Source organism: Haematobia irritans, chromosome 2, assembly GCF_050003625.1.
Source record: "Haematobia irritans isolate KBUSLIRL chromosome 2, ASM5000362v1, whole genome shotgun sequence".
Lineage (NCBI taxonomy): Eukaryota > Metazoa > Arthropoda > Insecta > Diptera > Muscidae > Haematobia > Haematobia irritans.
This window is the reverse complement of record NC_134398.1, coordinates 79,139,742-79,283,920: the sequence shown is the minus strand read 5'-3', so window position 1 is coordinate 79,283,920 and position 144,179 is coordinate 79,139,742. Positions and strand designations below refer to the sequence as shown.

The following is a 144,179-nucleotide window of genomic DNA, read 5'->3' as shown; positions in this document are numbered from 1 at the left end:
ATATGGGAGATATTTAAATCAGAATCAATTTTAAGGAAACTTTGCAAAAGTTTATTTATGATTTATCGCTCGATATATATGTATTAGAAGTTTAGGAAAATTAGAGTCACTTTTACAACTTTTCGACTAAGCAGTGGCGATTTTACAAGGAAAATGTTGGTATTTTGACCATTTTTGTCGAAATCAGAAAAACATATATATGGGAGCTATATCTAAATCTGAACCGATTTCAATCAAATTTGGCACACATGACTATATTACTAATTGTACTCCTAGTGCAAAATTTCAACCAAATTGGGCCAAAACTCTGGCTTCTGGGGCCATATAAGTGCATATCGGGCGAAAGATATATATGGGAGCTATATATAAATCTGAATCGATTTCAACCAAATTTGGCACACATAGCTACAATGCTAAATCTACTCCCTGTGCAAAATTTCAACCAAATTGGGACAAAACTCTGGCTTTTAGGACCATATTAGCCCATATCGGGCGAAAGATATATATGGGAGCTATATCTAAATCTGAACCGATTTCACTCAAATTTTGCACACTTGACTATACTACCAATTGTACTCCTAGTGCAAAATTTCAACCAAATTCGGCCGAAAATGTGGCTTCTGGGGCCATATAAGTCAATATCGGGCGAAAGATATATATGGGAGCTAAATCTGAACCGATTTCAATCAAATTTTGCACACTTGACTATACGACTAAGTGTTATGTTTGTACAACATTTCAAGCAAATCGGTATAAAACTCTGGCTGCTGTTATATCGACTCAGGGACCCACCCTGAGCCTTATTGCCAAAGACACCATGTGTCTATCTCGTCTCCTTCTGGGTGTTACAAACATATGCACTAACTTATAATACCCTGTTCCACAGTGTGGCGCAGGGTATAAATATGGGAAACGTTTAAATCTGAAGCAATTTTAAGGAAACTTCGCAAAAGTTTATTTATGTATTATCGCTCGATATGTATGTATTAGAAGTTTAGGAAAACTAGAGTCATTTTTACAACTTTTCGACTAAGCAGTGGCGATTTTACAAGGAAAATGTTGGTATTTTGACCATTTTTGTCGAAATCAGAAAAACATATATATGGGAGCTATATCTAAATCTGAACCGATTTCAACCAAATTTGGCAGGCATAGCAACAATGCTTATTCTCCCTGTGCAAAATTTCAACTAAATCGGAGTTAAAAATTGGCCTCTGTGGTCATATGAGTGTAAATCGGGCGAAAGCTATATATGGGAGATATATCTAAATCTGAACCGATTTCAACCAAATTTGGCACGCATAGCTACAATGCTAATTCTACTCCCTGTACAAAATTTCAACTAAATCGGACCAAAAAATTGGCCTCTGTGGTCATATGAGTGTAAATCGGGCGAAAGCTATATATGGGAGCTATATCTAAATCTGAACCGGTATCAACCAAATTTGGCAAGCTTAGCTACAATGCTAATTCTACTCGCTGTGCAAAATTTCAACCAAATTGGGTAAAACTCTGGCTTCTGTGACCGTATTAGTCTATATCGGGCGACAGATATATATGGGAGCTATATCTAAATCTGAACCGATTTCAATAAAATTTGGCACACTTGACTATAGTACTAATTGTTCTTCTTGTGCAAAATTTTAAGTAAATTAGGGTAAAACTCTGGCTTCTGGGGCCATATAAGTCCATATCGGGCGAAATATATATATATGGGAGCTATATCTAAATCTGAACCGATTTCTTCCAAAATCAATAGGGATCTATTCTGAGCCAAAACACACACTTTTGCCAAATTTGAAGTCGATTGGACTAAAACTGCGACCTAGACTTTGATTACAAAAATGTGTTCACGGACAGACGGACATCGCTATATCGACTCAAGAGCCCACCCTGAGCATTTTTGCCAAAGACACCATGTGTCTATCTCGTCTCCTTCTGGGTGTTGCAAACATATGCACTAACTTATAATACCCTGTTCCACAGTGTGGAGCAGGGTATAAAAACATATTTGGACATGGTTGCCGCATCCATTTAATGCTTATCTAGAACATGTAATTGTCGCGAAAATCATGTATTTTGTCTTTGTAAAAATAGTGTTCGCAGAGAAAAATGTATGCTGGCAATAAGCCTTTAAATAGGGTAGGATAAATGTCGGGAAAATCATGACCAGCAATGAAATGATGAGCCATGTCTAGAACCATGGCCATAAAGACCATGTACATTTTTTTCGTGACCATTTAATTTTGTAACTTTTTTCATTCATTTTATAAAAACATTGATCAGGTTCACATGATTTTCATTTTGCGCATCAGTCGTGTGTTGATTGTTGTTTGGAATGGACGAAGAACATGGAATTATTGTGTTAATTTATTTATTCAGAAGTGGCACGTGGTTTTATGTGAACACAAAAGAGGGAAGTGTAATTGAAAAATGTACCTGTTTTGTTCTGCATTTTGCTATATGGTATAATTTATTTTTATTTGCAGTTACATGATGTGTGCGTTGGTACATTTGATGGGCATGACGTCAACATGGAATGATTACTTATTGTTGAAATTGTACCAAAATAGAGTGTGTAAAAATATGTGATGTTTGCTTGCACAACATTAGAAATACAAATAAACAATGAATTAGTTTATAAATAAATAAATAAAGTTAGTTTTGTGTTTTCTTTTTTCAAGTTGCGTCCTTTTTTCTACGACGAAAAAAGTTTTTTTTCATAAAGATAAAAAATAATTTAAGCTGTGACCATGTTCTTTTAACTGGAAGAAAAATATTTTTAACGAATACCATTGAGATCGTGACCATTGTGTTTTTTTGATTCAAACAATATTCTTTTTATAAATATACACTGAAAAACAGTGAACCCACCAGGAAGAAAACTTTTTGTTAATTGTAGAAAATTTTGATTTTTTTATAGAAAATTTTAAGTAAACAGTTTTACAAACGCTGGCATCACGCCGATATCCCAAAAGTAAGTAAATATTTTTCGACAAATACTTATTTGGCATAATGAATTTTATTCACTTCTTAAAGAGAATTTTGTAGTTTGAAGGAAAACCGTGGAGTTCAAAATTGCTAATGTCTTTAGTGACATACGAAGTTCATGATGGACGCATTTGTAGTAAAAGTTACGAATATATATATATATATATATATATATATATATATATATATATATATATATATATATATATATATATATATATATATATATATATATATATATATATATATATATATATATATATATATATATATATATATATATATATATATATATATATATATATATATATATATAACGACCTTTTGATTTTTTGATACCATTTTGGTAGTACTCCTTCGGTTTTGCCTCACAATAGGCCTCACTTTCGCCGATCACCAGATCTGGAGAATACGGTGGGTGGGGAAGCAATTCGAAGCCCAATTCATCAATTTTTGCCATCGTCCTCAATGACTTGTGGCACGGTGCGTTGTCTTGGTGGAATGGGCCTGTTTTGCCGATTTCGGCCTTAAAACGCTCCAATAACGTCATATAATAGTCACTGTTGATGGTTTTTCCCTTCTCAAGATAATCGATGGAGCCATGTTTCATCCATCGTCACATGTCGACGGAAAAACTCGGGTGTATTACGAGTTAACAGCTGCAAACACCGCTCAGAATCATCAACACGTTGTTGTTTTTGGTCAAATGTGAGCTCACGCGGCACCCACTTTGCACACAGAAAAAAAAGTGTCTCGTAAATTTAAGAAGATTTTTACAATAATTTATTACAAGAATTTTCCAGAATTTTAGTTCATTTTTCGTATCTTCAACGAAAATTAACTACTCGAAAGGAAATTTTACAAATTCTAAGTAGCAATCGTTTAGTTCATGGCCTACAAAATACGATGGAAATTTCCTTAAAAAATTTCTTAACTGGTAGTTAAAAATTCGTTTGTCATGCTATAAATCTACTTGTGAAATGTAAAGTATTTTCTAAATAATAAGTGCAATTTACTATAATATTTTTTTGTATGAGAAAATATTTTTTTACGAAAAATGAACTTGAAAGTGGATAGCAATTTCTTACTGACAATTCCTATAGTTAATAATTGTTGGTAAAAAATTACCCAATGAAATATTTTTAGTTCACATGTAATTAAATTTATAGACATTTTCGTCAAAAATGGTAGATAACATTTCATGAAAATTTTGCAAATTTTAAGTTAAACGTTTCATCGTTCATTAACTGGTGTGCCTTTACGAATATTATTCTTAGAGTAAATTGTCAGCAGATGCGATGAACTAATGCATAGTACAGAGATCTTTAACGGCATAGTGGGATGTGATTAATGTAAATATGATGTTACTTGAGTTTTGTTGTGTATACATGAGCGTGGGGTTGTTTTTATTTTTGTTCATTTAGTGATTTGTGTGTGTTTGTTATTCGTGGATGCTTTATTTGGCTGGATGAGGTGTTGTTTTCAATAAAGGCACATGTGTTTTTGTTGTTGTAGGAATGTTTTGGCTTTGCTTGGTTTTGTTTGGCATGCTTCAGTTGTATAGTTGGCGTTGGCGTGGGTTGTTGCATCTTTTTAGCTGGTATGCAACAAGGGAATATAAAGACATGGAATATTTTGAATTTTTGAGACATATATTGGTGTTTGTTTATTAAACCTTTTAAATGAAAGTTATTAATATTTTATCGGTAGTTTAGAAAAAAGTTATTAAGAATATTTAGTACAATATGTTGAAATTGAAAGTGTATTGAAATTTTCATAAATTGGTAATCTCAGCGTATAGTTTAGTCATAAATTGGTAAGTATATTTTTAATATGACTTTCTTTTAAAAAGAATATTTTTTATGTATATTATTATTTGTTAATTAATTTTTTTGGAAACCAGTTTGATGTTTTTCTTTGTTGTAAAAGCAATAATTTCAGAGCAACTCCAGATGGATTCAAACAAATTTAAAAAATAGAGAATTGGTAAGTTTTCTTTTAAAAATTGGCTTTCTTTCAACTAGAATATTTACGTTTTTATGACATTTTTATCATCAAAATTACAGGTTTTTAATACCTTATTTCAGTATTTCTTTAATCAAATTTTTTGGAAACCAATGTAATATTTTTAATGTAAAAAACAAATATTTAATTTCAGAATAACGCCTTAAAAATTTGGAAAAAATTTTAGTACTCCTTTGCTTGTAATTTAATAGTGAATTGGTAAGAATTCTTTAACTTTCTTTTAACCCTGTACAGTCATCCCTTTTTTTGTACATTAACGTCATCCTTCCTCATTTTGACTACGGCTCATTTCAAGACGCTATAATTTTCATCGCGGGCGAAAAAGTGAACCAAACTTGAATTTATTTTCTTATTCAATTTGGTTTTAAGTAGTATAAAACAAAAATTCATAAAACGGTCGACTTAGTATAACTTAAACTTACCATTTCCGAATAGACTAAAATGCATTTTAAATCGAAAATTAAATTACGTGTCGTCATTTTGACGAATGATGACTGTCTAATTTTTTTCATTAGATTTTTTGGAAACCTATTTAATAATTTTAATTAATGTAAAAAATAAATATTTAATTTCAGAGTAACCCAAATAAATTTGGACAACTTTTTATATTTCCCCCAGCGTACAATTAATAGAGAATTGGTAAGTTTTATATTCAAACTTTGTCTTTCTTTCAACTAGAATATTTATTTTATTATATCCTTCACATCGATAACAACACAGTTTTATGAGTTTATATAGAATACTTCATTATTTCTCTAATTGTTTCAGGTACAAATTTTATGAGATACGTTTTCCAAAGAAAAGTTGAATTCCTTACACCATTTGATAAAATGCCCCTAAATATGGTAAGTTACAAGCTAAAATGAAGAATTAAAAAATTATATTTCATTACATGGTGTTAATTTTTAACAATTTTCATTATTGCTTCCATTTTTTTCCAGCAAGATATGTGAAAAAATTACCTACGATGAATAAAAAAGGATAAGTCAAAATGTCCAAACAGCGAGTTTAAATGAACTACTCTCTGTTCCACGTGACCATAATTTTTATTCACAAAAAACATTGTAATAAGAACTTTCATCATAAGTTTTTATAATAAAGTACTTTTGCTTAAAGAAAGTTTAATTTTAATGTATTAACATTTTCATAATAGTAAAACGATTTGTTGTTACTTTAATTATTTAATTTCTCTGTACTGTGGAAGGATTGATTTAAAAATAGTTTAGTTGTCAACATTTTAAATAGACTGTTAACCAATTTTTATTATCGGGTTTCACACAAAATAAGCAAGTAATCCAAAATAATATTGACTTTTTAACTTGGTATGGGTATATAAATCTTATGGTGTTGTAAAAATGAACTAAAATACAATGTTATAGATGAACTAAAATATAAGAGAATTATAAACTAGACAAGTTGAAAAAAAATCTTAAGGGCTAAATCATGGTCAATATTACTACAGTTTAGTTCATTTTGCAATGGAAAAGGGTTCACTGTTTTTTCAGTGCACAGAGCTTCCGCATATCCAAATATTGATGAATGATATGACCAACACGTTCCTTTGATATCTTTAAGGTCTCTGCTATCTCGATCAACTACATTTTACGGCCATTAAAAATCATTTTGTGGATATTTTGATGTTTTCGTCGGTAACCACCTCTTTCGGGCGTCCACTGCGTTCACCGTCCTCCGTGCTCATTTCACCACGCTTGAATTTTGCATACCAATCAATTATTGTTGATTTCCCTGGGGCAGAGTCTGGAAACTCATTATCAAGCCAAGTGTTTGCTTCCACCGTATTTTTTCGCTTCAGAAACCAGCATTTTATCAAAACACGAAATTCCTTTTTTTCCATTTTTTCCCAATAACAAAAGTAGCTTCACGAAAGACGCTCTATCTCAAAAACTAATTGACTTACAGATGTCAAATTTTGACACGAATCATTTGAAGGTTGGTACTATACAAAAATAATATGCATTCATTATTAGCGACGCCATCTATGTGTCAGACCGGGGACTTATCAGCCAACCTGTTAATTTGATCGTCATTGGCCTTTATGCCCCATTTTTTGAATAATTCGACAAAATTACCGGCAATAAGCATAATCAACATAAGAAAAAGCAAAATATCGATGATTTTAAAGGTGGGGTATCACAAAAACGAATTTCGGAAGCGTACAATATGCAAAAACCAACTGCGTCTCGAGTTATAAACAGTGGATGCACAAAAACTGTACACTGGGGTAGAAGAAAACCTAAGACTACGCCAAAAGAAGATCATATGTTATAATCAAAAGAACTATGCAACAACTCAATCAAATATCATCCAAAGAACTCAAAAATTAAATTCAAATTGGGTATATTAACCATAACGATCAGATGTAGAGCATTAGATGTCGGAGTGCAATTATACCAAAATGTCAAAAATCACTTATTTCAAAGAAAACTAGGTTATCGCGCCTTCAATTTTTCACAAAAATACCTTAAATGGCCTCAGGAGCAGTAGATATGTTTTCCTACGACTCAAAATGTAACTTGCATGGATCGGATGGTACGAAGGCTGCAAGGAAAGCATGAATCCAAAAAATACAAAAAGTAACTTCAATCATGGTGGGGCCAATATTATGGTCTTGAGTCGAGGGTAGTATGCTGTCGGAAGTTTACAAAAAGAGTTTATCTAATGTCATATTGCCGAAAGCATTCCGGCTATGCCATCTGCATGGATATTCAGCGCGATTATGACCTTTTATCAAAAAACCTTTTTGAAAATTGACTATATATATATATATATATATATATATATATATATATATATATATATATATATATATATATATATATATATATATATATATATATATATATATATATATATATATATATATATATATATATATATATATATATATATATATATATATATATATATATATATATATATATATATATATATATATATATATATATATATATATATATATATATATATATATATATATATATTTGGACAAATTCAAGAAAATTTATTATACATAAATAAGTTTTTTCACTTGTTAAAGAAAATTTTGAAGGACAAAATTGGAGTTCAAAATTGCAACAATGTCTTTAGGAACATACGAAGTTCATGATGGACGCATTTGTAGTAAAATTTACAAATTTAAAGAAAAAATGAACTATTTTGTGAGAAATACGAAGTTCGTAAATCTTTATGCTTAATTTGTGTACAATGTTTTCCCATTTTTTAGTTAATTTATCTAACGAACGCAAAAAATTATTGGAGTAAAGGAAACTTTCTCCAAACATAATAATTCCATGAACTAAAACAAAGTTAAATTGACTTTAGTGAAATAGAGAGTTTAGTGAAATAGAGAGTTCAACTGTAGCGATAAAATAAAATCGATTAGAATACGCGACAGAGCAGAGCAACTTCGAATTTCGGAAAAACACACTCACGAAAATAATCCCGCTTACGAACATAAAATGCTTACTAGTTGAATTCATTTAGTTTAGTGACATCCTAGGTGGTAAGAGTTTTATAACGCACTCGATTTTACCCATACTCATGTTTTCAGTCAGGTTCTATAGGTAAATCACTCATAAAATTATTCGTGAGTCACGACATTTAAAAGATTTTCGTGCGTGGGTGCAAATTTTCTTTTCGTGAGCGTGCGTGAGCGTGAGTAATACCAAAAAAAATATCGTGCTTGAATATGACTTCTCCGTCGTGAGTGTGCGTGAGCGTGAGCAAAATATTACTCACGTGCACACCTCTAGTTTGGAGAAGGAACGATCCCCACTGCAGTTAGTTGGTTAGGTTAGGTGGCAGCCCGATATATCAGGCCCACTTAGACTATTCAGTTCATTGTGATACCACAGTGGTGAACTTCTCTCTTATCACTGAATGCTGCCCGATTCCATGTTAAGCTCAATGACAAGGGACCTCATTTTTTTAGCCGAGTCCGAACGGCGTTCCACATTGCAGTGAAACACTAAGAGAAGCTTTGAAACATTCAGAAATGTCACTAGCATTACTGAGGTGGGATAATCCACCGCTGAAAAACTTTTAGGTGTTCGGCCGAAGCAGGAATCGAACCCACGGCATTGTGGATGCAAGGCGGGCATGCTAACCATTGCACCACTGCAGTTAGTAACCATTATCCTTAAAAAGATACTCATTGCGATTTCTACTTTTTTAATTTGTCTTCAATGTTGTTTTCTTTCAAAAGTTGATATATTTTTAACATAGAATTAGTTCCCTCATTTTCACTGTCCACAATTTTAAATTTTCAAGATAAATGCAAAAATTTTTTTTCTAACTCTTTCTCATTAACATCTTCATAATAAAATTCAGCAATCTTGCAGGAACTAGGGGACCCCTATCTATCGCGGGGCCCTGGGCACGTGCCCAGAGTGCCCAGTGGGAAAGACGGTCCTGCTTCATATTAGAGAAATGCGTCTTGGAGGCTAACTAAAATCAGTTTTCTCAAATTTAGTACAATTTCTTATGAAACGACAAATCTGACTTCCTTCATTGTATAAAGCTAACCATATACACGGAAGAAAACTACTGTTTTTCATATGTTTGGGTGTAGAAACTATATGTTTGGAACTCAAAGCTTTTAACACATTATTTTTAAGTGCAACCATATAATGTTCATAAACTAGCATAACATATTTGCGACATACGATATGTTCATATGTTAGAACATATTATGTTTGGGATGTAACATTATATATATATATATATATATATATATATATATATATATATATATATATATATATATATATATATATATATATATATATATATATATATATATATATATATATATATATATATATATAATGTTACATCCCAAACATAATATGTTCTATACACACAAAAAAATTTCAGGAAAATTTTTCTAATTAAAATTTTAATTGAGTTTTAAAAAATATTTAATTAATTGATTCAAAAAATTTTTTAATTGAAACAAAAATCAATCACAAAAATAAAAGTATCAATTATTTTTTTAACTTTTTAAGTGACCTTCAATTAATTTTTTAATTGATACTATAATTTCTGTGATTGATGACATTTCAATTAAACATTAATTGGATCAATTAATTTCGTGATTGAATCAGAAAAATTTTTTTTGTGTGTATAGACCGATCTCCCGATTTTACTTCTTGGGCTTCTAGAATCCATAGTTTTTATCCAATTTACCTGAAATTGGAAGTCTAGAGATACTTTACGACCATAAAGAGGTGAGCCCAAAATGGTGAGTATCGGTCAAAAAAAAGTATATCGGATTTAGTTTTTATCGGTCCATTTGATAAGGCCTTCGAATAAACCGATTTCACTTCTTGAGGGTATAGAAGGCGCACTGATCATGAAAATTGCTTGAAACTGATTTTAAAATTTACAGATTTTACTTCTCGTAATTATTTAAATAATGGGGGTTGAAAATCTACAGATTATAGATTCAATCCAGGCGTTATTTCATCATTTTCTTGCATGCTTAAAAGAGATGTTAATGATTTCTCTAAAACTCAAACAAACATGGTTCTTATAAATCCAGAATCTGATATAGTCTTCATAAGTAAAATATTTAGATTAATCTTCGGGAATTGGTTGAAGTGCTCTGCTTGGGATAATATCTGTCATCAAACCCCCCTTGGGAGAATATCTGTCCTGAAATTTCAAAAGAAACTATAATATTTGATTCATGGTGGTTGGTATTAAACATTCGGCCCGGCCCGACTTACTGGTGTATATAATTGTTTATTGTTTAAACTGATATGACTGGTTTTCTTTTCTGAGAACAATCGTGATGAATCAATAAATATAATTTATGTAACTTTCATTAATTGACCAATCTGTGGGAATTGACCATAAAGAAATTAAGCAAATCCACATGATTTCAAAAACTATGATTCGAAATTTATTGAATTGAATGTTTTTGAAAATTCTGCTTTATCTTTGAATGAATTTTGCCTTTTTATCCGGACTTGACTTCGACCTAAATTAATTCAGTCCACAAAAACAATGTTAATATTGCAATCAAAAAAAAAATGTGAACCTTCTAAAAATTTCTTTCTTTCTTTTTTCTGTTTTTCAGTGTGGCATAGTGGAAAAAGTCAGAAATTCATCAGAAATTCTTCAAATATACATACGCGTAAATACATGTCCGATTTTTTAAAGAGTTCAGTGCAAATATTTGGCAGCATCATAAGAAATCACATTTAATCTTGCTGTCAAGTCACTCATAAGTAAATTGTCCCTTAGTGTTTCTGATTGTAGGGGTGTGGGAAATGCCTCTTCATAACTCCCATTGCAATTACAAGAGGACATTCTTAACATACCATTCAATAGAGCCCCATTCCACTTTCAATCCCTCCCCATGGCTGACTTCAACATAGTTATCAGTTGTACGGTTCGGTCTGATTCGAAAATGCGTATGTGCGCTGGGGCGTGGGATGATGTGTGTCCCTGTGTTCTCTTCCATGTATGAATATAATTAAGAACAATTATGAATCGTATTAAAATGCTTTCGGAGACCATAATGAACGTATCCCAACATGTTCCACAGAGATCATATGGAATGAAATATGCGTATGAAATTATGAGAGTTGTATCTCCCCCGCACACAAAGAATGCTGTTGATGCAGATCCAGACAGTGTAATCATGGAATATAATATCGAAGTCACCCTCCAAGTACCGCCAATGCTACCACAAAACCCACCACTACTTAGACAGTATCAACAGCACCCAGCCACATTCATCTTCCCTCCCAATGGTAGAGAGCTTGTGGCATCCCGCTTCAACCCATATATTACATGCTTTGGTATGTGGAAATACAAGTGTGTGCATACGCACACACACACTCACTCGTATATGAAAATCCATTATCGAAGGCAATTCAACTACAATTACAGCAAATTCCACTCAGACCCTGTAGACCCCAGTATGCCGACAAGAAGATTCACCCAATTGACAATTCCGACAACTCTATAATGAAAATGACAAATATCCCATTGCCGCTAGAGCCGACACCACCACATTAAATGAATTTCTTTCCTAATAGAATTCCCCATAACCACCTCGCAGATAGACCGACCAAAGACAATCATCCATTAACAATCCATAGAATAGTACATTGCATATGATGACAATGGCGATGATGAGCGCCAATAATGATGATGGTGGTAACTACTCCTTCCCCCACCGAACCACTCCCAAGGCACTATCAAACTAATGTAGGGAACGGTCGATGTAAGACTCCGAATGGCAAATGCCTTCCAGAAGGAAAATGAGCAACACTTGATTTACATTAATTTGAAGAAGCCGAGAACTGTGTTGCGATAACGCTTGGAGCGCTTTCAATTTCTTTTCGTTTAACGAATTGCCTTGATAAGATCGCTTGACGGTGAAGCTTCTTTGTCTATTACATTTGCCACCACAAGTCTACAGCCATCGGTCATTATTAGTAAATGCTAGATTCATTATTTGCAGAAAATATTTAATGGAAAAAGAACATCCATAGTGATTCTTCCTTTTATTACTCGGAATAAATTGCATAGCCGATTTCAAGGTTTCACTTTTTGTGTATAGAGGCCATTATGATTTACTCCGAATTTGGCACATATGTATGTATATTAAAAACCAAAATCTTTCAAAATCAATCTTTCAATTTTATATGTTACCTCCAAAGTATACAATTCTTAACATATATGATTAAAAATACTCAACAGAAACAGTGAATCCATCAGGAAGGGGAATTTTGGTTAATTTTAGAAAAATTAGGTAAGCTTAGAAGATTTTAATTAATCTGTATTACAAACGCAGACATCTTGCCGATTTCACAAATATAATCAAATCAATCAATCGATTTTTTTTATTCATTGAAAATTATCTTATTGCTATATAATATATATTTTCAGTTTGAGATTTATCTAGATGATATTACAAGGGATGTCTATACAATAGTAATTGATTTGTTAATTTATTTTGTAAAAATAAGTAAATATTTTTCGACAAATTCCACAAAAATTATTATTTATAATTTTTTTGGCTGTTTCATAGTTTGAAGGAAATAATTGGAGTTCAAAACTGCAAAAATGTCCTTAGTGCCATACGAAGTTGAAGATGGGCGCATTTTTAGAAATTCTGAATATTTTAGTAAATCTAAATTAAATTATTAAATTTAGTAAATCTTTATGCTTCCTCTGTGTATAATTTTTCCATTTTTTTTGGTTAAAAAACAAGAAAACATTCTCAAAATAATTCCATGAACTAAAATAGAATTAAATTGGCTTTAGTGTCATTATGGGGTTCACTTTTTTGGGGTTTAATGACTTTTAAAAACACTAAAAGCGTAATCAATAACGTAACCGCAAAAATTTCAATGCGAAAACCAAACATTTTACCTGTATGTTAAACAATTTAACAGAGACTAGCTATATGTATAGGTTTTTTATTTTCTGGCAATTTGCTCCAATTTTACCTAGGGCAGTTTATCTACTGTAATACAAATGGTGTGGAAGTGAACTCTCTCCACCGGGCCATGTGGTAGTTCTTATAGCCAAAAACGACACCAAACTTATTTATCGCCAAATAACACTTTAGTAAGGCAATTTGATCACATTTCAAGTAATAAAGTTTCAGAACAAACTCGTATAGTACCTACATGATGTCATTGTCAGATTGATTTGGGTAAAACCTTTTAGACTGCTAGCTTCTTGAAAGTAAGATTTTTAACATTAGGTTTAAATCGGTAGTGAAAGGGTCAAGATTTCCTCAATTTTTAATTCGAAACCTCAAAATGTTTCATATTTACGGTCATTAAGCCATTAGTTCTTGAGAAAAGTAACACTTGACCATATAACTACAAAACAAAAATCATTTGTTGTAGCAAAAAGCTGTTTTGGATAACTTTTCAAGAAGCAGGATATCGCTACATTGTTAGCAATAAAGAAAACATTTGCACTATCCGTTTACCTAACATTTTTGTAATCAGTTTGAGATGACACAATTGGAGTACCGATCTTTTTTTGTTGAAGAGTTTGGATAAAAATGCATTTACGTATCTGAAAAGAACGCGAACCTGACCCTTATCTCTTGTGGTGTTTTGCTCCACCTCGGTACCGTTTCCACATTAATTCAAGGTCAAAACCATAGCCTTTCTGCGTGTGTTCTTCAATCCGCGGTCATCTCGTCTTATCAAGGTCGATCTTTTGCCTCCTCAATATGATCAAGTATTATTTCGCATTGGCGTTCCAGTGCTGTTCGTCTGCCGTCATTTCTTCTATCGGGTTCAACACATTTATTTCAACACTTTTTCAACTCCAATAAACTGTTTAATTTGGAACATACTCTTTCTTGTGTATCCTTTTCATAATCAATAACATGAAACAAAAGATTTTCAAAAGCGCCTGTTATAATTCATTTACCTAAGGCTAAATTTTCATGGTCGCGTTTAATCTCACACAATGCATTTAAATTGCAATGCCACACAGTATACGCCGCAACAGACTAAGAGCACCATACCACCAGCCAATCAACCGACACAGATACTCCCTAAATTGGGTTAATGCGCTTGCTGCAATTAAGCACTGCCTATTGGGTGGTTGACGGCTCTCCTTCATCGACCGCGTCTGTGCCGTTCCGACACATAATAGAAAAATGGTATAACTTTTGTTTGGTTTTCATTTCGATTTCTTTGGTTTTTAGGTTGAGTGCTGTTATCTTTGTGGCAAATTGAGCCTTTGTTATTTATCACTTTTCCAAAGTGAAGAAAGTAATGGGGATGGAATAATATTGACCCTATTTGCTTCGCGTTCTAATGAAGTGGCCTAGAAATTAATTTAATACCATGAACTGGTTAGCACTTCTGACGGAAGCAATGATTTTCCATAGAAGTTAGATTGAATGATATGTGATCATAGGATTATGGGGCTCAATGTAACTATTGCATATATAAATGTTTTTTTTTTTATGGGAGATAGAGAAAAACTCTTAACGCTTAGGTTCTCATTAAAGGATTTCTCCTCCATGTCACGAAAATTTGGTATCAACACACTTAAGTATTCGAACATGATAAACCAGAGCTTTAATACTGTAAACATACATATTTTCAGTGATTTAATTACGAAATAGTCTCTTTCTACATTTTTTTTCAGTTTCGTAATCGGATCAATTAATGTTTTAATTTAAATTGATTCACAAAATTTATAAAAATCATTAAATTAAATGAGCAACTTGTTTATTTTTATATCGAAATAATTTAATATTTTAATTGATTCACAGAAAATTTAATTTATAGTTTACGAACTGAACCAATTAAAATAAAAAATAAGTGAGTAAAGAAGAGAAAATCTAAACCACCCCTATTGAATCATTAATCACATGAATTTGTGGAGTATTATTAAAATAACCCAGGCAAAACTGAGTATTCACTAGAGATTCCGGCAGAATTACAGGTAATCAAAAACTTACTTCTTGTAATATAACCGGAAATTTAAAAATAATAACTTACCTATGTTTTGTCTACATATCATTCCTTTAATTAATACCAGGTATTTTAAAATCCTAAGGCAAGAAACCAAATCTAAGGACACTGTAAGTATTTCTAATATTTACTATGTTTTTTTTATAGTTATATGACGTTTTCGACATTTTCAACTTTTTGACAGTTGAAAACTCAAAATATTGCTACTCGGACCATTTCTGCTCAAACCTGGTAACAGGAGTTTTTGCTGTGAACCGTTTTCCGTATTTAAGAAAATTAGGGGAACATCCCAGCAAAAAGTTGGAAGTACTTCTAAGAGCACAACTTTAAAAGCACTTCAAAAAATGTCCTACAAAGATATTCTTTATTTTAACTACTCAGGAAGTTCTTTTAATTCAATTTTTTATAACTCGTTATTTTCATATTTTAAAGGGTAAGTTTAACTTCTTTTGTTTCAAAAATGTTAGAAACAGAGAAAGGAGTAATAAAATGGTATAAATTATTTAAATTTTGTCGAAAAAAATGCTAAATCCATTCTAGAAAAATATCGAATTTGTGGAAATACTTGAGGTCAAATGTTTCAGGCAAGCGTTAGAATGCATTAAAAATCATACAAAATATAAACAACACCCAGAAAAAAGTGCCTTCGAAACTAAAGGAAAAATTTTTCATCAATATAGTTTATCCATTTTATTTCCATTAAGGTAAATTTTTGTGAGAAATAATAAAATTTACTCGTTTCAGTAAAAAAACCTAAACTGTAAGCAGTTAGGAATAGTTCATTAACTAGAATAAGGCATGGAATTTTACTCATACTATTTTCTTCGCTGGGTATAAGAATTTACTACTGAACAAGAAAATTTTATTAACCGATAACAAAGCATTCGTAAAAATAAACAAAAACCGAACTAAAACCAAGTTTCCTCAAAATTAGTAAAATTTCTTATAAAATGATAATTGCGACTTCCTTTATAATAGAAAGTTTTTCATACATACGAACAACACTTGACATAAAAAAATATTTTAGTTCATTCGTACTAAGAAGTATGCAATCCTTTCAAAACTTAAGGAAACACACTTGTTGGAATATAGGAAATTTTCCTATATTTCTATTGTCTACCTGTAATCGATACCTGTCATCGTAATCGATGTGTGTGCGCGTGGGTGTAATCGATATATTTGCGCGTGGGTTGTTTTTTTAGTTGGAATCGCGTTGTTGTGGTATACGGAGAGATTGTTAAAAAATAATATGGTAAAATAATATAATAAATAACAAATAAAATATATAAAATATTTATTATTTTAAATTAGTGAGAACAATTTTCGTTTTTGAAAATAAATCTATCAATGTTCGTGATGGCGTATAGAGAAAGAAAACACCAGCAGAATAACAACCCTTTCATTTGTCTTCATTTTGGAATCTTCAATTATCAGGTAATATTCAGTGACGCTAACCTTTTGTAACAAAAATGGTTTATGATTTTTTATATTTGTAGGTATTGAAATTATAAAAGGAGGACAAAATCGTTAGGCAGCAACTTATTAAAAGTGAAAAGTACAAGAAGAAGAAAAAGTGCGTTTTACAGTTGATAATATCACACGGAAATTGGAAATAGTGGAATAATAAACTAATATTTCAAAGAGATTCGATGCTGTTGATTCTTAATAAATATATTCAATATATTAATAAAACATGTCTTTTATTGAAGAAAAAATTGCCTATATAAATAAATAAAATTGTATTTAAAAACGAAGGTAAGCAGTTCTAATTATGAAGTAAAAGTTTTACCACAAATGTGTAAGATTTGTCCAAATGAATGAAAAATTTTCAATAAAATCATTCCATATATGAATTCAAATCAGTTAAATTTTTTCATTCTGTAGTATAGTGGTACATAAATATAGGAAAATGTTAACTAATATATGGAATGCATTATACCTAATTTCTACGAAAAGCACATCGTTCAAACAAATAAAAATGTCTTTGGCGCTATACGAAGTTCAACTTTCTTCACAATGAGTTCATTTTAACTTAAAGAAGGGGTCACTTTTTTCTGGGTGAACTATTTATTTTGTAAAATATCACAATTTTTTAAATTCACATCCCAAACACTTAATCCGGATCACACCTTAAGAAATGATGCAAACTCAGTGCAACTGCTGTAAAAATGTTGGACATCCGTCCTATGACAAGTCCATGTTAAATTCATCGCTTCAAATTCATCGCATCCAAAAAGCACATTTTCACTACTTTTTTGGTGACGCTTTTTTTGCTGGGATGTTAATTGGTGCTTTATTTAAATCACTAAATTTGGTGACACATATATATGGAAGCTACACAAATAAAAATCCATAGTTAAATTAATGTTAAATTTTACTTATTTTTATTGCAAAAAACTATTCACTAGTAGTAAAATTTTGTTATTTTTTTTTTCGAATATTTCCACAGCTTTTCCTACGATTCCCAGAATGAATGATTTACTTCTTTGCTTGTAGTTAATTTTTTCTTCTATGAGAGAATGTTATTTGGTGAACTGCAATTAAAAAGTACAACATGGTATTAAACTTTTCAGCTTTTAACAACGCTTTGTGGAAATATCAAAATGTGGAGTACAATTAGTTCAATTTTCGTCTGAGGTATATAACAGCTTACTTTTTCTCGGTATAGGTACATTTACATCAGAGTCGACTTAAGCGGCAAAATCAGAGTTACACTAATTACACTAAAAAACGCATGCCCGGTTCCAAAGATTTTGTCTTTACATTAAAAATGTTGGTACTGATTCCGAGCCAAAGAAGCGGAGAATACAAGTAAGGATACTTTTAAGACACATTTCTCTTTTAAATATGGGTTGTGAGTACTTGCTTCAAGGAAGCAAATTTTGATTTTAAGTTTTTTCAGATTTTTTGCTTTATATGATATCGAAGTCCTTTAAAAACGGGTTAACGACAACTTTATTTTCCAAATTCGGACTCGATTTCCAGTAGAAATTATGCTATGTTTGAAGTAAAAAACGTCTTTAAAATAAAGTGTTGAAAACCCTGTCCTATATTTGAAAGTTTTTTTGTTTTGTAGCCAAGATGCAAAAAGACAACAGATTTGAAGACAATTTCATTAATTTTAAAGCATTTTTCTGAATTATTACAGTCAAGTTGACCTTAGTCCAAAATTTTTGTACCTCCACCATAGGATGGGGGTATATTAACTTTGTCATTCCGTTTGTAACACATCGAAATATTGCTCTAAGACCCCATAAAGTATATATATTCTGGGTCGTGGTGAAATTCTGAGTCGATCTGAGCCTGTCCGTCCGTCCGTCTGTTGAAATCACGCTAACTTCCGAACGAAACAAGCTATCGACTTGAAACTTGGCACAAGTAGTTGTTATTGATGTAGGTCGATGGTATTGAAAATGGGCCATATCGGTCTACTTTTACGTATAGCCCCCATATAAACGGACCCCCAAATTTGGCTTGCGATTGCTCTAAGAGAAGCAAATTTCATCCGATCCGGCTGAAATTTGGTACATGGTGTTAGTATATGGTCTCTAACAACCACACAAAAATTGGTCCATATCGGTGCATAATTACATATAGTCCCCATATAAACCGATCCCCCGATTTGGCTTGCGGAGCCTCTAATAGAAGCAAATTTCATCCGATCCGGCTGAAATTTAGTACATGGTGTTGGTATATGGTCTCTAATAACCATGTAAAAATTGGTCGTCATCGGTCAATAATTATATATAGCCCCCATATAAACCGATCCCCAGATTTGACCTCCGGAACCTCTTAAAGGAGCAAAATTCATCCGATCCGGTCGAAATTTGCAACATGGTGTTAATATAAGGCCGCTAATATCCATGCCAAAATTGGTCTATATCGGTCTATAGTTATATATAGGCGATCCCCAATCACACAAAAATTGGTCCTTATCGGTTCATAATCATGGTTGCCACTCGAGCCAAAAATAATCTACCAAAATTTTATTTTTATAGAAAACATGGTCAAAATGTTATTTCTATAGAAAATTTTGTCAAAATTTTATTTCTATAGAAAATTTGGTCAAAATTTTATTTCTATTGAACATTTTGTCAAAATTTTATTTCTATCGAAAATTTTGTCAGAATTTTATTTCTATAGAAAATTTTATCCAAATTTTATTTCTATAGAAAATTTTTTACAAATTTTACTTATATAGAAAATGTTGTCAAAATTTTACTTATATAGAAAATGTTGTCAAAATTTTATTTCTATAGAAACTTTAAACTTAATTATATACGTATTTAATCGGACTTTTTTAGTTTAATATATACTACGTATGGACTACCTTGTAATTTAGAAGACGATGTTAGGAAGTTTTAAGATACCTTGCCATCGGCAAGTGTTACCGCAACCCAAGTAATTCGATTGTGGATGACAGTCTTCAGTAGAAGTTTCTACACAATCCATGGTGGAGGGTACATAAGCTTCGGCCTGGCCGAACTTACGGCCGTATATACTTGTTTTCTTTCATGTTATGATACCCATTTGTAAGTCAAGTCACTTAATTATAAGGACAATACGACTTCATTGAAAAGTTTATCGGCTTTTGGACAAGGAAAAAACCTTTATATTAGAGAAATGCGTCTTCTTTGCTAAGCAAAATTTGCATTCGTGTTTTAAAGACATGAAATCTTTGACCTCACGACAATATTTGTTTCAGTGTAATAGGTGATAGAAGTATGGTCTTATGTCTGATATTTTGCATTAATCGTTAATGTGGCTATATTCGTGTGATACGTATATACATATGTACAAGTAGGAGCTATAATTGATTTTCGCTCAATTAGTGTTGTTATATATTTATCTGGGAGCTAAATCTGAATTAGATCGGTTCGAATATATGAATTTCTAATTGTAATGTATCTAAATCTGGGCCGAATTCCTTGATTTTTTTAGGTATAGTTAGTGCTATTGAAAATTACGTTGTGCCAATATCGGTTAATAAATAAGGGCATTATGACCGAATTTGGGAAAATCTGGCGGTACAAATATATAACCCCTAATCTAAAGCGATTTCAATGAAATTTTACACACTTGAAGGGTACTATGAACAATGAATTTGTGTTCAACTTGAAAAAAAAAAATCGGGTAGTTAATAAAAAAATGACCCCATTTGTCGGAATTGGTCGATGTCCATATGTGAGGTCTATATCCAAATTTTATCCAATTTTTTCCTAAATAACATTCGTCCTTGTGCTAAAACAACACCATGTACGAAATTTAATCCAAATCGGGTAATAATTGCGAACGAAATCCTGCGAACAACAAATAGATGGTCAGACGGACGGATACCAACGGCAAGATTGACTCACGAGGTGATTCATATTTTATGGGGACGACGTGATGGACTGTCCTGGCTCATAAACAAATTTCAGCAGAAACTGATAGCGAAGTAACCCCACTATTTAATTATAAGTAAAAAATCTGTTAAGAGACTTTTTAACTTAAAGAACCAGTTGTCATACTAACTAAAAATGTTCAAAAAAGCTTAGAGGGATATTTTCGACCAAGAAAACCCAGAATAGTTTGAAGTTGCGAATGAGGGATGTAAAACTAGCAATTTTTTCAATAAATCAATATAACAATAATTTTGCACTCCTTGCATTCTTGCAGTCAAACCAAAGAAATAACAAATCGTGCTTGCAAACGATCTTGTTTTGTAAGAACTTGATGAAGCGGGTTCAACATCGTTTTCTCATTAAAAAAAAAAAACTACAATGAAACCAATAACAAGTGGACATCCACGGTTGCCTAAATTTATCCAATATAAAAACATTTGGTAATATATCTGTGGACTTATGACAAAACACCATAAGCCGAGATAGGACATAAGGTTTGTGTAATTGACCTTTTTTTACAAAAAAAACAAATAAAAATAAACGCATATTTAACTTCAGTTGTGTTGTTTCTTAATCAGAATATGATCAGGTTTCATTCCACAAAACAACAAAACAACAGAAGTCGGTAATTCCTAATTTTCACCGAATCAGGGCATGCGTATCACAGATCCAATTACACACGATTATTCGTCATCTTATTACCTTTCATTTAAGTACCAACAACGTTATAATCGGACATTTCTAACTCGAGATATATTGTGTTTAGTGAAAAAAGAGCGAAAATTTAAAAATAACGGGATATCTCAAAAACTGCTCCATAAAAAATTTTTAAATATTTTGTTTCGAATTCATCAGCTGAAAATAAGAAAAGTTGATTTTCATCAAGTGTACATTTTGAGTGTAAACTAGTGTAGTCAATCTCAAGGCTATACGCCGCACATACTATTCTGTATGGGTAAGAATGTGGACCAAATCATTTTGTTATTTTCGAAACATCGCGACTCACTTGAACTGTTACATATACATAAATTCTTTTTGTCGTTCCGAGCTAATACACGTATTCATATTACAAAGTAATGCATAGAGTATTAGCCCTGTAGGAAATTGAGGTGACTTTAAGTTAATAAATTGTTAGTCATAACTGAGTCACAGGTGACTCAAATCCTAACTCATTTCCCATGTAAAATCCTATTCAGTTTTAACACGTGTTGCCATTGGAACGAGTCAGTCCTCACTCAAACCTGCATAAGCTTCAGCTAACCAAAAGTTAGCTCAAAGTGAGTTAGCTTTAGGCTGATAATATATGAGCATACTATGAGTTAGCTCTTAACTGATTAGTTTATGGTGAGCTCTTTGTGGATAATAAAATATTTTGTTTTTGTTTTATTACTTTTGATTCATTTTATTTCGAATTAATTAAAAAATAATAACAATTCAGATTTTTTAAAATTATTTTACAATAAATCAAATATAACGTAAGTAAAAATTCGGATATTAGTTGAGTTCATCTTGTCTTGAGTTTGAGTGTTGTGTTAATTTTCTCGTTTAACTCAGAGGGAGTTGTACCTACTTTTGTAATGACGCACACTGAATGGAAGTGGCATTCGTCAGGGAGGTCCAAAACGCTTAAGTGTATTTCCCAATATCTTCGTCCTCAAACAGCCATTTAACACTTTTATTCGAAGTTTCCATTTATTCCTTCACTGATAATAATGGGTTCTAGTGGAAATAAGGAAAGTTTAATTATTAAATTGCGTTTGAATTATGCATTTCTATGCTACTTACCGCTAACCGTGACAAAAAATTACAAAAGTTCTCTGAAAATAGAAGCTAAATTGAAACAAATATAAAAAGCCAAATACAAATTGACAGTTATAGAAGCCAATACATATTTTTTGTTTGTTTATTTGAATTGTTTCCATGACTTTACTTCACTTAAATATGCATCAGCTTAGAGTGAGTAAAAACGTAACTCATTGCTGATCGAGAAAAAGTGAGTTTGGGAAAAATTCAACTGACCCAAGACTGCATAAATAATGAGTTAACTTAAAGTCGCCTCAAATTAGTTAGTAAAAAGTTAGTTTGATTTTGAGTGAGTTCGAGACATTCCTACAGGGAGGTATTGAACAGAGTGTTCCAGGAATACACATAAATGAGTACTCGAACATCAGAAAGTACTTGTGAATCTGTTGTACTACTATCAGAAAATTAAGATCATAACTCAAATTTATTTTCCAATTAACACATATCACTTTCCTGTCCTTTGTTTAGCAAAATGCAGTTGAACGGATTTTTAGTATGGTATTTAGTGGGTTGATTCCAACACCACCGAAAACTGAAAAAGCCAAATATGGGGATATGTTTATGTGGTGACTGTGTATAATTATTAACCATTATGGATTTTTGTTTAGTTAGGAAGGGCTTGATTCTAACATCACGGACTGAATCTGGACCGATATAAACCATTTTTTGTGTTTTAGTTTGGGGACTGATATTAAAATCATTTATATAAATATATTCCCGAAATCGACGAAACGTAGATACAATATTCACTTTCTTTTGTCAAAATGACGAAATAATACCACTCTCCCCCAATACCATTGTGATGCATATTTCTTATAGTCGTTAAGTAAATGCTACAGACCTGATCCATTGTGAGGAAATATGCAGACATATAGAACAATGCTGTATTAACATACTCTCATCATAATATTATTCGGCATGTCCATTGGCATAGACATAAATAAACCATTCAAAGTATATTTTGGGGTTTACAAAGGGAGGTGTCAACTAAATGTTTGCATGCAAATATGTGAATAAGGATGGAGGGTTTGATCGAAATCAACCGCCTCGTAAATTATTGGCTAAAACAACAAACGATGCCATCAAGTATCAGTTATTGTACGCTGTCCGCCTTCATGTCGAACAATGAGCAGTATGTGTACCTGGCTTTATTGTGGGCACTTTATTTGAACAGTTTTTCAAACAAATGACGACAATACCTGGAATAGAGACAATTCTTAAAAGAGTAGTGAAATGTTTACTTTGACACTCCAAGTTTCTCATGAAAAACATTCTTTACGTTACAACCAGAACTACAAATTCGTTTACAAAATTTCGTATGGAATGATAACTTGATTATACGGTTGTCGCAGATGGAACAAAAGCAAAATTCGCTGGTAGTAATAATTTAGCCTGAGTTCGTAGCGGATTTGCGGACACTCAATATATGTTAGAAACGTTTATGAAAGATTTATAATATCATAAAGCAGCACTGAGAGTTTTAACTGCCACTAAAAAAATTTTACACGCAAAAAAAAATCTTTCCTCTCAAACGAAATTTTAGACAAACAAATTTTGATTTGTTTGAGTTTGTTTGGAAGAAAAGTACATATTTTTTGAGATATACGTTCAAAAAAATCTTTCTGGCTAATTAAATCTTACCTCACATCTTTCTCACTTCCACCAGGTTTGTTTTGTTCCTAGCAACTTTTTCTGTAATACCAACAACATAGAGGAAATTATTTGATTTTATAAGTTTCTTTTAAATTCTACCTTTCGCCTGGACCGATAATCGAACCGCGGAACGTAGAGTTTGTAAGCCAACACACTATCCACTGGGATACGTAGCTGTTATTGCCATCAACAGACAATTATCGCTATAACCATCAACGCACAAACAACGCATACAATTAAGCGCCCACTGCCCGTTGTAAAGATTTTTTTAGCAGAAACATACCTTTTGTTACCCACTTTCTTAAAGACACAACTTTTGGAAACGGAAATAATGAATTTTACATAGATTCCACAAGATTTCGAAATGTTGTCTGGCATTTCATACTGCTATATTTAATTTTTACTAAGAAACTTCAAAATGTATCTTATTAACGATCCGAAAAGAACAGTGCAAGTTATAAACGAAATGTACTGTGTTTTTGGATCAAAAATTATTGCAAACATTTTTTTAGCAAAAAAAAAAAAAAAACGTTGGTGATAAAAGTTTGAACTTTTCTACGAAATTCAATAAACTCCAACAAAAGAACAACGTTTTCGATACACGTTTTCCAAATGTTTTTTCTTTCGTGTAGATGCTTGCACACAGAAAAAACTGTTTTATGGTAAATGTGAAGCACATACTTCTAGAGAAAATTTAACTAAAATATAAAAATCGATTCAGATTTAGATATAGCTGCCATATATAGTTATCACTGATCTGGTCGTAATTGACGTGTCTATCAACCGATCCTCTACAAATTTCGTACATTCGAATGTATTGTGAGTCTCGGATTTTAGCAAAATATGAGCGGCATCGGTTCAGATTTAGCTCCCATATATATTTCACCCGATTAAAATTAATAGGATCAAATTTAGTTCAAACAGCTCGTAAATATATACGCTTGATTTGGGAAATACGGTTGGAAATTTCATATTTTACAACCATTCTCAGTAGGACTACTCTAATTACTCAATTTATTTGATAGTCTACACACAGAGTTATTTAACATTCTATCGATTGTGTCGAATTTATTTCAAAAGGTCCAGATTTAGATAAGCGCCATATATTAACGTCAACCATGATTTCCCCAGACTTTCCACAGAATCGGTTAAGAGTTAGATAGGGCTCCGGCTAGTGTAAATATCGCTCGATGTGGCACAATCGACCAAATATGTATCGCCAGATAAATCGTAAATTCACTTTTGTGCAATTGCATAAAAATGGCTTTAGCTTTATATTTCTCATATTTTTTACTAATATTGCGTTTCATCCAAGACGTTACCCGATTTAAATTTTAAGTCTAGAAATTTTCTTGAAGTATAAAAAATTTTGTTCAAATCGGTTCATATTTTAATGTTTGTATATAGCTTCCAACAATAAAATATAAACAACAAAATTGGTATAAAAATAAATTTAAATAATTATTCAGTTTTCATAAATTCAAGTTACCATCACTCAATCATATTATTCAACCGTCGAACTGAACGGACGTGTTTTTTAATAGCGGATTATTTCATCATAATAAGTACTTATTACGAATTTCACGTGTGGTGGAAAATCAACCACCATGCAGCGAAATTCAAAGTCATCCACTGGGTTGCTATCTTCAGGGCTCAGTGGACGGGTATCGACTAAAGTTATGAATTTGGGCAGTGACCAACAGTCAGGCCCAATAAGTCGACCTGTAGACGGGTCGACAGGTGGCAAGTCGAACCTTTTTTAAGGTAACGACATCAAAAGGTCGTAATCCCTCACGAAAGATATTCCAAGAACGCAGAAATGCTTTGTTTATCCCAAAGAAATTAGGATCTGTCGACTCAAGCACGTTGTCGGCTAAACAACGCGATTCCTTAAAATGGGCTCAAGGAATTCTTGAAGCTGGAAAAAGGGAACGATCACCGGATGAACTGCCATCCTCTAAACGGGATCAAAGATCGTTTGACTCAGTTGCAAAAGACAGCCTTGTGATGGCTATCATTAATAAAGGAGCATTGGACGGTATGGTTCCAAAGCAAAAATGGGGGAAATTGAGAACGCGATGTCGTGTGTCTACTCAGAGGTGCGAAAAAAGTTTCTCGAACCAAGTCCACGACGGCAAGATGCTGGATGGTATCAAGGACGATATAAGTTAATAGCATTTGCGGACCAGAGGTCTATGGGATTGCTTTAAAGCTGCTTTGATGCTAATTGGAGATGTTTGGGAAGGAGCCGCTTTGTAGTTAGTCCATAAAAAAGACATACCGGCTAAACCTAGAGCACATGCATGGATACCTGCAAACCCTCCTGATCCTGAGTCGATACTAAACAGACTAAAGGAATGTAACCCAGATGTTCCAACCGCCGATTGGAAGGTTGGTCGTTTGGATGAGGTGGATGGACCAAGACGACATGCGGTGTTTATATTGAACATTGAGTCGCTGCCACAACTAGCCCAGACCTAAAGTCGTGCAAGTTATAACAAGTTATAACAAAGCAAAGTCCACCAGGGACTTTGCTTTATTAAAGAAGAATCTGAGAGGATACAAGCGAGAACTGAGAAAGGCTCAGCATAACTCTTGGAATGTTTATTGCAGCAGTATTGAGAATACGTCCGAGGCTTCCAGACTACGGAAGGTACTAGCATCCACTAACTCCGCTCCAGGTTTCATTAAAGCATCGGAGGGCATTGGACAACGACCAGTGAGGAGACGCTGGAGGTACTATTGGACACACATTTTCCTGGAAATCAGACCATGTTCTGGCGGTCAGGGCTGTGGAGTCGAGCCAATTTTGCTCGACTCCGACTCCGACTCCAGCATTTTTCATCAGCTCGACTCCGACTCCGGAGTCGACTCCGGGTAATATAACTAAATCTCATTTTAATACCACTAATTTGTAGTTCTATTGTGGGGGTACTGTAAGTAGATCGATATAAAGTATCATATTTATTTATGTGTGCAAAAAAAAAGGTCTTAATTTCACATTAGATGCCAATGGAACTCTATATTTCAAATTTAGGGCAATGTTTAATAAATAAAATAATGATATAAATACCCATCATAATATGAGAAGATACCAACAGTATATGTATTTGTGGACCAAAATTATTGATACTATCTCAAATCCTTTAAATTTGTTGCGAGCTATATAAAGGTTTATATTCCGATATGCATGAATTTGAATCTGAATCGATATAGACAAAATTGTATATACTTCTACAAAATCTATGTACTTAAAATTTAAATCTAACGTTATGGGACGTAACACAATTTTAACAAAAACTAAAAATGTAAGGAAAGTCTAAAGTCGGGCGGGCCAACTATAATATACTCTGCACAACTTTGTATTTAGATCTACATTTTGATAAAATCTCAAATCAGACTTCTACAAAACTCGGGCAATATTTGGGAAATATTTATAATTGTTTAGACAATTTCGCAAAAATGCTTTTATGATTCATTCATTGAAAAATTTTAAAATTTGAGTCATTTCTACAAGTTTTCGACTTAGCAATCAGTATCAGTGAGCATACAATTTTGGAAAAATTTTTGTCTAGTAAATAAAATTTTGACTAAATTTTCTACAGAAACAAAATTTTGACTAAATTTTCCATAGAAATAAAATTTTGGCAAAATTTTCTATAGAAATCAAATTTTGACCAAATATATAGAAATAAAATGTTGAATAACATTTTTATAGAAATATAATTTGGCAACATTTTTTATAGAAATAAAAGTTTGAAAAAATTATCAATAGAAATACAATTTAAAAAAAAAAAGTGTAGCGAACAAAATTTTGCAAAATTTTCTATAGAAATAAAATTTGCAAATTTGCAAAATATTCTATAGAAACAAAATTTTGACTAAATTTTCTATAGAAATAAAATTTTGACTAAATTTTATATAGAAACAAGTGAGGAAAGTCTAAAGTCGGGCGGGGCCGACTATCTTATACCCTGCACCACTTTGTAGATCTAAATTTTCGATACCATATCACATCCGTCAAATGTGTTGGGGGCTATATATAAAGGTTTGTCCCAAATACATACAATTAAATATCACTCGATCTGGACAGAATTTAATAGACTTCTAAAAAATCTGTAGACTCAAAATTTAAGTCGGCAAATGCACTAGGGGTGAACACAATGTTAGTAAAAAATAATATGGGAAACATTTAAATCTGAAGCAATTTTAAGGAAACTTCGCAAAAGTTTATTTATGATATATCACTCGATATATATGTATTAGAAGTTTAGGAAAATTAGAGTCATTTTTACAACTTTTCGACTAAGCAGTGGCGATTTTACAAGGAAAATGTTGGTATTTTGACCATTTTTGTCGAAATCAGAAAAACATATATATGGGAGCTATATCTAAATCTGAACCGACTTCAATCAAATTTGGTACACATGACTATATTACTAATTGTACTCCTAGTGCAAAATTTCAACCAAATTGGGCCAAAACTCTGGCTTCTAGGACCATATTAGTCCATATCGGGCGAAAGATATATATGGGAGCTATATCTAAATCTGTACCGATTTCAATCAAATTTTGCACACTTAAATATACGACAAAGTGTTATGTTTGTACAAAATTTCAAACAAATCGGTATAAAACTCTGGCTGCTGGGTCCATATTAGTGCATATCGGCCGAAAGATATATATGGGAGCTATATCAAAATATGAACCGATTTCTTCCAAAATCAATAGGGTTCTATTCTGACCAAATTAGAAACATGTGCCAAATTTGAAGGCGATTGGACTTAAATTGCGACCTAGACTTTGATCACAAAAATGTGTTCACAGACAGACGGACGGACAGACGGACAGACGGACATGGTTATATCGACTCAGGGACCCACCCTGAGCATTATTGCCAAAGACACCATGTGTCTATCTCGTCTCCTTCTGGGTGTTACAAACATATGCACTAACTTATAATACCCTGTTCCACAGTGTGGCGCAGGGTATAAAAAATATTTCTATAGTAATACAATTCTGAATAAATTTTTTATAGCAGTGAGTATCAGTAAGAAAAAAATTGAGAAAATTTGCAATAGAAATAAAAATTTTTCTTATAGAAATAAAATTTTGAAAAAAGTATCAATAACAGTACAATTTTAGAAAAATTTTTGTGTAGTAAATAAAATTCTGCAAAATATTCTACAGAAACAAAATTTTGACTAAATTTTCTATAGTAATACAATTTTGACCAAATTTTCTAATAAAAAAAATCTATTACTATAAAATTTTGGCAAAATTTTCTATAGAAATAAAATTTTGCAAAATATTCTATAGAAACAAAATTTTGGCTCAATTTTCTATAGAAATACAATTTTGACAAAATTTTCTATAGAAAAAAATATTTCTATAGTAATAAAATTTTGAATAAATTTTTTATAGATATAAAATTTTGACAAAATGTGCTATAGAAATAAAATTTTGACAGCATTTTCTATAAAAAACAACTTTGAAAAAATTTTCTGTCAATATTCCACATACGTATATGGCCTTAAAATAAAATTAAAAAAAAATAATTTCGATTGTTCGAAATATTTCAAATAAATTGATATGAGCATTAAAATGGATCGATCCAGCCCATCTGCTAGTCTAACATTCTAGGAAACATAAAAAGATAGCCGTAATTGGAAGTTGATTTTCATTTACAATCATGCTGTACATTGATCGAATGAATAGAGCAATGGAAACTAATTTGCGTAAAAACTTGCTTAGTTAAAAAAATGTGAAGTGTTTTAAAAAATTTGATTTAGCCGGAGTCGGAGTCGAGCAAAATTTTTACGACTCCGACTCCGACTCCAGCAAAACCTTCAGACTCCGACTCCAAGACTCCGACTCCGACTCCGACTCCACAGCCCTGCTGGCGGTGCCACAGTGGCTCAGCGGTCATTTCCTATCGGGGAAATTGTATCGGAATCTAGAATAAAATGGGTGTTAAATAGCATTGGGTCATTCAAATCCCCCGGACCTGATGGAATTACTCCGGAGGAGTTACAAGCAGTGACTGACAGAATTATCCCTTGGTTGACGGTGATATATAAAGGATGTATAAACAAATGTCGTTTTCACACCTAAAGCGGGAAAAGCCTCTCACTCGAGTGCGAAGGATTTCCGACCAATCAGCTTATCCTCTTTCCTACTTAAGACTATGGAGAGTATGATAGACATTTTTCTTAGAACTTGCGTCGATACAAGTTTTCTCTCGAAACGACAACATGCATACTTGAAGGGCAGGTCTACTGAGACTGCTTTGCATGAACTAGTCAGCTTTATTGAAAGCTCACTATCTGTCAATGAATACACAAGCGCGGCATTTCTAGACATCTAGGGGGCATTCAATAACGTCCATCCGAGCTCGATATTAAATGGACTGGCAACTCTGAATGTTGATCCAGGTATACTTAGGCTGCTAGACGAACTGCTAATGAGGAGACATATTTCAGCCACACTAGTACTAGCAAACATACAAAGGTATGTGAACAGAGGCACTCCCCAAGGAGGAGTTCTATCACATCTTCTTTGGAATGTTGCAGACGATGTGGCTCTAGCAGTCAGGGGAAAATTCCCATCCACAATCAGAGATGTTATACAAAGAGCCCTTGGATTACTGAGAAATGGGCGAAAGAGGATGGTCTTGGAGTAAATCCTGCCAAGACAGAATTAGTCATGTACTGCAAAGATCGAAAAACTCCCACGGTTAAGCCCATATCCTTAGGGGGTATTGAAATTCCCTTTGGTGAGTGTGCAAAATACCTTGGCGTTATTCTGGACAGGAAGCTGAACTTTAGGCTTAATTGAAGAAAGGGCGAGAAAAGCCACTCGTGCAAAAAGGTAATAGGAAAAAGTTGGGACTAAACCCGAAAATTGTGCATTGGCTACACACGGCAGTGGTTAGACCTATAATGCTATATGGCTTTGTAGTCTGGTGGCCGGCGCTTCAGCAACCGACAGGTTTAGAGAAAGTTCAGCGTATGGCGTGCTTGTGTATCTCAGGCGCATTCAGGAAAACAGGAACAGATTCCCTTAATGACATGCTGCATCTATTGCCTTTAGACATTTTGGCCAAACAGTCAGCTGCAACAACGGCTATGCGGTTGCGGAAGCTATCGCTGTGGTCGGAAAAAATGTACGGTCACAGTTCGGTCCTCAAAATAATGCCAGATGTGCCTAACGTAGTGAATTACACTCTGGCGAAACCACTTTTCGACAAAAAGTTTAAAACTCTAATTCCCAACAGTGAGGGGTGGTGTACACAGACCCCGGGAATAAAAGATATATAGATTTCTACACTGATGGCTCCAAATTGGATGGACAAGTGGGTTTCGGAGTATATTCTAAAGATGTGGAACTTCAAATAGCGAAGAGATTACCTAATCACTGTAGTGTTTTTCAGGCTGAAATATTAGCAATAAGAGAAGTGGCGAATTGGCTGAGAAGTAATGTTCAAAAAAATGTTGGCATTAATATATACTCAGACAGTCAACCTGCAATAAAATCCTTGGACTCTGTGTTCCTTAACTCGAAAACGGCCATCGACTGCCGCAAACCCCTCAACGAGATGACTGAGCAGTACAATATTCACCTAATATGGGTGCCTGGCCATAAGAACATATGGGGGAACTGTCAAGCAGATGAGTTAGCAAGGCTAGGAACTACCTTACATATTCCAGGGGAACTAGAATCTGTTGGTATGTCTCTGGCAACCTGCAAGCTCTTACTGCGTGAGAAGGCCGTCATGATGGCAAATGTACAATGGGAGAATTGCAAGGGTTGTAACGACACCAAGCAAATATGGCCCCATTTAAACTTGAACCGCACACTAGATATGCTAGTGGTCTCAAGACGTCAGATATCACTGCTGATATCTGCTATAACGGGTCGCTGCCTGATAGGCGAATTTGCAAAAACTATTGGTGTGAAGTATAATGACTACTGTAACATATGAGCTGTCATGATGCGGAGGAAAAGGAATCAATTAAACACCTCTTGTATGGGTGTCCTGCATTTTGTGTAAGGCGTAAGCAAATTTTAGGGACATATAGCTTTAGATTACTGGCGGACCTGGAAAACGTTAACTTAAGCAGTCTGTTAATGTTTTTGAAACAATCTGGTTGGTTCAACAAAAGAAAATAATAGAGAAGGTTCAGTGGTTAAAACTAGAAGTGCCCATATGTAATAGGTACTTTTAGTTAAATGTGGTATCGTAAGTGAGCCTGAAACTGCCACTTTAACCTAACCTACCATCATTCATTTATTGATTTCACCATCAAAACCCAAAAGGGCTATAGTCCGGGCAAAATAAAGTGCGCATATTTTACAAGAAAAGAAAACGCCACAAGATTATATATTTCATTCTACTTTTATTATTAAAGCTACACTCAAAAAAATAGTTTACTTGGATCCAAAGATTTTGACCTTCTCTTAAGGATTTTGGTATTGATTCCGAGGCAAAGATGCGGCTTCTTTAAAATAAAGACATGTTTGGTGACCTATCTGTAAATCAATAAAATTAAAATTAGGATTCAGATCTCATATATCGAATTTTCATTTTCTTTTCGCGGTATATTAATAGAGCCATTCACGTACAAACAAATGCCATTTTAAAAATCCCAATTATAGCGGATACCTCAAAGTGAAAATGTTTTCTTAATTCCAGTAAAACTTTAAACCAAAGATGCTAAATCCTCAAAATAAGTCTTAGCCTATATTTGAAGCTTTTTTATCTCAAATCTAAAGATTTAATATTTCTGTTAATTTAAGGACGATTTCTTTAACTCAAAAAGGCGTTTCTTTATTTTAAGGAAAATTTTCGTTAGTTCAAAGACATGCGACTTTAACGGAGCGAAGCAAATTTACGAAATTTGTGTCCTAAATTTATTGAAAAAAATTTTTGAAGTAAAGGTTATAAACTTTATTTTAATGTCATTATTTTAAAGAAAATTGTCCTTAATATTTTGTAAATTGCGCATCCTAAAATTTAGGTTGCATAATCTTTAATATCACACGGAGGAAAAAGTGTGTTTTTTATATGTTTGGATACAAAAATAAGATGTTTGGGACAAAAAAAAATTAACACAATATGTGTGGGTACAAGAATATTGTGTTTGAAAACTAGTATATTATGTTTGCAATCGATATGTTAATATGTTGTAACATAATATGTTTACGTGAATAAATTTTTTAATACAAAAAATGTTTGCACAGAAGCATATAATTCTTACAACGAACGTCCAAACACGATATTTTTGGGAAAGTTACACTAACAATAGAAATAATACTTACCGCGGAAAAATAAAATTTTACGACATTTAAAACATACATTTCATGTTTTCAGTAAAATTAAACTTAATACCCAGTTTTTCAACATACTCGAATTAGAAATTATTATTTCCAATTTAATGTTTGTGGTTGTCAACAATACCTTTTGTTTAATTGGCACAGAAAACTATTATTTCTCGTTTCGAAGATAATAAGCTACAATATTTTTATTATTAACATCGTCTTTTCATTTAACCTGGAAATTACGTACAAAATCTAGAAGTGATTGGAAAAATAATATGTGTGAATATAAACAAATATAGATTTACAAATTTGGAGTAAACGTACACACAAAAAAATTTTTTTCTGATCCAATCACGAAATTAATTGTTCCAATTAATTTTTTAATTGAAATGTCTTCAATCACAGAATTGATAGTATCAATTAAAAAATTAATTGACAGTCAATTAAAAAATTAATTGATCCAATTAAATATTTAATTGATACTATTAATTTGTGTGATTGATTTTTATTTCAATTAAAAAATTTGTTGAATCAATTAAATTTTTAATTGAATATTTTTTAAAACTCAATTAAGATTTTAATTGGAAAAATTTTCGTGAAATTTTTTTCTGTGTATGTATATTGTGATATAAGACTTCGCCAAAAATTTGATATACTTAAGTGAAAATATTATTTAATTTGAATATTAAAATGGGTATTCGGAGAGGATACTCATTCGGAACCAAAAGAAGAGACATTTAAAGAGAATAGCATGAGTTTTGTTTATCATTTTCGCATTATGGGCACATTTTTTTTTTTGTGTTTCGTCAAAACAAATTCAAACAAAGGCAATTAAAAAAAAACAAGTATATACGACCGTAAGTTCCGCCAGGCGGAAGCTTATGTACCCTCCACCATGGATTGCGTAGAAACTTCTACTGAAGACTGTCATCCACAATCGAATTACTTGGGTTGCGGTAACACTTACCGATGGCAAGGTATCTTAAAACTTCCTAACATCGTCTTCTAAATTACAAGGTAGTCCATACGTAGTATATATTAAACTAAAAAAGGCCGATTAAATACGTATATAATTAAGTTTAAAGTTTCTATAGAAATAAAATTGTAACAACATCTTCTATAGAAGTAAGATTTGGAAAAAAAATTTCTATAGAAATAAAATTTTGACAAAATTTTCTAAAGAAATAAAATGTTGACAAAATTTTCTATAGAAATAAAATTTTCTATAGAAATACAATTTTTACAAAATTTTCTATAGAAATAAAATTTTGACAAAATTTTCTATAGAAATAACATTTTGACATGTTTTCCATAAAAATAAAATTTTGGTAGATTATTTTTGGCTCGAGTGGCAACCATGAATATGAACCGATATGGACAATTTTTGTGTGATTGGGGATCGGCTATATATAACTATAGACCGATATGGACCAATTTTGGCATGGATGTAAGCGGCCTTATACTAACACCACGCTGCAAATTTCCACCGGATCGGATGGATTTTTCTCCTCCAAGAGTCTCCTGAGATCAAATGTGGGGAACGGTTTATATGGAGGATATATATAATTATGGACCGATATGGACCAATTCATGCGAGTTTGTTAGAGACGACATTCTTACACCATGTTCCAAATTTCAACCGGATCGGATGAATTTTGCTCCTCCAAGAGGCTCCGGAGGACAAATCTGGGGATCGATTTATATGGGGGCTATATATAATTATGGACCGATATGGACCAATTCTTGCGAGTTTGTTGGAGACCACATTCTAACACCACGTTCCAAATTTCAGCCGGATCGGATGAAATTTTCGTTTCTTAGAGGCTCCGCAAGCCAAATCGGGTGATCGGTTTATATGGGGGCTATATATAATCATGGACCGATGTGGACCAATTTCTGCATGGTCATTAGAGAACATATACCAATACCATGTACCAAATTTCAGCCTGATCGGATGAAATTTGCTTCTCTTAGAGGCTCCGCAAACCAAATTGGGGGGGATCGGTTTATATGGGGGCTATATATAATTATGGACCAATGTGGACTAATTTTTGCATGATTGTTAGAGACCATATACTAACACTATGTACCAAATTTCAGCCGGATCGGATGAAATTTGGTTCTCTAAGAGGCTCCGCAAGCCAAATCTGGGGATCGGTTTATATGGGGGCTATATGTAATTATGGACCGCTATGGACCAATTTTTGCATGGTTGTTAGAGATCATATACTAACACTATGTACCAAATTTCAGCCGGATCGGATGAAATTTGCTTCTCTTAGAGGCCTCGAAAGCCAAATTTGGGGGTCCGTTTATATGGGGGCTATACGTAAAAGTGGACCGATATGGCCCATTTGCAATACCATCCGACCTACATCAATAACAAATACTTGTGCCAAGTTTCAAGTCGATAGCTTGTTTCGTTCGGAAGATAGCGTGATTTCAACAGACGGACGGACGGACATGCTCAGATCGACTCAGAATTTCACTACGACCCAGAATGTATATACTTTATGGGGTCTTAGAGCAATATTTCGATGTGTTACAAACGGAATGACAAAGTTAATATACCCCTATTACAAAGGGATTTTCATAAAACTAACAAAAGGGCACTATACACTGAAAAAAGCATGCCCGGTTCCAATTACGGATACTTTTAAGACACAATTCTCTTTTAAATTTTGGTTTTTTGTACTTGACTCTACGAAGCAAATTTTAATTTTCCAGTAGAAATTACCCTATGTTTCAAGTAACAAATGTCTTTAAAATAAAGTGTTGAAAAACATGTCTTATTTTTGAAAGATTTTTTGCTTTGTAGTCAAGATGCAAAAATGCAACAAATTTCACACAATTTCATTACTTTTAAAGAATTTTTCCGGATTATTAAAGTCAAGTTGACCGTAGTCCAAAAATTTTTTCTTTCATGTTATGATACCCATTTTTAAGTCAAATCACTTAATTATAAGGACAACACGACTTCATTGATAAGTTTATCGACTTTTGAACAAGAAAAAACTTTATATTAGAGAAATGCGTCTTCTAAGCTATGCAACATTTGTATTCTTATTTTAAGGACATGAAATCTTTGGCCTCACGACAATATTTTTTTCAGTGTACTCTTTTTAGTGTTGAGACAGTAAAATGAAAACAGGGGGAAACAGTGAAAAATTAAACAGTAAGATCTATAAAAACAAAGTTTAGTTCCTATTTATTAATAATTACACGCAAAGAAAAAAAAAACGTTTGGAAAACGTGTACCGAAAACGTTTTTCTTTTGTTAGAGTTTTTTGAATTGCTTCGAAAATTTTAAACTTGTATCACCAAAAAAATTCGTTTGTTACAAAGTTTTTATTTTTTCAATAAAAAAAGTTATTTTTGAAACAACAACAGAGTCCATTTCGTTTATATCAAACACTGTTCTTTTCTGACTTTTGGTCTTTAATAAAACACATTTTACAGTTCAAAATTTAATATAGTACAATGTAATGTTGAACATTTTTTTCGGAATCTTCCGAACATATGTAGAATGTATGTAAAAAAAAAAAAAAAAAAAAAAACTTTGGTCGAAGCAGGGATCGAACCCACGACCCTTGGCGTGAGAGTCCGACGTAGCAACCACTGCTCCACGGTGCCAAACTAAATGTTTGTTTCTGTTAAATAAACTTTGTTTATTCGGTTCGTGGGCGCCGCAAGCTATGCTATATAAATATAACTTATATGGATATTTATCTATTGATGACCATAACAGGTACATAGCTCAGTGGTTAGTGTGTTGGCTTACAAAGTGCATGGTCCGCGGTTCGATTCTCCGTCCAGGCGAAAGGTAAAAAAATTTTAAAAATTTATAAAATCGTATAATTTCTTCTACATTGTTTGTATTACAGAAAAAGGTGCTAAGAACTAAAAATCTTCGTGGAAGTGAGAAAGATGTGAGGGAAAATGCAATTAGCCAGAAAAAAATTTTTTTTGAGTTAGTCTTTATGAAATTGTTTTTACATCCTGGAAAAGAATAAACGTTTATCACAAAAAGTATATACTTTTCTTCCAAATACACTTCCTTACAGCGAAAAGCAAATGAGAAACGAACTTTGTTTGTCTAAAATTTCGTTTGGGAGGAAAGAATTATTTTTTTGCGTGTAGTCCAAGAGGAATTGACGGATACTTTCGAAAATTAAAGCGGGCATTGAGTTCTAGTTTTGCCGCTAAAATTAACATATTTCTCATTTTGGCGGCAAAACTTGAATCGGTAAAACCAGAATAACATTGTAACTCTTTTCCGCAAATTGTATTATAACTTGGTGGGGAATGATCCAAAGCAACAATTGAATAAGTTTATTTTCTTTAAAATAAATAATTAAAGAGAAGTAAAAGGTAAAAAAGGTAAAAGTGAAATTAAGTACAAAATTATTCGTTAATAAAAATTCATATTTATTTGTATTTCTAAATTAATGGTGTTACATGCTAGCAAACAATTGTTCACATCTAAATAAATTTATGTGTTGGTTGTAAAATTATTGTTTATATAATGTGCTTTTGAATGGTTATCGTTAACTTTAGGATTCGATGGAAAAATATTTATATATGTATATACTCAATTTCACGTTCTTCTTTTGTAAGAGTTTTTGAATTTCTTCGTAAATTTCAAACTTGATACAAAAACTTTTTTTGTTACAAAAATTTTATTTTTGCTATAAAAAAATAATATTTGATTTGAACTAAGTTCATTTCGTTTATATCAAGCACTGTTCTATTATGTTCAACATTACATACTACTGTGTTAAATTTTTACTACGAAACTGTAAAGTGTAATTTCGTAGTAAACACTTAATATAGTAGTAACATATGTAATGTTGAACACCTTTTCGGGATCTTCCGAAAGTATGTGGAATATATGTAAAAAATAAAAATTTTTGTGTTCGGTCGAAGCAGGGATCGAACCCAGGACCCTTGACATGCAAAGCGGACGTACCAACCACTGGTCCACGTCGCCAACAAATGTATGTTTCTGTTAAACAATGTTATGTTTGCATCGGCTCGTGGGCGCCGCAAGATATGCTACTAATGTAACTTATAACGATAATTATCTATTGATGACCATAACAGCTACGTAGCCCAGTGGGTAGTGTGCTGGCTTACAAACTGTGTGGTCCGCTTTGTCCGTCCGGCAAAAGGTAAAATTAAAAAAAAAATATAAAATTGAATAATTTCTTCTACAATGTTTGTATTACAGAAAAAGGTGCTAAGAACTAAAAAACCCGTGGAAGTCAGAAAAATGCGAGGGAATATACAATTAGGCAGAACAAAAATTTTGAGCACAATCTTCTTTGGGAGAAAATTCTTCTAAGCATAATATATAATATTTTTGGTCTCAAAATTCTTCCAAACATATTATATGTTCACATAATAACATATAGTTTTTTGGAAGACAACATTATTGACTTTGGATGGAAAAATACAAAATGTTTGGAACTTAGACTACCCAAACATATTATATTGTTTAGACCAATATGCTTTCAAGCATATTATATATTGGAAGAAATCAAATATATAAATGTTTGGGCAATACCCAAAAATCTACATGCTTGAAGCAAAATGTGTTTGGGAGTATATGTTACAGAAGCAATTTTTTTGAGGGTGCACGTAAATATTTTTTCAGTGTACGTTTGTTTTCTTGGTGCGTTCACTTTGTTTTCAATTGTATAGGTAGCATCGTAAGATGTTTTCCATTATGATACCTTCAAGGAATTTGTTGTAATTTCCGACAAGGATATCATACTGAAGTTTTCGGAAATGATATCTCCCCCATCACATGGTCGCCCCAATTATCAGTTCAGAACACATGGGAAAAGATGAAATAAGTTCAACATTTTTCAACAATCTTGTGGCGTGTGCATATTGTCCAAAATTTTGTATAGCACAAGTGAGTATGTGTGTGTGCAGCATCTCCTTCACTCTATCGAACTATTGTAATTTTGAAAATTTGCAAAAAAAAAGTTACTTGTCATCGGATTCTAGTTATTCTGTAACTAAGAAAGGATTATGTCACCTTCCACCATTTACTGCCAATGTGTTTACTCAACACAAAGTATTAATGGAGCCTGTAGTGTAGAGGTGGTCCTTGTGATCAACGGAAATGAAGAGAAAGTGTTCCCACAGCTATGAACATTAGCCCTGTACGAAGGCAATACTTTCACAGTCAAGGTTATCAATAACTTCCTATTAATTATGATCCAATGATGAATTCACAGTTTTTTCTGCATTTCTCTTTTTTTTTTGCTATTTCATGCCATCAATTTCGTCCGATCCTGTGCCAATGTGTCAATGGACAGGAAGGGAAGTATGGTGGTTGCCGCTTCGCACACAAAGCACTCTGTACTGTGGAAGAACGGGATTACAATGCGCTTCCTCTTTAGCATCCTGCTAACTTCGGGAGGTAAAGTTTTCAATAATTTTTGGATGATACTTACTTTGGAAGGAACTTCCGTACATTTTGGTAAAGTGGCACGAACTGCAGGAGCATTTGCACAACTTCATACTCGTATGAGCCGAGGCGCACACCAGGCAGTGGACCACACGCTGTGCAGAATAGTAATGGTGGTGTTGTTGTTCCTACCATATTTTCATTTTTTCTATGGAATTGCGAAAATAATGACGGTGCAAATATTCCAAAGGCTCTTGGTGCATCCATTGAGTTGGTGCCACACATGGACTTTTTGTTATCCCAGCCACTTTCAATGTTGTAGATTTTTTTTTTGGTGCATCTGTGTTAGCATTGTGCCACAAATGTCGTACTTCGGTAACAACAACGGTGCCTCATTCAAGGGATTTTTTTTTTGGCTTACTGGAAGATTCGTTTTAATGGCAGCAATGCCAATAGTGTGTCCTGTAAGTATGGTTGTGTGTGTGTGTTTGTGCAAATGTCCTCGCACGATATGTTAGTAGTTTGTCATTAATCATGGTTTATAATGTATTTCCTATTTCTCCGAAATGAAATGTTTGGATTTCGACAACCGAAATGGTTCGCCAGACACATGCGGATGTTGCATAATGTCCTAATGATGGCATAGAGAGTAAAGCGGACATCATCGCCCCTGTAATACTGGTTGTGTGTTATACTGGTACTTGGTCTATCTTCTGTCTGCAGTCGATTTGTAAATTATGAAGTTCATTCATTCGCTGACAATAAAAGTGGAAAAGAATGAGAGTCTAATGAACGGTTGCTGGAAATTTAATACAATTGGGCGTGGCCGAAAATCACAACAGCTTACCGAGTCATCAGTGAGATGATTGAGGGGTCAACGTAAATGTCAATATCCTTCAGTTGTATTAAAGCTATCCTGCACTCCCATCATATGTGCAACATGCACTATAAATCACATTGGTCCACTACGTACCATAAGGATATGTATATTCAAACATGAAATTGTTATGGGAACCACAGTGGTGCAATGGTTAGCATGCCCGCTTTGCATACAAATGGGCATGGGTTCAATCTCAGTTTCGACCAAACTCGGCTATAAAAAGGATGTTCCTTGTCATTGAGCTATAGGATGGTTTTTTAAGAGCTATAGTACAATAAATATTTCAAAACAAAAACATAAAATGCAGAAAAATACATGAAATTTTTATTTGAATCGAAATGTTTGAGTATTATTTCATGTAAATATCGACCACGACCTGCGCCTCAAATGATCCATCCGCTTAGTCTAATTTTGGCAAACTCTTTACAACATTTCGACCGCTATCTCAAGAATAAATACTCCAATGTCGTCTTCCAAAGCGTGATTTGAAAGTATTGTCTGTATCGACAAAAGTTTATATGTCTATACAGACAAGAACTAGTCTAAAGGCGTTAAATCGGACGATCTAGGCAGCCAGTTGACCGGTCCTGATTTTGAATAAAACACAAACTATTTAGGAAATTATTGTAATTTTATTTTATTATGATATATTGGTCTTACTCAGTTATGTATGGAACAAAATATCGGCCAAATGGGCGCCGCGACCTCGGTGGCACACCTTCATAATGGAGGTTCTAATGTTAATGTACTGAATTATCTCATCCTTTAGCTCTCGAATTGTTGCTGGCTTATCGGCGTACACCTTTTCTTTCAAATAACCCCGAAAAAAAGTCCAACGGTGTCAAATCACATGATATTGGCGGCCAATTGACATCGCCATTACGTGAGATAACACGGCCATTGAAGCAAGTGGCACCGTCCTGCTGAAGCCACATATCGTCCACATCCATATCTTCCAATTCGGGCCATAAAAAGTTCGTTATCATCTCACGATAGCGAACACCATTCACAGTAACTGCCTGACCGGCCTCATTTTGGAAAAAAATACGGCCCGATGATGCCGCCAGCCCATAAACCGCACAAAACAGCCACTCTTTGTGGGTGCATTGGCTTTTCGACAATCACTCTTGGATTCTCATTCGCCCAAATGCGGCAATTCTGTTTATTGACGAATCCACTGAGGTGAAAATGTGACTCATCACTGAAGATGATTTTCTTCGAAAATTGATCATTTCTTGGAACCATTCTGCCCATTCACGACGTTTGGAATGGTCAAAAGGCTTTAGTTCTTGAGCCAATTGTAAGCGTGTAAATGCAAGTCTTTATGCATAAAGTTCATCAACGACGAGCGTGAGAGGTGCAATTGTTGGGCACGACGACGAGTTGAGATGGACGGCTCTTCAGCCACACTATCGCGAACAGCAGTAATATTTTCTGCAGTATGAGCAGTACGAGCACGTACTGGTGTTCTCACATTTTCTACAGACCCGGTTTGCTCGAATTTTTCCACGATTTTTGCGATTGTACGCACATTTGGACGATCAAATTGACCAAAAAAATCACGAAGTGCACGATATGCATTTTGATTTGAACGCCAATTTTCATAATAAGTCTGGATAACTTTAACACGTTGTTGGATTGCGTATCTCTTCATGGTTCAAATTGAGCAAGTCTGAAATAGAGAAATGTCAAATAAAATTCGGAAAAAAAACTTGGCGTTTAGGTGTGGTTCACATTCAACATCGGCCCTTACAATTTAACCACCCTTTACAATGTACACTGAACTTTCCTCTCAATGTTGTGTGGAAGCACTCACCGTTCACTGTTACGTTACGATTCGCATAATCTTTAATGAATTACGGTTCAATTATGCCACTAGCCAATTAACCACACCAAACGATAACTTTTCGGGAGGCATTGGTAGCTTTTGGCAATGCTACTAGCTGATGTTCTTTCCAAAATCACAGATTCTGCTTAGTTACGTATCCGTTGAGCCAAAACAGAGCATGATCGCGATGATCTTTCTTAACAGAGCACGCATTTTTATAGTAAAATTCAATAATTTCCAAGCGTTGTTCGTTTGTAAAACGATTCATGGTTAAATTATAGACCAAATTGAAGATGTTTGACAGTGAAACAAAACACGAAACGTTTATCAACTGTTTAAATCAACGTTGCCAAAAAGAAAAAAACTAAAAAATAACCTTTTAAAGCATAGAATAGGGCAGCACTCATTGATAAAAGCATAGCGTAAATGAAATATAAAAGTGGTTCGAAATCAAATGTGGCAGTCTGAGCTAGGGATGCCAGACGTGCTCTTTTAAAGAGCACATGTGCTCTTTTTTTCAAAATGTGCTCTTAAAACAAAATAGGCCAAAAGAGCACGCAAAAGTGCTCTATTTTTAGTTAAGTACTCTTTTTGTGCTCTTCGTATGCATCACAACAAATATTACTTCAACGCGATTCAATAAATGGTAAAAGTAAACTGAACATACGTGTCACACTACGAGATTTTCCTATGCCGTTATTTTCCAATTAAATAGTTTTTTACTTTATAAATAAGAGTTGAAGAAGAGCACGCCGATGTTGCTTCTTCACTTTGTACTCTGTTCTGAATGCAAACAAACTTCTTTCAATAACATTTTTCACAAAAACACCAAACAAATGACTTACAAAGTATTGTAAGAAAATTAGCTTGAGTTGAAATGTGTATTTTATGTGTATGTTATGAACATTAAATGTTTTTATTTTATTTGAAAAAGTGTGCTCTATTTTTTTTCGTATGTGCTCTTTTTATAAACTGAATGTGCTCTTTTTGCCTCTTGAAAATCTGGCATCCCTAGTCTGGGCTGAGTACATTTCACCATTTACTATCATGTATCGAATTTTCCCTCACACTAACTGATCCCATTTCATTATTAGAAGTTGTTATGACAGTAACATAGTTGCAAATTTATTGTAATACGCCTTTGATCCTACACGGATGAATAAGACCGTTTTTATACCCTTCACCACTACTGTGGTACAGGGTATAATAAGTTTGTGCATTTGGATGTAACGCCAAGAAATAGTGGTCATAGACCCATCTTTTAGTATACCGATCGGCTTAGAATTAAATTCTGAGTCGATTTAGCGATGTCCGTCTGTCTGTCCGTCCGTCCGTCTGTCTGTATATGTAATTTTGTGCACAAAGTACAGCTCGCAATTTAAGTCTGATCTTACTCAAATTTGGCATAGAGCCGTTTCTTGGGACAGAGACAATCGCTATTGGTTTTGGAAAAAATCGGTTCAGATTTAGATATAGCTGCCATATATATTTATCTCCGATTTGGTCATAGTTAGCGTGTGTATTAACCGATTTTCTTGAAATACCGTACATCCAAATATCTTATGAATTTCGAAAATCTTGCAAAATATCAACCAAATCGGTACAGATTTAGATATAGCTCCCATATATATCTTTCGTCCGATTTAGACTCATATGACCACAGAGGCCAAAGTTTACTACCGATTTTCGTGAAATTTTGCACAGAGGGTAGAATTGACATTCTACCAATGCTTGGTAAATTTGATTGAAATCGGTTCAAATTTAGATATAGCTCCAATATATATCTTTCGTCCGATTTGAACTTATATGGCCACAAAAGCCAGAGTTTTGCCGTGATTTGCTTCAAATTTTGCACAAGGGATACGTTTAATAGTATCGTTAAGTGTGTCAAATCGGTTCAGATTTAGATATAGCTCGCATATTTATATTTCGCCCGAGTTGAGATGGTAACACAAATTTTGTCCTACATAGGGGTGAAGGGTATAATATAGTCGGCCCCGCCCGACTTTAGACTTTGCTTACTTGTTTAGATATATTTCGGTGTAAAAGTTATATGTTTTAAACTAAAATTTTTAGCATATTATAGTTACGTTTAAGCATATAACGTTCATAAACTAGTATAGCATGTTTGGGACCTTACATTTACCTAAAAATAATGTCACTGGATGCCAACATAAATTTATTTAGAAGTTTGTACATCGTGAAATATGACATTCATCATCATAGACTACTCTTATATTAAGCAGATCTTTACCAGACTATAGACGTCTCTTGACAATTCACCACGATTTTGTTTATTTGCAGTGCGCAGTCATTCCACTCAATTGCGCAGTCAAGTGAGTGAGTCAATTTGCATTACAAAAAAGGTGTGGATGTATAGAATTTTATATGCTTTTACAATACGAGGGCAGTTCGGAAACTTCTTAGCCTAGCACAAAAGCGTGGTATAAACAGAAGTGTTTTGGAAACAGAAATTGATGCCAAAGTGCATGATATGGTATTAACTGATCGACGAATAAATGTGCGTGAAATTGCTAATATCATGGGCATCTCAAATGATCGAGTCCATTTAATTTTGCATGAAGAACTACAAACGAAACAGCTTTCTGCAAGATGGGTTCCGCATTTGTTAACAGTCGATCAAAAACGCATAAGAATGAACATTTCTCAAGCTTGTTTGGATCGTTTTAAGCGAAATAAAATGGATTTTAAGCGTCGTGGTGCAATGGTTAGCATGCCCGCCTTGCATACACAAGGTCGTGGGTTCGATTCCTGCTACGACCGAACACCAAAAAGTTTTTCAGCGGTGGATTATCCCACCTCAGTAATGCTGGTGACATTTCTCAGGGTTTCAAAGCTTCTCTAAGTGGTTTCATTGCAATGTGGAACGCCGTTCGGACTCGGCTATAAAAAGGAGGTCCCTTGTCATTGAGCTTAACATGGAATCGGGCAGAACTCAGTGATAAGAGAGAAGTTCACCACTGTGGTATCACAATGGACTGAATAGTCTAAGTGAGCCTGATACATCGGGCTGCCACATAACCTAACCTAACCTAAGCGTCGTTTCATAACTGTTGATGAGGCATGGATCCATCCACTCCAGAGACAAAAGAACAATCCAAACAATGAACTGAAGCTGGAGGAAGTGCCCCAAAGAAGGCACAAACAATTCAATCGGCTGGTAAGGTTATGGCAACGGTTTTTGGGACTTCAAATGTATTTTATTGACTGACTATCTGCAAAAGGGTAAAACAATAAATTCAGAGTACTATTACAACCTTTTGGATCAATTAAATGTACAAATTCGAGAAAAACGTTCTGGCTTACAACACAAAAAAATAATTTTTCATCAAGACAACGCACCAGCGCACAAGAGTGTTTTAACAATGGCTAAAATCAACGAATTAAAGTACGAGTTGCTTGACCACCCACCTTATTCTCCTGATTTAGCCCCCAGTGACTTTTACTTGTTCCCAAATCTAAAAAAATTCCTTGCTGGCAAGCGTTTTACCTCAAATGAAGATCGAATTACAGTTGTAAACCACTATTTTGAAGACCTTGAGGAAAACTATTTTAATCAAGGGATAGAATTGCTAGAAAGCATTGGACTAAGTGCATTGAAGTTCCAGGAGATTATATTGAAAAATAAAAATATTTTTGAAAAGCTAATTATTCTCTTTCATTGATAGGCTAAGTGCACTCACGGTAACGTGAACAAGCTTTTTCCTACACTAACTACTCCGTAACGCTGAAAAATATTAATTTTGACGTTAAAGGCAAATTCACAACGCCAAGTACAATTTCAAATACACCTACGGGATTTGTTAGTGATCTAGTTTGGCTTTTTTAATGAATTTTATTTATTAATTAAAATTGCGTTATAATTCCATACCCACTGACATTTTTCCGATCTCTTTTTTTTTTAATTTTTTCATGAAATTAAATTAAGTTTTTAATATTACTTATAAAAAAGACTATCACGCTAGAACGTGTAAAACTATCGAATATCGCTATGTTTTGTTCTTAAATTCTCTGAAGTTCGCTAACGTTAACTCTCTTGGTTTTAATTAGTTCACGTTATCGCGAGTGTATTCTATTTGGTGAGAGAACAAGAGAACAAAGGCAAGAAAACAAAATAAAGCCAAATTAACAAATCACTCATTTGCAGACGAAAAAGTGTCATCTACGGGGTGCAGACAAACCACAGCGCTGTGAATTCACATAAGACGTTTATACCTTTTCTTGACTTATGGTTCAACTGAAAAATTGTCTGGTGTTCAAACCTTAATTTGGTCGTCTGACGTCTCCTTTTGCAGAAAACGGTTCTGTAAAATAAATATACGTGCAGAAGTAGTTTCTCTTTTCTGTCGGGCGAAACTAATGGTACTTCAGTTTTTACCTTTTAATGTTGTTTATCAACCTCTACTCTATGACCATCATTGCAGGTTTCGTCACTAGATCCCAATTCGTTGTACCGTTATTTGAAAATTGTAATAAAAGTTGGAAAATCAATAGCAAATAGTTATATGTATGTATGTGCATTTTACAATATTTACTTTTTGCTAAAGAGTTCACAGTCTCATTACAATTTCATTGTGAATAATAAACATAGATATTTGGATGTAAGGGAAAATAATTCCGTATATGAAAATTCGTTTCAGCGCCACCTATATGTGAAAAAATGGGTTATATACGAATAATTTTTTTTTGCGATATAAACCTTCGTAGAAATTGGCATAAATTGGCCAAATGGGAAGAGATAGAAATGGCAAATTTTAACCAAAGATAAACTGAAACGATAGCTTTCGATTGGAATTAAAACCTTTTGCTAGAAATCTTCCGAATAGGAGTAATGTTGCATATACGAAACAGAGAGACAAGTGACCACTGTGGCCAAATAGAAAAAGATGGGGTTCCAGATTTATATGTGAAAGATAGATCTTTTAGTGCTCTATCGGATGGTAATAACGGATATTGCGAAATGTGTGGGAGTCTCAATATATGGCTTGGAAAAAAGTGGACGCACTTCACCTCAAGAGAAAAATGACCACTGTGGCCAAATGGAAAAAGATGGGGTTCCAGATTTATATGTGAAGATAGATCTTTTAGTGCTCTATCCGATGGTAAAAACGTATATTGCGAAATGTGTTTGGGAGTCTCAATATATGGTTTGGAAAAAAGTGGACGCACTTCACCTCAAGAGAAAAGTGACCACTGTGGCCAAATGGAAAAAGATGGGGTTCCAGATTTATATGTGAAAGATAGATCTTTTAGTGCTCTATCCGATGGTGAAAACGGATACAGCTAAATGTGTTTGGGAGTCTCAATATATGGCTTGGAAAAAAGTGGACGCACTTCACCTCAAGAGAAAAGTGACCACTGTGGCCAAATGGAAAAAGATGGGGTTCCAGATTTATATGTGAAAGATAGATCTTTTAGTGCTCTATCCGATGGTAAAAACGGATATAGCTAAATGTGTTTGGGAGTCTCAATATATGGCTTGGAAAAATGTGGACGCAATGCTATATTGAGACTCCTAAACACATTTAGCTGTATCCGTTTTTACCATCGGATAGAGCACTGATAACCATTATAAAGATCTTAACAAAATACGAAACTTTTGCTTTTGAAGTATTTACTTATATTCATAAACAAAAAAGTTACAGAGATTTTAAAAAGTCAATAGGTCACCGTACACACCACCAAATAGTTTTTGCTGTGTTGTCATGATGTCCGATCGAAACCACATGCACATCGTTATTCACATTTACGAAATTAATTTATAAGGCATTTAGAACACAATACCTGTTATTTGTAAATTTCTAACGGTACCTTTGTATACATACTCGTTGTTTGCACTACGGCATTTTCTGCGTTATGCAAAGTGCATGTGTTTTACTAGAACAATTTGAGAGCCTACTGTTCTAAAATTCTATCAATCACTTTCGCTACATGATTTTTTAAGTCTGTCCATATTTTTATAATGGTTATCAGAAATGGGCATCATAGGGGTATACGAAGCGAAATAAAAAAATTAAAAATTTGACGTCGGAGTCAAAAATGACCAATGCACGAAATATAGCCCCTGATCAACCACGAAAAACGATATGCGTTTCTTTCGATCGGACTTCAAATGACGACACAGCACAATAAATTGTATTTCGGGGGGTCGTAGGGTGCACGAAAAAAAAGTGTTGGTGTTCTGAAATTGTCTTCGAATATGCTACAAAACTGGGGGTGACCGCATCAACTTTTTTTTTTCCTTTAGGCAGTGACCCTATCTAGTGGACATTTAGATGAAGAACGCCGAAAAATGTGCGATAAATCGACATGGCAATACGGCAATTTTTAGAAAATGTAAGCGTTTTATTTATAAAATTGTGAACGGGCAAAGAATTAAAACGTGTGTAGAAATAAGATGCGTTTTTCTTAAGTAAAAGTCACAATATATGATAAGTCGTCCAAATACATGATCAACATTTGACAAAATTAAAACGAAAATTGCCCAATTCTGACTAAAGTTTTATTAAATTGTTTAACCCTGGACAGTCATCCTTCGTCAAAATGACGACGCATAATTTCAATTTCGATCTAAAATGTATTTTAGTCGATTGGGAAATGGAAAAATTAAGCTATACTAATTAAACTATTTTATGAATTTTTGTTGTATACTAATTAAAAACATATTGAATAAGAAAATATTCTCAAATTTGGTTCTCATTTTTGCTCACAATGCAAATTATAGCGTCTTGAAATATGCCGTAGTCAAAATGACGAAGGATGACGTTAGTGTACAAAAAATAAGGATGACTTTCCAGGGTTAATGTATCAATAAATATTATTTCCTACTGCATGTATTATATAAAAATGTATTATATAAAAATTGGTTAATGAGTTAACTCAGTATTAAAACCCTTTTAAATAAAAATTAATTCAAAGATCTTAACAAAAAAATAATGCATACTAATGACTAAACTTAAATGCAATAATTCGTTAGGTTAATTAACGTTCGTTTTCATTGATACAACGTCAGCCTTTCATCCATACAATGAATAATTTTCATTCATACAACGCTGACTGTTAATGCAAAATTTCGTTAATGCGACGTAGGGATTCAACGTATTAATGATACTTTTTCTACCAGTGTAGTTGCATCGATCTGTTTAGGAGAGTCATCAAAATTCCTGAAATCTTTATATTTTCATGTAAAATTTTTGATTTATGGTAGTGGGTATTTACTTTTCGGTGAGAATGTTTGTGGTTTACGCCGATGCAAAAATGACAAAAGGTAGTCAAACAATATTGTACATATTTACACACCAAGAAAATTTCATTAAAATTGAGCCAACGAGAAATTTTCATTGATATAACGAAACATTTTCATTAATACAATGAAAACATTTGTTAATGGTACGAAACATTACGTTGATTAACACAAAATTCGTTATAATATCGAAAATTTTCATTGTATTAACGAATTTGTTTGTTTCGAATTTACTTGGTTTTAATCAGGGCTGTGGAGTCGGAGTCTGAAGATTTTGCTGGAGTCGTAAATATTTTTCTCGACGAAACAAAATTTGAAAAGCACTTCCTATCTTTGTAACTAAAGAAATATTTCAGCAAATTAGATTCCATTAGGGGTTTTAATCGAACAACGAAAAACGAAGTACTGGATTTCAGGCCATTCAAAGTGTATTTATATGGGTGACATTTCACGGTGATATAAAAAGTAGGTTTTACTAGAATATGGGCAGAATTGACCAATTGTATTGTCCATTTTTAACATATTAAAATATCGATTTTTGACCCTATATGTACTCTTGATAAAGGTACAATTTTAAGGCAATATAGCAGTAGAACCTAACGTTCTGAATTTTTAGCAGACTTCGATAATGGGTCATACCGGACAATTTTGTGATATAGTAGCTACATTTGGGAGCCACCGTGGTGCAATAGTTAGCATGCCCGCCTTGCATACACAGGGCCGTGGGTTCAAATCCAGTTTCGACCAAACACCAACAAATTTCCCATCTCAGCAATGCTGGTTATATTTCTGAATGTTTCAAAGCTTCTGTAAGTGGTTTCACTGCAATGTGGAACGCCGGTCGGACTCGGCTATAAAAAGGAGGTCCCTTGTCATTGAGCTTAACGTAGAATCGGGCAGCACTCAGTGATAAGAGAGAAGTTCATCACTGTGGTATCACAATGGACTGAATAGCGTAAGTGAGCCTGAAATATCGGGCTGCCACCATACATAACGGAACCTACATATAAACCCATCATCCGATTTGTTTTAAGGAATTTCCCAGTCTATATAAATCGATGTTTCACAAGTTTACTTTTATAGAAACAATATTCGTAACTGTCCAGATATTCCTGTCATCTGTTGTGGTTATTTAAAATTCCGGCCGTCCAAATTTTTGGCAGTTTATGTTTGTTTTCTATATCAGACACATTGCATTTTTTAACATCTAAACTTTCTATCTGATTAGCCCGACAGTTTGATTTATGTGGATTTTTCTTTTTTATAGCATTTTCACTTCAAATGAAACCTTTTTTAAATCAAATGAATCCTTTTCCAAATCAAGTGAAACCTTTTTCAAACTTAATGAAACCTTTTTCAAATCGAATGAAACTTTTTTCAAATCAAATGAAACTCTAAAATCAAATGAATTCTTTCTACTGTGTGAATTTATAATTAGCCCAAAAAAAAATTATCGAATAAAAAAACACTCACCACTGCCAAAACTATTTTACGACTAGGTTTTATTTTAGAAATGCACGCCTTCTTAAATATAAACTCTTGTTTAAGTGAATAGACGTAAATGTTACTTATAAATTTATTAGGATTTTTGATTAAATTAAAATCACTATCACTAATCGTTGTCTAATATAGAGGAAATTTCATCCAATAGAAAATTTTTTCGCACGAAATTAAATAAATTTTTTAAGGTAAGTTACAAAATAAGGCTTTGGTGACATTACGAGTCAAAATATTGTTCATTTGACAGAAATACATATCATATAAGCACACATATAAGAAAATCAGATATGATATTAGTTTGCCATTTCGTTAGGGAGGAAGTAAATATGTTTTCTTTTTGTGTTCGTAAGTTTTCATTTTATATTGTTTAAAGTATACAATTTGTTTCCTTCTTGACGATCCATTTGTACACAATAATTATACCCCAATCATCAATGATCTAAAGTACGAATTCGAATTAAAATATGGGTCAAAATTTCTTTAAATATTACAAAAGATTCATATGATTTGAAAAAAGTTTCATTTGAAATGAAAATGGTTTCATTTTATTTGTAAAAGGTTTCATTTGATTTGAAAAAGGATTCATTTGATTTGAAAAAGGTTTCATTTGAAATGTAAAAGGTTTCATTTGAAGTGAAAATGCTATATTTAAATTTATTTTTTATAAAATGCTTATATAGTTACCAGGATTTTACTTCTTAAACTTCTGGAAGCATAATTATTTTTTGAAATTGTTTGTTTTTATAAATACATATTCTGGAGATTGTTTTGATGTGGTCTCTATATAGCCTTGTGTCGTATTTTAATTTATTGGCCTGACATTGAAATGTAGAGTTCTTTACATCCCTAAAATGCTACTGTCGTCAAGTCGTATCAAACTTTAAAATTAGAGTTCTTTTGGACATATAAACACCCAGTAAAAAAATTTGGAAGTTCTTCCAAAGGCACAATTTTAAAAGCACTTCCAGAAGATGCACTCCCAATTATGTTCTTTATTTTAACTACCCAGGAAGTTCTTTTAATTCAATTTTTTATAACTTGGTTTTTCATACTTTTAATGGATAATTTTAATTTTTTTTTTGTTTCAAATAGGTTAAAAACAGAGTAAGAATTCATAAAATGGTACAAATAATTTAAATTTTGTCGAAAAAAAATGCTAAATCCAATTTGAAAAAATTGTGCATGTTTCAAAATATTTAAGGTCAAACGTTTCCGACAAGCGTTAGAATCCATTAAAAATTAAAAAAAAAATATATATATAAAAATAACTTATTTGACAAAATATCACAGAATTTTTTAATTTACATCCACAACATTGAATTCGGATCACACCTAAAGAAGTGATGCGAATTCAGTGCAACGGCTGTTGTAATGGAGGTCTTCCTTCCTATGACAAGCCCATGTTCAATTCATCGCTTCTGCGTCAATTTTGCACCACTTCCGGATGCAAAAAGAACATTTTCATTACTTTTTTGGCGACGCTTTTTTTGCTGGGCACATATGGCAAAATAGAATAATTATATCGGTCTATTTTTGGAACACTACACTTTAAAATTGCAACTGGAATACTGTTAAAATGAGATTTAGGTAAACCAACTGGAGTTGAGACTAATAATAAATGCTGGAGTCGGGGTCGGTTTCCCTGGTTTTAATGACACATTTCATTAATATAACGAAGCATTTTTTATCAGTGTAGAAATTTTAAGTGATCCGTATTAGTATGTTATGCTTGGGGAGAATTATGGCATTAAAGGCCTGAGTGCGTGTAACTTAAAGCTGGAAACATTCTAGATACCTGTCTTTCACGGTATTTCACTGGTTTGTTTACTGTATAGGTGACTATCGTATATTAGAATTTCCCATGTATCGTTAAGGATGGGTTTTTTTGCGACAGGTACATACCCGGGATAATATTTTGTCATAAGTCACCAGTTGTTTATACATCATCTAGGAAAACTGTCACACACAATTTATGATGAATCCATTGCTTTAGTTAAGCCTACTGTCGTTTGTCAAATCTAATGATTGATCTTTTTATGGTAGGATTTACGATAAAGATCATTTGGAAATAATACTAATCAGGTAGTTGAAGAGAAAATAGATAGATTGAGTGTTAGTGACACAAATCTGATCTGTAAATCATACCGAGGATGATCATTAGTGGTTGGGTCTATACAAGAAATATATGAAATTGCTAAGACAGATAAATAATATCATTGTGATTTATCATTTTCAAACATTTGTTTATGCAAAGAAACTGGTATGCATCAAATCCTTGATGACTACTCCAAGATCAGTTCAACTGACACTGACACGCTATTTGAATTTATAAGATTTAAACACAAATACGTCGAAATTGAAAACAAAACCAAGGGATGGTTCAACGCTGGGTCTATTACACAATTTTAGGCCGACAGCGAGTTATCGGTTAACATCCAAATTTAGGCAAATTAAGGACTCTAAGGTTTTCTTCTTCAAGAAGATCGGTGCTTACATGAAAAAACAGCATATTTTCGAACTTGATCCGATGTTTACAAAAGCAAGCGTGTATCAAATTTCTGCATTATTGAAAATAGCAGTGTGAATATATACCTCCATGGTCAACAGTTATTTCGATACATTAGTGTATATAATATAGTCGGTATTTGTAGTGCTTCTGTGTATATGAAAAACTTTTATCTTTGAAGCGGAGGTAGGCTAGTAAAAAATATTTGTTGCGATTATTCCAAGAAGTATGATACGAATCTTGGCGTAACAGCCCAATTGAAGTTATTCTAACCACAAAGTAGTATAAAAATTTATTTTAAGTAATTTGTTCGAATAATTTCAGTAATATCAGTTAATAAAAATCGTAATCCGTAGCGGAAGAAAACTTCCAGACCATAAAAAACAGACATAGTAACTCAATGTGAATCCACCAGGAAGGAAAATTTAGGTTAATTTCAGATAATTGAAACTAAACTTTATTACAAACGCCGGTATCACAAAAATAAATAAATGTTAATTGTTTAATTTTGTATGACCTTTTTATTTTTTTTATTCTTAGGTCTGCTCTTAAATGGGCGTTGAAGGTCTCTGAATATGCAACTAAAAGATTTTATTTCATATTTACATACGACGTTTCGTTAGTGATGTCCAACCTCTTTTGGGATGAAATATGTTGTTTTATTTTTGATTAGTTTTAAATTGTAAAAATCGACGGCACAGGAATACCACGACATTAAAGAAATATTTAAAATAATTTAATTGAAAGAAGAAAATTGAACGTATACTAAAACTTTCAACAAATGCAAGAAAATTTGTTAGACTAAAATTGTTTCACTTATTAAAGTTTAAAGGAAACAAGTACATACGGTCGTAAGTTCGACCAGACCAAATCGTGTATACCCTCCACCATGGATTGCGTAGAAACTTCTACTAGAGGCTGTAATCCACAATCGAATTACTTGGGTTATGGTAACACTTGCCAATGGCAATGTATTTTAAAACTTCTTCACGTCATCTTCTAAATTGTAAGTTAGTCCATATATATGAAATACCTAGGTTTTGATAGGTTTATATACACACAAAAAATATTTTTTCTTCAATCACGAAATTAATGGATCCAATTAATTTTTAATTGAAATGTCTTCAATCACAGGAATGATATTATCAATTAAAAATTAATTAAAAGTCGATTGAATATCAATTGATACAATTTAAAAATGTAATTATACTTTTAAATTTTGTTTCAATTTAAAAATTTGTCGAATCAATTAAATTTTTAATTGAATAGTTTTTAAAACTCAATTAAGACTTTAATAGGAAAAAATATCGTGAAATTTTTTTCTAAGTAGAGGAGTCTATATGTAATTTCCAACCTATATGAACAAATTTTTGGGCGATAATTAGGAGCCAAAAGTGAAATATCGGTTGATTACTTCTGCCCAACTTCTAGCCAGTAGTTACGATTAAGTGGTCAATGATATCTAAAGTTCAAGTTCAAATAGAGATCATAAGCCTTTTGCATAAATCTATTACCAATTTTTCGTTTTACAACTTTCCAAAGGTTATTTTAAAACTTTTACATTAGGCAATTGAGGAGGCCAGTAAAGCACCCGCAATTTTCCATTGGAAATCCATTGTTTTACTGTTTTGGTGGAGGGAGCCATACGTAGTTCAAGATGGACGTTTTTGTGGTAAAATTTACAAATTTAAAGATATTCTGAACTATTTTATGTGAAATATGAACATAGTCAATTTTTATGCTACATTTGCGCATAATTTCACCACCATTTTTAGGTTATATATAATTAACGTTCAAAAAAATAATTATAGTCAACAAAACTTTCTCATGTTGGATACATTTTAACTAAAATTAAAAGAAATACACTGGAGTTCAATCGGCTTTAATGCCCTGGACAGGGCTGCCACAGTTGGTAAATTTGTAAGATGTTCCCCTCTAACTAGATGTATTTCAATCACAAGGTTGTCCAATGGATACTCTTAAACCGGTGAAATGCCAATTGAATTAGTGAACATATACATATGTCGCCGAGTGTTTCAGATAGAAAAAGGAGACCTCGCCATGTGTATGGTGAAGATAACAATATATTCAGTTTCGTCTGAAAGTCTAACGACTTTCCTACTTGTATGAGTCTGAAAAAAATCCATTTTATATATTTTTGGAACATCGACTGGAAGTTGTCGCTTCTTAGTACTCACTCAGTTGAATAAAATCAAAATAAATATGAAGTTTGTGTAACACATTTGTTATGGCATATCGGTTATGATACATATAATTTTCAAAATTTCCTGTAGGGTCAAAATAGTATTGAATGTATTCATATAATTATATAAAGTATTAAAGCCGATATGTCTTATATTATTTTATTTATTATTATTATTTTTTTTTTTTTGGGAAATTTGAAAAATGTTGTTTTGCCGAATGTAAAATACTCGACTTATGTTGATCTATCGTAGTTCATATCAAACGGTGTAGAAATCATAGAAAGGCGCTAACTATACCAAAATATGTGCCCCCAAAAATTACTTACACCCTATAAAATGGAATTTTTCATATCTCTGTATTATCTGCATTATCAAAAGTTCACAGATTTGTAATCCTTTTCATTTAAAAACGATATGTCCTCATTCTAAATGTGTTATATTATTAACATAGTCTGTTAAAATTGTAAATAAACCAAAAATAAGCCAACCGATGTGGAACACATGTAGGGGAAATAGATCTCAAGTGATTGGTACTTGCTATACAGGGGAAACTGTTATAAACTTGCATAGACAGTAAACACAAAGCGAATTCACCTCAAAAATATACAGCAAATTTCCCCTCATGCCAACAACCATATGTAAACAAATGCTCTCCTTCAATTGCTCTCTCTCTCTCGCACTCTGTCTCTTTACCAAACACAGAGATTAAAATTCATAAAAATTTCCCATAATGACCATCTGGTGTCGCTAGCTGATGTTAGGTAGTCCAACTTGGCATCACTCTTTTCGCCGGCGATATGTCAGAATGTCAGAATAACCAAATGGGCTTGTCAGTTTGTTGACAGTACGCGGAGAACAACAACCTACAACGAAACGAAGCTAAACTATCGAGAAGATTTTTTGTCGGCTATTTAAGGGATATTTGTGTTTGCGTTTGCGTCGTATTTACTACAGCATCAAATGTTAATTTGCAAAGTGAATTCTCCACGGATAATTGAAGAAAAAGTGATTGATTTTCTTGTATTTAACAATTTTTGTGATTAATTTAATGAATTTTTGTTTACATTTTACCGTCGGTTTAAGTGTATCTGCTGCTGTGGCGAAAGCCAAACATAAAAGATAAAGCAACTTGTGAACAAGTAGAAGAAGCATAACCAGAAACAAAACAAAAGAGCAAATCTTGGTTGAACAACAACCAAAAAGGGAGAGTGTGAGAGCGCATGTAACAACAAAAGATAAAAGTCGAATAGGCCAAATAGATAGAAAAGAAAAATATCAAATATGTTGTATTTGTGTATTGTTTAATCTCTTCCCCCCATTTGTGATTTTTGTGTTCAAATGTTTTCCCAATAAATAATATTGTATTAAAAAATTAAAATTGAAAGGATTAACTTCTACTCCTTACGGTATTTGTTGTGTTCTTTTTTGCGAAACAAATAAACGTCATAAAATGGCGTGTTTACATTCACCATCTCCGACAATACCAAATGCCTTATCGCGGACGACATGCGGGGGGCTGTCGATTGTCTTGTTGCTGCTATTCTCTGCATTCAGTGGCTGCTGGGGCCATTTGAATTTGTATCTGAATCCACAGGAAGTGATGCGTCTATTAGGTAAGTTCTGTCACATAATGTTGTGGAATTTTTGTTTGAATTCAATTTCTTCGAAAATATCAAAATTTAATTTTTACTGCTTTCCATTCATAAGAATTAGCAGATAAATATCATTGCCAAGTATTTTCTTTATTTGAATCCGTCCGTCTGCATGCAAGTAAATAAAAACAACAGACTATTCGGAGAAATGTTTGTTGAAACTCTTTCTTCGGTTTTTGTTAACCCTCTCCCCATTACTGTGTCTTGGTGAATGGCACCACTATCTATGTATGGCATAGTGTGGCTGTTGAGCATATCTCCTTTAGCTATGTTGTGAGAGTAAATACTTGTCAAACTTCGGATGTTTGTGTTGTTATTTTCAATACGGCTGCTGTCGCTGGGCCTTTCCTTAAGTCAATATTTATATGTCGATTATATTCACAAAAAAAAACTGTGTTCTTCCTCGTAGATATTCCGACATCTGATGGGTGCACAATTGGAATATTTTCACGTAACCCTGCTAAAGTTACAAAACAAAAGAGGGAACACATTCTCCCGACATAAGTAGGGAAAACATTAACATTATATCGATACAGAGCCAACTAAACTAAGAACAACATCAGTAATTTGGTGTTATTGTTGATTTTCTCAGGAATGTGGAAATATTCACTGACATCAAATTATTTTCCATCGATTCATGGAGATAAGTAATTTTCTTATACAAATAATTTTTGTTCCTTCAAAATAATTTCTATGTAGTGCCGGAAAAAATATAAAATGAGCTCAATTTATTTATTATTATTTTTTTTTTGTTTGTTAAATTTCTAAGAACTATATACCATATTTCAAAATATGTAAGTAAAGTGCAAGCATTTCTTTTTTTTTTTTGGTACAATGAAACCCCGTAAAGTAGCATATTCTGAGAACCGACATGGTACAAGAACTTATAAGGTAGCATCACTAGCTTAAACATAACAACAACAGTAGCTCAGAGCAATAGCAAACAACAACAAGCTATTACAACAAGTAAGGTAAAGGAACACAACTAATAAGTTACGGCATTTTATTGACCTGACTTAGGGCTACCTTAATTTTGCTTGTACCATACCGACACACATCAAAAATAGGCAATTATCGTGATAAATGTCGTGAGTGCGCACTTCTGAGATATTGACCGTTTATTATGGTGTTGCGGAAATTTCAAAATGTTGTCCAAAATGGATGAGAATTCCCACATCATTATCAGTTCTCCTGATATCCCCAAAGAAAAAATCATATAATTGTTTTATGTACATATAGAAATTTAATTCTATAAAAAATAAAAACAATCTCATATTATCAAGATCTTCAATAAGTGAGAACTTTAACAGGTGAAATTGAATGTGATTTGCAATGAAAATTGCCGACTTTTTTTTCAGAAAATGTATACTAAGTTACACTTTACCTTTAAGTTGTTTATAAACATTTATTTAATCAAAGGGAATTCTTCAATAACAGAAATGATAGTTTCAAGCAACTATATATATTACAATATCTACACCCTCAAAAAAAAAAAAAAATCGCTTCTGTAACATATTTTCCAAACATATTTTGCAGGAAGTATATTATTATTGGATTCTGCCAAAACATTAATATTTTTGTTTTATGTGAACATATTATATGTTTGGAAGCATTTTGAACCCACAAATATTATATGCTTGGAAGAATTTTCCCCAAAGACGATTATGCTCATTCCCTCACATAATTTTCACTTCCACGAAATTTTTTAGTTCTTGGCACCTTTTTCTGTAATACAAATAATGTTGAAGAAATTATTCAATTTTATATATATTTTTTTAATTTTACCTTGCGCCTGGACGGAGAATCGAACCGAGGACCATACAGTTTGTAAGCCAACACACTATACACTGGGCTACGTGGCTGTTATAGTCACCAGTAGACAATTATCGTTATAAGTTACATGTATATAGTATATATTGCAGCGCCCACGAGCCCATGCAAACATAACATTATTTACCAGAAACATACATTTGTTGGCCACGTGGAGCAATGGTTAGCATATCTGCCTTGCATTCAAAGGGTCGTGGGTTCAATCCCTGCTCCGACCGAACACCATTTTTTTTTAATTTACACATTTATATTTATACTATATTAAATTTCTATAATGAAACTTCTAAATGTGGATTATTAAAGATTTACAGTTAGAAACAGTGCTTGATATAAACGAAATGGATTGAGCATTTCGATAAAATATTATTTTTTTTATTGCAAAAATAACAATTTTGTAACACAAAACTGTGGTATAAAAGTTTGAAATTTTGGAAGGAATTCAAAAACTCTAACAAAAGAAGTACGTGGAGTCGAGTATAAACATACATAAATAATTTTATAATATACTCATAAACTTATTTAGACGTAAACAGTGTTTTACTAGCATTTAACACCATTTTAAATTCATTTAAAACTTTTCGCCTTTTGTACTTAATTTAATTTTTACCTTTAAGGCCGGCATTAAGTTAGCATTATTGTTTTAAAATGATAATGTTTTGCCTTTTACATTTTTTTAATAATTCATTTTAAAGAAAATAAACTTTTTCAATTGTTTTAGCTGCAAAAAACGAACTTAATGCCCGCTTTTATATTTGAAGGTGTCCGTCAACTCCTCTTGGACTACTTATTAATAAAGAGAACTAAACTTTGCTTTTATACATTTTACAGTTTAATTTTTTACTATTTCCTCCTTTTTTCATTTTACTGTCCCAACTCTAACAAGACTATAGTGCCCTTTCGTTATTTTTATGAAGATCCCTTTGTAATTTTTGTATATTTTCCACCGTTTTTTTAATTTCCTTTGCCTGAATATTTTGACTTATTCCTCGTACGTTCCGATTTCTTTTAGCGAACCAAGAAAAAATTATGCTCATAATGCCAAAATGATAAACAAAACACATAACCACACATACATAAAATGCTGCTCTCAAGGCGAAAACACATGCTGTTTTTTTTTCAAATGTATATTCTCTTGGTTCCGAATGTCTATTCTCTTTACTCCAAATACTCATTCTAATATTCAGATTAAATAATATTTAGACTTGAGCATTTAAAATGTTTGGCCTTATCTTAAAACAGTTTTCCGGAACAACATACAAGCGGTTTTACAGAAATTGCTCTCTTTTTCATTTTCTCGCTGTGTTAATTTGATATCTTTCGTCAACCCTCCCGGTTTTTATCTCTATTTCTTTCTCTATACTCTCTCTCTCTCTCTCTCTGTCGCTCTCTGAATAAAATATCACAACATATATATGTTTACTCGAAATTTGTAAATTTATATATGTTTACATTCACACATATTATTTTCATGAAACATTCATGCCCCAAACATAATATATTCTAACATATTAACATATGTGTCCCAAACATTTAGTGTTAGTTTAGGAACATTACATGTTTGCACTTAAATATATTGTGTTTAAAAATTGTGCCCGAAACACATTTTGTTTATATCGGAACATATGAAAAACATATTTTTCTAACAGTGTATTGTTATTAGTGATTGCTTTTTTTTATTCAAAGATTAGATGATTCGGCGATATTTTTGGGAAGAAGTACATATGTCCCTGGCAAATATTAAGGTATATATGTACTTAGGCATTTAAACATACACAGCAAAACCTCTTATTACCAAATAATCTTAGAGGTAACTTAGTTTAAGTTTTATATCTAATTCAGCATTGCCAGAATTGTTTCACCAAAAACTGCTAGATTTGCCCAAAAAAATAGCTAAAAAAAGCTAAAAAATAGCTAGAAAAAAGCTAAATTTTTTGGTATCAAAAGTCACATTTTTGATTGAAATTTAACAAACTTAAAGGCTTTATTTCACTTACAATGCATATTATTTTCATTTTAATTCCACTTCTGTGAGACTGTAACAATATCTAAGGCATTTTGCTCTGTTTGCGTATTCGATACATTTTGATTACTATCACAAATTTTTTACTGGAAGTCCTTCGCTTTGTGGGAGCTACCTTCCCAACACCTCTATTTTATTTACTTGTTATTTTAAAATATTAAATGATCTAAGCATGCTTTGGATTTGGTAAAAAAATGATTTGTCATTTTTTTACATAAAATTTTAGTTTGGTTTTGAAATTGTGAAAAATTCGAAATACATTACTTTTATTTAAATTGTAGAAAATACCTATAGTTTACATTTCCTAGTAAACACATTTTCCTTTTCTTCATGAGCTATCAAAGTTCTTTAAAAACGTGCTAACGCCAACTTAAATTTCCAAATTCAGACTCGACTTCAAGTAGAAATTATTGTATATATACGTTTTTAAAATAAAGTGTTGAAAAACATCTTCTCTTTTTGAACGCTATTTTGGTTTGTGGTTAAGATGCAAAAACTCCTCACATTTAAAGACTATTTCATTAATTCTTTCTTCTTTCATGAAAACATACCATTTTTTAGTTGAATCACTTAATTATAAGGACAAAACGACTTTATCGTCTTTTGGACAAGGAAAACAGTTTATATAAAAGAAATTCACAAATGCTATTATAACCAAAATTCGCGTTCGTATTTTTTCAGTGCACAAAGCTATTCACATCTACTATTTTAATTTAGTAATATCGTAATAACTTTAGAATATTATAATAACATAAAAAGGATAAGCGAGTCAAATGATAATATTCCCAATAATTTACTGACAGTTTATCTAACAAATTTGTATGGTAATAGTAGATTTAAAGTTTACGATAACTTTTATGTATATAATGAAAAAACTTTACAAGGTGTATTTGCTACAAAAATGCCCGCATAATGGCTGGACTCATTATTAATGTTTCAACTGAGCTTTGAAATATGTGGAAACCCTTATACTTGCATCAAGGCTTAGATAAAAACGCCGATTTATCCATATTTCAATAGAAACATGTCGAAAATAAAAAAAGCCAAAAATAGCTAAAAGGGTCATGAAAAAAAGCCAGAAAAAAAGCTAAAAGCTAAATGCATTTTTTCCCGACGACTTAGCTTCGTAAATTGTTTGATATGACCAAGCAAGCCTACATCTATCTTTCACCTTGGATTACAGTTTGCTCCATAAGAAAATTTTCTCATCGATATGAACACGATCTCTGGTTTGAAACAAAATTTTAATGGATGGTGCAGTTGGGATAGTTTTGCCCCTACTCCCCACATACGCTTCTTATAGTAAATCACCTATTATTAGACCCCAAAGGGATAAAATTTCCTTCCATATGACTGTATTGTCTCATACTAGTCAACCAATCTCATTTATAATTCTTCTACTGCACTTTGTTCATTGTGCATTAATATGCATTAAGGCCTTACCCAAAGACCAACAACCAAACAAATGCCACCAGTCGTAATGACACACTTAGCGAAAACAAATTTCTAATGAGTTGTTCGATTTCGATTCTAGTGCCCTCTCCAAAACAATGCAAACAAATAATCAGAATATACTCTTAGGAAATAGGAAATTTGTATCCACTTGAAAACTTGAGACTATGTGGCTTTTATCATGCGTTGTTTTTTTCTTTCGATTCTATTCCAATCATTGTTGATAAACAAAACAAAATTTATGAAAATTATTAAATTGTATCTTTTTTTGAGCTGGAATTTGTTTGTTTTATGTATGCCCCACGTACAGTGGTTTGTCGTCAGACTTCGAGTGTATGTAGACCCTCGACGGATATAAGTGAATATGTGTAATTTATGACTTGTAAATAATTAAATAAATATTGGTTTTTGTTTGTTCTTTTAATTTCCATAAATACACCAAAGAAAAAGATCATGGTCGATTTGACTCTTATAAATTGGATAAGCTATGCTGGTCGAGTCCATAACACGGACGGACAAGACAAAGGAATAGGCTTAACTCTACATGAGGTCGACTTAGGTAGATGAATGGTTAATCGAAATGGAATATTCAAAGGAAATTTTGACTGCCTAATAAATAATTAAAGAGAGTAGTCAATACTGAGTACTCTGTTTAATACAGCAAAGCCCATTTCTGTAACATTTTCAATGCCTTCAAATTCGAATGTATTTTTTTGTGTTCTTTTCATGTTGTTCATGTCGTCTTGGGTCAAATCTTACAACACTTAACGATGGTTTGATGTATTACTTGTACTTTTGCCATCTTCCCTTGGGGGGCTTTTGCGCCCATGTTCTCGGCCAAATTGATTGTAGCTCATATTGCTATTGGTAGAATTGGTTGAAAAATATCAGCCCAACTAATTTATTATCGTTAGCTTTAGTCAAAGTTGAGTTAACTCCTGTCTTCGTATTTCTAAAAGGTTTTTCGCTTTTCGTGTTTCTATTGAGGGGGGTGGGGTTCGAAGAACACAGGCTTGGTTTCCCGAACTGAGATTTCATTTTTATTTGGGAAAATTTTTAAATTTAATTGGTTTCATGATTTTGCCTTGGAGACTTGTAAATGTTCCCAATTGCGGTATTGTGGCGTAATTTGTGTGGTGAAATGTTGTATAACATTCGATCATCAATCACTTGGAGTATTTCTCCCAAAAAATGTTTTGAAATTTATTACCATCATGATTGAATGGCTGGGACTCCTCTGATTGTCTGACTGATTACATGGATCATAGTTTAGTCTCGTCTAACTTGATATTCTGAGGGTTTTACAATGTGAGTGCTCGTTAAAGTTTCATCAAATGTTGTGAAAGTTTGGTAAACATCAGTTCAGTGAAAATTGAATTTGAATTTTGGCATTTATTGGTAAAATTCACACAATCTAATGGGCAATGAATCATCATCCTTCATTGTCAATTATAGTAATACGCAATCTTTGGAAATTAATTGGTTAATCAATGACTTGGTTTAATAAAATTTCCTTTATTTAGGAGTACACTGAAAGAAAACTGTGTTGGAAGATATCAATTCATCCATTCATCTGCATCAATTGATCCAATCAAAAACTTAATTGATTTAAAGATTTATTTCTGATTGAATTTTGTTTTGATTAGAAAAGTGAGAAAATTAATTAGACCTCGGGAGCCACCGTGGTGCAATGATTAGCATCGACCGAACATTAAAAAAGTTGTTCAGTGGTAGTTTATTTTACATAGAATCGGACCGAACTCATTGATGAGAAAGAAGTTCACAAATTATGGTGTCACAATGGTCTGAAAACTATAAGTGAGTCATAAATATCGGGCTGCCACTAAACCTAACTTTATTATTAATATTTTAATTGAAAATAGGGTTGATATTTTTTTCTGTGTTTAGAATAAGGCATACAGTGTTTCCAATGTTGTTTAGTCATAATATTATTTCTGTTATATATCTTAATTTTGTCGTGAAATAATTATTTATAAGAAAAAAGATGTTGGTCAAAACAATTCGTTTCGTTCGCCATCCTTAGTTTTTCTTTATAATCTCTCAATCTCTCTTTCTGAACACATATATAATTATAGGAAATTTCTAAATTAATATATGTTTGCATTCACACATATTATCCCTTGTGTATGTGATAACACCGGATGCGATACCAGCGTGATAAGGTCCCGTGGGACCTATAATAAAAAACGAATGGTAGAGAGGTTATCCCTAATTGCATATATAGATATTCGTTAGTAAATATAGAGTTTTTTTTTTTAATTTTTAATAGAATACAGATAATGTTTAAATTTTTTATTAGTATTCTAGAGGCCCTGATGTTTGTCAAAGGCGTGGTACCTATAAGTATCCTTATACGTACCAAGCAACAATATATTGTTTTAGAAGTTGAATGTTCTGAACAAACTCGATTTTTGAAGGAAAAACAAAGCGATTTTTGTAGTGACGTTCGTTTTGTTCGCAGTATTATGTGCAGTGGTTGCTTCAAACTTGGTCAAAATTGAGGAACATTTTGCCAAATTCCAGGAGCCTATGGGTCTGGAATATGTATAGAAATATAAAAACTTAGATCGACCATGATTTCTATGAAGTTCAAATAACTTTTTTTCCACTTGTAGTTTCGCTATAGTGGATATATCCTCGGAACACATAAAATTATGTACTATGAAGCAATGAAACCAATGGAAACTTCAAAAATGACAAGTTCTTCTAAATAACGGAATTTTCTGAAAGGATGTTATTGTTATTAATTGTTCCAAATATAAAAATTGCATTATCTTTATGCAACTTTTTAAACTGCGCTAAAACCACCGATGCAATTAGTGGTAGGTCCCAATGGACCTCATCACGCAGAATCGCACTAAACTTTTTAAAATACCTATAATAACCGATTTAATGATTCAATCACATAAAAATTTACAGTTTTCAACTTAAAACCCTTTTATACAAGAAGTCATAAACCATCACGCTGCAAATCATGCAAAAGATAAAGTTATGTAGGAATAAAAATCAAAAAAGTCCAGCGGGACCACATCACGCACAGAAGGGTTATATTTAAAAAAATATTATACCCCAAACATAATATATTGTAATATATTAACATATATGTTCCACACATATTATTCTAGTTTATGAACATTATATGCTTGCACTTAAAAATAATGTGTTCGTTCGGGATTTTTAGTTCGTTAAAACGTAGTAAAGAATAACGATCGTATATTTAATCACGTGAAATTTGATGTTTACACAATTGACTCCTGCTCACTTTCGATACCATTTGTAATTCTTAGTTGAAAACTAAAAATATACCAACCTGACTATTCAAACGATTTTTTTTACATTTGACTGTATAAATCTATCCAATATTAGCCAATCAAATTAATCTTTTCTCTACGAAACTTTTACAACAATCAGACTTTTTCCTAAAACAGTTTTCATAAAAATTACGTTTGCAAGAGGTCTTGTTTTTTATGACTTCGATTAAGGGATTTTAAAGAGGCTTTCTCTTCTACCAGAGATTTTTCAGCGGAATTTTTACTAAACCTGGTCTCTTTCTTTATGTTCTATCGATGAAATTGTCATTAAAATGCCGATTGAAACGTCTCTCACTGAATTCTTGTTAATATAATTGGTTCCCTTTCGAGTCTTATAGTTTAACAATTAAAGACCCGTGACACACACACACATTCAATACGAAAAGGCAATGGGCTGCCGTCTATGCTCTTTATCAAATTACCTAATTTAAAATTACAGAAAATGTTTGAAATATTCTAGGAAATTAAAATATCATAAAATTTTATTGTGAAGCCATCCCAAACGAGAGAGAGAAAGAACAAAAAACTGTTTCAAAGTGAAATCAAATGAATTCTATTCAAGCGGGTATTTCACATTGAAATCGAAACTATCTCCACAATGTGTGTCAATGCCGGGGGATGTACCTTCTGGTCTACATCGTAAATATTTTCAATAATTGTGAGGAGGATATTTTATGTAAATATCTTTGAAAAATTCTGAATAAGTTTCCCTTGTGGAGTGCAACATTTTCGACTTTGAAATAATTAACATTCATTTAAATATGTGGCAAATAAACCGAAAAACAAACTAAACGCATAATTAGTCGCATTCGGCTGATGGCAAGAATCGACTCGGTCGTTGCCAATGGAGATGATGCACAACAGAATAGGAGGACCCTTCTGTTAAGTTCTTCACTGATTCCAAATGCGGGGAGGTGGAGAGATGTCATCAATTTAATTACGAGTTCATGATGATGGTTGTTGACGATTTCAATGGTATCGATGCAAGCTAATTCTGTAAGGGAAATTGGAACCTCCAGTTTTATAAGGGAGCATTAATTTGAAACAAGCCAAAATAGGTAGGCAGAGTGCTTATATTTTCTGATATAACCTCATTCATGCGATGAAATCGAGCTAGGCCATCAAGTGTGAGTCGAATATGTATCACATTTCAGTCATAAATATATGAAATATAATTCTGGTTGCTATATGGCATCTCTTTCACGACATGATCCTTTGACACAATTCATTGACTATTTATGGCTTTTAGTTTCTCAGCGCTGGCCCCCTCCCAATGTATTAGACATTTCGAATCTCCGTCTCACAATCACAACACGAATGTGGGAGATAGAATGGCTGCACCATTAATGGGAGTTGATGGTGCGTTGGCCATGGGGCGAATTTTTAATTTTGGTGTTTTCCTATATTTTTATGGTTCTTTACACACATTAAAACGCTTAACCCTTTGTTGGCCGCCGACACCGTCGCCTTCGCCGTCTCCGTCTTGATGATGCTTTACAACCACTTTGAATTGTTATGGGGTACACATTTGTGAGTGGGTATTGTCTTTTATGAAATTTATGTTCTGCAAAGCTTCATTTAATGTTGGTTGTGTCTCTTAAGTTTTCGTTGTCCATGTGACTTTTGTTGATCACTGGACGTTTGCTGATTATTGTTGATTTTATTTCTCATGCATCGTCTGTGACGCTGGCAGCGGCTATCACTTCTTCTTTTAATTTACGACTTGGTGAACTACTCCTCGGCTTTCCTTTTATTTCTCGTAAGTTCTCCGCCCGCTTGTTTTTATTGCTTTTCTCCGTTCTTGGCTTCTAGCGAACCTGCTGGGTTCCAAGTCACACATGTTTGTATATAACTTAAGGAAGACTGAATGTCTGTGAGCTTATCATTCTAATTGATAATGAAATTAAAATCGATCCTATACGAATTACTGGAGCTCTATTAAATTTCATCCGATAAGACTAAACAACTAAGTTAGAAATTCTTAAATAGGCTTGAAAAGTAATTAAAGTCTTCCGACACGCTTGTATCATTAGATTATAACTAATGTGGATATTTTGAGTACACATATTATATTAAACATTTTATTATTGTTTTTTTTTTTTTTTGTTATTATTGTTATGCTGCATAAAGCTGAGTACCAGAGAAAACCAGCTTATTTTCACGGTTACTTTTTTTAATCAATTAATTTCGAAATTTTAAATTGTTCGCAATCAATACATTGGACCTTTTCCATCCATAATTTGAAGAGACTTGATAAAAATGTTATCGTCTTTATATATATTTTTGCACTTTTAATTTAGTGTTTTGATGAAAAACTCGAACATAGTACGCACATTAACACAGAGAACCCTATACACAAAATAAATATAATTCACTCTAAAATGATATATCTGTTTTTTATATAAAGTATATTTGAATTATTGGGTAGACGTGGCAATAATTGTCTCTAACATTCTAGAGTACGATAATCTATTTAGCATTTTTTGATGGAGTTCGCTGTTCGCTGCTCGGATTGATGTAAATTGCATCCTGTCAAAAGATCGAATCTATCAAAAGTTATGTTTAATAATGTAGGTAGCCTGTGACTAAAGTTTTAAGGAAAACTTTAGACACAAGCTAAAGCTTTTTGACTAACGCAAAAAGCTTTGTACGATCTAAAGTGGTCTAAGTCAGTTTTAGCCATATTCTATTATCACTATTTTGAATTCGTACATACTAAAACAAATCTACAATAAATATGATTTTAGGACTGAAAAAAGTGAATTTATATCTTATGTTATACGGTTCTTGAGAACTTCCAAATGTTGAACTTGTTTCCTGTAAAATTCACTTTTTAGACTTAGCGTACTTTGGAATAGAGACATCGATATGACGCACTAAAGTGAAGTACAGTGTAGGTTGTATTACAAGAAAGTTGAATGTAAAACATCTGCATATATAACTGCAACTACACAGAAAACCTTTTCACCAAAACTATCTAGAACTGCAACTATATAATATGACTAAACTTATAATAAATATTTGTGGTTGCTGATACCGAGAATTAGAAAGCTGGATAACCACAATTCACACTTAACAGTTTTTTAGGAGATATTTGTGTTCACCATAAAAGAAAAATCGACCATTGACCCAATTCACGAATTTTATAAACCAACATTTAATTGGTCGCATCAGTTTCTACAGGAAAAAAAACAATGTATGTCCCGGTTTATGGTAGGGCATTGTCTAAGCACACTGCTACCAAAACGTAAAAAAAATTGCAAAAAAAAAACTACAATGAAGTTGGTCATAAATATTAATTGTGATTTGTGTGCACTTCGGGACATTTAAGTTTTTTTTTTGCTCATTTTTGTCCGTTTTTAAATTAATCTTTTTTATTTTTTGTCTCAGAATGTTGCACTAAATCATATCAATTTTGTCCAATTTATTGCTGCAAAAAACAAATGTTCAGAATTTCAATGAATCACTTTGTTGGCATTTTGGTTTGTTTACCCTTAAACGAATTTTTTAACATTATTAAATATTGCAAATGAATATTGATGACACCAATTGATTTCCATAAAAATGAAATTGAAATTTATGTAAATCGGCATTTGGATGTGTATTTTTAATGTTTGACAGAGAACATATTCTTTTATTTGGTGGATTTATAAGCTTTTTTGATTTGTAAATCCAAATTGAATTATGGCTAATTCACTTTCAGTTACGGATAGATTGTAAATAAATATCAATTTGTTTTGTTGTTTTATTTAAATAAATCTTATTGAATGCAGTAAATGTATACCAAAGGCAACATAATTTGACATAGTTTTTTTTTTTGAATTTTTATGGATAACTAATATAAGCCTATACAGACTAGAATACCAGGATAGTAAAATATTTAAAGAGATTAGCTTTTGCGATTTTCAACTTGAATATTTACAACAGGGTATGATAGTGCGACATTATTTTATATTTGTATTAGAGTAGAAAATACACCACACCTTAGAAACATCGTTCGATCATTGCTTCGAGTGATTGTAAAAAAGATGATATAGCAGAAACTCCTAAAACTATTTTTTATAATGTATCAAGTTTATTTTCCATAACCATAACAGCTTATGGTACGTGGAAAATAAACTTGATGGAATACATAATTGAAACTATTTCGTCTCATTCTATCTTGATATTGTAATTATCTATGAAGATATTCCATCCCATATACAAAAGAAAAAACCGTGAACTCACCAATTGTATTGCAAATGTTGATATCGAAAAATTATAGACAATGTTTTAGACATAATTATTATTATTTCTTCTTTTCAGTTGTTAAAAGAAATTTCGTAGTTTGAAGGAAAAAATTGGACTTCCAACTTGCAATTCAAAGTTTAAGATGTGCGCATATGTAACGTAGAATATATACAAATTTTTAGAAATTTTGTGGCAAATACGAAATTATGAAATCTATGTGCTTCATTTGTGTATAACTTTTTCCCCATTTTTTAGTCCATTCAGTTACACACACAAAAAATTACTAATATCAAGGAAACTTTCTTAAAACCTAATAATTGTATGAACTAAAATAGAATTAAATTGGTAAACCTACTTTTTTTAGAGTGTATGAAGCAAGATTATTTTTCGTTATAGTCCTTTAGGTCGAAACAATTATAAATTTATTTTTATTATTTTCTTATCTCTTTGCTACTTTCTAAGATTTCATATAAAAGATTATTTCCTTGTGGGAAGCGTGTTTTTTTTTTTTGTTTGAAAAAATATATATTATAAAGAATTCAGTATTTTCACAATAAATCGTGTCCTATTTCCTGAAGATTTGTATCTTTACTTTGTGAAGTTTTTGAAAGTACAAATTATTTTATTTAATATCTAACCTTAAAACCATTCGCATTTAACCGACGACGTCAATCTTCAGATAGGAGTATCCTAATTTTAGTGAAGACATTCCAAACAATAAAATTTTAAAAAATATAATTTAATTAAAAGACATTTATTTCAAATAAACATTTGTATGTATGTATCTCTCACGCAAGGCCATATTTCGTAATCCGGGTGAACATCTGTTTGTCAATCAGTGTCCTAGAAAATCATGGTATTTTGCTAGAAATTTGTAAAGTAGGTTAACCTTGGCTTTTAATTCATACATTTAATTTTATTCACTTTACGAATAATTCCACAAAAAAAAAACTCGATTAATTGATAACGTCACTTTTGGCCAATGCTGTATTTGTGGTGTACTTTGTAATCCTGATTAAATCGCTTCATTGCAAAAGTTCATTCATCTCTTTCGAGAACGAACGTTGGAATGTTCTATGCTGTTGAGAACGTGTAATAAGTACGGCTTATTAGTTTTGTAATAATTCCATTGATTGTTTTCACCCCGTCCTTGGTCTTTCGCCTCTTTGTCCGGACCATTGTCTTCTTCAGTTCTATAATCAATATTGACATAACAAATGACAATAGCAATAAAAACAAGAACTAGAACAGAATAATGACAATCAGTTTTGGTTGATTGTTGTTGGTTGGTTGGTTGGTGTTGTCTTTATTTGGTTTTACAACAATGTGCCATAGCAATGCGATAACCCTTCATTTGAATTCGAAAAACAAACAAATGTCGATAGAGATGGATGGTGATTATTATGATTCGTCTGCTATTGCTGCTGCCAAAGAAGAAGAAGTTGCAAAAGAAATTGAATTGAAATCTAATAAAACCAAGTATAAAAATTGAAATATGGCAGTATGTAAGGACTAGTTGTTGATATCTCATCATATTCACAGATTTGAATGTAGAACAATCGAAAATAATACATGCAACAATACTATGTAGAGAGGGTTGAGGTAACGACCAAAGATTCCAATTGTATGTAACGAAAATACAATAGCCTTGTTCGAAATACAACAAAGTTTTAAACGTGAACATATATTTAGTAGTCAAATTGTAAAGTCTCCATCTTGTTTAGACACAATATAGCAATGTTGGAAAAATTTTCGTTATTTTAATAAAATATGTATTAAAATTGAGCCAACGAAATAAGTCAATAAAATAAAGAAATGTTTCATTGTTATAATGAGTTTTTTTTCTTAAGGAACGAAACTATCAAAAAGACAAGAATTCTACCAAACGGCAAAAGTCTACTATTTTTGAATATAATAAAATCCATCCAACTGTGATAAACACAGTTAAAATATGTGACACTATCTTGATATTCATCCACTATTGATGTCTATTCTGAATTTGTCAAGAAAAGAAGAAGAACTGGAAGAAATCCATATCAGATGTCTTTTTGAACGAATGGAGGACAATATGGAGAAACAATTTTAACTTAGTCAGGACAATCGTCTTTATAATGGGGAAATTTGCACGAGTAAATTTTTGGTCTAAGGAAAACTTGGCTGTAATAATTCTGAAAAATTAGTGAAACAGTCCTTAAGTTAATTGACTTTTTCTACCTTGACTGTATAGCTAAAAAGCGTTCAAAAATACACGCAAAAAATAATTCTTTCCTCCCAAACGAAAATTGAGATAAACAAAGTTCGTTTCTACTTTGCTTTTTGAGATAAACAAAGTTCGTTTCTACTTTGCTTTTCGCTGTAAGGAAGTTTATTTGGAAGAAGAGTATATACCTTTTGTGATAAACGTTTATTCTTTTCCAGGTTGTAAAAGCAATTTCATAAAGACTAACTCAAAAAACAATCTTTTCTTGCTAATTGCATTTTCCCTCACATCTTTCACACTTCCACGAGGTTTTTTAGTTTTTAGCACATTTTTCTGTAATGCAAACAATGTAGAAGAAATTATTTGAGTTTATAATTTTTTTTTTTTTCCTGGACGGAGAATCGAACCGCCGACCATGCAATTTGTAAGCCAGCACATTATCCACTGAGCTACGTAGCTGTTATTATCATCAATAGCTAATTATCCATATACTTTATATTAATATAGCATAGCTTGCGGCGCCCACGAGCCGATTAAACAAACTTTATTTAACAGAAACAAACATTTAGTTGGGCACCGTGGAGCAGTGGTTGCTACGTCCGCCTTGCATGCCAAGGGTCGTGGGTTCGAGACCTGCTTCTACCGAACTCCATATTTTTTTTTTGTTTTACATACGTATATTTCCAGATATGCTCGAAAGATTCCCAAAGGATGTTCGGAAAAGAACAGTGCTTGATCAGAGATGGTCTGTATCAAACTTTTTTAGGTTTGCGACTGTCGGAAAGTTGTAAACGTCACATACACGTCGTAAATGTAAATAAAAGTAACAAAAGTCGTAAACTCAAAATACTTTAGTCGCGTTAGCTAGGCAGCGAATTCGATGATATGCAAGAAGATTGTATGTGCGAAGAAGTTTCAATTCTTAGGAATGTTCACAATTTTCGGTTTCAGTCCCCACATTTTCCCTATTGGCTTTTACACGAGTACAGGGTAACCGTGGATTTTCTCGTCCTTACTTAGCTTTAAGTTCAGTCTCCTGTCCAATATAACCCCAAGGTATTTTGCACACTCACCAACGGAAATTACGATACCACCTAAGAAAATAGGCTTGACCGTGGGAAAACTTTCACAAATTTCTGCAGAAACTCACAGCGAATGCTGTCAAACTAAATTAAAAATTGTTCAGGATTTCTTCTATTCAAAATTAAGTTTTTTACAGTAGGTTTACGACTTTTGCGACATACGTATTATACCGTCGCAAATGTATGTCGCAAAAGTCACAGTTTGTGACAGGCCAACCCTGTGCTTGATATAAACGAAATGGACTGTGGACTGTAATTTTTTTTATTGAAAAAATAAAAATTGTGTAACAAACCAAACAAATTTTTTTGATGATAAAAGTTTCAAATGCTCGAAGAAATTCAAAAAACTCTAACAAAAGAAAAACGTTTTCGGTAACATACACGTTTTGCAAACGTTTTTTTTTTTTTCTTTGCGTGTAGGAGACTTTTTGGATATCATTTTTACGATTAAAGACTCTTTCGAATTGAATTTCGAATTTTAAGTTGCGGTTAACACGTTTATGAAGGACTTTGCTATAACATGACGAAGACAGACAGAAAAACGAATAAATTAAGGTTTCTGACCTAGTATCTTTTGCGCCTAAATTAATCCTAAATTTAAAAGGGTTTCATCGTCTTCGAATCAATACAAAAATAATTTAAGAAAATACATTTTTTTTTTTAATATTTGTAACTGAGTAAGCTTTTTTAGTGTATATCTCATTTTTGATTTATACACACGCGCACAAACGAAAATTACATCCTAACTAACTAATGAACTAACCTATGGTAACAGGATCATAGAGGCCTTGTCATGACCTGAGAAACCATGCGAGAAAAGGGAAAAAGGATGTTTGATGTGTAAGTCAGCTCTAACTATTTTATTGTTTTTGTTTGTTGTTGCTCTTTCCCATAGATATCAAAAATTTATTTGATTTTGGCCCCCAGCAGCAAGTTATCACGAATCATTATTCCTAGTCAGAAATGCACAATAATATTCATCTTTTGTTTAGGATAATCATTCCAATGTCTTTGTGAAAGGAAATATTGCTGGTGGTGCGGGATTTCATTATTCTTATGAGTATTATATGCTTGTATGTGTGTGTGTATTTCTTTGAGGCTCCTTTGAACATTTATTATCTCCTACAAACGTCACGTATTATATCGGTATTTACGCAACACTGATTTCGTTATTGAACTGTGCCTTTGGCTGGTTATTGAGCTGCTGCTGCTGGTGGTGCCTGGCCTGTTGTTCACAACTCTGTTGGAGTTTTGTTGCACGACATCTTAGCGCTTTCAATGTGTGTTCGCTTATGTTTTATGCCTTCGACAAGATTCTTATCAGTTTACTATTATGTTTTTTAGTGTTCCTCTCTGCAGCCTTTGCTGCAGATTCAGATTTAAGTTGATTTTCTTAAGAAATTCAAAGTGGTCTTATCTTACTATTTTGTTTACCAGTTGTCTTGTTTACTCCCAAATGCCTCTGTCACCGATACCAGCGTCGCCAATCTGTGAACGTTGTCATATTATCCAGTTTTACATGAACATCTGAGATAAGAGTTAAAACAAAGTCCAGAAAACAATAAATTGGGTGTAGAAGTATGTAGGTAAAAAAACAGCAGTAAGTATGCTTGAATGACAAAGAGCAAATGGTAGACTAAGTGCCTTCAGGATCTTATTAAGTCAATGTGTAAGTAAGTACCTTCACCTATTTACATTCATCAGATAAACCACCACCCACTAATATGTTCATTGACCCCACACTGAAATAAATATTGACCTAATATTGAAGATTATGCAACTTAAATTTTAGGAATCGAAATTTACCCAAAGTTAAGGACAAATTTCTTTAAAATAATGAAATTTGCTTCACCAATTTTTTTCATTAAATTTAGGACACAAATCTTGAAATTTTCCGTCTCTCTGCTGAAGTTGTAGATCGTTGAAGTAAGGCAAATTTTCCTTAAAATAAAGAAAAACATTTTTAATTTAAAGAAATCGTCTTTAACTCAACTGACATATTGCACCTTTATATTTAAGATAAAGTCGCTTCAAATATTGGCTAAGACTTATTTTAAGGATTTGCATCTTTGGTTTAAAGTTTTTTTTAACATTAAGAAAACTGTTTTTACTTTGAAGTACCTGTCATAATTTGGATTTTAAATTGGAATTTGTTTGTACATAAATACCTTTATTAATATATCGCAAAAGAGGATAAAAATTCGATGAATGAGATCTGTATCTAATTTTAATTTTATTTATCCTAGATTTAAAGCCAGGGAGGTCCGTCAAAGATGTCTTTATTTTAAAGAGGCCGCATCTTTGGCTCGGAATCAATACCAAAATCCTTAAGGGAAGGTCAAAATCTTTGGATCCAAGTAAACTTTTTTTTAGTGCAGAACATGACGCATCATATAATGCATACTATGCATCTAAGCATGTCAGATCAGAAACTACTGTGGGTGGCCCTTATGAGATGACATCGTAGGAATTTTAAAAAGAGCAACTGCCAAAATTATTGCATTAGTACCTATTATATTCATATAACAGTAATTTGTTTTGTTATTTCTATATTGGGAAAATAGTTGTGTTACTGACAGCCATAATCAATTTATATTTGTAACAGGCCAGGTTCATGTTAATTTATTTATTTAAATTGCATTAACAGAAAGCATTCATGGTAAATAATCAGTTCAGTGTTAAATAGTCATGATAGAGATCGTATACAATAACACAAGATTTAACTCTCATGCTCTCATTAACTCCATTTGTTTGAATTGAATATGATACAAACAATAACGGTTTGCCTCTTGCTCTCACATACTCACTGTCTAGATTACAATCCTTAATATCGAGACAAGTATGATGGTAGGAATTGTGAAATAATAAAGACGCCGTAAAACCTAAGCGCAGTTTTATTTCAGAAGGAAAAAATGAACGGATAACTAAAAAAATAGTCTTTAAGGCTCAGGAAGATTTTGGACTAGTTCAGCAAGCGGTTGTCAGGACGAACACTCAGCCCAGACGTCTTTTTCATGTCTAGAATTAAAATATAAACTTATATGAACACGAACATAGAAAAACTTTATGGGGGATTTTCCCCTTACATGAAACATTTTGGATTTTGAATTATTCAGTTGTCACAACTTATGTTTTGTGCATTGCAACCTCTATAAGAAATTTTTTATTTATCTCCCCCACTACAAAAGAGCAGACCAATGCAAATCCATTCAGACGTAATTTATTCATTCCTACCATGATTACCAATGATTGAAAATCAATACTAAAACTTTGTGGTTGCCCAGCATTAATGTTAAGCATCATTTATTGCGGAATGTAGTCCAAGGCATGTCTCTCCTTAATATTTCTCTTGTTGTGATGCAAACATTGCCCCTCGGTGCTGATGGAGTATGTGGCAAATCATGCATGCATTACTTCTTAAAACATGTTTTTTTTAACAAATTACTCTCGTACCTCCTGTATTACTAAAGCAAATCTTGTATGCTAGTTGAGGTTGTGGCCAACGCCTGGGTTATTGCAAAGCAAATAAGAAAATTACTTCTCGCATTAGTTGAGTGTTTGGATAAGAATTTATTCCGTTTATGGCACTGTATGAGTCAGTGCTATCAGGACGAGCAACCAATCATAGTCGAAATGGACGGACAATTACTTATTGGTTTGCTGGTTGGCGCTCGTACATTGACTTGGCATTGCTGCAGGGCACTGCTGTGGTTGCCACAAAGTCCGTCCGTCCAGATGAATGCCAGCATTCCCTAATGCCATACATCATCGTAACAACATTTTCCATAATTTGTTGTTGTGGTTGTTGTTTTTCTTTTCTCCAAAAAATGAGCAAAAGATTATTATTAAAATAAATTCCTACAGGCAAGGAAAACACAAATAATACGATTTTGTATTTTTGAATGGGTGCGGGTCGCTTGGGGTGCCCAAGAATGATGGGGCCAACAAAAAAAGCATAAACACTTAAGTACTTTCGTTAAATATACAACTGTCTCGCTTGGTTTTATCGTTTGCTGCTCAAGGAGATAGCAGAACTACTTTTACTCACTTCATCTGCTTGGAGAGTAATAGAAGCAGCAATGCGCTTTGTCCCATGTGGTACATAACGCATATTTTTGGGCTGCGTGGAGAAGGGGACGAGTGTGGGAACTTAAGAAAAACCAATTTGTTTTTAATGCCACACACAAATTTCCTTAAATCTTTCTTAGCTCCAGCAGAAGTAATTGAGAAATTAAGGACTTGCACTAATCCTGAAATGTTTTTATCTTTCAATTTTCTAACAAGCCATACGGCAAGACTTCCTTGATTTTGGGTGTTTCTATGTGCATCTGTTTGTCTTCTTTGACTAACAAATACTGTTGTGTTGTCCACCAGTCTAAGCATTGACTTTCTATTTCCGTCGAATGTCCTCGTCCTAGCCTTTGCTTGACTTGGTTGAATTCTCATAACAAGTGAGTTTCTGTACTGTGTCTGGATTTGTGTCGTCTCGTTGCCACATTGGCATGGACGCATGTATGGACGAACTATCGTGGATGTGGCACCATGAATACGCATTTATTGCTTTTCTCAATTTATTTTTATAATGAAATCTGAACATCTGAAGAATTTGTTTAACTGGAAATTGCACTTCTCCTTTACAACTTGATTCACAACTCATGTGGCCTGGGTTAGCCATTCGGGGTGCGTTTGCCGAGAAATTAAAGAGATGAGTGACAAACGATCTGTCAAAACATGCGCACGCAATATATCCCTCTTGCTAAGCGATAAGGAGGATTGACTTGGGCTGAAAAAAAGAGTTTAACCATAATGTACTCAAAGAAAAATTTTCTTTCCGGAACATGAATCTTATGAAAAAATATGGCATGATCTTCAAATAAATACAACAAATTTGTCAATTCTCATTTTCGATGATTCTAGCGAGGTATAGGATAATTGAACTTAAATTCAAAGCCGGTCTAGATAAGAGGAAAACCGAGAATCACCTTTGACCTTAAGAGGGGATCTTATACTCCAATACGAGGGAAACAAATTGCTTTGAAGTTCGAATGCGAACGAATACATATTCCAATAAAAGGGTAACCAAAGAAATAACGCGAGAGGTTAGGTTTCAAATGAACACGGGATTTTATTAGACGATAGGGAGAGTTGTGTATAGAGAAAGGGGAAGTAGAAACATAGCTCGCAGGCCACTTGATCAAAAAGAATACATAGTCAGAAAGAAAAAGAGTTACTACACACTCTGATTCAATCACCAAATTAATTGATCCAATTAATATTTTAATTGAAATGTCTTCAATCACGAAAAAGATAGTATCAATCACAGTTTTAATTGGGCATAGAAAAAATTCTTGATTAAAAAATTAATTGATTTTTTCAGCAAAATTCAATTAACTTTTTAATTGATTCAATTAAAAATTTAATTGATGTTGATTGCAAAACGCAATTAATTTATTGATTAAAAAAGGTAACTATTTTTAATTACTTAGTTAGATTGGCTTAGAGTTTTTATTTGGATTAACAAATGATTGTTTGAAATACATTTTTAATTAAAAAAGTAAAAAAAAATCAGCACTTTTTTTAACTGAATTAGTCTTCCGAATTTGATTAAAAAGTTAATTGTATCAATTAATTTTTTAATTAAACATTTTAAAAATTTCAATCATTGACTTAATTAACTTAATGTTTCTATCATGATTAAAAAGTTAATTGTATAAATTAATTTATTAATTGAAAAAATTTTCAACTTCAATTAACTTTTTAATTGGAAATATTTTGGTGATATTTTTTTTCTGTGTACTTAGATTATTTTTTCCTTTAGCCTATTACATTATTTTCTTTTAGTGGATTACATCTTAACGGATATTGGAAACTTAATAACGAATTAGTAAATACATTTAATTCTTCATCATTTAATTTAACTTAGTTCTTGTACTGATTATGAGATAAAAGAAATGGGTGAAATACATTGCAAACTTTTCGAGCGTACACACAAATTCCTGTAAAATGCGAACCAACGAAGTTTTCCTTTGTCATAATTAAATATTTCCATTGCAACAACAAATGTTCATTAATGGTAGGAAATGTTTCATTATTTCATAGAAAAATAATTACAATAAGGTGGAAAAGTTTTGTTCTACTCATAAAGGTTAGGTTAAAGTGGCAGCCCGAGTAAGTTTCAGACTCACTTAGACTATTCAGTCCATTGTGATAAACGAACAATTTCATTATCATAATCAAGAAATTTTCAACATATCACGATTCACATAATTCAAAAAGTGATGAAGAGATTCGGCACAAAAAGCATTATAAAAAGTATCCGATTATATAATTCATATAATAAAACGGAATCTTTTGATCGGTACGAGTGTTGGGTTTGAGGACTGTATAACCAAAAATCATTAGAATGAGCAAAATGAGTGGTAATTCAGTGAAGAAAGCTTTTTCGATTCAGCTCCAAACAAGACAAGACGGGTTTCCTAGCCATGGAAGGTGCATAATTTGTAAATCAACTCACTACACGAGCAACTTGGAATGTTATTAGGATTAACAAAACATTGCCACAAACAAGAAGCTTTCGATTTTCACAAACTCTTGATAAAAGCAATACAAAATTTGGGAACTCTACGCGCTAATTGTTCCATAGAATTTGCTGCGAATATTATTTTAAATTTTCTATGAATGATCTCAATGTTAGTGTCTTCCCCTCTAATGCAAAACATCTTAAAATTTCTCAGCTAGACATCAGTGCTAATTTTTCTGTTTCTTTCTTTTTTTCTAGGTAAGAATAACTGTCAATGCTCTTGAACCTCTCTCCAACTGTCAACACATTTTGTAAGTAACTCTTGGATTACAATTTGCATTCTTGTGAATATGAATGACGTGCGGGATCTCAAACCCATTTTGAATAATTTTCATTTGATGTGGACTTGAAGCTAAATTTGTTATGCAAATTCCAACGTCAACGGGTCTACTCTTGTATTTATTGTACAGCATCGGCCATAGTTGCTTTAAATGCATCTTTCTTGCATACAAGGCAAATTTTGTGAAATTTCTGTTTTCGCTAGAAATCCAGTAGTAGAGAAGGGCAAAAGAAATGTAACGATATTAGGCTATGTGACGGCCATCCGCCATCTAAGTATGAAGCTGGCATTGCTATTCGTCTTCACTGATCAACTTTTCTGCATAATTCTGTATTCATTCATTTTGTCGATTTGTATTTCCATTTTCTATGAATGGGGTTTGGAATTGTTGTGATAGGAAAAAACAAAAGATTTTATAGAATTCATTACTAGTGTTTGTTTGGTTGAATTTACAATTCTTTCTTTCTAAACATGTTCTGCCTTTAGAAAACCACAAGGAGGTGCTTTGATTTCCAAAAGGGTCACATGGAAATCTATTCAAATTCAAATGAATGTAAATTTCATGTATAAGTGGAAATATCTGATTTTGTACATCTTTCTCCGCTTGTGCAATGCTGCCTATTAATTGATCCCACCTATCTATTGTGGATAGCTGAAGAATATTTGAACTATTTAATGTCAGTTCAGATATGACCAAACCCATTTCTGAATCAAAATCAAAAGCGCATATGTAGTTCGCGCCGAGAACCTAACCTGAGAGGTTTTATTATTTATTGAATTTTAAAATTTTCTTAATCTCTCTTCATGCTGAATTGAATTTGCCAAAAACAATGAGTGCTATATTTGAAAAATGTTAATTAAAATAATTATTTGTGTCAACAAACAAATACATTGCACAAATGGCTACATCCCAATTCGTATGTGGGAAATCTATGGATATTCATTCACTGGCAGTCAGTTTAAACCACACACATTCAAATTTTCCTGATGATAAAGATGCGAATGAAGTTTTTTTCTATTTTAGTCCACTGATGAGTGACTGACAGCGAACGTAGTGCTTGAATGTTGCATTCGTTTGTCTATTGGATATATGCAACCGTCAATCAGTTCATATCCTCTGCTATGTTATTAGGAATGCAGATGTGAGAATGGATTTCGTGGAATGTACTATGTAGTTTGTAGCTTGAAATTTGGCACAAAGACTTCTCTTTGCTGTAGGTTGACGTGTATTAGATTAGGCAGACGTACAGCGAATAGCAAAACCGAGTGCATGTTTTCACTTTTTATGCTCTTTATTACATAGAAAATGTCTAGTTAGGCCCACAAAGATTGGACCCTTGATAATTAGGTTAGGTTATGGAGGTTGACACCAATCCGAACTAGCGGGTTTGTGTCCACTTAGACCATAGTTGGTCCATTGTGATTCCTCTAAACTTCTTTTTCCTTCTCCTCCACGTGTCCGTCATCTTCTGGCCGGAATGAGTGCATTGTATGATAGTGTATCCTTGGAAGCGCCTAGCTCCTCCACCCCGAAGACTTGATGAAGACGAGGATATTCCTCAGGCTGCATTCTCGCAAGTCGGTCAAAGTCTGAAAGAAATAAGAGCCGCGTATCTTGTTTCTTCTGAAAGATAGTGCTGGACACTGGCACAGGAAGTGAAAAGAGTCCTCCGTAGCATCGGGGTCCAGACACCACCTACAAATATCATCACTTGCTAGGCCTATCCTTACCATATGTTTCCCCAAGGTGTTGTGTCCCGTTATGATGCCTATCATAGACCTTACATCCTCCCTCTGTAATGACATCAGGACCTCAGAGTTCCTAGTATTACAAATTTTGAAAAAGCTGGCAGGGTCTTACTTAAGTTTTGAAACCGTCAGAAGTTGGATTTGGCACAACTTTGGCAAAGTCAAGAGTGGATTTTCCAAAAATCATCACATCCCTGCTAATGTTGAAACATAGGAATGTATGTTTTCCCGAATTTCGAAACGGTGTAAAGAAAATTGTATATGAATTGTTTGTAGCTTGCAACTCTTCACAAAAATCTGTGATTCAAGTGGGTGTGTTTTTTTAGTTTTCTGTAATGACATCCCTACAAATGTTGATGCTTTTCTTGTACTTGTGTATGGATTGTATGACAAGAGCCGTTGTGTTATTGCATTTGAAAAGCCATCATCAACTAGTCAACAATTTTGTGGCAACACAACATTGCAACAGGCAGTCCAGGCGCATGGGCAGGCAAGTACCACACAAATAACAGGCTGCAGGCGGCGGCATCATGTTTAGTTTGCTTACAATGCTTGTTTTGTATGTTAATGTCGCCTAATCAATCTCTTTTCTCCCGTTCAGTTCCCCGGACGGATATACATATATATATGCCTGACAACAACGGCTAGCCAAATCACATTATTCGAAATTCATAGATATTCAAGTTGGTATAAATTTATTCACCATCGTACAAAAGGCCAAGAGAAGAAAATAAAGCTAGATCCACCAGCGAAAACTATTCCTACTCAAAAAACTTTGTCATTGTCAGCCATCCTCCAGCCATTAGCATTTTAGGCTATTTTTACATGGAAGCAAGTTATTTTCAACAATTTCTTTACAGTGTTACATGGAGAGGGATCCACGTAAACAACGGATTTGTAGCTATCCCATATCTCTATCCATCTATCTCTCTCTCTCTCTCTCTGCCTCTTCAATTGCACTGGGAGAGTTGTACATAAGCGATTTTAAATTTTAGGCAGATTTTCTAGCAAATATTTAAAATTACCAATTGGTGGGTATACCTATGGTATGGTGTTGTCATGTGAAACGGACGATATGACATTGCGTTTGATTATTGGGGAAGCTTGTTAAAAATATTTCACATTGTATTTTCCTACCGTTGAATGTCTGTCTGTCTGTCTGTCTCTCTGCCAACTCCTCTTCACTGTGTACTTATGACGATCATCAGCATTAGCATCAGCAACATCATCCTGCAACAGTCAACACAATACTTATCCCCCTACCAAAAGAAACAAAAACAAAAATTGCTTGGCCTTAGGGTTGCAATAGCATACAAGGCTCCATCGTGTATGCCATTCTGTATGCCGGATATGTATGTTGTTGCTGGCTTGTTTAGTTAGTCCGTCCATCCGTCGCTATTCATTCTCGTGGCAAACTGACTTTGGCCTGTCTTTATATCTGTTAGCAGAAAAGTCGTGAATACATCTTTCTGTATGACTGAGGAAATTTGGCATTAGTTCAAGAATTGTTGGCGGAGTTGTTGCTTCAACACACATGCTCAGGCAGTGCTGGTTCGTACTCCTCCACATCAACTGTGGGTGCTGAATATTGTTATTGGCTACATGTCGTCAACAACTTTCGTACAACAGCAATGGACAACGTCGTCATTATCATCATCATCATCGTTTTCATTGTCATCGTCATCAGTATCCGCATGATTGCCGTCATCGACATCTCCTCATCCTCATTCACTTCTTGCACACGCTCCCGGGGCTTTCTAAAAATCCGAATGCATGGAAGTCATGTTCATGAGTTTTTCCTTTTTTTTCTTCATTTGCTTCCTAGCCAAAGTTCCCAGTTTGTTGCTGCATCCAAATCTTATTTTCAAAATCTTTAGACCATATATTCATTCGTCGTTTCTTTAGCTCTGTGCGTGCTGGGATCTTAACCTTTGGCTGGTCAATTGAAATGCTTTGACACCAATCTTCAGAGATAGCAGTAAACATATTCTGTTGCCTCAAGGAATCATATTGAGAGCTCAATTTTTTCGAAATCTGTTTTAGAAAACGTCACAAACAACTATGATGGGGAAATTTTCTATAAATAAATGTGATGGGAGATGTTGAATTCCTTTGTACAGCCATGTCTAAAGAGCCACGTTAATGTACACCGACAATAAAATATGTTGGATCAATCATTTTTTGCTATTAATTTGGTTTAATGGTTGCATAGAATTTTTCGAGCAAATAAACCCTTCTTTGTGACAAGCGATGCAATGGTTTTCTCCAATACTTTTTTACTTATAAAAAGGATTTATAACGTCAAAAAAGTTTCGTTTATCTAAAATTTTGTTCCTTAGAAATGAAAGCTCTTCTTTCAGTGATCGTTTATATCCACACTCAAAAAAAGTGAACTCTCTAATTTACTAAAGCCAATTTAATTTTATTTCATGGAATTATTATGTTTAGAGAAAGTTTCCTTTGCTCTAATAATTTTTTGCGTACGTTAGTTAAATGAACTAAATTCGTATTTCTCACAAAATAGTTCATTATTTCTTTAAATTTGTAAATTTTACTACAAATACGTCCATAATGAACTTTGTATGCCACTAAAGACATTCTAATAATAAATTTTCTTGAAATCGTCGAAAAATATTTACTTATTTTTGTGATATCGGCATGATGTCAGCGTTTGTAATACTTTTCAGTTAAAATTTTCTAAAAATTAACCAAAAGTTTTCTTCCTGGTGGCTTCACTGTTTTTTCAGTGCATTAGGAGGAAATATAACCTTTATCAGAGGGAATTGTCCTTGGTGTTGTTCGCAAGTGTGGTCATTAATTATTAGTACCGATGAAGATTTTAAAATCCGAAGATGTACACCCAAAGAAACAAAACTCTCCTACAAACGAAATTTTCATTTTTTCTAAAATAATTCCTGTAAGAGCAACTAAATAAGACTTTGTATTAAACGACGCAACTATTTTCTCTACACCCCTAGAAAAAAACATTAATGACCACGTCGGTCATTTCGAAACGATCCATTCATAAAAGTGAGTCAACACACATGTGTTGTCAAACTGAGAATAGGCGGGGTCAATCTAAAATGACACCATACGTTGTCAAAACAACAACCAGCGTTCATGATCTGAAAACGTAATGGTTACGAATTTATAAACAAAATTAAAAAAAAAAAAATACGCTACCATGACTCGAACCTGTGTTGCATGTACCATACTCGTTAACAGTCGTCTTAGCACTTTGCACCAACGGCGGAGTTGCCATAATGGCCAAAGAAAAACGAATGCCGTTCATGAAATCGTGAACGCCCGTGGACAAAATCGTGAACATTCCGTTTTGATTTTTTGTGAACGTTTCCGTTTCATTTTAACAACATCCGTTCACGATTGTGGAATGCAATTTTTTCTCTTAGTGTAGTCTTCTTTATTTGCTTTTAAAGAAATGTTGTTTCCTCTCCCTCCGTCTGGCTCTCTCTCTCTGAGATAGCTATTTCTAATGGAATAACAAATATGTTTAAAAGAATTTAAATATTTCCACATCCGTAAATATTGGCATTTGTGAAAATTTTATTTTCCAAAAATAATATATTTTAATATTTTACTAATGTGACATACATTTTTATAGTGAAGTGTGCCGGCTATACATTTTGTGGCTAAAACTTTACTCTCTTGCACATCAGTATAAAGGACCACCTAAGAATGTTTTGTTTTTTATTTCCTCCCAGTAAAAACCTAGTCAGAATTAAATTCATCCAAGGCTCCATTGTGGTCATATGTTGCATCCAACCACATGAAGGTTAAAGACTGTTTTTCCGAAATGGACATACCTACACATTTACAGGTTTTGGTTTGGCATTCACATATGGCATGGATGTGGCTGGGAAGGCACAATTGACTCTCTGACTGACTGACTAGATGTGTGTTTGGCTATACAAACAGGCAAAATTAAAATCTTATCAAGTCGTGAAAATCTTATAATGTTCTTAGAGACGACGTTGTTTACATTTTCGTATTGGTTTTGTGTAAATAAATATCATCGTTAGTTCTGGGTGTTTATCTTGTTGTGGTCCCGGTCTCATCTTCATTTAATGTTGCTTATAATTCCTGGTATCCACCAAAATGATGTCTGGTCAAAATGGGACGAGTTGCACACAAAAAAAACACTAAAATTACTTGAAATTAAAAAAAGACGACTGTAGATAGTTCATTGATAAAAATTGAACTTTGCTGAAAGGATGGAAAGTGAGATAAGATCATACCAAGGGGTGAACACAAATAACCCTATAATCCTTTATTAAATTTTTTAGTGGGCTCTTGTGTGTATCTCCCCCATGGAGTAGCTTATTATGAGAGTTTTCAAAAGAGGCATTATCAAATGAAGCATTTCCGCTTTCTTGACAAATTGTGATTTCTTCAAACTTAACATTGAATGCTGAATAGCCACTTTCTTACTATTTTTGGGAATTATATTCGAAAAAAAGAAGATCATTCAATTGGAGATCATTCCATTTTAGATGAGCTACAATAAAGTTGTATATTTCTTCCTAGTTGAGTGCCATTGCGGTGTTGCGCCGTCTTTTGAAATCACACTAATCTTCAAACTAAAAAGACATATGCTTTGAGATAGACTTGGAATAAAAATTTCGTATTGCCCATTTTGCATGAAATAAAAATCGAAGTCTTTTATACCTATAAATTTAAATTCTGATTTATAGCAAATGCTACTTTAATCACAAACTGTTTTCTAGGAGCATTTTTGAAATATCTGTATGCCGATTTTTGGAAAACACTCCTATCTGGTTTGACTTTGGTGACGATTTTTTTTTTGGATTTCTGTCAAATATTTGCCCAGTGTGAAACAAAAACTGTATCAATCAATAGTTTTTGTTGTAAAACGTTGTCAAAAAATTCTGCGGATTTTTTTAGAGAACTTTTAATTTAATTTGGAGATTTTTGGGGGATAAAGGCGCCCATAAAATACTGGCAACAATAATGTGAACATAAATTGGACAAAGTAAATTAATTCGAAATTAAATTAAGATTTAAATAAATTTAATTTTTTGTTGATAATAAATGGATTTTTTAAATTAAATTTAGAATATATAAAATTTAGACAAATTCCGTTCCAAATTATAAGGAATGGAAATAATGGTAAATTGATGAAGAAAATTCGGAAGGTGGGTGTCATACAAAAATATTAGCTATGTCGACCCATAGCGGAAGAAGATTATGATGACGGAAATGGGGTTTATAATATCAATAAGAGTAAGGACAATCAAAATCTTTGTCAATTCATTGTTTAATGTAACACCTCTAAATTTCATTTTTCGTGAACTTTCAGAAAGAACTTTCAAAAAACATAATTAATAGATAGGTCCATATCGGACTGTACCGAAACATACACAGAATAAAATTTCCGTAGTTAAACTAACGCTAAATTTAACGTATTTTTATTGGAAAAAAATTATTTGCTTGTAGTTAAATTTTATTATTTTTATCGAAATTTTCCACAGCTCAATGAGATCTTACTTTTTTTTTAAGTATGTCTCAAAAACTTTATGAAATAAACGTGAGTATAAAGTTCAATGACCGTACACATAAGTTCAATTTGAACTAAAACAAGTGAAAATTTTCGTACGATTCCCAAAAATAGTAAGAATGAACTACTGTATGGTTAAAATGGTCATAATTTGGCGCCAATGATTTTCTTCTTTACCTTTAGTTAATTTTTTCTTCTATGAGATGATGTAATTTCGTGAACTGCAGTTAAAAAGTACAACAGGGCATTCAAATTTCCTGGTTTTAACAACGCTTTATGGAAATCTCAAAATGTGGAGTAAAATTTAGATCAATTTTCGTGCGTGGTGGTTCATTCTCCCTATAAAACAGTTCACTTTTTTTCGGTGTACCATATTCATCAATTTTTTTTGTAGACCTTAAATACCACGTTGGATGTAAAATGTCCGCCTCAGCACCATTTAAAAAAGAAAATTTTGAAATCTTTCCAAAAGATTTCACCATAAAATAATGCGAAATTTATTCTATCACCTTGTTCCAATTTTATATCTTATTAACGTTTTGTTTTAAGTTAAGATTTACCTTCGCTAATGGAATGGATACAGATTTCCATTGAATAAATGTATGTTTTTCAAACCTAAAATATAAAACAACTTTCAGTAATTTTTTTCCACGAGTATATTAATTTTTGCCATGTAGTTTATAACACACAATTTCTGTTGTTGTTTTTACTGTCATTTATATGTCAAAATAGGAATGCAAATCAATTTAAATGATTAAAAAGTTTAATTTTTTCCCACCGCGTCGTCATTGGCTAAATATACGTCAAATTTAATTGTATCTGTCCATCCGTTAGCAATGTCCAATTCAATTAAACTGCATCTCTGTCGCTCTCTCTCTCCCCGTGTTTCTCTGCGGGCTAATATTAAATTGACTATTCGCTTTATATTCAATACCTTGGGCTTCGCTGCAATGACCATCCCCAAACAGTTGTTAATTGCTATTTTATTTCATTTTAAATTAGATATAATGTAATTAATTATATGAAAATGGCAAGCGGACACATAGAATGACATTCTGAGGGGGAAACAAATGAAAACTTCTGGCCATTTCTGGTGCACGGGCACACAATCAGTGTAACCGAGAAATAATAAATTTATTATTTGCATAATTTATGACAAAAATAATTAAAATGAATACAGCAACCAACTTCAATTGGCAAAGAGACAAAAAAATGAAGAATAATAAAAACAAGTTCAAAACTTGAATAAGGCGAACCACCAACTCCGAACTATTTAAAGTATCATACATCGATTTAGAGCAAACAGGGTCACATAATTCGTTGCTTCATACATATATCCAAGATACATGAATAACATAGTGACTCACTTAGTGTCAATATGTAATGCCTGTGTTAATAAAAACTTGTACTTGTTTAAATTTAAGTATATTTTCGACTAAATAGATAACTACCGCTAGGGAGCCACCATGTTGCAATGGTTAGCATGTCCGCATTGCATACACCGGGTCGTTGGTTCAAACCCAGTTTTTTTTTTTAATGCTGGCGACATTCCTGAGAGTTTGAAAGACTCTCTAAGTGGTTTCTCCGTAATGTGAAACGCGGTTCGGATTCGCCTATAAAAAAGGTCCCTTGTCATTGAGCTTAAAACAAAATCGGGCAGCACTCAGTGAAAAGAGAGAAGTTCACCACTGTGGTATCACAATGGACTGAAGAGTCTAAGTGAGTCTGAAATATCGGGCTGCCACTTTACCTAACCTAATCCACTAACACTTCCAACTCCAAATTTGGTTAAAATCCATATAGCTTCACTTCGAAGTAAATACCTCACGCTGATTAGTTTTTGGATATTTTCTAATAATGAAGTCTTTCCTGAACAGAAGCAGAATCCCAGATTTGGAAAAGTAAAATTAATTTAAGATGTTTACTTTTACCTCAGCTAAATGTATCACGTCGCCTTGCAACAAACTGAAAGGGTATTTATATTGCATTGAGTTACTTTCTTATATTTGGGAGTTGTTTTCAAGTTTCCCCTCTGAGTGGGAGGGTATGAGTGTGCTTTAACGAAAAAATATAGTAGGCCTAACCTTTAGCAAAATGCATCTCCAGAAAAAACGATGCAAGGTGCGCGTGTTTAAAATACAGACAAGAGAACGTCATTGTTTCTTGCACCATTTCTGTAATTGAATAGCTTGGGCTGCTGTTCAAGATGTTCATAAAGAGACAAAAAGCACTCGAGTTACCAAAGGCAAAAGCTCCTGCAGTTTCCAGCACAGTGGATCAGAGTCCAAATTTGATGCATTAGGAATAACGAATGTTTTTTCAATGCAGCAACGGTGTTGCACTGAGAAATCGATATCACGGCAGGATCTCAACTACAGAGGTGATAAGAATTATTTCTACTTGAAGATGAGGCAACAAAATTGCCAGTTAGATTTAAAACATCATCGAAAGATGTTCGATCTAATTGTTAATGTTCCCACTTCCCATGAAGTTCTTTTGGAGAAATACTAGAAACTGCACTATTTTGCGAAAAATCCTAAAAAGAACAAGAATAAAAATTTCACTTAAGGTGGCATTTGAATCTATTTCGCTTTTTCACTTCCATAGATGTTCTCTTGAGAAGATTTTACAAATTAGGGAAATTATCACAATAATCATTTAAAAAGTAAATAAAATATCTGCCGCTGGGGAGATTCGATTACGCGTTCTAAAAGTAGTCAGGATGTCCTGCCTTGATATTATGTTAGCTTCTTTTGAGATAACTTTTTGATGGAAGATATTCGATGGCGTGGCAGAGTGCGCCTTTTTGTTATGGTGCCAACGTACCCAGATTCAACTCATAGAGGGAAAAGTTCTTCAAGTTAGAAAGAATCCGAAATGGTAATAAAGGAAAACTTAGGAAAAAATAAAACTTGTAATATTTTCAGATTGTTTAGTACTTCTGGGAGCCACAGATGGTTAGAAAGGATCATGGGTTCGGTAATCATGTAGGTAAGCCTATTTAAAAATTAATAACCACTTATTAATTGGCATCGCTCCGGATTACATTTACATACGCATGTCCTAGGAGGAAAGTAATTCTCCCCATGAAATAAATAGTGCTTTTAAAGCATATAATCACTTGATGTGTAATTACTTATTCGTTGATATACCAAAGTTCCCAAAATATTGACATATCTAGCCGATTACAATGGATCAAAATATGGCGAGTAATGCTGTAATATGAACACTACTTGGATAGAAAGGAATATTGTAGAAAGAAACAAAAATGTAACAAATCATCATAACCAGATTACACGCAAATTAATTTCACACTTAAAACAAAAATAAAAGTAGGTTTTTAAGGGGAGTTTGATTCGTGTTTTACGTTATAATAAACCTAATAGACCACATTAGGTTCGAAATCTACTAAAAGTGGATTCTAAATCCCTTTTGATAAGGCAAATGGCAGTTGAAATATAATTAAAGTCGATTTTGAAAGTGAAGGACAAACAAATATTATGAAATATTTGTGAAGAATATTTCTTAATGGAAAAATCTTCAGAATTACCGTTACATTGCATATTCTGTTTGAGTTTTTTTTTTTTTAATAAATGCTCAATTATGTGAATAATTATACCTTATGGTATCATCATTTATTCTATTTTATTACGTCATTAACAGCCAAATGCATTACATCTTTAGAATAACAATTCGAAAATTACCAAAAAGTATTTACTATTGTCATTACAAGTTAGTCATTATCACTCACCGCAATGTAATGCAATGTGTAATGACAGCTTTATTCCTAGTAATGCAAATTGTAATGAGATGTGGTTACCTAGGTTTTGCTGGGCGCTTCTAAAGTGGTTTAATTCTAAAGAGAAACGTCGATCGTAATCGGCTATAGAAAAAAGGCCCATTGTCATTGAGCTAAACATAAAATCGGACAGCACTCGTTATTTTAGACTCCCTTAGACTATTAAGTGAGTTCTTGAATCAGTTATTAATTTTGGTAACTGACTGTTATGAACGTTTCTTTTGTCTGGAAGTACAAAGTCCTCGCGAATTGTGTTTATTCGGAAATTCTATAAAAAGTCATAATGGATGTGTACATCAATAATGTGACTGCACATGTTTCTTACGTTTTTTTTTTTTTTAGTTTTATATCAGACGAACAAATTATCTTCTATTGTGCTGGAGTTCCATGGTATAGTTTTTTTTTGCGCTATTTACATTTTAATCTACAATTGGATATAAAAATTGTGGCTACTAGGCATTTCATCTCGATAGCATTACATGTATCTACTGTACAATTCATAGCGTTTACATCTAGGGAAATTCTCTTAAGAAAACGTGAAATAAAATAAACGTGCCAATATTGTGAAAAAAAAAGAAAAAACGGAAACCAACCAGCACTTAGCAGCATGGACATTTGCAAAGATTTCGTCTATTTATGTCTCTTCGCACTCTTGGTACCTTCCATCCTGCTCGAGAATACCGGTTGATAGGCAGTGGCAGCAATAGCAGCAGCATCATCATCATCTCAAGTGTCTCGAGTCATCTTTCTCCATTCATCTTTGTTGTTTTTTATTTCGTTCGCCACGTTGGCTTGTATTTTATTTAACAAGTCTTGTAATAAATTAACAAGCGTTTGCAAATTTTTGACATATGTATTTGCATCACAGAACTCCATGGGTACACTGCTTCAGTACTACTAAGAAGGAGGTGGTGGTGGTAGCGGCAGCATCACAGAAGAAGTTGCTGGAAATTTGCATGTGCATATCATTTTTATGCCAAGTCAGCATGATCCAAGCGAGCCACACCGCTGGAGATTAAAAAAAACCAAAGCGGGTAAGAAGCCATGGCCAAACATCGCCCAAAGCCAACAGGCAACCAAGACAATCAGCAACATTCAAGTGAGGCCTGTGGGTCGTCATCTTTTGTGGCAGCACCCCACAATCCTTGCATTCAGCAAAACAAGAATGTTTGCGACGCTTATTTTCTGCTTGTACGCCTCGTCATCATCTCGTTGACTTGTCTGACTGGCGGCATCCTGCCTCCTTGCCAGTTCCAAATTTGCATATTCTCCCATATACCTCTATAGGAGCGTAATATTTCATGAAAATCACTTAGTTGCATATGTACATAATGCAGAGTTCCTCTTATTCCCATGAGGCCTCTGAGGTGATGTAGCTGGCGCTTTTTTCCATAGCCACTTCAATGCTCACTCTGCGACGATGGCAATGCTGAGGAATATACAAAAATGCGATGTATGTTTTAGCTTAAAATGTTGCAAACTACAAATGCTTTCACAGTTGCCTTGGTTTCGGTAGTAGTCAGTTGTAAGTTCCAGATGCACTTAGATTTCCGTAGAACAATTTTCCATGTAAAGTGAAAGAGAGTTTTATTTCTTTGACAAATGTCTTCCGAGTTTATATTGCGGATTTTTTTCTTAAACCACCTCCTAGAAGTGAATTGGGCCATATCCTTTTTTTTGTTTCATCGAATTGGATTTCGTAAATGTATTGGGTGAATTTATGTAGTAGAGTTACCACAAACGTAGCATAAGTGGGAAAATATTTATGAGGGCAATATACAAAATTAAGAAAGAAAATACTTAACCATAAATTCCATCCAAGTTCAGTAGGCTAAGTAACTATTTGAAACTATTTAACTAGAATATAGTCTTTGACTAAAGAAAAAGATTGAAATCAATGTTCAATGGAGCACATAGTTTCGTATCTGACGACATGTATTTTAATACACTCATTCACAAAAAGTTTACTTGGATTCAAAGATTTTGACCTTCACTTAAGGATTTTGGTATTGATTCTGAGCCAAAGATGGGGCTTCTTTAAAATGAAGACATTTTTTAGAGACCCATATAGCTTTAAATATAGGATCAATAAAAATTTACATTTTGGATACTATCTCATTTATTTCATTCTCTAATTGCGATATATTAACCCTCCAATGTCCCACTTTTTCTGCTTTTCCAGCTGATAAAATAGTTCAGGGCTACGAAACAAATGCAAGAAAACAATGAAACTCAATGCGGTAAAATCCAGTATACACTGAAAGAAATATTGTCGTGAGGTCAAAGATTTAATGTCTTTAAAATACGAATTTAAATTTAGCTTAGCATAGAAGACGCATTTCTCCAATATAAAGTTTTTTCCTTGTCCAAACGTCGATAAATTGTTCAATGAAGTCGTATTGTCCTTATAATTAAGTAATTTCACTTAAAAATGGGTATCATAACGTGAAAGAAAGTTTGAGCTGAGGTCAACTTGACTTTAATAATTCAGAAAAATTCTTTAAATTTAGTGAAATTGTCTTTAAATTTGTTGTCTTTTTGCATCTTGATTACAAAGCAAAAACTCGTTCAAACATAGGAGTTAATTTTGGCAACTATTGTGAACTACTTCTCCACGTCTATTTTATATAACAAATTTCTATTTTATATAACAATTTGATCGTCGACATTTTCGCTATATCAATTAACGTTAGTCGACCAACACCAATCGTTTATATTACGATTGTTTTTTCTTTTAGTTTGAATCTTCATATTTAAAGTATTGTGCTAGGTTAAAGTTTATAAAAAATTAAAGTCGGGCTGTTTTCTTGAATATTTTTTTTTTGTATAAACGCAGCAGTTTTGGTTCAGACTAAATACAAAAATATTCAAAAATTTGGGTTGATGACTACTTCTTATCGAATGCATAGTAGTATAACGTAACTCACGATGGTGTTTGGCTTATGGAATTCTTCTACAAAAAATTTCAGAATTGAATTTTCGCAATTTTCTCCAAATCTATCTAAAGTTTTGTAAGTTATTTCAATTTTCATTGTAAGCTCTGTTGGCAACTCTACATCCTCATAGCATTCACTGCAAAGGACGCGCTGCTGCTGCTGCTGTTGTTGCAACTGTCATGTGAGCTGTTTGCTCGTTGGTGTTGCCACCGCTGTCATGTTGTTACACATCAGCCATCGCGCCTAAATGTCACTTTTCATGACAGTAATCGCAAACATGCCACAAACGTCAAACGTGTATGTGAATGCAAAATGTTTAACCTTTAGTGTTCCAAAGAGTTTTTCTCCATGCTCCGTATAAATGGGGGGAATTATTTTTAAATATCACAATTTCCTCCTTAAAATGAAGTAACTTGAGAAGCGCGAATTCCTTGTGCAATCTTTTAAAGCAAATGATTTAAGTCATTTGTTTATGTAATCTACTACTAATAACTAATTTTCCACTGGTCCATACGAGTTTCAGAGGGGGTCCCTCTCTCGCCCTCCTCTCTGTCAGAGTAACCTACTTAAAGCCCAGTTATTTTACGGCTTTCTTTGGAAATAAGAAGCAGAAACATTATTTGTCATTTTCATGCGAAAATCACATGTATCACAAATACCCCCTGCCGAGAGCATTCTGTTTGATAATCGTGGGACATGAAGCTCTTGCCTCAGAAAGGATACAGACATCAGTGGTTGGTTGGTATAATGCTCGCGGCCCACAAAATTTCTAGCACAGAAACAAAAGCTTATTTCCATTCCAGGCTGAGAAGTAAGAATGAATTCGATATTTATATTTTATTGTTTTTTTTTTTTTTGCGAAAATTTCATAAAAAAGATAAACAAAACTATGACCATAACATGGCAGCAATGGATATAAAATTCGCTATTACAGATTTATTTACGGTGGATCGTTCATGGAAGACAACACATTCGTTTTGTTCTTCACTCCGGTCGAATAGATTGGCCGACCCTCGTCCATTCCTTCATGCGTGCGTACTTGTTTGCTTTGATTTCTTATAAAAATCTAAAGGAAGCAGCAGCCAACGCATCTCCGTTGGTGGTAGGGCAACCAAAATTGTATCCAAAATGATTTGCAACACCGCTTTATGTTTATTTTATAAAGTACAAAAAAGTCGTAGTCTGTATTTCGTGTGTGGATGGTGTGCTTTCCGTTTTCATTTTTGGCTGCTCCATCATCTTCATCATCACCACCATCAACATCGACAGCGACAAGTTAACAAGACAAAAAGTCAAGTTGTTTGAATATGCAATGGTGCCCTGGCCCCAATGGCGAGATACCCGAGTCGCAGCATATGTATGTAAGGGGAAAATGGATTTAAACGCTTTAGTTTTGTTTTTTATTTTTGAAATGGCGAAGATGTTTAAGCTTCCCTCAAAAATTTATTACAATAAAATTTAACTCTCACAGTGGTAATCCGCCATGTTTCATGAAGACCAAGCGTGATTTGGGGAGAAAAAATACTATGATTGAAAAAAAGACAAGAATTTACTTTTAATAGATATTTATTTGTCTTCTCTTAATTTTGCCTTCAAATAAGAGATTTCTTCGAGAGGGCAGTGAAGGATGTCTTGTCTCAAGGGTTTGAAAATGTTACTTTCATTAGAAGCTTCTAAGATTCAAATGTAGTGCTTTTGAACAAACGGATCCAACAAAATATTGTTTGGGCCATAGGCCCCATCAGATCAAATAGAGGCATGAAAATCATTCCCCAACGAATAAAGACACATTTATCGGATCGACAAATTTTCATATTCAGCGTGCGTCTGTGGACCTCTCTACCATCGAACTTGCAAACAATTACCAATGCTAACACATACAATATAAAATTAAATAATTTCCCCAGTAAATAAAACATTCTATATACATTATTTTTAATTATTTTGTGACAAAATTATAATCTGCATCACAACTTGTAACTAGCACTGTCACTTATAAGATATAAATCTTGTTGCGCTGTTCTTTTTTTGTTTGTTTTTCAAATAAATAAATAGAAATAGAAAAGAGGTAAAAAAGCTTCAAATATAGGCTAGAACCTATTTTAAGGATTTTGCATCATTGGTTTATTTTTTTTTTTTTTTAAATAAAGAAATCAGTTTTTGCCTTAAAGTATTTTAAGGATTTTGCATCTTTGGCTTATTTTTTTAAATAAAGAAATCAGTTTTTGCCTTAAAGTATCTGCTATAATGTGACTTTTATTTATACATGAATATCTTTGTTAATAAATCGCAAAAACAGAGTGAAACTTTTAAAAATGGGATCTGTGTCCCAATTTGAATTTTATAGAGACTAGATTTTAAACTAGATAGCTTCATAAAATATGTTCTTATTTTAAAGAAGCTGTGTTTTTTGTTCTCCCGCCAGCAGGCATTCTTAACATATGATTGGTATACTCATCAACACAGAAATATCGCTATAGTCTCATCAGCTTACAAGTAACGCCGAAACACTGTGTCACTTAATCTGGAACAATACCAAAGTTTAACGTAACATATCCTCTCCTCCTTAGCATTTGCCATGATGTGTGATGGCTGAGGGTAATGCAACACCATCATGATTCACAGGCCCATCCCAGTCCATTTTCTTGGTTCGTTACATCGCAAGGATAGCAGATCGCACAAAATCAGCAAAAACCAACAAAAGAACAAAAAAAAAAACCAACCAAAAAATAAGAAGAGAAAAAATAATGGAACAACTTAAATGGCAGCAAGAACAAAACGGCAAACCTGCAAAAAAAGTCACGAAAATATGGTGTTAAATGGAAAATTATAAATGATTTAAGGAAGTATTTTTCTCTATATCATGACAACTGAACCTAGTGAAATACATTTTGCACACAAGAGCATGATAAGAGTATGTTTTCTTCATTTTTTGCTCTTGCTAAAAAGATTTGCCTTTGGGATTTGTGTTTTTATTACCGCATTTTGATGGGCGGAAAGATTTAACGTTCATTCATTCATTTTCGCCTTTTTCATATTGCCACTCAACCTTTTTCTGGGGCTATGTCTGCTAATATTCGAAAAATATGAGCAGCACATAATTAAGCCACGAAAAACACCTGTTGATTTGTTAAATGACTCTTAAGCACGATAACGAAGAAAGCAGCATGGTCGAATGGAAATTCCCAAAACCTGGCCAAAACATTTACACGAAATCGTCTGGGGAATTTTGTGGGTGTAGCCAGCACCTACTCCACATGATGTTCAACATTGAAATGCCACGCTTAAGAAATCAATAAATTTTACTTCAATTGAGACCGAGCTGATATTAATTAAAATACATTTTCCTCTGTTTGAACATTGTGGAATTTCGATTAAATTTAATGAGCTTAATATCTGCTCAGAGACATTTATTTGATATTTTGGAAGTGATGTCGTAGGGTATCAAATACCCACACCAGCTAAGCGAATTCCGTTACAAAACGGGCTATTGAACAAATTTACATTTGCATGTATAGGGTAACCCACTATCCACGTGGAAGTTTAAGATTACTGCACTGGAAAAACTGTGAACCCACCAGGAATGAAATTTTTAGCTAATTTTTGAAAAAAAATGAATTAATTTTAGAAAATTTTAACTAAACTGTATTAGAAACGCAGATGTCAGGCCGATTTCACAAAAATTAGTAAATAATGTTCGACACATTCAAGAAATTCATTTTTTTTCACTGGCTAAAGAAAATTTCTAAGTTTGAAGAAAAAAATTGGAGTTCAAAATTGCAAAAATGTCTTTAGTACCATACGAAGTTCATAATGGGCTAATTATTGGTAAAATTTACAATTTTTAAGAAATTCTGAACTATTTTGGGGGAGACACGAATTTAACAGGTTGGCTGATAAGTCCCCGGTCTAACGAAGAAAAACACATTTTTTTTTTGTCAAAATTAGTTTTTATTATTCAACATAGTTCCCTTCAAGAGCGATACAACGATTATAACGACCTTCCAATTTTTTGATACCATTTTGGTAGTACTCCTTCGGTTTTGCCCCAAAATAGGCCTCAGTTTCGGCGATCACCTCTTCATTGTAGCCAAATTTTTTCACTGCGAGCATCCTTTTGAGGTCTGAGAACAATAAAAAGTCGCCGGGGCCAGATCTGGAGAATACGGTGGATGGGGAAGCAATTCGAAGCCCAATTCATGACTTGTGGCACGGTGTGTTGTGTTGGTGGAACAACACTTTTTTCTTCAAACGCTCCAATAACGCCATATAATAGTCACTGTTGATGGTTTTTCCCTTCTCAAGATAATCGATAACAATTATTCCATGCGCATCCCAAAAAACAGAGGCCATTACTTTGCCAGCGGACTTTTGAGTCTTTCCACGCTTCGGAGACGGTTCACCGGTCGCTGTCCACTCAGCCGTCTGTCGATTGGACTCAGAAGTGTAGTGATGGAGCCATGTTTCATCCATTGTCACATATCGACGGAAAAACTCGGGTGTATTACGAGTTAACAGCTGCAAACACCGCTCAGAATCATCAACACGTTGTTGTGTTTGGTCAAATGTGAGCTCGCACGGCACCCATTTTGCACAGAGCTTCCGCATATCCAAATATTGATGAATGATATGACCAACACGTTCCTTTGATATCTTTAAGGCCTCTGCTATGTCGATCAACTTCATTTTACGGTCATTCAAAATCATTTTGTGGATTTTTTTGATGTTTTCGTCGGTAACCACCTCTTTCGGGTGTCCACTGCGTTCACCGCCCTCCATGCTCACTTCACCGCGCTTGCATACCTATCAATTATTGTTGATTTCCCTGGGGCAGAGTCCGGAAACTCATTATCAAGCCAAGTTTTTGCTTCCGCCGTATTTTTTCTCTTCAGAAAACAGTATTTTATCAAAACACGAAATTCCTTTTTTCCATTTTTTTTTTCACAATAACAAAAGTTGCTTCACAAAAGACGCTCTATCTCAGAAACTAATTGACTTACAGACGTCAAATTTTGACACGAATCATTTGAAGGTGTGTACTATATAAAAATAATATGCATTTAATACTAGCGACGTCTATGTGTCAGACCGGGGACTTATCAGCCAACCTGTTAGTTAATCTTTATGCTTCGTTTGTGTATAATTTTTTCCTCTGTTTTAGTTAATTTAACTAACGTAGGCAAAAAGTTATTAAAGTCAAGGAAACTTTTTTAAAACGTAATACTTCCATGAACTAAAATCGAATTAAATTGGCTTTAGTGAAATATAGGCTTCACTTTTTTTTGAGTGCGAACTAACATATTAAAAAATGTGTTAAATGTTTCTCAAAGGTTTGCTACACTTCATATATCAGCATTTATTGCATTCGGCAAGAATAATTAATTTATGTTAAAAATTTATGTTAATTTGTGTTAAAAAATGATTGAATCCAAATGAAATCCTTATGAATTTTCTCATTTATCGAATTGTCATTCTCTTTTATAGGTATATTAATAAAGTTGTTCACGTACAAGAAAATGCCAGTTTAAAAATCGATGTGCGTGAAGATAAATTGTAAATTTAACTAGTCGAGACACAAACCAGGTAGTTTTTGCCTGCGCACCTAATGGGTTAATTACAATTTGAGGAGATAAAATATTTAATGAAATTCAGCACTTTCCAACATATTTGCGCAAAATATTTTGGTATTAAACGAAAGTTCTTGACAAGTACTATAAATGCAAGTGGTTGTCATGTTCGAAAGCGTCCCATAAATGTTCGAAAGCATCATAAAAATATCGATTTTTATCAAAAAGAAAATTACTGTGCAACACTTACTCTACAGTGTGTGGTATCAAATGAAAACTCTTGATGAGTACTACAAATGCAAGTGGTTTTTATTTTCGAAAGTTTCCCAAAAAAAATTGTTTTAAGCAAAAGTAAAATTAATTTGCGAAATTTTAGAAAATATCGCACCAGCGCCCACTGTGCAAAACCTGCTCTAGATTTTTTGGTATCAAATGAAAGCTCTTGACGAGTACTATAAACGCAAGTGGTTCTCATGTAAATAGCGAAAGCATCATAGAAATATCGATTTTTATCAAAAATATATGTTTATGCGTTTATAGTACTCGTCAAGAGCTTTCATTTGATACCAAAAAATCTAGAGCAGGTATTGCACAGTGGGCGTAGTTTAACTTTATTTCAAGTTGGACAAACTGACTTTTAAAATATAGCTGCAAAACTAACATTTATGGGACGCTTTCGAACAAATACAACCACTTGCCAAGATCTTTCGTTTAATACCAAAATATTTTGCGCAAATATGTTGGAAAGTGCTGAATTTCATTAAATATTTTATCTCCCCAAATTGTAATTAACCCATTAGGTGCGCAAGCAAAAACTACCTGGTTTGTGTCTCGACTAGTTAAATTTACAATTTATCTTCACGCACATTAAAAATCGAAATTATATAGGATGCTTCACAGTAAAAAATGATTTTTAATTCCAAGAAAAACTTTAATCCAAAGATGCTAAACCCTCAAAATAAGTTTTAGCCTATATTTGAAGCGTTTTTATTTTAAATCTAAATATGCAATATTTCAGTTAATTTAAGGACGATTGTATTAAATCAAAAATTTGCCTCTTTACTTTAAGGAAAATTTGCCTCAGTACAAAGACAAACGGCTTTAACGGGGGGACGCAAATTTCCAAAATTTGTGTCCTATATATAATGAAAAAAAAAGATGCAAAGATTAAAAACTTTATTTTAATTAAAACTTCTTTCTTTTAAAGTCGTTTGTCCTTAATATTTTGTAAATTGCGCATACTAAAATTTAGGTTGCGCAATCTTTAATTTTAGGTAAATATTTTGTTTCAGTGTTGGTTTAGAGTTCTTTGCTCCAAAATTCGAACCGTTGCACATTTTATCAGGGGGAACATCCTGATTTTAAATAACTTCCAGGAAATATTAAATACACTGAAAAAAATATTGTCGTGAGGTCAAAGATTTCATGTCTTTAAAATACGAATGCAAATTTTGCTTAGCATAGAAGACGCATTTCTCTAATATAAAGCTTTTTTCCTTGTCCAAAAGTAAATACTAAACTTTTCAATGAAGTCGTATTGTCCTTATACTCGTAATTAAGTGAGTTGACTTAAAAATGGGTCTCATAACATGAAAGAAAATGATAACATCGGCTAAAGACAACTTGACTTTAATAATTTAGAAAAAATCTTTAAAATTAATGAAATTGTCTTTAAATTTGTTGTCTTTTTGCATCTTGACTGCAAAGCAAAAAATCGTTCAGATATAGGACATGCCACTGTGGTGCAATGGTTAGCATGCCCGCCTTGCATACACAAGGTCGTGGGTTCGATTCCTGCTTCGACCGAACACCAAAAAAGTTTTCCAGCTGTGGATTATCCCACCTCAGTAATGCTGGTGACATTTCTGAGAGTTTCAAAACTTCTCTAAGTGGTTTCACTGCAAGGTGGAACGGCGTTCGGACTCGGCTATAAAAAGGAGGTCCCTTGTTATTGAGCTTAACATGGAATCGGGCAGCACTCAGTGATAAAAGAGAAGTTCACCAATGTGGTATCACAATGGACTGAATAGTCTAAGTGAGACTGATACATCGGGCTGCCACCTAACCTAACCTAACCTAGGACATGTTTTTCAAATTTTATTTTACTTGAAACATAGCATAATTTCAACTGGAAGTCGAGTCTGAATTTGGAAAATAAAGTTGTCGTTAACTCGTTTTAAAGGACTTTGATAGCATATGAAGAAAAAAAGCTGAAAAAACGAAAACTTAAAATTTGCTTCCTAGAAGCAAGTACACAAAACCCAAATTTAAAAGAGAATTGCGTCTTAAAAGTATCCTTACTTGTATTCTCAGCTTCTTTGGCTCGGAAGCAATACCAACATTTTTAAAGTAAAGACAAAATCTTTGGAAGCGGGCATGCTTTTTTTTACTGTACAAAATCATTCCATATTGATTAACTAAACCAGGCATGGTCACTGATTAAATTTAAACTTCAGTAATTTATTGGCATAGCTGCAGGATTCTCTACAATTCATAAAATTAATAGTTTCAAAGTGTTAGTGACAAATTTTACCAAATTTGTGAATAATTTGTATGCCCTATGTTTGCAACACCCAGAAGGAGATGAGATAGACATATGGTGTCTTTGGCAATATTGCTCAGGGCCGGCCCCTGAGTCGATCTATCCATGTCCGTCTGTCTGTGAACAAATTTTTGTGATCAAAGTCTAGGTCGCAATTTAAGTCCAATCTACTTCAAATTGGGCAAAAGTATGTGTTTTGGGTCAGAATAGAACCCTATTGATTTTGTTTCAGTTTTAGATATAGCTCCCATATATATCTTTCTCCCGATATGAACTTATATGGCCCAGAAGCTAGAAGTTTGACCTGATTTGCTTTAAATTTTGTACTGGGAGTAGAATTAATGTTCTCGATATACATGCCAATTTTGGTTGAAATCGATTCAGATTTAGATATAGCTCCCATATATATCTTTCGTCCGATTTACACTCATATGCCCCCAAAGGTCAAATTTGTAATCCGATTCAATTGAAATTTTGCGCAGAGATTAGAATTAACCCTCCAATGCCCCAATTTTTTTTCCAGCTGATTAAATTTTCAATGTTAACGACACAAAAGCAAGAAAACTAAACAAGAAAAATTTATACGGTAAAATTCAATATATGCTACAAAGCCTCTTGAACAGGTTCAACTAAGTTTTCTTTTTATTTTACCCATTTTTGTTGTCTTTAAGTGTGTTTTACTAAAAGCTTCCTTATTAAACGAAGCCCGCCTAAAGGCGGGATTGGGTAATAGAGGGTTAATATTACAGCTATGCATGCCAAATTTGGTTGAAATCGTTTCAGATTTAGATATAGCTCCCATATATATGTTTTCCTGATTTCGGCAAAATTGGCCAAAATATCCACATTTTCCTTGTAAACACGTCACTGATAAGTCGAAAACTTGTAAAATTTACTCCAATTTTCCTATACTTCTAATATATATCTATCGATAAATACACTTTTGCAAAGTTGCCTAAAAATTGCTTCAGATTTAAATGTTTCCCATATTTTTTTACTAGCATTTTGTTCCAACCCAGGGCATTAGCCGACTTAAATTTTAAGTCTACAGAAGTACAACAAATTTTGTCCAGATCGAGTCAGATTTAAATATATGTATATGGGAACATAAACTTTATATATAACACCCAACACATTTGATGGATTTGATATGGTATCGAAAATGTGGATCTACAAAGTGGTGCAGGGTATAATATAGTTGGCCCCGCCCGACTTTAGACTTTCCTTACTTGTTTTTTTTTGGTAAATATTGATATCGAAAATTTTACTTGGTACATTTTATATAGATCAATATTTATGCATATTATATAAGAATGCTAATTCGATTTTGTAGTACACATTTGTCAAAAGTCAAATTATTCACAATAAAAATTTCAGTATTTCTTTTTTTGTTAATAAGAGAAAATGAGCACGACCATATACCTCATCTTTGACTCGACAATATTTGATGGTGTCGATGAAAGACTGCGAATTACTCAAAACTATAAAGATTTATGGTCTTTTCATTCTGTCCCCACTACAAAAGTGTTAATGGCCAATATGGAAATTCTATCATCAACATACATATATACGCAGTATGTTTGTGTAGGTTGGTGTTTCCAATAATTCCTAGGAATGTTCAATCGTGTCTATCTTGGACATTCTTTAAGGTCTCATAATCAAAGGCCTTCTCATTACAGTATCTAGTTCTAGATCTAGTAGTTGTTTCAGTCAAGCTTTTTGCATAGAAAAAAATTTTTGTATTAAATAATTAAGAAAATTAATCGGATTTGGGATCTACTAATTGACTTTGTACAAAATAAATTCATTATAAAAAATTCGAAATATTAATTTTAATATACTTATAATTAGTAAAAATTTTCTTCTTCAAGACCTTGAAAAGTATAAAGTTTATTCACAGATTTTTTGGCCGCCAAGAATAGTATTACAATTTTAACGATAATTTTTTCCTAGGAATACTAAAATTTTCTTAACCAACAGGACCACCTAACCTAACCTAGTCAAACGAAATTATCTTTCATGTTAAGATACCGATTTTTAAGTCGAGAAACTTAACAACTTCATTAAAAAGTTTATTGAATTTTCGACAAAGAAAAAACGTTATATCAGAGAAATGCGTCTTCTATGCCAGACAAAATTCGCATTCGTATTTTAAGGACATGAAATCTTTGGCCTCACAACAATATTTTTTCAGTGTTGGTAGAAATTTTTCATTATAACTGAGCCTATGAAAAAACTGCGTAAATTATATCATCAACGAAACGGTCATCATTACCTTTCTGAGCATTATTTTTTTAAGCAGATTTGATTAACGTTTCTTTATCTGAATGAAGGACCTTTATCATATTCTACTCTACGCCAAGAGGCCCTGTTGATAAATTCCCACCCCCCACAACTACATATCTAAACACACACATGTGTAAGTATGCTAACCAACGGCCATGCCACAATATTTCCAAATAAAACATAAACTTTGTTCTGAAAATATAAAAACAAAATTTACGATAATGTAACATCCCCCCCCCCTACCAAGATAAAGAAAAACTATCAATGTTACATCTAATGTTTTTATTTACCAAACAACCAAAAAATACCTTGATACACAACGATCTTGTAAACGTTTTAGAATCTAAATCAGATTTTCGGATTACCTCAAAAATTCCCATAAAATCCCAATTGGTCGATTGGAATGATGGTATACATGGATATTGGGGAGAAAGAACTTAATTCGAGCTATTTATGAGATTTACGCACGTGGGTACCTGATGTCAAATGGATTAGAGGTGATCGTTATCCGCAGGCCTAACCGTTTTCCAAGGAAAGGTTAATCCGTTGTGATTTTTTTCTTGGGTCTTTTTCTTTTGTACTACCACCCATTCAGGTAATTAACACATGACAAAAGTTTAAATAATCTCTTGACTCCGAATACTTTTCATATGAAAACTAGTCGTAGTCTGTCCGATGCCTGCTGTGGCGTAGCATTTTTCTTCAAAAATGTTGTGTTCGATACAATTTCTGAACAACTCGACGGGGAATATTTACACTCACCTTTTTGAGGAAATCTATGTCGTTGTAGTTTTTGGTTCTCCAATTACAGCCCTTTTTTGATTTTGGTCATTGACATCAATATTGCCTTGGTTTCTGTAGAACAGAAAGAAAAACCAATTTCCTGAAAATGAAAACAATGACAAAATGTGTCTAGAACAGGATTGAGATTGGAGGAATATCCATGGCCGCAGAATTCATACACTCTACCCAACCAGACAATGAAATGAACAACCAAATTTGACATTTTTATGGATAACGTCAGCATTGCCTAACAAAACAAGCACACTGCTTCAATACTCCCCGTGGCTGTATGACAAAAAGTGTCAATATGCCGGAGTATGTGTGGCTATTAGGGTTTTCTTTTTTTCCCGGACTTTTTCCATTCCCGGGAAAGCGGGAATTTTTTGAATTTTCCGGGATCCCGGTCAAAGGGAAACCTGTTTTGATGTGGCATAAATTTAGACATTTGAATAAGTTGAAATCTCCTAAAGCTAAGGTAATAAGGCGCTGTCTGGAAAACTCACAATGTATATATGTTAATCTCTTACATCAGCCATAAATCATACTAAAATACGAAATATTTTGTAATAAAAAAATTTTACAATGGTTAAAAGACAGTCTGTATAGTAGGTATAGTTTTCGGAAGAACACTATTATATTGTGGGATTTTTTGTAACATTAAAAGGAAGGAAGGGAAACATTATCATGTAATACCTCATTCACATTACACTTCCAAAATATTTACTTTAACTAGATTTCAACCATCATTTGCTTTATAAATAAGGATTTAAAATCCACTTTTAATAGATTTCTGTGTACGAGGTATAAATTTGAAATTAAGTAACTATCTCAATAAAGGTTGGAATTTTCATATGTCATAAAAAAATCCTTGCAATAATTATGAAATTTTGAAGTTATGCAATTTCAAACGTGAGATACATAAGGTAAAATATCCCGTTGTTTATAAAGGTTTACTCAGTCTACCAGTCTATCGGAATGTTGGTTTACAGAAATATGACAATCATAAATTAGAAAGTGCAATCTTCTTTTTTAAGTGCAATCTTTGTTTTAGAATCTGGGCAAGAACCCACGACTATGTATGTCCCACCAAGGCAACTACTACTACTTGCTACCTATTCATTCACATTACACTTCAAAATCCACTTTAACTAGATTTCAACTGTCATTTTCCATATAAAATCCTCTATTATATATAAAATATTGTAAAGAAAAAGCGGAAGCGAAAAAATAGCAAATTCCCGTGATCCCGTTCCAGGGAAAAAACCCCTAGTGCTTATGTGTACACCGAAAGAAAAATAGAAGCGTTTGTTAACAATATTTTCCTGTGTGTCTTATCACACACACAGAAAAATTTACTCAACACAGTTTTATTGATATCCAAAGACTTTGACCATCCCTTAAGGATGGATGTTGGCTTCTTTAAAATGAAGTAATTTTTTAGGGCGCTATAAAATTAAAATATCTTATTTATCGAATTGTCATACTATTTTTACTACAATAAATTAGCAATGATATTCACGTACAAATAAATGCCAGTTTCCAAATTAGTAAAGTTAAATTAGTTAAATTTTTTCTTAATTAAAAAAAAAAAAAAAAAAAAAAAAAAAAATATATATATATATATATATATATATATATATATATATATATATATATATATATATATATATATATATATATATATATATATATATATATATATATATATATATATATATATATATATATATATATATATATATATATATATATATATATATATATATATATATATATATATATATATATATATATATATATATAAAATAAAAAAATAAATCAAAGATACAAAATAAGTCTTAGCCTATATTTGAAACTTTATTTTAAACTAAAAAGTCAATATTTCAGGTAATTTTAAGATTAATTTTTTGAATCAAACACGTTATTTTTTTTTTTTTAAAGAAAATTTGCATGTTACAATTCATGTCCTAAATTTAATGAACAAAAACTAAAGCAAAGATTACAAACTTTCTTTGATTTATTTTTTTAAGAAATTGTTCCCCAATGTTTCGTAAAATTTTGCTTTAATAATATTTTATACCACATAGAAAAAAGTGAAAGAGCTATAAAATAGCAAGAATGAACTAACTCGTGCGAAAATTTAACTAAATTATACACTGAAAAAAAAGCATACCCGGTTCCAAAGATTTTGTCTTTACTTTAAAAAATTTGGTATTGCTTCCGAGCCAAAGAAGCGGAGAATACATGTAAGGATACTTTTAAGACACAATTCTCTTTTAAAATCGGGTTTTGTGTACTTGCTTCTAGGAAGCAAATTTTAATTTTTCGCTTTTTCAGCTTTTTTTCTTCATATGCTAGCAAAGTCCTTTAAAAACAAGTTAACGACGACTTTATTTTCTAAATTAAGACTCGACTTCTAGTAGAAATTATGCTGTGTTTCAAGTAAAAAACGTCTTTAAAATAAAGTGTTGAAAAACATGTCCTATATTTGAACGATTTTTTGCTTTGTAGTCAAGATGCAAAAAGACAACAAATTTAAAGACAATTTCATTGAATTTAAAGATTTTTTCTAAATTATTAAAGTCAAGTTGACCTTAGCCCAAACATGTTTTCTTTCATGTTATGATATCCATTTTGAAATCAAATCACTTAATACGACTTCATTGAAAAGTTTATCGACCTTTGGTAAAGGAAAAAAACTTTATACTAGAGAAATGCGTCTTCTATGCTAAGCAAAATTTGCATTCGTATTTTAAAGACATGAAATCTTTGACCTCACGACAATATTTTTTTCAGTGTACACAGCGTTGTTTTCAGTGTACACAGCGTTGATAGTGTTGTCACACTATCAACCATCCCATACAAGATAAAACGAACTAAAAGTGGGTGGGTTTTAATTTAGGTCGCGAGACATTGGGTGAGAATTAACGCATCCCAGATTAATGACAGCAACTCTGTTCTTGGTTATTGGTGATGAACCATATTCAACATTTCAAAAAAAATCGTAAGAGTATTACAAATTCTAGACTCAAGAAAGCAGGTCTGAACATTGCTTCATATAAGAACTAGATGAGATATGGTCTGAGATGCCCATATGCAATCCCCTCTAACATATGGATGAAAATGAATTTCGGCAAATTTCTACAAATTAATGTAAATTTATAATAAAATATACAATCAAATGATATTAGAAATGTAATCTTAATTTTTTCTACAGCCATGGTCAAGTTATTTATTTATTAAATGTGTAAATGATACATCTCTCAGCTATCGATTTATTGTACAAACAATCTGCAAAAAAACTGTCACAATATACTGCTTTAAAAATCATTTATAGCAAAAACATTCTCATTCATCTAATCCGGGATGCTCAAACTATTAGGAATATGAAAATCCCTTCTACATAAAAACAATTGGCTTTAGAATTTTAGAATCTTGTTTTGTTTTAGTGGTACGATTTGATTGGTATCAAAAGGCAGAAGGAATCACATATTGATGGCCGTTTTGTATTGCTTCGTAATTAATGTGCAACAACATATACGAAATGTCACACATTCCACTCTCCATTGACATGGTGGGCAAACAACGCCTTCTGTATCGTAGGCATTCCAATAGGGAGGCATCACTCGATATATGTGAATACCTAAAGCTGACGAAAAAAAAAAAAATAAGAAAGCGCAGGAATGACAAGGCGCGGTGGATTTTCTGTTTTTTGTATCGAATTCAGATTGCAGTCGTTGTATCTGCCATCATATCTCCCATCCGTGTCGGATGTAACCAACAAAATCCATTGGATAGTTTGTGGTTCTTGGCGTTATTTCTGTTGTGGCTATTGGGGGGATGAATATAAAGTAACATGACATAGGCGGGTTAAAGTATTACCATATGTCTTCCGTTGTTATTTCTTCTCTGTTTTATGGGAAAAACGAAGAAAAATGTTTATTTTTTCTTGTATTCCAACAAATAAATGAAAAAAAAAAACAAAATCGTTTAAAAGCACACACAAACAAAAATTAAGTCAACACCCCTATTTTCACCACCTTCACTTGGCAGCAGTTTCACCCAGTTCCTCCCACCCAGATTTGGGGTAATTCTGAAAACCAACAAACATTTCCGAAAATTTCGTGTGAGGTAATATTTCTAATTGGCGCTTTATGGCCAGTATTTGTCTGCCTGGCACTGATTTATTTGTAGAGGGAAATTAAAAATTTCCAAAGTTTCGAAAACAAAATATTGGCATATCACATGTTGGGTATCACATAAATCGAAATCGAAAACATATGTGTTGAAGATGTTGCAAACCGATGGATAAAAAGTAAATTTTATTATTTGTTAATTAAAATTTGTGGAATTAATGATTTGAAATTTTAGACTTGTTTTCGTTTGCTACTGGATATCGAGGGATATCCAAAAGAAGAAACTAGAACTCGGTTATCCAGAGCATGAATAAAAACACCGATGCAAAAGTTGGTATAGTTGTTCCAAAGTTGGTAAATTCCACATGCCAGTAAAATGGTATTACTCTTTGCTATAACTTAATTGTTCAGTTCATCTTGAACATTTTTAAAAAGTTAGAGCGAAAGCGTATTATGGATTCGCTCAGAAAATTTAATAAAATATCCAGCGAAAATCTGTGGGGCGATATATAAGACGCCAGTCCACAAAATGTGTTTGTTGTCAGCCCATGATATGGAATAAATATAAACTTCAGAAATTTAGATGGCAAATGCTTCTTCGGGATATAAAAATAGACAGGTTTGTTTTTAAAAATCTACCAATACAAATCTATTTGAAATATGAACCATTCCCAATGAATGTTAACTCAAACTTCAGTATTTGAAGATAAAAAATTCCGTAGTTAAACTAACGGTAAATATAACGTATTTTTATTGGAAAAAATATTTGTTTGTAGTTAAATTTTTTTATTTTTTTTTTTCAAAATTTTCCACAGCCCAATAAAATTTTTATTTTCTTAAGTATGTCTGAAACATTTTATAAACTAAATTTGTGTATAAAAGTTCAATGACTCTACACATAAGTTCAATATGAACTAAAGCAAAAAAAAATCCGTACGATTCCCAAAAATAATAGGAATGTTTGGTGAAATGTGGCGCTAATGATTTTTTTTACTTTTAGTTCATTTTTTCCTCTATGAGAGGGTGTAATTTCGTGAACTGCAGTTCAAAAGTACAACAGAGCATTCAATTTTCATGGTTTTAACAACGTTTTTTGGAAATCTCAAAATGTGGAGTACAATTTAGTTAAAATTTTTGCACTAGTTAGTACATTCTTCCTAACACTTTCCTTTTTTTCGGTGTATGAAGACATTGGAAGGAAGTGGTACTACAACTTCGAAACAGTCGGGCTAAAAAACTAATTTAACAAATTGCTCTCTATACAAATATTTCATAAATATTCATGAGGAGCGAGGGGAACTTTTGTCTACTATTTCATTCAATATTTGTGCCAATTTGGTACAATTTGATTTGATGGTACAATTGAAAAATCTAGTTTTCATACCTGATTTGCTCCAAGGACACTTTCAGGAAATCAATCATTGTTTTTTATTATTAATGGTTTTTAATAAAACAAAAAACTGAAGTCAACTCATCTCGTTTGGGATAACTAATAAAATAATAAACAACAATGATTACTAATACTGTTAATTTGACGTTTTTCATTACCGCATAAAATATTCCCCGCACAATAAAACACACATCACACGATAAATTATCGTTGACCATAAAAATCGTTTATCATACAAATTTCCAGTTATCCTTTGTTCATTTATGGTATTCCAACTTTTTGCACTTTGATAAACAGCCAAATTAAATGTAACACCACGCCAATGCCTTGCCAATTCGATTAAAGACAGTCTCTTCTAGCCAAAGTTATTACCCAATCTTCTGGAGCCTAACATCACATTTACAGTAGGCGTGTAACATTTTTCTATGTCACCGCAGCACATTCTAGTTTTTTTATAAACTATCTGTAATTTCCAATTTGTAATATCTCAATAAAACCCAATGATATATATGTCGAGGGGCTCCCTATAATCTTTGGCATGACAGCCTTATTTCCTTGTCTATTGCCATGACAAATATTTATTGAGTTAATTTTAAATTATTTGCTATTTTATTTGATTGCATTCGTAGAAGAACAAAAAAAAACGATTTAATTTAGGACACAATTTAAAAGTCGTTATCTATAAAGACTTCCACCAATAACCGCATTCTAGTGGCTTAGGCAAAAAAAAAAACGAAATTTTGCCTACACACCATTCCACTGGCCTATTCTCTGTTGCCATTTTCTCTAGCTGACTTGTGGGCTCAATGACTGGATGTTTTCTTTCGTTAATCCCGCCATAAAGAGAATCATGCCTCTGTTTATTCCACCCCAAGAAATGGTTCTTGGCATTAGGCTATATGTCTTTTAGATCACACACACACACACACACACAATATTTGTCAAAAAGCCAATAAAATCTATGGTCCTTTGTACTCTCTACTCCTAAGAAGTTTGGACTCAATAATTTCTACGGTCAAATCCTTTGCCTAACATTAAGGATTTTGCACGCTATTGTTCTACATCCGGCTACAAACTCTGTTGCTTGGTCAGTTCCATATGAGCTAGCCATAGTGTTCCAGTATTATTTTATTGTATTTGTATTTCCCAGTAACCCGCTACCGTGTTGATTTGACCTTAAAATTAAGTAGGAACATAAGTAAAGAAAAAAATCCCATGGAAGTTCTGCTTTTTTCTTTTTCGATTTACGAACAAAATTAAAATGCAAAGCATCAGTAGAACCAGTACCAACAACAAAGAACAGAATCAGTACTTAAGCCAATCTAATGAAGGAGCAAGTGGATATAAAAAACACGAATAATCCTTGAAACGGAAAACAACAATAATCATAATACAACTGCAATAACAACGCGTAATTTCTCGCACTCTTTTTACGCTATGCTCATTAGCCATGGAGCGTCTAAAGCCTGATTTTCTTCTGGCCAAAGGAGTGTGTAGTTTGTTTTGCCAACATTTGTTAAGAGCCAATTCGTAATGAACAAATTCGAGGAAACAAAAAAAAAACACAAATCGCCAACAAAAAAGGAGAGAAAAAAGCGTTTGATTATATTCGACAGCCGCTGCTGCTACTGATGTCGCTGCCGACATTGTTTTTCTTGATTCGCATTCGAGGCGTTAAATGCAGCATAAAACTTAATTAGATACGCTCATATTAAATGAGAGAATTTTGTTGTGTATTAAAACAATGGCAGCCAACAGTGGGACCACCGCGCACCGCAATTTGTTAGGTTTGGACAAAAGAAAATTTTTTTCTCAGGAACGAAATTTTTGAGACAAACCGAGCTTTCGGTTATCTTTAAAAATATCTTTAAAGGCAAATAAATAAGATTAAAGATAATGCTTAAATAAAGTCTGGCAAATTTGCTTAAAAAGAAAATAGTTTGTAGGAAGGGAAAATAAGAAAAATTTCATTGCTTTTCGGCGGTATTGTTTTTATTAGAGATATTTGCAGGATTTCTTAATTTGCATGTTGAGGCCAATATTGATAAATTGTTTGCTCTAATATATATCCCGAGTAGATACCGAGTTGGGAAAACTAAATTTATTTTCAAGCATCCTGTATTATTTTTTGGCTTTTACGGTCAGGTTGTGAACAATAGATTAATTTATTGAATTTTTCTCATCCATCGTTGATGAGGCATTTTTATTGAAAATGTAATCTTTTATTTTGCTAATCTTACACAAGACAAACACAAAGTTTAAAATAATTGCAAAAAAAAAATTATCAACTAAAAGCTGAATAACCCAGACTTTATTATTATGAAAATTATTTTTTTTTTAATATTCAATAGGAATGCCATCCTTGAGAAAACAGCGATTCGTTGAATGATAAACATGGCAATGGAAACTTTAATTCGCATTTTAGAATGCCTGGCCATACATCATACCACTGTGAATGAGACAAAATGGGAAATATCTATTTATTTATTATGTTAAATTTAATTAATTTAATTGATTCCTCCTAATTTTAGATTAATTTAATTTTAATATAATAGTTTTAATTTAAATTTTAGATTAGATTAGATTTTTTATGTTAGCCTTATAGCAATGAAGTCTGGTTTTTCGTCTAAATCAATTAATCTACATATTATTAAAATTTTTATACAAGCTTATAGGACATGAAAATTAAGGAATTGGTATTGGTTATTGAAAAGAAAATACTACACAAGTCTGACTATACACATGTTTCATCACTGTCCAATTCGAATTTCCATAGCCTTTAGTATATATTTGGCGGAGGAAGATGATTTATTTTGGATATTATATGCTAACTTTTTATAGAAATTACATCAACGAATTATTCTTCCTAAATTGAACCATTTTTCACCACCATTGTGAATCATTCTTTTCAGATAGCTACAATCCTTTAATTATCTTATCTTTATCCTTATCTTTTGACTTCGCTTTGTTGCTACACTAATTGAAATCTATTTTTAAAGACTTTGCTGAATTCACCTGATTGGTGAATGATCGCACAATGTCTTGTTTTCAGTCAGCAACAATTACTGTGATAAATGGATTTATTAACCTTTGTGTTATTTGGGTCAATTTCACCTTTGATTTTAAAACGTATGTTTTATTTCTTTAGTTATTGGATATTTATCTGAAACTTTTATTAGTCCATTACGGGGACGAAAATTATGTTTTTAGAAGATAATAACAAAAATAAAATATTTCCATAATCCGCTATATTTAAAAACACGAATAACACGCACTTATCCAAGAAGTGCACAGAGGTTAAGTATAATTTTATTTATTTTGTAATTGTAAGGAAAATATAAAAAAATTTAGTATTCATTGTAATATTATAAACTTAAATTGAAGATAAAAACTTATTTATTTTTGCCTTAGTTAAGTATATTTATATAAACATTATAAATAGAATTGAAAATCCACGACTGCAGAAATTGTACTCACGCACACTCACCATCGGAAGAAATCACTGCCGCGTACATGCCAAATAATTATCGTAACATATGAAAAATATCGTATTTTAAACACATGAAATCATTGTGTTTGTGACAATATTTTGTAGTGTACTTACATAACGACGAAATGTGTGTTCAAAAAAGTTATTTGCCTTCAATGGCAAGCAAGCAAAGCCAATCTAGGTTACTACAAAGCATCCCAGCAAAAAAAAACGTCGCCAAAAAAGTAGTGAAAATATTATTTTTAGATCCGACTCGTTTGTCCTCAAATATTTTCAAAAATTCAAATGAAATGCAATTAGCATTTTTTCGACAAAATTTAAATAAACTGTAGGCAGCCAACGTGGTGCAATGGTTAGCATGCCCGCCTTGCTTCGACCGAACACCAAAAAGTTTTTCAGCGGTGGATTATCCCACCTCAGTAATGCTGGTGACATTTCTGAGGGTTTCTAAGCTTCTCTAAGTGGTTTCACTGCAATGTGGAACGCCGTTCGGACTCGGCTATAAAAAGGAGGTCCCTTAGCATGGAATCGGGCAGCACTCAGTGATAAGAGATAAGTCCACCAATGTGGTATCACAATGGACTGAATAGTCTAAGTGAGTCTGAGACATCCTAAATAAATAATAACCTAAATAAATTGTACCATTTTATTAATTCTTGCTCTCTTTTGAACCTATTTGAAACAAAACAATTACCCATTAAAAAATTAAAAAAGCGAGTTATAAAAACGAGTTATTTATGAAAGGAACTTCCTGTGCTCTTCCAAAAATTGGAGGACATATTTTTGCTGGGATACATTTACCCAATATATCTTTAGGTTCGATTAGTTCATTTGCAATGCTGTGATTTATGTATATGTATTTTCCAAAAAAGAATATTTTTTTGTAATCCTTAATCCTTATCTTTAATATTCCATGTGCAAATATTATTGTTTCACCTTTTGCATTAAATTGTAATTGCAAGTCCTACTTGCTGCATATTTCCTGCCTCCTCTATAATCGATTACAATAAAATAATGCTTGATATTTTATTTTCCATGCCACTGTTCATAGCAAACGGTCAGGCAGGCATAAGGATCGAACATACCAAGTACTTTTGCTGGTTTTATGGTAGTGTGATGCCATTGTGAAATTGGGCCAAGAGTATTAAATAAATTTCAAATAAAATAATACGATTTTGAGTGCCAAAAAATGAAAAATGAAAATTAACAAAATAAATTTGCATATCCAACAGCAGAGGTATGGGTGGGAAGTATTTGGAGAGAGTCGGACTGCCATCCAAATGGACAGACTCACAAACACAAAGACACTCAACCCAACATCGAGTAAACAAAAGAAGAAAGTTTTCATACAAGGATCTTGAAAAAGTTTGGAAATTACGTAAAACAAAGTTCCTATCTCCAGCCGAGTGAATAAAACAAATCCTTTGGAATAGCATATGATATGGATGTTTTAAATAAATAGATTAAAGTCTACGAATAAAATAGCCAGAGTTTTTGTTGTTTCTCTTTTTTGTGATATTGAAATGTTTGTCCAAAATAAAATGCTCTCGAAGAAAACTAATCCTATCAGCCCAGAAAGACAAAATATCCAACAAGAAGATGAATACGAATTTACATCTCAAATGTGAGTTGCAGCAGAGTTGCCACATATCATGATTTAGCTTAAGTGTGGAAAATGCAGAAGCAAGTCACCACTAACGAATGCGACCGTTTATGGTTCCGGCATCTTAGCTAACCCCCATAGCGTCCCAGCAAAAACTTGATAAGAAGCTGAGGTGGAAAACTGCTTACGAAGATCCTTTGTGCCTCACCCCATTGGTTCACAATTTCGCTCTTGGTAATGCTGCAGAGAAGCAGATTTCTATTCAATAATAATTGGATACCAATTGTGTACTAAGATACCTCCGAGATTATGTGGCAATGAGATTTGTTTGCTGGGATGTGACTCTGAATAAGGTCAAAATTTATTCATGAACAATATCACAACATCTACACACTCTCTTAATGTAATATTGCATACATTGTTTTTTGATATTCCGGGGAACATTATCAATATTCTTTGAAAGCACGAAGCTCAAATTACAAAAGTAAAAATCAAATACCAAATTTCCTCAATTTTCTACATTTATGATAATCTACCGGTTAATAAGATCTTTGTATATGGTTAGGTTAGGTTAGGTGGCAGCCCGATGTATCAGGCTAACTTAGACTATTCAGACCATTGTGATACCACATTGGTGAACTTCTCTCTTATCACTGAGTGCTGCCCGATTCCATGTTAAGCTCAATGATAAGGGACCTCCTTTTTATAGCCGAGTCCGAACGGCGTTCCACATTGCAGTGAAACCACTTAGAGAAGCTTTGAAACCCTCAGAAATATCACCAGCATTACTGGGGTGGGATAATCCACCGCTGAAAAACTTTTTGGTGTTCGGTCGAAGCAGGAATCGAACCCACGACCTTGTGTAAGCAAGGCGGGCATGCTAACCATTGCACCACGGTGGCTCTTTGTATATGATCACAGTTGATCATATACACAATCAATAATAATAACAAGACGTTAAGAGTCGACGCTTCGAGTTTTTAAGTGGTACTAACGTGTTTTTAGTGTCTGTAGATAGGGATTTATATCTACAGAATTTCAGAATCATCTCCCATTGCGACAATATCTCTCTAACTGCAGAATTGTTTTGTGCTCTTACTAAATTTGCAAATATATTCAATGTATATATGGCAACTCTGGTCGCACGTGCAGCTGCTACTGATGATGATAATAAAATTGTTACCCAAATCAATATGCTGTCGCAGCTTCTTATGGGTCTAAAGAGGATTTTGAATGGTTCAAAATTACTAAAACAACAAACAGACCCATATACGGCCCCATATGGATGTGTGCGATAGTGTAAAAGTGTTGGAATAAATTGACTTTTCGGAAAATCATTCTGCTCCTTATGTCGTCTTAATGTCTCCTATCCAAATGCCGTTCAAAATATGAGAATTTATGCATTCTCTATGGCCCAGTTCGTGGGTCTCATAGTGCTGACCATTTGTATATTTGGTCATCACTTGTCTGGGTTTCCCTGAGTTTGTCTATGAAGATGATAGTATTTGGAAGTCACTACAATTTCATTGATGTTGTCGTTACTTCGTCTTCTCATTGTCCAGTATCCCATCGTATTTCCGGCAATAATACATAAAACCTAGCAACCAAGTTAAGACATTTATTCGCTTATTTTAGGTCTATGATTATTTTGTTGATGATGCCGCTGCTGCAGCTATTGTCGAGTTGGTTATTGTTTTTGTTTGGTCCCTTGTTTGAGTTCCATTATTTGGCTGGTTGTCACTTTGTGAAGGCCATAATGCCTCCCCGGCCTTCCAATACACACCAAACTTATTCCCACCATGGTTATTGTCCCAAATTTTGGATAGTTTGTCAGCTTAAATTTCGATTGAGAGTTGCCTTGTTTGTTTATCTTATATTTTGGGGTACACTATCATTTCCCCCAATATTTTTCGGTCGTTTTTGTTTTGTTTCTTTGCTATAGTGTCTTTATTATTTATCACGTATTTATGCCGGTTTATAAAGAATTTAAATTTGATTTTTCAACCGATTGAATGAAATGTTGTCTGTCTATGTGTCCGTCCATCTCTCTGTGTCTTCCATAGGAATCTATGGTCAAATGAAAAATAATTGAATAACGAACGTTGGGAAGGGAAGGGACCCAGAGAATGGTTTCTGATGTATGGTACATGGTATAAAATTCATTTTTATTTACATCTCAATGCCATTTAGAATTATTTCACTGACAGTTCCCATGTTTCACTACAGTAGACCTTTGTCCAGTTGTATTGCTTCGGTATAAATCAGCAATTTTTAATCCAGCGACAGTTTTTGTTTACAGTCAGTGAAGCTATGTTGAGATAAATCCTCTTTCAAGTTTCCCTTTAATATCAGCCATAATAATAAATAAATTGATGTGCTCATAAAGGGAAATGTTAATATGTTAAAGAACTTGATTTTGGTTAATAATGAATTTGGACCTACATTTTTTACAAACATTTCTACACATTTAAAATCGTACTTGAAACTGTGTTCTGTTAATGGAAATCTATCGCAAAACTGTCAACCCGATGGATGACCACTTCAGTAATTTAAATCTGAAACTTATCGGGGAAATACAAAGCAAACAAGATTACGACCAACATAATACATTCTACTGTAATTAAAATCTGCAGCAATGGCTCCCAGAATGGAGAATAGTGAATGCAAGACCTGCGTTTACATCAAGCAACTGTGGCCAACTGTGATATCTGCAGCAAAAATAGAAAATACCAATCTTTTCGGATCAGATTTGTTATATATATTTCCCAAATAGACAACAATTTAAGTTAACTGATTTCCCTTCAATTATTGTCTTGGAAAACAGAACGAGAATTACAATGAAAATTAAAAAATATCTCCTTACATCATATATAATGCCCTTATATTAAAAATAAAATAATAATAAAATGGCAATTTTAATTTAAATAAACACAGCATATTTCCATCAAAACTTCTTTGCTCCAATATGCCTGCTGCATGCTGTAGCTAGTGTTCCTTTAGTGAATCTCTATCCAACTTGCCCCTTCCTCGCTTTATTTCTTTGGCTTCATGTCCTTCGTTTCTGTTGAGGAATCAAAAAGTATTATTTTAAATTCCAGAAAAAAAGAACTAATAAAAAGTGCTGGGAAATAGTATCCCAGTGGAAGGGAACATCGATGAGAGCAAAACAATCTAGGAAAATTTTACTGGGAGCAATATGACTGACAAAGCGGCTTCAGCAGCAGAGCGTCGATAAACCCCTCACAGCAATAAGGAATCTAAAATGAAAGGATATTTGACACTTTTTTATGAAGGTCTATTGTTGTAGACTACAACAAAACGTTTTACGTTTTTTTAAGACGATAAAGCTGGGATGACTACGACAACGACAACGCCAATGACTATGATGTTGATGGCAATGGCGATGATGCCTACCATGCCAGCGCGTCATGAGGATGCCGCCTTTTTGGGATGGCTGGATCTCCTTAGGTCCTGATGCATTGTTCTTTACTCACACCACCATGGCTCCTAGTTTGAGGTTTAATAGTCAACTTGATGTGATGCTCTATTTATCGCCCCCTACCCCACTGTTCCCTTTACATTGTCCTTGTCATCATCACCATCATTTCTTGGTTTATGTTATATTCGAGCAGCTGAGACTTTTGAACTTTGTACATCCGAGCATCTATAACGTTTGAGAGTTGCGTTTTCATATGCGTATTTAGTTTATTCCCTTTTATTCAATTTCGCTTTGGCTGTGTGTTTGAATGTGAACTTCTATTTTACATTTTATTCTCATTGGCTTTTTTGTGATTTTTTTATTCTTCCCCTCCATTGTGCCTTGTAATATTTGCCCTGGTACAAGAGATTCAGATACAAAAAAACTGAATTCCTTTTTGTTGAACATTTACTTTCTTGAGTGCTTCCGCATTTATTGTTATTTGCGCTTTGTCGTATTTATTGTGCACTAAACTATTTTGCAAACACGCCAGCGGACAAAGTTGCTTCCCAGCATTTTACACTACTGATATTTTTCGGTTTATGCAATGCCTAGCTATGTACATAGAATACACTTAGAAAACAGATTTTTGACTTTTTTCTAAAAGCTTCAAGGATCGTAGTACGATTACACCACAATTATTACAAATTCAAGTCCTACTCATTGGGGTCCATGAAGAATTGAGCTATGGGCGCATAGAACTAAACTTAAATGAACAATAACTGCACTGGGAGAAATATATTCTTTTCCAGGAAACGACGTTTTAAACGGAAGAAGTTATCTTTTGACTTAAAAAAAAACACTTTTCTTAAAAACAAATAAATTAGATTATCGTGGCTACGTTTGTTGTAAATTAGGATTTAGTTACTCTTAATTAAAAGACTTTTTAAAACAGGCGAATTTCATTCATTTTTATGTATATTTAAACGATTTAATATAAATTATTGTTATTATGGAGGAAACATAGTTTAGTGTTTCGTCCAAATCGAAAATTAAACTTTTAAAGTTTGTAACAGCTCTGAAATAGTCTAACGTAGTTGGAAGGCTTTATAAATTATTACATAATACTATATTTTATGTACAGTGAAGTTTAAGAAGATGTTATACGGATGAAGTCGACCAATTGTTGTCGGTGGCTTGATGGATGAAACTATACAAATTTGTCTACTCGATAATTATCCATTAATAAAAATATAAATGCTTAGGAGTAATTGTATAATATTTCCATATCATCTAAGCAAGATTTTGCTTAAATTACTATAGAAAAGTAAACTTTCAATATTTTTAGTTAAAAGATTCAATTTTTGGCAACAAAAAAGTTATAAATTATTACATAATGATTTGCTACATTTAAGTTGAAATGAGCCGACATCATCTGTGACGGTTTCGGGTGGCTAAATATTGTCGGCTTGGCGTCTTCATTCTCTGGGCACCGGATAATGAGAAACGTACAATATAATTTGACTCTACTTGAAAGGGTTTTGATAAGACGACTATAGAATGATGACAAAATGCGTTGAGAAATTTTTCCTTCTTCCTTCTCTTATATCTAATCAAATATTATGGATAAATTAATTTTAAATTTTTATATATTATTGTTGTTTTTTTGATCTCAGCTTAAAGCCATGCATTGACCAAACTACAAGTGTAGCTTAACCAACAGAGGAAAAGTATGCTTGTCAAATTTATTTTTATATATTTTATTAAACTAATGGACCTTGATTGATCAATACAGTGGTGTTGATCAATACCGATGATATTACATACTACATTTATCACATTTTCATATTCCATATTTATTGGTCTCATATCCATCTATGGGAAAATGCATTTAGCATTCAAGGAGTTTCCTCTATTTCACTCATGCATGAGATTTCGCCATATTGTAGAGTTACAATTTCTCACACTGTGATTTTTTCCTGGGGCGTTAGTCTTTTGAAATCTCCCCGAGGATTTTGTTTCTTTCATTCCATCATAAAGCGATCAAATTTCAGTTTCCATTCAAGCATTACGAGTTCTTTGACATTTCAATTGTTTTATTCGTCTATTTAAAATAATTTTAATAGTTTTATGTTTATTACTGCTTTGAAAAAGGCTCCCTAGTGTGCAATCAATTTGGTAGGATGTCATCTACTCTTGAAACTCTCGCATTAGTGTTAATTAAATCATTTCGTTGAAGGAATTATTAAAAAAAACAAAAAAAAACAAATTCCATATTTTAATGATGATATTTGGTTTTCGCATCTAGTCCTTCTCAATGTCCTATTAAAATGTATCCTATTATCGTCACTTCCATTAGGAATTTCCAAGTCTATTGTAATTTAAAGAAAATCCTCTTAAGTATGCATGTGTATTTGTGCAGGTATTTGTTCTTAGACTTGGTTCCTTTTTTTGTTAACATTGCTCTTTTTCATCCTTTTAAGTCTGACATGTCACCAGATGGATGATAGAGGTGTATGTTGACAGGTATGCTGTCAACATCTGGAGGTGTGTCATTCAGTTTTCTATGTTATCCTATTTTGTGTGTGAGTATCCTCTTCGCTTTAGAGGTGCAAATTGTCTTGTGCATCATCATATTTATAATCTTTCCCTTTTGTCATGCATCGAAGAGGTAAAAGACGACATGGAGAACAACTGATGAGAGGAAGCGTTTACCCATTGTCCTCCGTTAGTCTAACTTTTATTATAATAACATTTCATTTCATTACCGTTATTCGTTTGTCATTCGTTATGTACTCTGGCAATGCATTGTAGCTGTCATACATACTCCCCTAAAGTACTTGGAACAAATTCGGATTAAAATGATTTAAACGGGTTTGTTCAGGTGATATGTACGCATTGGATCCAGCCTGGGTGACATAGAAATAGGGATTTCAATTTGTCCCAAGGTTCAAATTTTATTGAGTTATGATTCAACATCAGGCGTTTAGGATGTGAATTAAAAAATTTTGTGATATATTGACAAATGAATAATTTTTTATATATATTTTTTTTTGTGATTTTCAATGCACTCAAACGCTTGTCTGAAACGGTTAACCTCAACCATTTTCAGAAATTCGTAGTTTTTTCTAGAATGGATTTAGCTTTTTTTCGCTAAATTTTAAATAATTTGTACCATTTTATTAATTCTTACTCTGAAACAAAACAAAAAAACTTAAAAGTACCCATTAAAAGTATGAAAAAAAGTGTTATAAGAAATTGAATTAAAAGAACTTCCTGTGTTGTTAAAATAAAGAACATCTTTGGGAGGACACTTTTGGAAGTTCTTTTAAAGTTGTGCCTTTAGAAATTAGATTCCGAAAATAATTAAAATGTACAAATAAAGCGTATGCCAAACAAATTTACGTATGCTAAATGTAAATTATGAAAGGAATTTAAACAAATTGTTGGTTATTAAAGAAAACGAAATTGTACCCTTGAAAGATTCGAAGATATTTAACTTTAGTTCACAAAAATGTTAGTGATTCCAATATTAGAATTTTGGGTTGATTTTTAGAACAGGTCATGCTCTTCTAAAATGAGTAAAATGTACCTACTATGTCCGTTCTGATCTTTGTATAACTTTAAAGACATTCTAACTAAGTTTTAATGATTTTTTCGTTCAAAACACAAAACAAGCAATAATAAAATTTTACATTTAATTAAATGGTTTTCTTTTATTTGCTTTCCTTCAGGAAAATGCAACAAACTCCAATTTATATTGTTTCAATTGATTACAAAATATTGTTTGCAATCTTAAATTACTTCAAAGGTGGCAATACTTTTTGTATTTTCCTTCTCTTAAAACCGGAATATTTCAACAAGAACATCTTAAACCAGTGGATTCGTTTTTTTGTTTCCTTCATATGGCATCCCTATATAGCATTCTTGTAATTAAATGAAAATGAAGATGAGAAATGATTAAAAACTGTCAGGGGGATTAACGTCGAAGACTACATTTCGAAATGTATGTGAGAAAATTACATTACACAGAAGACAGTAAGTGTTGTTTAACCTCCTTAATTTTCAATTAATTTGGAACTACCCCAGGATTAGTGTCACTCATTTCTGTTTTCAATTGTTCCTGCTGTGTAAAACATTCCCATTCTCTGGCAATTTGACTTTAGAAATTGTTTCCGAATGGCATCACGTCGACGGAGACAATTTTCAATATGAGTTCCACTTCAAAATGACTGACTATTTGAGGATGGATAAAATTCATGACCCTAAAACAGCCTTTAAATAAATGTCAAAGTCTTGTCCGAGTTTGCAATGTTATGAATGCTCGATGTGCACGTACTCAGCAACTAAAGCAATCACTGGACACGAGTGGATATCTGGGCCATCCCGTCAGAAGTTAGCTTTCGAGAAATTTTAATTGTGCCATCGTTTGGCAAACATCCTTCCAAATAAAATTGAAATTTGTTTTAGTGAAACCAAGCCCTAATCAGACAAATCTCCATTTGTGGAAGTGGCATTCCATTGGAAAACAATTGAAAGTTTGCTCAAACACAACCGGTGCAAAGAAGACGACTGTGAGCTCACAGTTGGCCGCTAAAAACAATAACAACAACAAAAATCGAAACCACACACCAATGGAATAGTTTTGATCTTTTAGAGTACACAGCTTCCTGACCATAGTCATTGGCCTTTATTTAACTTGATTATGACCTGCCCATTTATCCATGGATGTGCTCAGTAGACGTAGACAAGCGACGACTACTGGACACACATGTGGCAACATAAACACATTTTCACATCTTGTTATGATGATACTAATGAAGTGTGCGTGACTTGATTTGATGTGAAGTTTTTCCTTGGGAATACCTCGACTTTTTTCTGGGTTCTCTTGCAGAACAGCAGTAAACCAGAATATAAAGTTTTTCACTTGCCATCTCGAACATCAATTGGTCATGTTCTTTAATTCAATACCCGTATTTAGCATGGCTAAAGGTGGCCATCAGTGCTTCTATTCAATATCGATATAATTTTAGCGAAATGGAAAATCTGTAAAGTTTAAATGGTTGGATTTTTTTTTTCAGAGGAAACGGAAAAAGTTCTACGGACATGAAATGAATGCTTGATAAATACAACAATCCACTGATATATGTAAGAAAATATCTTAACATCTGAAATTTACTTGGCATATGAGACATAGGTTGATTTCCACAAAAAACAACAGAAACAAACCGATTTTTGCATGATATAAAGTACACAGAAAAAAAGTCTGTTGTAAAACTGATGCTAAGTTGAACTAATATTTATTGCAAAAATTTTATTTTGTTATAGATTTTTTCTTTATTCCAAGTATGTCTCAAAAATTGTATGAACTAAATGGCAGTAAAATTTCAATGACATACCAATTAGTTCTATTCTAACTACAACAGAAGTTTTTTTGTACACTTCTCAAAAATAGTAAGAATGAACTACAGCGTGGTTAAAATGGGAATGATCCGGCGCCTAAGAGTTTTTCTTTATTTTTAGATCATTTTTTATTTTCGAGAAAGATGCATTTCGAAAATGGTATTTAAAAATCCAAAAATGTCGTAAAATGTTCGTTAATTTAATGAATCTTAAAATTTGGAATACAATTTAGTTCAATTTTCGCCTGAGATAGTTCATTTTTCCCATAAAGTAGTTTACTTTTTTTCTGTATATATACTGACATCATGTATCAAAACGGATCGTAAATCAAATCTTGGGGACCCTTTATATGGGTGATTTACGCAAAAGTGTTCCGATATTGCCCATTCGCAATACCATCCGACCAATATCAATAACAATTACTTGTCCAAGTATCAAGTCGATAGCTTGTTTCGTTCGAAAGTTAACGTGATTGCAAAAGGCGGACGGATATCCTAGATCAAATCGGAATTTCACCAAGACCCAGAATATACATATAAACTTTATGGAGTCTGAGAGCAATATATCGATGTGTTACAAAGGGAATAACAACGTTAATATACGCCCCCATCCTATGGTGAGGGTATAGAAATATCCCAAAGAACAAAAATAAACCAAATTCATTTTAATTAATTTACTTTACTTTATAATGTTAAATTTCATTAACAGAGATCAGACATTTCTCTTTTACGACATAAATTATATTCCATTACTGTTAAATAATTTATATACAATTGAAATAAATTTTACATAAAACTAACAACGGATTTCCTTTTTATAGGCAAGTCCCAAGGCTGTGTCATACTACGACCACTAACAATTTCGGAATTGAAATCAATTAAGTTTATTAAATGGAATAATTAAGAATTATTTAATTTAATGAAAAATTGTTGGTGATCAGCGAGAACTCAACATCCTTTGTTGGCATTATTACATCACAACGGCTTCCCAACTCGATAGTGGATAAAGCCAGTCCTAAAACCATTTAATAGAAATCGCTTTCGGCCTAATGCAAACAAAATAAGAAGGAATATGGAAATTGGATGGTGAATATGTAACATGTTTGTCGCGACCATGTTATTTTCTGGAATATCATCTGATTTCGACAATCATTTTATGTTTGGCAATCCAGAATGACATTTTGCTCTAGGATGTGATCATATTCCTTCTCTGCGTGTGGTCTTCCCAAATCTTTATGTCATATCTAACCACTTGCTTTATTATGACCCAAAATGTAAGCTAACATTTGATCCAATAGAAATCACAAAATAAAGTTATCATGTTGAGCTGCCAAAAGGCAAAGAAATGGATACGAAATACATGGCATTTTCTTCGAAAACAGGGCTCCTTATGTGGTAAAATTCGATGTGAAAGAAAATGGTCATGTTTTGATTATAAAATTTTACTTTTTTTTGGGATGAAATACAAACAGAATGTCATGATTTTTTCGGGAAATTTCTTTAGCAGTTTTTCAATTAGCTCTTTCCCTTATAAAGTCATGTGATTTTTTTTTGCCGTTCATCACGTCGATATCGAAATGAGAAGTAAAGAACATTAATAGTCAATCTGTGTTTTTCAATCAGAATTTCTAAATTTGTGGGCAAAGTTTTCTTGTTTCATTTGTTGTAGATGTGATTCTATAAAACTTTTTTACTCTGATATCATCTATCGTTCCTCCTTCTTGTTAACATATTTCATTCAGACTATGAAACGAAAAGGCAATTACTACATTTTTTTCTGTTTTTGTTTTTCAGGTGTTGCCGCCGAAGTTTATTATGTACGTGAAGGTCACATAAATAACTACGCCTTGAATTTCATTGTTCCTGTGCCGGCGAATGTGCGCGATATAAGTTTCACTTGGCAAAGTTTGGCTGGCAGAACCTTGCCATACAGCATCAATGTTGTAACCTCGGATCAGGCTGTATTGCCCAGGCCCTCTATTAATATTTCACAAATAGGAGAAATTCCTACAGAGGTTAAGACATTTTCGATTAGCCTTAAGTGCTCGGGGATACGGGCCGCCGAAGTGGATGTCACTATTTCGATTGAAGTGATTATCAACAGGGCCCTAAACAATGTGACGCATCTTGTCTTTCGGCGGAAGAAAATCTGTTTATTGGCCGAGGAGGATGAAACTAATGTGGACGATCCATTACTGCTGGAAACTGTTGTACAACCCCCAACAGGTTTGATAACTTTGGTGGTGGGATGTGTTTTGGCCTTGGCATTAGTGCTGATACTTTTACTGGCTGCCTATTGCGTGCGAGGTTCCGCTAAGCGTCAAAATCATGGTCAACCCATGAGAACATCCAGTTTTCAAAGGCTGAATACGAACCCTCCCTGCCAGTCGGCCTCTTATATAACTCCTTCGATTATAGCCCCCATCCATAGTACACTACCACGAAAAATGGAACCACAACAACCGGAAGAGTTACATCGCCGCATTTCAGAATTGACAGTGGAACGATGCCGTGTACGATTGTCCAGTCTCTTGCAGGAGGGAACATTTGGTCGCGTCTACCGTGGTTCATACAATGATAACCAGGATGTTCTTGTGAAAACAGTGGCCCAGCATGCTAGCCAAATGCAGGTATCTCTCTTGCTGCAAGAGGGCATGTCTTTGTATGGAGCTTCGCATCCTGGAATTTTATCTGTCTTGGGAGTTTCCATTGAAGATCACACGACTCCATTTGTTCTCTATCCTGCCATGAATAATACCCGCAATTTGAAAATGTTCCTGCTGGATCCCTCATGTGCCCGTACCATTACCACAATCCAGATTGTTATGATGGCATCGAATTTATCAACAGCCTTGAGTCACCTGCATAGTCATGGTGTGGTGCACAAGGACATTGCGACGAGAAATTGTGTGTAAGTACTCCTTTTTACTTTCTCATTCAATGAAGGAATTAATCGATATAACGAAACATATTCATCGAAAAGTTTCGTTGGCATCACGATGTATTTCATTATTGCAAGTTCGTTGTGACAACAAAATAATTTACTGAAGTATTCCGTTGACCCAATTTCAATGTTACTTTTCTGTAACAAAATATTTGATTTTAATTGTAGTTGTTGCTATTGAAACTTCCATAGTTAACTATTTTTTCACCTCAATTTTCTTTTATTTTTTTTTCTTCTTTTCTAGGATCGATGATCAGTTACGCGTAAAATTGTCCGATAGTTCTTTATCGAGAGATCTATTTCCTGGAGATTACAATTGCCTCGGCGACAGCGAAAATCGTCCCGTCAAATGGATGTCTTTGGAAGCATTGCAACATAAGCAATTCTCCGAGGCAAGCGATTCGTGGGCATTCGGTGTACTGATGTGGGAATTGTGCACATCAGCAAAACAACCTTATGCTGAAGTTGATCCTTTCGAAATGGAACATTATCTCAGAGACGGCTACAGACTGGCGCAGCCATTCAATTGCCCAGACGAATTGTAAGTAATCGCATTAAAACTAATATTCCACTTAAAGAATAATCTCCATATTTCTAAGATTTTTTTAAAATAATGTTACTAAAGTGCACTCTCGGTTACGTAAACACCGCATAACGTAAGCACGCTTTTTCTTGCACATAAAGTTTTAGGCAACGGTGAAATACATGAAATTTGATGTTATAGGCAGATTCACGATGCCAAATACAATTTCAAATACACATATGATTTGTTTGATCTCTTTAGCTTTTTTCGTGAATTTTAATTATTAATCTAAATTCCATATCCACTGATATTTTTCCGATCTATTTTTCATAAAATTAAATTTATAATTTAAGTTTTTAATTTTACTAATAACAAAACTAAAAAACTATCACGCTAGATTGTGTAAAACCCTTGAATATGGATATGGTTTGTTCTGAAATTCAAAGTTTCTGTTCTATGTGTACCGCGTAAGACAACTTTACAGTTTGCTGCAAGAAAAATTAACTAATATTTAGAAACTGGAATTATCTATTTGAAAACTTCAAAAAAGATATGCTTAGGATGAAACATAATATGTTTGCATAGTACAAACAATTTTTTGTTTGAACAATTTCTGAAAATAGCAGTATATCCCAGCAAAAAAAAAGAGAAAATGTCCTTTTTGGATCCGGAAGAGGTGCAAAATTGACGCAGAAGCGATGAATTTAACATGGGCTTGTTATAGGACGGAAGTCCTCCATTTCAACAGCCGGTACACTGAATTTGCATCACTTCTTTAGGTGTGATCCGAATTCAATGTTTTGGATGTAAATTAAAAAATTCTGTGATATTTTGTCAAATAAATAATTTTTATAATTTTTAATGGATTCTAAAGCTTGTCTGAAACGTTTGACCTCAAATATTTTCAAAAATTCTCAATTTTTTCAGATTGGATTTAGCATTTTTTTGGACAAAATTTTAATAATTAGTACCATTTTATGAATTTTTAAACTGTTTTGAAACAAAAAAGTTAAAATTACCTATTAAAAATATGAAAAAAACATGTTATAAAAAATTGAATGAAAAGAACTTGCTGTGTAGTTAAAATAAAGAACATCATTGGGAGTATATCTTCTGGTAGTGCTTTTAAAGTTGTGCCTTTGGAAGAAATTCCAATTTTTTTTGCTGGGATGTTACAACAAAATCGTGTTAAATAATTTATGTAGTTTTATTAATTTATAACTATTTGTTCTTTTCTTTCCAGATTCACAATAATGGCCTATTGTTGGGCCCTTCTTCCTGCAGAGCGTCCTTCATTTATTCAGTTGCACGCATGTCTCTCAGAATTTTATGCTCAAATTACACGTTATGTGTAGTCCTGTCGATCCACAATAGAGTCCGTGGTCAACCATAAGGGTGCATTTCATTTTCCATACTACTATAAAACTCATTTTTATCCTGACATTAAGTAATGAAGAACTGTCTCTCCTAATTTAGACTTATTGTTTATACATAATCCATTGTTGTTGTTTAATAATAGGCTTAGAAGTGCATTTCATTACCAAAATTTAGTATTAAGTTGTGCAAAAAAAAATCCATATAATTATAAGTCATTCTTTACATTTGATGAGATCGATTATTGGATCAACGACAATTAGCCGGTAGCACTAGGTTCAAGAAAGATTTGTCACATTTGCAGAAATTCAATTATTTCATAGGAAATAGAATTGAAAGGAAAAAATTACAAACGAATGGTGTTGAATCAGCTACATGGACGAAAAACACTGTTTTTCATATGTTTGGGTGTAAAAATTATATGTTTGAAACTCAAATTTGTTAATACAATATTTTTAAGTGCAAGCATATAATGTTCATAAACTAGCATCACATTTTTGGGACATATATGTTAATATGTTAGAACATATTATGTTTGTATGTCAGTGTATGTCCTAAGGTGAAACATAATATGTTTGAACAATACAAACAAAAATTTGTTTGGAACAATCCTGAAAATATATATGTTTGAAGCAATGTGTTTGGGGTATATGTTACAGAAGCAATTTTTTTTGAGGGTGTATCTCTGGTTCTACCATAAAATATCTAGAGTTTTTGTAGTAAGGGAATAACGGAAGGTCGTGATAAAATTAAAAAAAATATAAATAGGGTCAGTTGGTCGAGTCCGTAAGCAGATTTTTTCCACTTTTATTCTCTTTGCAATTTTGAGTCAACGAATATCGGCCATAAGCAAAATAAGTAATTGACGTAATTAATTATTTCAATGATCGGATTGGCACAGCATTCATTTTCGAGTCTTTAAAATTGTATTTTTATACACGGGGAAGATTATTTTGCCACAAATGTCAAAATATAGTGTGCTATTTTTTCAGAGTTTCCTTTAAAAAAAATAAATCATTTTTTCCTGTGAAATGTCTATAAAGAAGTAAAGACATACAATTTTTGTAAGATTCGAATCAATTTGGGTTTCTCTATTTTTGAAAGTCCACATAGTTTGTATGGGAATACATTGATTGTTAAAAATGATAATTTTCAAATTTTTGGCCTCAGAATCCGTTCAAATGTTAAACTTATTTTTACCTCTTTCTTGACCTTTTTGTATATGTATATTCGTTTGCTACTCGACAACAAAATATGAAGTTACTTGCCTTTCGACATAAAGAAACTCAAATCAATGTTTTTTTCGTTTGAAATACTCTCGTTCGACATACAGAAACAGGGTATTAGTAAAATTTACTACAGACAAAAGAAATTTTTCCGTACAAAATTTCGCAATAAAACTGTTCGTTCGGTGGTAATATTTTATGAAAATTGATATATCAATTACACGCAGAGAAGGAATATGATAACCTCAAACATGTTTCAACACCAAAATGTTATTTTTGTATGGTGACCATGTAACATGTTTGTTACTAAAAGGTTATTTTCTCGACGAATATAACCTGCTTGCCGAAATCAGATACATGATTTCAGAGAAAATAACATGGTCACCACCCAAAAATAACATTTTGCTCTTAAAACATGTTTGAGGTGATCATATTCCTTCTCTGGGTGTAAGTCTCAATTCGATGACAGAATAATTTTTTGGTTGCGGGAATTGTTATGTTGATTTCTAATCTCTTGGTCTTAGTTGTATCAATCAAATTTGTCGATAGTTCCTAGCCTTCTATATTTTTGTAAAGCAAATATTTAATTATTTTTAATCAATCACTAACAATTAAACGCAACCATTTATAGTTTAGTCCATCGATATTGCATACAATATTATACCTAGTATTTGTAGGTAGAATATTGTATATAAAAATTCTTGTTTAACCATAAATGAGTTTGGGCTATTAAAAAAATTGAGTGTTTCCAACCAAGTATTTTTCCTGTGTTCAGTTTCTGTCTTTCTATTTTTATCCCATGTGATTGTCTTGCCTGATCCCAGTGTTACAAAAACATTTATTGTAAATATTATCATATAAACTATGTAGATTCTTACGTTTATTAAGTCATTATTGTTGGTAAGCTGAATCAAAATCATGTAATGCCAATTACATTAATTTCCTGTAAAAATTGCATTTATTCGTAGTATAATTTTATTAGTTTACCATGATGTGTATTCTCTCTTGTTTGTATGTTTTTTTTTTTTTTTTTTTTTTTTTTGTAATTCCCATCAAGTCCATTTGTAAACTGATTCGTTTAATTCCGAGAAGTACGTAGTTCAGTTCATTCAAAGTGTTTTTTGTATGTATAGATAGGTGTGGGCGTTTTTGTTGGGCGCCACATAGCGGTCGTTCGTCGAGTAAGTGATGCCTTTTTATTGGTCTACAATACGTATTACCAATAATGTTCATAATATAAATAATAGTGATAATTATTAAATAGAGTGCATATACATTTTTTGTATGCTCTTCATCATTAAGCAAACAATACTGCCACACTTATCCAAGCCCCCGTGACGGTTGCCCAACAAACGGAAGAGAGAGAGAGAGATTTCATAGTATAAATATTAAATTGTAGCAATGATGATTATTATAGTTATAAGAGAAAAAGAAAGAAAAAAAACATTTTTTATATACGAATAAATTTATATTGAATTGTATTGTATTGTATATTGTACATGTATTATTATTATTATTATGACGATGATGCCGATGGAGTTCGAATTAAATATTCACATAATTTTGTGTGAAGTAAATAAATGATAATTACAAATTGAACACAAAAATGCGTTGCATATTTGTATGCGGTTTTTTTCATTCACATTCTGCAGTCAATCAGTCATTTCGAATATCGATATGAATTGCATATACATGGAATATATGAACGTGAATTAGACAGTAGCGGATTTCTTCATGAAAATATTTTTGAAAGTTGGGGCTCATATTATTATAAGGAGAATGGTTTATGTATAAAGCTATATTGAATATTTCGATCATCCACAAAATATCCGTTCAGTGTCGCCTCGTTGGGGGGTTTCCTGGATTGTAAAATGATTTAGTACGTATACAGAGCAAATAACAGGTCGGAAAAACGTCACGAGGCCATGTTCGCCTATTGCACGAACATGTTGACATAAAATCAAACGAACTTCAATGTCGGTACACCCAAATCTTTAGATGTAAGAAGGCGTTCGCCCCACATTATCTAAAACAATTTAATTTTCATTATAAAAAGTAAAATTTCTGCAATGGCATTAACAATGGATGGTCAAGTCTGGTTGGAATTTTTAGAAATGTATAAATTAGTTTCGTTTTGTTATACCCTCCACCATACACGCAAAGAAAAACAAACAGTCCATTTCGTTTATATCAAACACTGTTCTTTTCAGACTTAAAGGCTTTAATAAGACACATTTTACAGTTTCATAGTAAAATTTTAATATAGTAGTATGTAATGTTGAACATCTTTTCGGAATCTTCCGAACATATGGGGAATATACATATGTAAAAAAAAAAACTTTTTGGTGTTCAGTCGACGCAGGGAACGAACCCACGACCCTTGGTCTGCAAGGCGGACGTGCTAACCATTGGCCACCAAAAAATGTACGTTTCTGATAAATAAAGTTTGTTTAAACGGCTCGTGGGCGCCGAAAACGATGTTATATAAATGTAACTGTTTGACTATTAATGTCAAGAACAGCTACGTAGCCAAGTGGATAGTGTGTTGGCTTACAAATTGTATGGTCTGCGGTTCGATTGTCCGCCCAGGCGAAAGGTAAAATTTAAAAATTTATAAAATCGAATAATTTCTTCCACGTTGTTTGTATTACAGAAAAAGGTGCTGAGAACTAAAAAAACTAGTGGAAGTGAGAAAGAAATGCAATTAGCTAGAAAAGATTTTTTTGTTTTTTGAGTTAGTCTTTATTATTTTTACATCCTGGAAAAAAATAAACGTTTATCACAAAAAGTATATAGTTTTTTTCCAAAGAAATTTCTTACAGCGAACAGCAAAGGAAAAATGATTTTTGTTTATCTAAAATTTTGTTTGGGGTTTAGAGAATTATTTTTTTGCGTGTAGGATGGCGGGTATATTAGCTTTGTCATTACGTTTGTAACACATCGAAATAGTGGTCTATGAACCCATAAAGTATACGAGGGCGGTTCGGAAACATCTTAGCCTGTCAATGAAAGTTAGTTTTTCAAAAATATTTTTATTTTTCAATATAATCTGTTGAAACTTCAATACACTTAATTCAACGGTTTTCTAGCAATTCTATCCCTTTATTAAAATAGTTTTCCTCAAGGTCTTCAAAATAGTGGTTTACAACTGTATTTGCATCTTCATTCGAGGTAGGCTTGCCAGATGGCCGGGATTCGCCTGGATTGTCCCGGAATTTCGTCCCGGATCTTTCACAAAATTTACCAAATATCCCGAAATTGCAATTACTCAAGGCATATGTTTTATTTTTTTTTACATTTCTTAAAAATGAAAACGATTTAAAATTAAATCGCTTTCAAAAATATTTTTGGTTTTGGATTTTCATACATTTTAAATGTACATTTGTTTGTCCGATTTTGTACCATTTCATTTAATCTCACCACTTTGAGAAAAAAAATCAAATCACTGTCTTGCGAATCATCAGCTGTTACTTGAGTAGTAAATGTAAAAAAATATACGCAAATATCCAATTCACGTTTTTCTGCAAAATGCATTTTAACAAATTATAAGTCAAGTTTGTGCTCCCTGCCATCATTCCAAAGTTCGATTTTATCCTATGATTACCATAGACCCTTTAGTGACACTATAACAATCCCCAATTCGGATACGAAATATACCTAAACCAATGTCCATGGCGATATCCAAATTCCCAGTCCAGTCGAAAGCCACTACAAAAGAAGAAGCGATTGTCACCTCAGAGCTTAAGTTTGTTTGCCAAACCCGGAAGTAATATGCCAGTAAATATGAGTTTAGGTTTCCGTTAAAAAAAAAAAAATATTCCCAAAATTATTTACGTTTCATATAAAATCGTCGCAGCCATCTTGGGAGAAAGTTTCAGAGGCTCCAATATATTTAGGAATTTCAAAGCTTGCTGACAATTACGACTACGCCATGGCGTTTATGCAAATTTACCAAGTGATAAAATATGGGGAACTAATATCGAAAAATATGACTGTTTTTGTTTGACCCGACAAATCCCGGCATGTACGGCGCAATGTCCCGGATTTCGGCAACCATCATCTGGCAACCCTAATTTGAGGTAAAGCGCTTGCCAGCAAGGATTTTTTTTAGATTTGGAAACAAGTAAACGTCACTGGGAGCTAAATCAGGAGAATAAGGTGGGTGGTCAAGCAACTCGTACTTTAATTCGTTGATTTTAGCCATTGTTAAAACACTCTTGTGCGCTGGTGCGTTGTCTTGATGAAAAATTATTTTTTTGTGTTGTAAGCCATTGATCCAAAAGATTGCAATGAATTTATTGTTTCACCCTTTTGCAGATAGTCGATCAAAAAAATACCTTTGAAGTCCAAAAAAAACCGTTGCCATAACATTACCAACCGAATGAATTGTTTTTGCCTTCTTTGGGGCACTTCCTCCAGCTTCAGTCCATTGTTTGGATTGTTCTTTTGTCTCTGGAGTATAGTGGTAGATCCATGTCTCATCAACAGTTATGAAACGACGCTTAAAATCCATTTTATTTCACTTAAAACGATAGAAACAAGTTTGAGAAATGTTCATTCTTATGCGTTTTCGATCGACTGTTAACAAATGCGGCACCCATTTTGCAGAAAGCTTTTTCATCTGTAGTTCTTCATGCAAAATTAAATGGACTCGATCATTTGAGATGCCCATGATATTAGCAATTTCACGCACTTTTAGTCGTCGATCATTTTATACCATATCATGCACTTTGGCAACAATTTCTGTTGTTGTTGCTGTTTTTGGACGTCCACTACGTGGTTCATCTTCAATGCTTGTACGACCACGTTTAAATTCAGCAACCCAAGTTTTTACTGTTGCATATGAAGGAGCACTTTCACCTAACACAATCACCATATCATTATGAATTTCTTGTCCGGATAAACCTTTTTTATGTAAATATTTAATGACAGCACGCATTTCTAATTTGTCCATTGTAAAAAAATTGCGGATGCTTCTTTTTTGAACACCTGTTTCTATATGAAGGAGTTGCCAAATCGAAACAAAATGTAACATGTGTTCATGTGGAAGTTTCCAAAACACTTAACTTTTTTCTGTTTATACCGCGCTTTTTGTGCTAGGCTAAGAAGATTCCGAACTGCCCTCGTATATTCTGGGTCGCGGTAAAATTCTGAGTCGATCTATCTGTTCGGCTGTCCGTCCGTCTGTGGAAATCGCGCTAACTTCCGAACGAAACAAGCTATCGACTTGAAACTTGGCACAAGTTGTTTTTAAAGATTTAGGTCGGATGGTATTGTAAACCGAGATGGTATGTATCAAACTTTTTTAGGTTTGTGACTGTCGCAAAGTTGTAAACGTCGCATACGCGTCGTAAATGTAGAAAAGGGAACAAACGTCGCAATTTCGTCCGATTCGGTTAAAATTGTTTACGTTATATTAGTATATGGTCTCAAACAAAAATATGTCCTCCGGAGCACCTTGGAGGAGCAAATTTCGTCGGATTCGGTTAAAATTTTGTATGTTGTCTCAGTATATGGTCGCTACCAACCATGCCAAAAGTGGTCCATATCGGTCTATAATTATATATAGTCCCCATCTAAACCGATCCTCAGTCACACAAAAATTGGCCCATATCGGTTCATAATTGTATATAACCCCCATATTTCAATTCTTGCTCTCTACACGCAGAGAAGAAACATGATTGTCACAATCATATTCGAAGAGCAAAATATTATGATAGCAGCTATTTTTGCGGCGACCATGTAACATTTTAACCTGCAACCATGTTGGCTCAGTGAACATGGTTCTAAGAAAAATACAATTGTCCTCATCTAAAATGTTATTATATTGATTAAAATAATTTTGTTTGAATGAAAAGACAATGGTCACGATTTGAAATGTTATGGTATTAATTAAAAATGTTTTTCTCCAAGTTAAAAGAACATGGTCACAACCTAAAATGTTTTGATTTTTATGAAAAACTTTTTTCATCGTCGAAAAAAGGACGCCACTTGAGAAAAGAGAACACAAAATTAACTTTATTTGTTTGTTTTTATTTATGTATAAATTAATTCATTTTTTATTTGTATTTATAATGCCGTTCAAGCAAACATCATATATTTTTACACACTCTATTTTATTTCAATTTCAACAATAAGTAATTATTCCATATTTACATCGTGCGCATCAAATGTACAAGCGCAGACATCATGTAACTGCAAATAAAAATAAATGATCCATATAGCAAAATGCAGAACAAACAAGTATATACGGCCGTAAGTTCGGCCAGGCCGAATCTTATGTACCCTCCACCATGGATTGCGTAGGAACTTCTACTAAAGGCTGTCATCCACAATCGAATTACTTGGGTTGCGATAACACTTGCCGATGGCAAGGTATCGTAAAACTTTTTAACACTGTCTTCTAAATTGTAAGTTAGCCCATACGGGGTATATATTAAACAAAAAAAGGCCGATTAAATACGTATATAATCTAGTTTGACAAAATTTTCTATAGAAATAAAATTTTGACAAAATTTTCTATAGAAATGAAACCTTGACAAAATTTTCTATAGAAATAAAATTTTGACAAAATTTTCTATAGAAATAAAAATTTGACAAAATTTTCTATAGAAATAAAAACTTGACAAAATTTTCTATAGAAATAAAATGTTGACAAAATTTTCTATGGAAGTAAAATGTTGACAAAATTTTCTATAGCAATACAATTTTGACAAAAAGTTCTATAGAAATAAAATGTTGACAAAATTTTGTATAGAAATGAAATTTTTACAAAATTTTGTATAGAAATAAAATGTTGACAAAATTTTCTACAGAAATAAATTTTTTACAAAATTTTCTATAGAAATAAAATTTTGACAAACATTTCTATAGAAATGAAATTTTAACAAAACTTTCTATAGTAATAAAATTTGACAAAATTTTCTATGGAAATAAAGTTTTGGTAGATTACAAAATTTTCTATAGAAATAAAATTTTGACAAAATTTTCTATGGAAATAAAATTTTGACAAACATTTGTATAGAAATAAACTTTTGACAAAACTTTCTATAGAAATGAAATTTTGACAAAACTTTCTATAGTAATAAAATTTGACAAAATTTTCTATGGAAATAAAGTTTTGGTAGATTATTTTTGGCGATATGGACCAATTTTTGTGTAATAAGTCATCGGCTATATATAACTAAAGACCGATATGGACCAATTTTTACATGGCTGTTAGAGGCCATATGGACAAAATGTACCAAATTTCAACCGTATCGGATGACTTTTGCTCCTCCAAGAGGTTCCGGACGTCAAATCTGGGGACGGTTTATATGGGAACTATATATAATTATGGACCGATATGGACCAATTTTTGCATGGTTGTTAGAGACCATATACTAACACCATGTACCAAATTTTAACTGGATCGGATGAATTTTGCTCTTCCAAGAGGCTCCGGAGGTCAAATCTGGGGATCGGTTTATATGGGGGCTATATATAATTATGGACCGATATGGACCAATTTTTGCATGGTTATTAGAGGCCGTAAACTAACATCAGGTACCAAATTTCAACCGGATCGGATGAATTTTGCCCCTCCAAGAGGCTCCGGAGGTCAAATCTGGGGATCGGTTTATATGGGGGCTATATATACTTATGGACCGATATGGACCAATTTTTGCATGGTTTTTAAAAACCGTATACTAAGACCACGTACTAAATTTCAACCGGATCGGATGAATTTTGCTCCTCCAAAAAGCTCCGGTGGTCAAATCTGGGGATCGGTTTATATGGGAGCTATATATAATTATGGAGCGATATGGACCAATTTTTGCATGGTTGTTAGAGACCATATACTAACATCAGGTACCAAATTTCAATCGGATCGGATGAATTTTGCCCCTCCAAGAGGCTCCGGAGGTCAAATCTGGGGATCGGTTTATATGGGGGCTATACGTAAACGTGGTCCGATATAGCCCATTTTCAATACCATCCGACCTACATCAATAACAACTACTTGTGCCAAGTTTCAAGTCGATAGCTTGTTTCGTACGGAAGTTAGCGTGATTTCCACAGACGGACGGACAGCCGGACAGACGGACAGACGGACGGACGGACGGACATGCTTAGATCGACTCAGAATTTCACCACGACCCAGAATATATATACTTTATGGGGTCTTAGAGCAATATTTCGATGTGTTACAAACGGAATGACAAAGTTAATATACCCCCATCCTATGGTGGAGGGTATAAAAACAGGTACATTTTTATACCCTTCATCATAGGATGGGGGTATATTAACTTTGTCATTCCGTTTGTAACACATCGAAATATTGCTCTAAGACCCCATAAAGTATATATATTGTGGGTCGTGGTGAAATTCTGAGTCGATCTAAGCATGTCCGTCCGTCCGTCTGTTGAAATCACGCTAACTTCCGAACGAAACAAGCTATCGACTTGAAACTTGGCACAAGTAGTTGTTATCGATGTAGGTCGGCTGGTATTGAAAATGGACCATATCGGTCCACTTTTACGTATATCCCCCATATAAAGGGACCCTCAGATTTGGCTTGTGGAGCCTCTAACAGAAGCATATTTCATCCGATCCGGCTGAAATTTGGTACATGATGTTAGTATATGGTCTCTAACAACCATGCAAAAATTGGTCCATATCGGTCCTTAATTATATATAGCCCCCATATAAACCGATCCCCAGATTTGGTTTGTGGAGCCTCTAAGAGAAGCATATTTCATCCGATCCGGCTGAAATTTGGTATATGGTGTTGGTACACGCAGAGAAGAAACATGATTGCCACAATCATATTCGAAGAGCAAAATAATATGATAGCAGCTATTTTTGCGGCGACCATGTAACATTTTAACCTGCAACCATGTTGGCTCAGTGAACATGGTTCTAAGAAAAATACAATGGTCACGATCTAAAATGTTATGTTATTCGTCAAAAATGTTTTTCTTCTAGTTAAAAGAACATGGTCACAACCTAAAATGTTTTGATTTTTATGAAAAAACTTTTTTCGTCGTCGAAAAAAGGACGCCACTTGGGAAAAGAAAACACAAAATCAACTTTATTTATTTGTTTTTATTTATTTATAAACTAATTCATTGTTTATTTGTATTTATAATGTCGTGCAAGCAAACTTCACATATTTTTACACACTCTCGTTTGGTTCAATTTCAACAATAAGTAATCATTCCATATTTACTTCGTGCCCATCAAATGTACAAACGCAGACATCATATAACTGCAAATAAAAATAAATTATACCATATATCAAAATGCAGAACAAAAACCAGGTATATTTTTTTCAATTACACTTTCCTTTTTATACCCTCCACCATAGGATGGGGGTATATTAACTTTGTCATTCCGTTTGTAACACATCGAAATATTGCTCTAAGACCCCATAAAGTATATATATTCTGGGTCGTGGTGAAATTCTGAGTCGATCTAAGCATGTCCGTCCGTCCGTCCGTCCGTCCGTCTGTCCGTCTGTCCGGCTGTCCGTCCGTCTGTGGAAATCACGCTAACTTCCGAACGAAACAAGCTATCGACTTGAAACTTGGCACAAGTAGTTGTTATTGATGTAGGTCGGATGGTATTGAAAATCGGCCATATCGGACCACGTTTACGTATAGCCCCCATATAAACCGATCCCCAAATTTGGCTTGGGGAGCCTCCCGGAGCAGCAAAATTCATCCGATACGGTTGAAATTTGGTACCTGATGTTAGTATACGGCCTCTAACAACCATGCAAAAATTGGTCCATATCGGTCCATAATTATATATAGCTCCCATATAAACCGATCCCCAGATTTGACCTCCGGAGCCTCTTGGAGGAGCAAAATTCATCCGATCCGGTTGAAATTTAGTACGTGGTCTTAGTATACGGTCTCTAATACCCATGCAAAAATTGGTCCATGTCGGTCCATAATTATATATAGCCCCCATATAAACCGATCCCCAGATTTGACCTCCGGAGCCTCTTGGAGGGGAAAAATTCATCCGATCCGGTTAAAATGTGGTACCTGATGTTAGTATACGGTCTCTAACAACCATGCAAAAATTGGTCCATATCGGTCCATAATTATATATAGCCCCCATATAAACCGATCCCCAGATTTGACCTCCGGAGCCTCTTGGAGGGGCAAAATTCATCCGATCCTGTTGAAATTTGGTGCCTGATGTTAGTATACGGCCTCTAACAACCATGCAAAAATTGGTCCATATCGGTTCATAATTATATATAGCTCCCATATAAACCGATCCCCAGATTTGAACTCCGGAGCCTCTTGGAGGAGCAAAATTCATCCGATCCAATTGAAATTTAGTACGTGGTGTTAGTATATAGTCTCTAACAACCATGCAAAAATTGGTCCATATCGGTTCATAATTATATATAGCTCCCATATAAACCGATCCCCAGATTTGACCTCAGGAGCCTCTTGGAGGAGCGAAATTCATCCGATCCAGTTGAAATTTGGTACATGGTGTTAGTATATGGTATCTAACAACCATGCAAAAATTGGTCCATATCGGTCCATAATTATATATAGCAAAAGTCATCCGATGCGGTTGAAATTTGGTACATTTTGTCAATATATGGCCTCTAACAGCCATGTAATAATTGGTCAATATCGGTCTTTAGTTATATATAGCCGATGACTTATTACACAAAAATTGGTCCATATCGCCAAAAATAATCTACCAAAACTTTATTTCCATAGAAAATTTTGTCAAATTTTATTACTATAGAAAGTTGTGTCAAAATGTCATTTCTATAGAAAGTTTTGTCAAACGTTTATTTCTATAGAAATGTTTGTCAAAATTTTATTTCCATAGAAAGTTTTGTCAAAATTTTATTTTTATAGAAAATTTTGTAAAAAAATTATTTCTGTAGAAAATTTTGTCAACATTTTATTTCTATACAAAATTTTGTCAACATTTTACTTCCATAGAAAATTTTGTCAACATTTTATTTCTATAGAAAATTTTGTCAAGTTTTCATTTCTATAGAAAATTTTGTCAAACTATATTATATACGTATTTAATCGGCCTTTTTTGTTTAATATATACCCCGTATGGGCTAACTTACAATTTAGAAGACAGTGTTAAAAAGTTTTACGATACCTTGCCATCGGCAAGTGTTATCGCAACCCAAGTAATTCGATTGTGGATGACAGTCTTTAGTAGAAGTTCCTACGCAATCCATGGTGGAGGGTACATAAGATTCGGCCTGGCCGAACTTACGGCCGTATATACTTGTTTATATTCACATAAAACCACGTGCCATTTCTGAATAAATAAATTAACACAAAACACAATAATTCCGTATTCTCCGTCCATTCCAAGAAACAATCAACACACGACTGACGCGCAAAATGAAAATCGTGTGTACCTGCTCAATGTTTTTATAAAATTCTTGTCGCTGCAAAAAAATTAAAAAATTAAATGGTCACGAAAACAATGTACATGGTCTTTATGGCCATGTAATGGTTGTAGACATGTCTATACGTAAACTATAAAAATATTTTTTTCTCTGCAAAAAAGTCAAAAAATTGAATGGTCAGATACATGATTTTCCTGACCATATAATGGTCTCAAATTCTATCATTTAAATAATAGAACATGTGTGCGGCAGTTGAGAACCATTTAAATGCTTATTGCCAACATATATTTTTCTCCGCTCGAAAATTATTTTTACAAAGACAAAATACATGGTTTTCGCGACAATTACATACTCTAAATAAGCATTAAATGGATGCGGCAACCATGTTTTTTCTGTGCGTGTATATGGTATCTAACAACCATGCAAAAATTGGTCCACATCGGTCCATAATTATATATAGCGCCCATATAAACCGATCCCCAGATTTGGGTTGCGGAGCCTCAAAGAGAAGCAAATTTCATCCGATCCGCCTGAAATTTGGTACATGATGTTAGTATATGGTCTCTAACAACCATGCAAAAATTGGTCCATATCGGTCCTTAATTATATATAGCCCCCATATAAGCCGATCCTAGATTTGGCTTGCGAAGTCTCCAAGAGAAGCAAATTTCATCCAATCCGGTTGTAATTTTGAACATGGTGTTAGTATATGCTCTTTAACAACCGTGCCAGAATTGGTCCGTATCGGTCCATAATTATATATAGCCCCCATATAAAACGTTCTCCAGATTTGACCTCCGGAGCCTCTTGGAGGAGCAAAATTCATCCGATCCGGTTCAAATTAGGAACGTGGTGTTAGTATATGGTCGCTAACAACCATACCAAAATTGGTCCAATCACACAAAAATTGGTCCATATCGGTTCATAATCATGGTTGCCACTAGAGCCAAAAATAATCTACCAAAATTTTATTTATATAGAAAAATTTGTCAAAATTTTATTTCTATAGACAATTTTGTCAAAATTTTATTTCTAGAGAAAATTTTGTTAAAATTTTATTCGGTTCATAATAAAATTTTCATCATTGTTAAAATTTTATTTCAATAGAAAATTTTGTCAAAAGTTTATTTCTACAGAAAATTTTGTTAA

At 33.1% G+C, this 144,179-nt stretch overlaps 1 protein-coding gene across 1 annotated transcript; it reads left to right on the top strand.

The window, feature by feature from the left end:
- Positions 1-57,127: 57,127 nt before the first annotated feature.
- Positions 57,128-133,242, top strand: dnt (tyrosine-protein kinase Dnt). The gene is made up of 4 exons (XM_075295370.1): positions 57,128-57,886; positions 127,363-128,479; positions 128,757-129,053; positions 130,279-133,242. Exons 1-4 carry the CDS (start codon positions 57,724-57,726, stop codon positions 130,388-130,390), a joined length of 1,689 nt encoding a protein of 562 aa, XP_075151485.1. The 5' UTR covers positions 57,128-57,723; the 3' UTR covers positions 130,391-133,242.
- The last annotated feature ends 10,937 nt before the right edge of the window (positions 133,243-144,179 follow it).

Coding starts and splice junctions, on each gene's coding strand:
- dnt (XM_075295370.1), top strand. CDS start 57,724: ATGGCGTGTTTACATTCACCATCTCCGACAATACCAAATGCCTTATCG. Junction 57,887..127,362: donor GGAAGTGATGCGTCTATTAG/GTAAGTTCTGTC, acceptor TTTGTTTTTCAG/GTGTTGCCGCCGAAGTTTAT. Junction 129,054..130,278: donor TTCAATTGCCCAGACGAATT/GTAAGTAATCGC, acceptor TTTTCTTTCCAG/ATTCACAATAATGGCCTATT.